The sequence below is a fragment of the Malus sylvestris genome, chromosome 1 (genome assembly GCF_916048215.2).
Source record: "Malus sylvestris chromosome 1, drMalSylv7.2, whole genome shotgun sequence".
Taxonomy (NCBI): domain Eukaryota; kingdom Viridiplantae; phylum Streptophyta; class Magnoliopsida; order Rosales; family Rosaceae; genus Malus; species Malus sylvestris.
Window position 1 is genome coordinate 20,869,031 of NC_062260.1, and position 114,801 is coordinate 20,983,831.

Below are 114,801 nucleotides of genomic sequence, written 5' to 3' on the forward strand. Positions count from 1 at the left end.
AGCTTTTTTTCATGGGTGCTTTTTTTTTAAGCACCTCACTCCCAAACCACCCCTTAAGCTAAGGACTGTTGGCTTGAACTTCTAGTCCATCGTTTGTCTCTTTTCTTAAGCTTTGCTCTTACGTATTATTTGAATTAAGTGACTATATGGTCGGTGCAATTTGAGATAAATAAATAAAAATACAATCAACCTACACAATATCTTAGGCGTTAAAAATAAAAGTTTCAGATTTGTGAAAGGCATCCTATAAAGCAAGATTCTAGCTCCGCCATTGATGTTGGTAACTTTTTATGTCAATTTTGTCAACATTAAGGAAAGGAGATTTAATTAGACCCCCCGTATTTGCATATTCTTTTTATGTTAACTTTTGTAGACATTAAGAATTTAAGCAAAGGAGATTGAATTTGACGTCTTTCATGATGCATTTGTTGCACCAGATTATTTCAGATTGGACTAGTTTTAGGGATTAAGTTGAAGTCGCGCCCGAACCCTTTGTCGTTGAAAATTGAGATCGATGAGCCCAAGGTGGCAAAGCAGATGAAGGCGAGAGAGAATGCAGGCGAGAGAGGACGAAGCAAAGGTCTTACTCAGTCCCATATAAATTTTGGGGGGTCTCGCTAAGACCGTCTAGCGAGGCCTTTGTTGATGTGAGTCACACCTAATAACATTAAAGCTAGTTCCGCATGATAACAAACATGAGACTATAGTAATACTTAGTCCAGTCCAATGAAAACTAACGAGGAAAAAAAATGCCCCCTCATACCCTCAGAGCTGGCCTGATAATTAACAGGATATGCTGAAACTATACACATGCTAAATTGCTGATAGTTCAGTACATGTGACATGTATTTTGCCTTGGATTGACATTCAACAAATTACACTTGGAAACTTTTTGCATAAATAATTGAAAAACCGGTAGAAGAGGTTGATCTGAATGAAAGATTATTATACTTCTCGCGATTATAGTATATGCGCTATATTGCAACGGTGTACATTTTGCATGCAACACCAACAAAATCAACCTGGCCAACGTAATTCAAATTTCCGAAATAATATTGGAAACCCTAAATAAAAAAAAGGTAAAAAACAATTAAAATTTGACACAGGAATTTCACAGTTTCACTCAGACCAATCAACCTCGCTCCCGCCAAATAACCAGTCGGAGCTTATTTTTGCCGAGAGCATTTTTGCTCATCACCATTTAGTGTGGTGTATGTTCATCATCATATTTATTTCCGTTAAATGAGTTTAAATTTCGAGATTCGTGTTGTGGATAAACACAAATCTTAAAATTCAAAAACTCATATAACGGTGATAAATATGATGATTAGTATACCCCACACTAAATACTGGTGAGCAAAAATGCACTCATTTTTTTCCGCTTTTTTTTACCGCCTCTTGTTCTTGCTGCCAAGCAACAAGGCAAAGTAAAACAGAATCCTAAACAGAAACCCCCAAGCCACCGTGATCCAGAGGCAGTTCCACTTGCTCAAATCCGTCACCCCCTGCTGCTCCAAAATATCCGCCCCCGTCGTCAGACACGTGGAAGTCGTGATCCGCACCCCCAGCGTCTTGCTCATGCTCTCCAGCAGCTTCAGCTTCATCGCCCCCGGCACCGTCCCCAGCGGGGTGTTGTCGAAGATTTGGACCCCGCGAACGAAACACTTTGTGGGGTCCTGGAACTCGTTCTGCAACACCCCCTCGTAGGGATACTTCACTAAAGACAAGTAGTGGAACCAAATCCAGTAGGCCGGGATTCTATCGCGAGTGATGAAGAAGCCGCTGAAGAGGAGGAAGTAGGCCAGTATTGCGACTACGATCGTGTACCCGAGCATCACGTGTGGGACCACCCCCGACAGAAACGTGACGAAGGAACTCCCCGCCCAGAACGACGCGAATATTATCAGAAAGTAGAATAAGAAGCCGGACAGTCCGCCGTCGAGCCCCACCGCCCAAAACGTCGTCGTTGAGAACGCCGCCGAGAGAATAACCAGCGACGGAAGCGCCACTAGAGAATGCGACAGGACGTAGGAGGATCGGCGGTAGGCGTTATAGGCCGTTTCGCGCATGAATATGTAGCGTTCCTGGAGGAAGACGGGGAGAGCGTCGGCGCAGGTGTAGAAGGTGGTGGACATGGCAAATGCGATGAATCCGAGGCGCTCCTGGACGCCTTTGGGGGTGTTATCGAGGTTCCAGAACATGGTGGCGAGGATGAATCCGGTGACCATGACGGCGCCGAGGCGGATGCCGAAGAGCTCCGGCAATCTTCTTGCGTTTTTCATCGAACGGTTGGCGAGCACCGCCATCTCTACCCAGATTGGGTTCGCGAATGTGGGGACCATCGAGTTGGGGCTCGGGTTGTTGTTGGTGGCTCCGGATACCAATTTCCCGCGAGAAATGCTCGCGCTTATCGCCTCCCGGAGGGGAACGACGTGTCGTGCGTCGGATGCTCCTCTGTACGACGCGTCGTTGGGGTTCGAGTGTTTCTTGTTAAGCCAGGTTCTGTTGAACTCCACCAAGCTTTTGGTCCCGCCGGGCGAGCCTTCGAGTTCTCGGATTATGTCGAGCGCAAACTCGGTCCGGTTCTCGGACTCGGGTATGGGGTGCCCGAACTCAGCGAAGTAGGAAGGTAAGTTGGCGGGGGACCCGCTGTAAACGGTTTGGCCCCGGGTCAGGAAGAGCAACCGGTCCAGTAGGCCGAGGATCCGATAACTAGGCTGGTGCACTGACATCACCACAATGCTCCCGCTCTGAGCGATTCGCTGGAGGACTTTCACCACCATGAATGCGCTCGTGGAGTCGAGGCCGGAGGTCGGCTCATCGAGGAAGAGGATGATCGGGTCGTGGATGATGTCGATTCCGATCGAGACGCGGCGGCGCTCTCCGCCGGAGACTCCGCGGTGGCCTTCGTCTCCAATGATCGTCTTCGCCGCGTTGCGGAGGCCGAGCTGGTCGATCAACGCCTGGACGCGGGACTTCTTCTTGGATTTCGAGAGCGCGCGCGGGAGGCGGAACTCGGCGGCGAACATGAGCGTCTCTTCGACTGTGAGCATCGGGAAGAGGAGGTCGTCCTGCATGACGTAAGCGGATATCACCTTCAGGAGCCGCGATTCAAGAACCTCGCCGTTTAAGCTGACGGTGCCTTTCAAGCTTCCTTTCGCGATCCGATTCGCTAAGGCGTCGATCAAAGTGGATTTACCGGACCCGCTCGCGCCAAGAACCGCGAGAATCTCTCCCTCGCGCGCTTCTCCCGTGATGTCGTTGAGCAGCGTCTTCGTCCTCGTGAAAAGATTATCTCCACCGCATACGGGATCGGAAGCCGTGGCGGGGCCGAGGAGGTTATTGGAGCCGGATAACATCCCCGACAAGCTGAACTTGCGGCGGATCTTGACACTGTAAGTGAGGTTGTTGAATGAGAGAACGAACGGCAAGGAGCGAGGCTCAAGGCTGGCGTCGGAGATGTCGAGTGCATGGTGCGCCGGAGTCTCGCCGCCGTCACCTGTGACGTCCTTGCGTACATCACCAACATGCTTCAGTAGCTGGCCGAGCGAGGGCGACGCGCCGTTGGCGGGGCGTGGGAAGTCGTTCAGCTCCATGGAAGTGAAAAACGGCGATATCTGATTGTCCGCCACGCGAGCCGACATTCGTATTGGTTCCTTACTCTCCAAGTCTCCTGATATTTATAGTCGCGGAGAATGTGACATGCAAGTGAGGAGAGAGCGGTTAACGGCGTTTTGGAATGGGATTAATTCCTCAGAAAAATATCAGAGCAGTGTTGTTTTGCTTCTTCAACTCAACAGTAGTTTCTGTTTCTCTCCCTAAAACTCCATTTCTCACTGTTCTTTTCTCTCTCTAGAAGTGAGATTTAAGCTTCTGCTTTATGGAGTTATGGAGAAGTGCTTTTCTATATATAGAAAGACAACAAACGTAAAAATGGGCGAGGTCTTTGATGGTGTGGGTGTAGGGTTTACTTACTTTTCTCTGTTATTTTATTTATTTATGTTTAATTTTCTAATTTAATTTTAATTTAATTTAATTTTCTACTGATTTGAAGGAGGAGGTGAGAGAGAGGTGACCTACAACGCCTAATCTCATCTCCATACGTCTTCCCTTTCTCCCTAAATTCTGCTTCTTGAGCAAGAGATGGGAGGACACGTGGGTGATATGGGCTGGTGACACGTGGAATTATGGCAGGGTTAACAAGTTTCGGGGGTCCAGAAGAAATTAGGTTGGGTGTTGATCAAATTATGCGTAAGCAGTAATGTAATTGTATGCATTTAGTCCATCATCTATAATTCGTGGATGGCTCAAGGGTCACTGTGATTTAGTTGCCCACTTTATGGTTTACCAGGTTAAGCCATCGAGTCATACAAATTTGACAAGTTTGTCTACGTATACAGTACACGATGACATGATTGATACGGTTTATTTTTCTGATTTCTTAACAAGGAAAGAAACGTATTTGTCCAAAAAAAAACAAAGAAAGAAACGTAATGTTATAATTTGATGAAGATAATAATACAGCATAGTAATATTCTGGATACACCGAAATATTGGTCGCAAACTTGGTCATTAAGCGATGGGGTTCCAATTTATGAGGTGTGCATGGTTGGCAGGAAGCGGAAGGTTACTGTTTACAGGCAGCTTTCTTGTTCAATATTACAATTCAATTTCCAGTTTTCACGTCTTCCTTGTTGTTTAGTCGTTTTACACTTTCTGGTACGAGTTTAATGATTTGGGTCATTGATTTGGATGCGGGTTATAAAGTTATAACTTCCAAGTTTAGATTTCTTTTCCACATGGAGCATCTGCTTTGGGACTCACATGTCTTTTGTTTTGGTGTGAAAACCTTTATAGGGAGTTTCTTAAGTCCGAAGAGATTCACAATTTGGAAGGGCAATTTACGATGAGACGTAAACACACCCGATTCATAAAGTGTGTTTTTTTATTGGGCGTGTTTTTTATGAGTTGTTTTGACTTTCTTAGTAAATTGTGATTGTAGTAGCACAAAATTGCTGTCTTTTGAGTCCTACAAAACAAATAAAACATCTTTGATTAAGGCCAAGAACCACGCGCCCTAAGGTGGAGGTTGATTGATTAATGAACTTTCGATGCCTAAGTCAGTTTTTTTTTTTTCCTGAAAAAAAGAGTGAGATTCAGGGTTGAGTTATGCAGAGTAACTTCAACTTGAACATTGTGTAGCATGAGGTATTTATAGCATGGCCGCCCAGATGTGTAGGGTTTTTCATGTCATGTGTCTACCTCTAGTTGGTCAGGTTGTGTCATCCGATGGATGGAGTTGTATTTGTAACATGATAGTACTGAGGATAATCCTTATAGATATTATTAAATTAACTAATAATATACTAAGGATTTTCTTTGAGAATCCTTGATTAGAGGTAGGAATTAGTAATTGATTTTGCTTTTAATTCCCTTGCCTTACATCTTGGCATGAGTAGATGAGCTTTGAGAAGTCATAATCAGGAGCTCAAGTCTTATTCGTGGTTGAACTGCACATGGAATGGATGTGGCCTCGCCAATTTAATGAGAACATTCTTGTCTCTTGCCAGTGAAATTCCAAATATCAGCTCCACAAATTTCTAAATTATTTTTAGCTCTACAGTAATTTGTACAAAAAGAGCACCTAAGTGTCTCCTCTTATTATTCATTAATATTAGTAGGTAATCCTCAATTCTGTCATTTATTATTTCGATTTATCCCCTATGTTCAAGGGTTTCACATTTGCAATTTGAAACCCACATAATATATATGATTGGAGTTGCTTGCCTCCTACTCCTAGGGCTCCACTATGCCCATTCATGGTGCTCCTGCGAGGTCGAGTCATCAAAGAGAAATGCTAAGGAGACTCTATTAAAAGTGAGACTCTTTATGAATTCTCTGTCATCTCATGTTTTTAGCATAATATTCTATAATGCTAGCAAGAGAATTAACGTTAAACTTTGAGGTGTTAGAAATTCCTCCCTAGCTAAGCACTAAGCAAAACAAGTTACCTTATTAGTACTAATTTTCTTTTTCATCAATCGGAAATGGAGATAAACTAGGCACTACGATGGGACGTGAAAACACTGGATTCTATTTTGACCTTAATATGTGGAATCGTCTTGTTGGAGAGACATGATCCAAACCCAGTATGACATAAGAATAGGAAAATAGGTCTTTGATATATATATATTTTAATTTCAGTAGCAAATGCAAAACTTATAATAATTCAGGTGATACTTGTACAACACCCTAATTTATATTATGGTTATACAGTGACAACTGCATGATACACAAAAGTCCAAAACAATATCTAAGTCCAATTAATTTTGCAATAGTATACAACACACTTCAGCAGATTTTCTCACGTACCTCACCTGTTAAATTGGGAACAAACAATAGTGAAATAAACCATTCAAAGCAATTTTGTCACACATCATCGTTTCTAGAATAAAAAAAAGAAAAATCAAATTTGGTAGCTAAATGACGAGAAATTTCTCAAGAGTGTCGGGAACACAGTTAGGTACATCAAGTGCCATAATATAATTGGTTGGAAATTTCTTTTTCAAGTTTCCAACGAATTGTATTATAACACTTGGTGTCACGAAACATATTCCTGGCACGTTGAAAATTTTCTCCTAAATGACAAGGAGAATGACTCTTACAACGAGAGTACATCGTTATCATTACATCTGTATTAGTATTACAACGAAGTGTGCAAATGTTTCTTTACATGACATTGTATCATTGATATGGAACACTACAGTAGCAATGTACCCGTGCTAAGTTGTCATTTTGAGAAAAAAGGAAAGTAAGAAAACAAGGGAAAGGTTAAAAGGTAGAGAGGTTGGTAGTTAAATATAGATAGGCTACCCCATCCTTCACCGGATCATAAGCTAACTCAAACCAATAAGGAGATAGGGAGGGATGGAGGGGCTTTGCTAGATATTTTATGTGAGAAAAGCCAAAGTCCCCTCAAAAGTCAAAACAAAAAAATTTAACCGGATGTGTCTGCATGCGCATACAGTGCGCATATGAATATACCTATATAGATCAACCGTTTCGGTCAAGTTTCATTTTCTATCAGATATTCCTCCAAAAGCTTTTGGCCTTTATTTTTTTGGTGTCCTTGTCTTGCATTTCTTCTACTTCTTCACTCCACTTTACACTCATGTTTTGACACTTTTCGCGGGGGGATAGGAGTACTGTTTGGGAAAATATCTTAGGTTCTGATGACCAAACCACGTGGCCGTCCAGTTGAACACACGTTGGGCGGGCTAATCGCAGATGAGCGGGGTTAGTTTTTATTTTTTATTTTTTTCCTTTTCTTTTTTTGCGTCTATGACTGGAGGGCTACGTGGTCGGTCATCCGGACCTGGATAAGAGTCGGGATAAGAGTCTCACCCATGTTTAGCAAACCTAGATGCATTTCGGACCGAAACACGGACTTTGCATCAAATTTCCAGCGCTCAAAGCCTGCTCCGCCCCAGAGAGCCATGTCCAAAACTAGCGTAATCCGATGATTTCTAAGCCGGCCTACTCCGCCCCCGGGAGCCAGGTCCAATACTCAGCGTAATCGGATGATGTCTAAGCCGACGCATCAAACGACGAGTGCTATGTATGAACGTCAATCTAAATTCCGCAGGAAATATGACATTTTAGAGAACCCTAGTAATACAAGACATGCTGGTCCAGAACCCCACATTTGAACGAGCACAAAATAATGAAACAAAAGTTGGCCCGACATATAGACATATGTAAAGCGAGGACTCCAAATTCTATTCGGTTTTGGTAGTCGAGCATTCATGCTTTGCTTTGCTTTAATGAAATGGGTCCAAGCATCATGTTTTCGCCTCCGAAAAACATCTACAGATAACCAACTCCCTGGAAATACTATACATTAGTACAAGAAGAAGTGCGGTATTAACTTGGCACAATGTTTGATGGCCATCTACTTAGTTTCTCCGGAACCTGCTCTTATCCGCCGAGTACCTGTACTAGTTCATTTTACCCGTGTACCGATCATCGTTAGTAGTAAGAGGTGTAAAAGAAAATGTTTGCAGCAAAAGTCGGCACAACAAAAGAGATGTCATGAAAAGCACAAGTCAATACGAATTATTTCTCATTGAAGCAATTCAATTTGTGCCACCCATTGGATAGAATGGTTCACTTCATATAGGCACATACAACATCAACGGTGCGTATTAAGAAATCGCATAAGGTAAATTTTTAGAACTACTACTCAGTTATCAAAATGTTGGAGAGAAGTGGCCACGTTGAGAAAAATATAAGCCAAGGAACAAGGAATACTTCATCGAAGCAACATCTCCAATTACCTTACTAATTATCATCTTGGAAGTTGACCGCAAGATCCCAGTAATGAGCAACGCCAGCATCAGCAAAAATCTTCCGGGCAGCAGCTTCGGTCATGCATTCATGAACATAAAATCTATTGAAGCTCGGTCTGGCAACACTTCCTTGCCATACTAACACGCACTTGTTAGGAGGCTTGTCATCTTCAACATCATCATCTTCTTCCTCTTCTTTTACTGCTTCAGCCCAGTTTATGCGCCTAAGCATAACCTTAGCATACCTCTTAATAGACTTGCTTCCACCTTCAACAACCGCAACATTAATACCATCTGATATCACACAAGATCCAGTCAGCCGGTTCTCTCGCGCATTAACATCTATCTTGAAGCGGGCCTTTGGATGCGACAGCTCATTGATCCTGTAAACTGAGACTATGGTCTCCACGTTATTTGGGTCATCAAAAAGCTTCCTTTCTTTCTTCTCGCGTCGTTCGGCAGGAGTGAGCTTGCGTGCTATATTCCTGTCTGCATGAGCTTGTTCACGTTCAGCAGCTGCACTCCGGATCTCCTTTTCAAGCCTGGTTGGATCTTGGGTTGCTTCAGAGCCAAGAACTTTCATCAAATTACTCATTTTAACTTTTGGCTTTGGAGGCTCAAGTAGGCCTTGTCTAATCATCTCCTGCCTATCTTTCTCTCTGGCCAGACGTTTCTGTGTACGTAGTTTTTTCTGTTCCTTCTTGGTCAACTTCAGAGGTTGAGGCGGTGGAGGAGCTGGCTCAGTAGGGGGCTCAATAGGTTGAGGATGCTCAATATAGATTGTGATTTTTTCCATCTTTAATTTTTCTTCAGCTACTGTACCATCGATGACTTCATTATAAGTACCAGAGTGCAAGAGGGGCACATCCCTGACATAATTAGCAAGTATATTCAGAAGACATCTTTAGCATAATGTGTAGTTTAAATATGATTTTAATCAGACGACAAGTTCTAAGAGGACTAAACAAAATGCAAATCCAATCTGCAATTTAAAATTGGCAAATAAAACAATGACAACCTTCTTCAAACATCTTAGCTGAAAGACATAAGTAAAAAAAATGGATATTAGGATATTGGGTTCACCCCTTTTCTTTCATCTACCGTCACAGATCATGGCTTATTTTCAACATCAGGAACAGTGGGGAAGCATAGAGGAGAAAAGATAATCAGCAACCATATTGAATAAAGTTTCTAGGTCATTTCATTACTTGCAGTCACAAAAAATGATGTTATGTCTCCCCCAACCCAAAAAAAATTAAAAAATTAAAACAATCATTCAGCAAACTGCAGCAACGCAAAAGGCAATCAACTTACCACCACTCGATTTCAGGAATTGGATCCTTTGGCTTTTCTTTGGTGATAACTCTCTCTCCTACCTCTATCAAATTTGGATTAATATCTGGCGCTGCCCTTGCCTTTGCAAACTGTTGCTGCTTTGCTCTTTGCTCTTTGGCTTGTGCTTCTCCAAATTTACTCTGTACAGATGTAGGAAAATTTTAGTCAGAGTCTCAAAGACAGGTACATAACTCAAAATATGATCAAAGGGGTTAAAGGGACATCAATAAATACCTTTAATTTTATAAGCTCAGCATCTTTTGTCCATTTTCCTTCCTCTACAAATGCAAAACCCATCCTCTTTGGCCTCAAAAATTTTTTACTGATGCCCACATCCGGATCAAAATGAGGATTCTTTTCAGGATCCACATCCAATTCAGGTTTTAGAATCTGGAATGCTTCTTTCTTCTGTTTGTTAATGTTGACCTGAAAAAAAGAGAAGAAACAACATATTAAATTTCAAATAAAAAAAGTCCATATAACAAGAGGCGGCTGATTGACGGGTAATAGCTACTAAACCTTAAGAGTGCTGAGGTTGTTTGGTTTGGTCACATTCACTAAATTTCCGTGCTCATCTATTTCCCTTCCAAGGGCATCAAGACGAAGAACAGGGGCCTTAGTAGGCTTCTGAGGGGCAGCAACATCAGTTGCCACTTGTCCGGGAAACACGTTTATAAGAGGAGAAAACTCGGGGTCATGACGGAACCCCATCTGAGCAGCAAGCTCTTGTGCACGTTTTACAGCTTCAAAATTGGGAATGGCTGCTGCAGAAATGGGTAGTGCAGATGAATCAAATGTTGCCACAGAAGCAGCTGTACCACCAGCTGTTGATGGAGCCGGTGCATGTAGTATCCCACCAGTGGTAGATGGTGGTTTCAGTGCCTCCTTCGTTTCCAAGTTATGGCTAGCATCTTTGCTTGCATTGCCGCCCTTCTTCAACTGCATGATAAGAATAGTGATAGTAAGTTTATCCAAAGGTACAAATGTAAAAAAAAAATTGTATAGTGCATGAAAGTTTGTTGCACACAAGTGTCAGACACATTAAAAATTTATGTGGATATGTTACCTGGTTAAGCTTCTTCAGCTTCTCAGTCAATTCCTTCTGCTTTTGTAAAGTTCTCTTAATTTTTTCTACATCACCAAGAGACAGATTCGCACTTTTCCCAGCAGTTGAAGATGTTCCATCTGTACTAGAGTTTCCATGAACCTCATGAGATCTGGTAATACTAACTCCCTTATTTTCATTTGTTGTAGGAATTGAAGATACCTTGGTAGGAAGGGGATGATTGGGAGCAAAAGAGGTCTCAGGCATAGTCCTTGATGTCATAGCAGGTTCCAGAGCAGCACCCTGTAAGTGGAGAAAATTAACAACGTCACTTACTGCGCATGCCAAAAGATCTTGATCATGGTGGAGACAAAAAACACAAACATGAAGAATCAAAACAAAATGAAGGGAATACATTTCACACAGATGGCCTCGGTCCTCAGCTAATAGAGAGACGACCTACAACGGATATAAAGCATATAGCAAACAGAGCTATTTTCTAACAAAGAAAATAAGACACCTTACATTATTAAGGAAGAAAATACCTCACCTAAAAATCTGTAGCTTCCAGGTAAATCAATCATCAGTATACAACACTACAAATTTCAAGAGTAATAGCAAGGTAGTTCAACCAACATTTTCTGTTTCTCTTATTCGAGAAATTTAGTTTACTTCAACCTAAGTTGTTATTGGAGAGCCTTATGGCTTCTAGTACTATTAACATACAATCACATATAGCAACGCTATAGAAGGCAGAACCCTTCTGCTACATTAGTAATCCATACCTCAAACTACGATATCAACGCGGGGTTAGAAATTTCAGTTTCAAAAGATTGAATCTTCAGATTGTTCATTGCAGTTTTACGAGTGATTAAGAGGCTAACCTACGGTATAACCTAAATGTGGAATACTTTTGCTCAGGTTTGCGCAATTTCAGCATCAAAATAACGCAATTATCAAATTCAACTAAAAAGCAAACAAATAGAAAGCTAACATAAAGCTTAAAACTTACATTACCCACCCAACCACTCCCATTTGGGGGGGCGGCGACGCTCTGGAAATTGCCAATCTGATCCTCCCCAACTTCTACTTTCTTAACATTAACCTCACTCGCATTCACATTCAATTCAGTTCTCCGTCCAACAGCTCCACCATTCTCTCCATCCTCTTCCTTGACTCGGGGGTCATCAAACCTCCTACTCTTTCTCTGATCTCCATTCACTTCCTGACCATCTTCCTCGAATCGCTTCCTCTCTCTCCTCTCCCCCTCCGAAACCCTGGACCTCTTCTTATCTTCTAAACCATCACGATCGCCATCTCTACCCTCACTCCTCTCCCTCTCTTTCCTCTTACGCTTCGATTCCTCTCGCTCCTCCGACCTCTCGCGTTTCGCTTCCCGATGCCTGGACCTCTCTCTGCTCCCTTCCCTCTCGGCCCTGGGCTCGTAGGACCGCTCGCGGTGGTCCCGCGAGACATCCCTGCCGTCTTCACTGGGCTCGCGTGACCGTTCCCGACGAGATTTGTGGTCGCGGGGCTCGCGCTTGGAATCGCGGTCCGATCGATGGTGGTGGCGGTGGTAATCGGTGTCCTTTGACGATCGCTTTTCATCGGCGTCACGGCTGCGATGCTTATCGTAGTCTCTGTCTCGATCCCTGCGGTCGCGTTTGCTCGATTTGCCTTTCTCCATAGCTAGGGTTTCCAAATTTCTCACTCCTCTCTCTCTCCCTCCAAATGGGGTTCAGGAGGATAAATTGGGCAGAATGCAACGGATACGATTTTATATGGGTTTTTTCGCAAAAACAAAAAAGGAAAACCGACGGAAAAGTTTCATAATACTCTAATTTTAATGAAAAATGATAAATAAAGATGTAGTGAATACTATCAGCGAAAAAATGTAAAAATATAATATTTCGTTAAAAGTGAACAATATCATGAATGTTACGTTAAAATTCCTTAAAAAATGAATTTGATTTATTTTTTTAATTTTTATTGCAAACCATTCCATATTATTACTTTATTGACACAGCGAGATACATAACGGAAAATCGAGCGATATCCCAATACTAAAATTCATTTCGAAGGAACTAGGAGGAAACTCACGTTTTATTGATAATAGTCGAAATATAAGAAAACATATCCTAAACTTTAAACGCTGTTTTAGGATAATAAACAAAGAAAGTTGGCCAAATTTTTCTCTGTTACAAGATTGTTCTGATACCAATGCCTAGACCTGCATTTCGCTAGCCTTGTTGCCAGTTTTTCTCTGTTACAAGATTGTTCTGATACCAAGATTGGTTGGAAGCTTCAAGTGGGTAGAGACTTTGCTGCAGTTGTGGTAAGAGATTCGATACCATAAATGGATTCCGAATTTAATCTATTCAATGAGATAATGAAACAAAGATTGTACTAAACTTTTTCGTGCATTCATTGTTAAAAAGAAATTCGCAAAGAAGAGAGATATTTTTACTTATTTTTTTAGTGGAATTTGTAGAAGTAGAATACGATTGAAGTGAATCGAAAATGTTTTACTGTTTGAAGAAAGGAAATTAAGGCTGCAAATGTCTGTGTAGCGGAGGCTCTAAAGATATTGGAAGGGTGCCTTCTTGCCCAAGAGAAATCACTACGAGCTTAAAACAAGGAGTTGACAAAGGCAGCTTGGAGACATTCCCAATTCTTACTCGTATTTTCGAGCTGCGGGAGTCCTTTCAAGCGTTGCAGCTAGTCCTAAGTTCGTCGGCCAGATAATGAAGCAGCGGATTTTATTGCATCACAACAAGGAGCGGAGATGAGCGATTTTTTTTTGTGTCGTTAGACCCCCATCTTCATTCGTCAAGATCTTGAACAAGTAGGGCTTGTCATATCCACTAGTTGATGCGAGTGAGTGAGAAGTGTGAGGGGATGACGTCTGGCCTATGTGTAGAGCGTCTTTCTTATTTCCCTTTCCTTCTTTCTATCATGTTTGTTTTTTTGTCAGCCTTCAATTTGGTTTTCTGTTTTTCTGTCGTTTTTGCCCTGTAAATGAATTCCAGCTTTACAAAGAAAAAAAAAAGGGAACTTTAATGAAAAACTCCCGGTACTGTTCACTTTAACGAAAAACCACATTTTTACACTAAAAAGTCAATCATGGTACTATTTATTTTACCTTTTATTTTGTCCTTATAATTAAAACTCAAAGTTTTCAAGCCATTTTCATTAGTTTTCTAAAAAAAAAAAACACTCAGGAGCAAGTTACTACTAGGCTAATAAACTGACGGCATTTTGTGGGTGTGCAACTTTGGGGCAAAAGATTCGTGTGCTTTTATATTTGTTTCAGACAATTTTTCTTGCTTCCCAGGATTGTGTGTATTATTGTTTTAGGGTATAGGAATTAGGGTTTAAGTTTACTAAATACTCAGGGTACGTATGCTTCTGATTTTTCTTGTTTTTTTTTATTTTTTATTTTTTAGGGAAGGGATTGTTAGACTAAGCAAGTTTATATTATATAGAGGTTAAAATCAGAGTACACCTATTATTTGATATATTTTTTTGTATTTGAACAATGGATGTTATCATCTGCACCTTGATATTATGATATGATGTTATTACGTTTTTGTTTATTGATATTTCACATTAATGGTACTATAAACATTCAGGAAAACAGGAAGACAAAAACAAGTCTATTTTAAATCCGATCTTTACCCGGAATATAGCCAACAATTTATCAAAACCACTTAAATACTATCTCCGTAGCCTTCGAAAAATCATGAAACTCGCCAAAATTGAACTTAACACCTCTCACTCATAAGTAGAGAGGAATGTCAATTAACGATCCTTAAGTTTTTTAGATGGAAAAATTAGGTTTTCATCCCTCATTTTGCTACTCCATTGATTAAAATCCTATTCATTTTCAATTTTTGATCAAGGTCCTTGGGTATTAATAGCATCATTAATTATTTCAATAATAAAATATTTTTTTATTTCTAAATATATTCATTTAATGTTAAAAATGTTACAATTAGTATATTTATATTTATGATTAAAATTTTTATCATATATTTTTAGTTTTAGTTTGTACCCATTTTTAATTTGTAATTCTTTTTTAACTTGTACCAATTTTCTTTTCAGTTTTAATTTATACACATATATTAACTTCTTTTTGTGCCCATATTTTTTAAAGTTTATTTGTATTTGTACCCATATTTTTTTTTTGTACTTTTTATTTTGCTAAATGTACCCATGTTAATTATATGTACCCATTCATGTAAAACTTTTTGTTCTTAGTGCGTTTGGTACGTGGGACGGGACGGGACGGAATGGGACGAGGCGTTCCGTCCCGCGTTTGGTGCGCCAAAAATGGGTGGAACGGGCTGTTCCACGGGACAGATTTTGAGTGTTTTTGCGTTCCACCTCCCCCCCTGGAACGGGTTTGTTCCACGTTTATGGAACGCAATGTTTTACCATTTTAAGACAAATATACCCCATGTCTTTTTCAAAAATTACACCTTCGTTCCGTCCCGTCCCGTCCCGTTCTGTCCCGTCCCGTTCCGTTCCGTTCCGTCTGCGTACCAAACGCACCCAAAATGTACTCATTCTTAAATATACCAATTTGTTATATGTAAAATGTACCCTTTTTTTCCATAAAATCTATTCAATTTTTTTCTAATCCATTTTTAAACATATATGGGTACATTCTTTTTTCTTTGATTTTAAAACGTATCCATGTCAAGTTTAATCGAAGAAATTTACTAATGTTATTAAGCCTAATATCTTTTTTTTTTTTGTTGATTTTTGAAGAATGTACCCATATATACACACACACACACACACAATAGTATATTTATATTTTTAATCCCACAAATTATGTTTTTTGTTCAAATTTAAAATCTCATTTATATAAACAACTAAAATTTCTAATTTATAATTTTAAAAATATAGTAATGTACAAAGAAATAAATTATCACATTAATTTCAGGGACCTCGATCAAAAATTAAAAACCAACAAGGTTTCAATCAAAGAATATTCATAAATAAGGACCGCATTCAAAGTCTCCCTTTTTAGATTATCTAAGTAAATTCTTTTTGGAAAAATTAGTATCCGGTCCCTAGTTCTTACTGTTCATTAACTAAGACCTTATTAGTTCTCAAATTTTGATTCAAGTCCCTATCATTAATGTGATAATGAATTTACATGTTTATTATATAATTTTTAATATAAAAATTAGTAATTAATTTAGGGTTTAATACTCACACCTCTATTAAACTTCTAATTAATTTTCAATTCAAACATTTCTAAAATAATAAAAAATTAAATTAAATTAAGTTTGTACCTATTAGTTTTTTCTATATATATAAAAAGATTCTCAATTTTTTAATCTTAAATGTACCCATTCATATAATTTTTCAATTTTTTAAATCTTAAATGTACCCATTCTCAAATATATCAATTTGTTATATGTAAAATGTACCTTTTTTTTAATATAAAATCCATTTCAAATTTTTTAATCCATGTTTAAACTTATATGGGTACATTCTTTTTCGTTGATTTGAGAATGTATCCATGTTTTGGTACAATACTTTTTTTTGTTAATTTTGGTTAATGTACCCATACATATATGTATACACACAAACACACACAATATAATAGAGAGTATAATTTATATTTTATTATTTTTAATCCCATAAATTATGGGTTTTATTTAAAATCTCATTAATATAAACAATTACAAATTTCAATTTTTAATTTTTAATTTAAAAATATAGTAACTTACATTATTATATTAATGTCAGGGACCTCAATAAAAAACTAAAAACTAACAAGGTTTCAATCAAAGAATATTGATAGTTAGGGACCGCATCCAAAGTGTCCCATTCTTTTTTTATTAATGAATAATGGCGTAAGGATTTATCTTTAAGTCAATGAGCATTACCCTGTTTTCTCTTTCTTTGTTTTTTGGCAGAACGGTTCTCTCTTTGCTGGATTGTGTTTGGTGAAGGACTCTTTGTTTCATACAGATTGCAGAGAGATTAAGAGCAGGCTAATACAGATTAATCATCATTAATCATCAGCCACTGCAGGAAATCAATGGCAGGTTTGTTTGACAAGCAAGCAGATTTGTACTTGGATTCAAGGCCAGCTTATCCCAAAGAATGGTACTCTAAATTGGCAGATCTCACTCCTCACCACTCTCTCGCTTGGGATGTCGGAACCGGCAACGGCCAAGCCGCTATCGGTGTTAGTATCACGATACTACCCTCTTTCCCTTCTCAATTTGCTGCATTTCTTTAAATTCAGTTGAAATTATTTACTTTACAATACAAGTTACAATACACAACATAGCAAGTTAGTTTCTTTTTTCTCTTAAACTAAGACTTTCACATAGACGTGAGTCAGGAAAGTTGATCACGTTAGTATGATGGTGCCTTTGCACGGAAGTTCGAATAGCATATTAGAATAATTTTGAATATCGTTTTGTCAGGTCCATAATTTCATAATATACATATTGGTTGCATCCCTGCTTTTCTATGCTGCATAGACTACTTGTATGCAGCGATTGAGACCGAAAATATATAGATGACTATTGCACCCAAATCTTTTATTTTCAAATGATCAATATGCATACATAGAATCAAAACAAATGATTACTGAGATTCGCCAGGAGGATAGATCTTAAATCGCAAAAGGAGGGTTCGAACTCACTGAAGTTTTAGTCTAGATTATAGTCTAACCACATTTCACACGAGTATTGAACATGTTGACTGTTGCAAAATGTTACCGCAACGATTGTGCACATTAAGTTTGACAAGAGAACATTCATCGCTCTAACATGTATAATGTATGTTTTAATAAAAAGGTTGCTGAGCACTATAAACAAGTGATTGGAACCGATGTGAGTGAATCCCAGCTGCAGCGTGCAATGCCACATCCACTTGTTCGATATGCCCACACGCCGTTAACCATGACAGACGACGAATTAATAGCCTTGATCGGGGGAGAAAGTTCAGTTGACTTGGTGACTGTGGCTCAAGCTGTGCACTGGTTCGACCTACCAAAATTCTACAGTCTTGTTTCGCGGCTTCTGAAGCCAGGAGGCGTGTTGGCGGTTTGGTGCTACAATCACATCGAAGTTTGTCCCGAATTTGATCCTATTGTGAAGCGACTTGAGGATACAAGCCTTCCCTATTATCATCGTAACATCCAGTACGTGTTTGATGGTTACAAGACGCTTCCTTTTCCTTTTCAGAGCGCTGGTTTCGGATGCGAGGGGAGTCCATTGGCTCTGGACATTCCAAAGAAGTTATCTTTCGAAGGGTTTTTGAAGATGGTACGGTCATGGTCTGCAGTTAATACAGCCAAAGAACAAGGGGTGGATTTGTTGCCCGAAAAGTTGGTTAAAGAGTTTGAGGTTGCTTGGGGCGGCACCAAATTAGTCAGGTCTGTCAGCTACAAGGCTTTTATGCTCGCCGGAAAAGTTAAGGTGTGATCTTGTTGGGAGGGTGTGCGGATCATTTCCTCATTTCCTCCTACAAACAAATATTACTTTGACGTTTTTATTGAAATTTCTTCTTGTGTTTCTTATGAGTCAATATATGTATCAGCTTGTGATTTGCATACTATAGTGTATATTTATAGACTTGTGAGAACTGACTCGAATCTCACTTCAGAAAATAAACACAAGAAATTATTTAGCTTTCGCACTCTACCTCTTTCCTCTTTCACCTATTTAATGTATGAAATTCGTCTCAACCATTGATGAGTTCAACTCTTTAAGTACATGCGACATATATCAACAGTTAATCATCATTTACGTGTGCAATTTTTCTTACCATAACATTTTGTTTTATAGTCTCTCTGACGTAGCATGAAGCTAAGGATTACAAGTGTAATCCCTGTAGAACCAAAATTTTCTGGAATCCACCAATTTGGAGAGAAATCCCAAAGGATGATTTGATTAATTGATGATTGATGATTACATTGAAGCATCCATTGACTTAAATAAATGGACTACAACTCCCTGAGAAAACTTAAATGGCTTAGGTAATTTAAACGAAAGCAAACGACATTAACCAGACATAAATCGAGGTTCGGTTTTTATTACATAATTTCAAATGCTGTTTTGGAAGCCTAAACGGTCTCGGATGGCTAAAACTCACCATGTTTCATTGCAAAGCTGTGAGTTGGAACCATGGCGTTGTTCCCTTCTCAAAAAGGTATCATGGCTCAATTCGGAGCTTGGACACCAAATCTGCAAATTTATGCTGCATCCCTTTGTCTTTAGTTAGTCTATTTCCTCTTCTATTTCCTCTTCAATTCACTCGATCATTTGTTCTATGTCACTCTCTCTTTGTTCTTAAAGAATTGGCAAAAACTTCAATGAATCATGCCTCTGCAACCCCAAAGGACAAAGCATCAAATTCTATTTACCCAGTGAGGGCTGCTTCCCTCTCCGATCTAGGTCAACAAAATCATAACTTTATCACCTAACGGTGGACCAAGTTTTGGAAAAGGTTGTATCAAGTTTTGTGATTTATACTTTTGACTAATAAATAATTTACATAGTAAACAATGGCATGCATTTGTTTAAGAGTTTCGCTTTCGTTAAGTCTTTGTCACATTTAATTGATGGACATTCTAATATATAAAGTTTGGGAAAAGACATGTTGCCTCTTATTATAATACTCGATGTAGATGTGGAAAATAAATATTTTGTTCTTCATGCAGGCTTACGTTTGGCCAAACATCTTGGGGTTAAACGAATTGATATCTTCAGTGACTTTCAATTGGTGGTTAACCAGGTCACCAACAACTTTGACGCTAAGGATAGCTCCATGACAACATATCTGGCACAAACACAATTGTTGTTCAAGCACTTCCACTACCAGATCACCCAAATTCCTCGAGCGGCAAACAGTCATGCAGATGCTTTGGCTTGCCTCGCCTCAGCGGTGGAAGACAAGATTGGGAGAAAAATTCAGGTCGAATTATTGGCAGCACCAAGCACCATGGCTACGGAAGTGTGCAACTTACAACAGGGGGATAGTTGGATTACCCTGATTTATAGATTCCTTGCTTATGGCACCCTTCCAAATGACAAAGTCCAAGCTAAGCAAATTTGATACAAGGCTACCCGTTACTTGATCATTAATGACCAACTTTACAAGCGGGGTTTTAACTTACCATACCTAAGATGCCTTATGCCCGCAGAGGCGGAAACTGTCATTCAGGAAATACATGAAGGAGTTTGCGGAGATCATGCTGGATCTCGATCCCTAGCACACAAGGTTTTTCACCAAGGATATAACTGGCCAACATTCCACCAAGATGCCATCAGAATATCCCGCTCATGTGATAAGTGTCAACGCTACGCAACTATTCCTCACTCCCCTCCCGAGCCGCTCACTCCTATGATTAGTCCTTGACCCTTGGCCCAATGGGGACTTGATTTGATTGGCCCAATGCCTGTAGGGAAGGGCAAAGTTCGTTATGCAATCGTTGCAGTTGACTCATGTGATAAGTGTCAACGCTACGCAACTATTCCTCACTCCCCTCCCGAGCCGCTCACTCCTATGATTAGCCCTTGACCCTTGGCCCAATGGGGACTTGATTTGATCGGCCCAATGCCTGTAGGGAAGGGCAAAGTTCGTTATGCAATCGTTGCAGTTGACTACTTCACAAAGTGGGCCGAAGTAGAACCCTTGGCAACCATTACTGAGGCAAAAATAGAAGACTTCGTATGGAAGAACATCCTTTGCAGATTCGGCATTCCCAATGCGATAGTCACTGACAACGAGCGACAGTTCGACAACAATAAGTTCATGATGTTCTGCTCTAAGTTTAACATCAACTTATGTTTTGCCTCCCCATCTCATCCCCAGTCTAATGGACAAGTTGAAGCTATTAACAAAATAATCAAGCGAACTTTGAAAACCAGCTTGGACAAGGTTAAAGGTTGTTGGCCAGAATTTGTACCCTAAGTTCTTTGGTTATACCGCACTTCGTATCGGACATCAACAGGAGAAACCCCATTTTCACTTGCCTTTGGTACAGAGGCAGTTATCCCAGTTGAGCTTGAGCAAGCAACGTTCCGAGTCCAGAACTATGTGTAAAGCGAAAATGACAAACAATTTACTCTCAACTTAGATCTAGTCGAGGAACAAAGAAACCAGGCTCACTTGAGGAATGTCGCCTACAAGCAGTGCATCTCCAATTACTATGACTCAAGGGTCAAACCTTGTTCTTTCAAAGTGGGGGACTGGGTATTGAACAAAAAATTACTCTGCGACAGAGTCCCGAGTGAAGGAACACTTAGTCCAAACTGGGATGAACCGTTTGAAGTTGTTGGCATCAGTTGCCCTGGCTCCTACAAGCTTAGAAGCTCCGATGGCAAGACCCTTGGCCATCCATGGAACACTGATCACTTGAAGTACTATTACAAGTAAACTCACATTGTACAAGTGTTAAGCTTCAGCCGTTCGGCATCCTATGTAACGAAGACTATTTGGCTTGAATTCAATAAAGAGGTGATTTAGACAAGTCGGACCTAATCCTCTTACATTCCTGGCAATGAAACACTTGGGTTCAAAGCTTTAACATAATGCTTCCAACATGAAACAAAGTCTAAGTATATGTTAACAAGACTATACAAATAAAGGAACAGCATCACAGTATATTCGTTCAATCATACATTCCAACACATTCATACATAAGCCAACTGTGCTTTGAAAGGGTTCAACATACTTTGTGTCATTCGACACTTGCTACAATGTGCCTAGACACCTTGCCCTTATTCTCACCAACCAGGTGATGAAATGTACAACCCGTACTCTCATTCATGCCATCAACCAGGTGATGAAATGTACAACCCGTACTCTCCTTCATGCCACCAACCAGGTGATGAAATGTGATGAAGGAACTCACATTCGTACCACCAACCAAGTGATGAAAGCAACTCACCATTCATTCCACCTACCAGAAGACGAGTGGTACAACTTGTACATGTGAACTCCTAGTATTCACAAATAATCAAAAACCCTCAAGCTTGACAACTCAACTAGGGGAGCACTTATGCCCAACAAGAGTTATAGTAACCAACAAAATCTTATTGCAAGCCAATAACAACTTCAGTGCATGGCATACGAAGATCAAGCTATTCAGCCCTCTTGCATCTGCTTCAGACATTTCTCATCTCTAACAATGCAAACACTACAACTTGTAGAAAGCTTCACACACTCTTGATCAAAACAGTGTGAAGCAAAGCCAATTTATGGTGCCAACAAGAGCTTCATCAAAGGAGTTCAACCACAATTCTTAAAAGTTTCATACACTCTTGATCAAGACAGTGTGAAGCAAAACCAATTTATGGTGCCAACAAGAGCTTCATCAATGGAGGGCAACCACAATTCTCAAAAGCTTCACACACTCTTGATCAAGACAGTTTGAAACAAAACCAATTTATGGTGCCAACAAGAGCTTCATCAAAGGAGTTCAACCACAATTCTCAAAAGCTTCACACACTCTTGATCAAGACAGTGTGAAGCAAAACCAATTTATGGTGCCAACAAGAGCTTCATCAATGGAGGGCAACCACAATTCTCAAAAACTTCACACATTCTTGATCAAGACAGTGTGAAGCAAAACCAATTTATGGTGCCAACAAAAGCTTCATCAAAGGAGTTCAACCACAATTCTCAAAAGATTCACACACTCTTGACCAAGATTGTGTGAAGCAAAACCAATTTATGGTGCCAACAAGAGCTTCATCAATGGAGGGCAACCACAAGTCTCAAAAGCTTCACACACTCTTAATCAAGACAATGTGAAGCAAAACCAATTTATGGTGCCAACAAAAGCTTCATCAATGGAGGGCAACTACAATTCTCAAACCTTTGAAGCAAATTCAAGACTGTTCGAAGCAAATTCAATTTATATGGTTCATCCAAACCTTCAACTACTACAAGGTGTGACTTGCATCACAATCTTTTGCTCAATAGTGTGGAAGCAAAATTTATATATGTTGTCTCTCCCACATTTTCAAATTTCTAGTTTCCCAAAAAAAAAAAAAAAATGGGAAATTTAACAAAGCTTCATCAATGGAGGACAACTACAAATTCTCAAAAGCTTCACACTATCTTGATCAAGATAGTGTGAAGCAAAATCAATTTGTGGTACACAACAAAGCTTCACCAACAAAAACTTCATCAATTGAGGACAACTACAAATTCTCAAAAACTTCACACTATCTTGATCAAGATAGTTTGAAGCAAAATCAATTCATGGTACCCAACAAAAGCTTCAACTCCAAAACTTCACCTACAAAGCTTCAACTCCAAAGTTTCACCTACAAAAGCTTCACCCACAATAGCTTCACCTACAAAAACTTAACCCATAAAAGTTTGACCAACAAAAGCTTCACCCATAAAAGCTTCACCAACAAAAGCTTCACCCACCACAAAAGCTTCACCTACCACAAACGCTTCACCAACAAAAGCTTCACCCACAAAAGCTTTCCCCACCACAAAAGCTTCCCCCACAAAAGTTTCCCCCAACACAAAAGCTTCCGCCACCACAAAAGCTTCACCCATAAAAGCTTCACCAATAAAAGTTTCACCTACCACAAAAGCTTCACCCACAAAAGATTCACCCACAAAAGATTCAACACAAAAGCTTCACCTACAAAAGTTTCACACTATCTTGATCAAGATAGTGTGAAGCAAAATCAATTCATGGTACCCAACAAAGCTTCAATCTCAAAGCTTCACCTATAAAGCTTAATATATATATTTTCGGAAATTCAAAAATAGAAAAATTCGAAAATTCAAAAATTCAAAAATTCAAAAAAAAAAAAAAAAAAAAAGCCTAGGCCTCATATTCTTTGGGCCTAACAACTTTCATAACAAATATATATGAATGAGGAGTTTTGGGCTACCACTTAGAAAGGAAAATGGTGAAGTTTTGTTACTTTGGAAACTTGGCTACTAGCAAGACACCTCATTCGTCAACTCCCTCGACTGGAGACTTGGGCGACTCCTACCATATGCTACTGCACCTTGATACTCGGAAGTCTCACGACTACTTAATGACTTGGATTTTTTCAAGTCTCCAAACGAGAAGTTTTCCTCACTCGGGAAATTAAGGGAGCACTACCTCAACCTACATGCTTCACTCACAAAGCTTCAACATACAAGCTTCAACAAAAGAAAAAATTCAAAGAACTTAGTGAAGAAGACCTTGGTGTATTTAACATAATATGTTGAAATGAAGCAAAGCTTGTTTATTGATATCTCCGATAAGTTACAAATATGTACATATACATGAATCAAAATAAACAAACAAGATAGAGCTTTCACAAAGGTTGCTTAGGAGAAGTCTCAGTAGTCAGCAGAGCCCCAGAAAGAGGAAGCACCAGATGGTGATTATTCGGAGCCTCAGTACTAGGCAAAACCCCAGAAGGAGGAGGCACCGAAAATTGATCATTTGAAGCTTCATTACGCGATACAGCCCTAGAAGACGAAGGCAACAAATGCCTTTAGAACAAACCCACAAACCTCTGATGATCAAGTAAAATCTGACCATCAGATTCTTGCAGATGGTCAAGCTTCCTCTTCATGTTTGTAGCATAGTCATGTGTGAGCCTGTGAAACTATTTATTCTCATGCTTGAGCCCTCTAATCTCATGTTTGAGACTTATCACTTCAGCCACCAATGATTCAACTTGGCGGGTTCAAGCAAATAGGCGTTGGGCGATATTAGACACAGAACTTGCACACTGAACACTGAGAGCCAGATAATCCTTAACTGTCAACTCATCAGACTGTTTGGAAAGTAGTCTGTTATCTTTGGGAGTGAGAAGGTTCCTGGCCACCACCGCAACGGTCATATCATTCTTCATCACAGAGTCCTTAATGGTAAGAGGACCAATAGAGAATAAGAAGGATGGGCGCCATATGTTGTCTTGAGAAGGCATGGCTGCCTCTTCACCAAAGTTCAAGTCAAAACGACGGTCAGATGGGCCAGACATTCTCAAAAATGATGAAGGAGAAATGAGGTGCAATAAATCTCTGAAGTAAGGGGAAAATTCCTACATGCAATAACTCTCTGAATGTATTTCTTGCACACAATTGGTGCCCTTATAAAAGAGAGGGCAACATGGTCGTTGGTTCAAAAATCGAAGAAGCACCACTCTCCGGATTTCGAAGAGGCACCACTTTCCACTCGCAACATCAGCTCCTTGGGTACCACAGATAACTTTGCAAAAGATCTCTGACAAAGTTTAGACACATAAATTTTGAAGGTCTAGCTACCTTACTATTACCCACAAGGGTAAAAGAACAGCACCACAGCTTGATAACTGGAAAGTCCCTATGTGTGTCAACCTTTGTGCTCCATGGCAAGGTAGACTGGCAAAAATGCACAACCTTTACTCACATTCAAGAAAACACTCCCAACAAGATTGCTTGCTCAAAAATCAAAGAGGCACCGCTATCTGAATCTCGAGAGTCAGACTCCCAACAAGATTACTTGCTCAAAAATCGAAGAGGCACCGCCCTCCGAATCTCGAGAGCCAGACTCTCAACAAGATTACTTTCTCAAAAATCGAAGAGGCACCGTTCTCGGAATCTCGATAGCCAGATCCCCGACAGGATTGCTTGTTCGAAAACCGAAGAGGCACCGCTCTCTGAACTTCGAGAGCCAGATTTCCTTGGATAAAGCTTGTCTGCAATCTTCACACGCAATATCAGTTTTCCAGGTACCACATACCACTTTTTCAAAGTGATCTGACAAAGTTAAAACACGTGAAACTTACAGCTCCTACTACATTGCTATGACAAAAAAGGGTAAAAGAATATCATTCCTACTTGTTGTTAGGGAGACTCCTGATGTGAAAAATAAGTTAACACACAAATTAAACCCTCTTGTTGACAATTGTAGTATATGTATAAGTAGGGATCGTTCTGGACCGGGGATTAGGAGGGCTTGCTAATAACCTCTCAGTTGACTCAAAAATATAAGAAGAAACTTAAAAACACAAAAGTAGGCTTTAAAACACTAAACTAGACTCAAAGAGTTCAAAACAAACTTAAGCACACTTTGATACAAGAAAATAAATGGGGGGTATTGGTTTTGGTTGTGATTGAGATAAAAAGTAAAACTAAATATATGGTTGATGGATTAGCTAGAGATCCATTCTTCACACATGACACACTTGTACATGAATTGATTTCCAATTGTTTTTCAATAGATTATGAAACTCAACACCCCAGATTAACCGTGATGCACTAATTAATCCTCAGATTTTCCTTGATTTATTGAATTGGATGAATGCATACGACAATCCAAATTATTCTCCAAAAGTCCTCTACATGAATGCATAATAGAGATACAATCAAAGATCATTACGTTCTATGAAAATCATAAGTGTTAACGAGGCATTCGTAACTATGAATGCATGATACGTTTGCCAAGAATTCAATTAACGCGATTGTGACTAGCAACCTTCACTACCAATGAATATAAACTTGTAACGATTAGGTGAAACTCATTTATATCCTAGCATCAAATTCATGCATGAAAACTAAATATGCATCCTTAATCAACATACAATAATTAGTTTTGAAGAAAGTAGTTAATTGAATTGCATTCACAACTTATTAAATCACAATTGGAAGAAATCAATTCATATCTCAAGCATGTTCATGGCTTCGAACTTCCCCCTAGCTAAGTAAGGTTTTAGTTCCTCATACTTGCAATTAAACAAAAACAATTGATATTAAACATAGAAAAACAAAGTAGAATACACCTAGAATGCTCCAACAACTCCAATGGAATGGCTAGCACAACTCCAAGCACTCCTCCTTCTTTGCAAGCAGCGGCACTAGAGGTTTTGAACGGTTTTGGGTGGTTTTTATGGTGTAGAATGGATGGGGAATGGTATGGAAATGTTTAGGGTTGATGGGTGGTGTGGCTAGGGGTGATTTTTTGGCTGAATTTGGAGAGAATGGTGGTGGAGAGGTGTGGCTAAGGCAAGGATAAAATCTGTTCTCCATTGATGAATATGGAAGGTGGTATTTATAGGCTTGAGAGAGGACCACTCCATATCCTTTGCATGTGCAGCTTGTGTGGGTGTGTGTTGGCATGTTTCCTCTTTACATTTACACACACATGCTTCATCATTTCAACCACAACACACACACATTTTCTGCCCTATTTTCCTTTACATTTACACACACATGCTTCATCATTTCAAGCACTAAACACCCACATTTTCAGCCCATGTTTCTCCTTTCCTTTGCATGTGTTGTGCCTTCTCTTCTAGCTGTGCATTTCCACTTGCTCTAAAGACAAATGAGTGTAATCATAACCCCATTTGCTGCTGAGTGTTGATGACAAAGCAAAACACAAAACAAGTGCCTTTTATTAGCCAAATCTGCTTAGCCCGTTTCTAAACCTTTCAGTGTTAAAATGCCCATAACTTCTTCTAGAAAAATGATATTAACAATCTGTAAATTGCTCCAGAAAATAGACATCCGTAGCTTTCCAAGCATATAAGGCTCATTCTCTCATTCATTCGGAGCTGTTCGTAACATGCTTCCAAAGTCAGCTAATCTGCACAGGCAGTTTTGACGAATTTGTTGGTTGTCCATGTTTCTCTTTTGCACATGCCTTTCTTGCTGTTTTCTTCTTTGCATGTGTGTGTTGTCATCTTTGTTTCTCCTTTGCATATGACATGTGCTGTCCATGTTTAGATCCCCTTTGCATTTACACACACATGTTTCATCATTTCAATCACAAAACACACACAATTCCTTCACCTTTGCCATGAGTTTTGTCTTCACTTTGCATGTGTTTTCTCCCTCTCTTGCCTTGAGTTTGCATGTGGGCTTCTTTGCATGTGTTTATCCTTGCAATTACACACACACACTTGCACACACAAAAGCCCAAAACGTCCATCCTCATGTCTCCATGTTTGCACCATCCAATCTTAGCCCAAAAATGCTCCAAAATGCTCCAAAATGCATCTTCTTGCATCCTTGGCCCATAGAACCTACAAACACACAAAAATGGCTTAAACTACTAACATAACTAAGAACTAAGAACATAAATGCACGAAAACAAACATACTAAGTCGCATAAATATGCTCCTATCAACTCCTATATATGTCGACCTTCATTCTCAACGGACAGGCAGACCTGCAAAAATGCTTAACCTTTCCTCATATCTGAGAGGGCACTCCCAACGAAGCCTCTCGAAATACTCAGCTTTCTTTCCCCCCGATAATACCTCTACAAACAAGCTACACCAGAGCAAGAATATCTCATATCATCAGTGTTAAAAGCAAGAGTATCCCATATCATGCTTTTTCCCTGTCTTTTCCTTTGGCCTTGTTCTTACCTGCAAGACAAGGAGAAAGAGAGCAATCAGTTAGCACTTGGAATCAAGCTTCTAGTCAGGAATTGACTGCTTAGAACCCCTTGCCTGATTACTTACCTGGCATTGCTCTCGAGTACTCATCTTCAACATTTTATGCTTCCAGAGAAGATACCACATCTGCTTGAGGAACAGATAGGGCAAGTGAGAAGGATACAAGGAAGCATGTGGAGACAAGCGTAACAAAACACGTGCCGATACATCCACTACTTTGTCAACAGCAAAAGTATCCCATATCATCAGGGTCGAACGTACTCTAGATTTGATGGACTTGTTTTGACCCTCAAATTCTTGAGTCGGCCTTATACTCTGGAGGAAACCAGAAAACCCTCCAGCCCAGTTCAAGAATAAGACTGTGGAAAGTTACTTCTTCAAAAGCAAAAGTATTTCATATCATATCTTCTCCATTTGCTTCTCCTTATCCTTGTTGCTGTTTATGACACAAGGCGAAGGAGAATAATCAACCGGAAGCCGAAGTTGAACCTCCGATCCAGGTTGCTTGCTTGGAAGTCTGATTGCTTACCTTGTCTGTTACCTCATTCGACAAATCTTCTAGCTCGGCAACTTGGGGGACTCCTACTATAGGGTTTGTATCACACTTGACTAAGCCCGAAACTACAAGTAAGCTTCAAGTGAAATTGATACATTACCTTGTGCATCTTTATCGGTTAAAGATACCACCCATGGATGGAGGAAAAGTACTTCCAGAGAAGATGCCACACCTACATATGAGACATATAAGGCAAGTGAAAGTGATACCACACTTCGGTACTTAGAAGTTTCGTGATTACTCAATGGCTTGGATCTTACAAGTCCCCAACTGAGGAGCTTCCCTCACTCGGGAACTTAGGGGAGCACTGTTTGTACCATACTTGAACAATCCCAAAACTACTGAGCACCGGTCAACGTTATACCGTCAAGGACCCAGAAGAGTTTTCCTCCAACCAGGAGGCCAATCACAGCGCGACACGTGTCGACATCAGAAGCCAATCATAGGGCGACACGTGTCAACATCAGAAGCTAATCACAACATGACACGTACAATGTCAGAATGAAACTAGAAACTCTCTTCTATAAATAGAGATCATTCTCTCACAATATTTCCTAATGTCATTTGTACTAAATCATTCACTTGTACTCACTAAAGGAGAGTTTGAACCTATGTACTTGTGTAAACTCTTCACAATTAATGAGAACTCTTCTACTCCGTGGACGTAGCCAATCTGGGTGAACCACGTACATCTTGTGTTTGCTTCCCTATCTCTAGCCATTTACATACTTATCCATACTAGTGATCGGAGCAATCTAGCGAAGGTCACAAACTTAACACTTTCTGTTGTACCAAAGTCCTTACTGATTTTGTGCATCAACAAATATTATATCATTATTTTTTACTATTAAATCCCATGTGCCGTATAAATTTGTAGTTCTAAGTCGTTAATTTATGTGGCCTTCATTATAAAAAATTCATATGAACTACATTTGACAGTTATTTATATAGACATGAACTATTGCCACTAGCGTTTAACTTTCATTAAGTGAAAAGATATGTTGCCCTATTATTATGACAATTGACGATAAATGTGAAAAGAAAATTACAAATAAAATCCTTTACGCGGACATTAATCCAACGTATATGGTTAGGCTATGCATATAAGAAACAAACAAATACAAGAAATTGAATTAATGTATGCATAAAAGCTTCCTTGTGTGCCACTGCCATGTGTGGGAGTGGAAGAGGGAGGAGAAGAACTCTTCGAATCGGGCTCTACTCTTGTGAACACTTCCATGGCACTCACTATTGGAGGTAGGGTGGACCCACTGGCCGACGCCATTGTCACATTAATTGTGGGACCCACAACGGTCACAGGATACAAGGTGATTACTTTGTATTCTACGAATTTAAGTGTTGCTGTAGACTTTATTTGACCGTTGATGTAGATGTCAATGATCCTGATGTCGTTTGGTTTGGGCAGGGTTGTCGTTTCGACGAAGTAGAGCACTATGTAAGCCAATTGTGGGGTCGAGTGGGGGAGATCAACGGTCAGGATGATTGGATCAGAAGGGTTCAGTGACTGAATGGAGTCGAGAAGCACCGGAATAGGAGGGTCGTTTTCTATTAAAAGGAGGGCAGTGGCAACGGTAGGGACTTGGAAGCAGTTTGGTGGGGTTGTTCCACGTGTCCATACTCGGTTGTGCCTTTCCTCACTCAATGGTCCTGCGTACCTGCATTGATTTAGCATTTTGTGTCCATTGTCAATCAAAATCCAACTCATTTCTCTAATAATCTAGGAGAGACTTTGGGTACGGAACCCCGTACAGTCGAATGTTAGAATTTATTGTTGATATATTATGAATCTCACATGAATTAACAATACACATACAAGATTTTGTATCTAATTTTTCATGTCGAAATTTAATGAGTATACAATTAGGTTAAGGGCATAAACAACTATATATAATTTAGGAAACCTTTAAATGAAGAAATTCCTATTTTTTTTTATAAAAATGGAAATTAGTTGTGGGATCGACACAACATCAAATTTTAACGATCTGAACCATTTATTTTTTAAGTTGTACGTCATAGATCATCATTCCAAAATATTAGCCAAATCGGAAATACTTAAGACATCTAATTGGGCTTAAAAAATAAACGAATACTTTGTTATATAAGAAACAATGAAATTTGATCTTAATATATATATATATATATTACCTACCTCTCAATGTTTATGTGAGACTCACTTTTACATGGTTAAGCTCTTATGCAACTTTTGAGAACTCATATGAATTTAAATTTTTTCGAGTAGTGTGAGATTCTAATAGCACTTTGTGTTACATATAATTCGCCCTATTTCTCATGTCAATGTTCATTCCGACACAATGCAACATACGAAATTCAGTAGTCACATATGTTGTGTGATAAAGATGCAGAGAATAAAAATGGTAAATTGACACCAAAGAATTTGAGAGGGGAATACCTTACTTCATTGCCACCAAGATTAACCCGAGATATTAGATCATAAGCGTAACTGGTCTCCATCTTAGGGTACAATGGACCTGTAAGAACATATATTGGAACAGCTTCTATTGAAGATACAAAGGGAACCATTCCCTTCTCAACCTGCACAACACACACATTGAGAGATCCTGACCCTTGATTCACATACATCGCTTCATGGTACAATGGCCCTTCCGCCGTTGATGCTTTGACCGTTGACCACTTTTGGCCGTTGATACGAAGATCAAACGGCGGAGGGCGGGAGAGACCATCAGAGTCTCCGTAGTAGAAGCTCGCCCTGATCAAGTACCGCTGAGTAGGTGCATTGTAAGGCAAAACATAACAATTTTGCTGGTTTTGGTTAGGGAATGATCGGAGGGTGTTCATTTCTTCAAGTGGTTGCTTTTGTGGAACTTGCTTGTTGATGCCTGCCTTGGTGTAGTCATTGTCTGTGACCCATTGGAGTAAGTTTTTATCCCAGCTTGTAGCATTGCTACCGCAGTCAATGTTCAGCCATCCGATTGTAACTGCGATTTTAAAAATAATAATCAAGAGCAAGTTTGATGTACGCAGTCATTCGCAATCTAAACTATCGATCAGGTGAATTTGTACTCAAATGAATATATATGAACAAGAATTGAGAGTTTAGTAACATAATGAGATGACGAAAGAAATAAAAATTATGTGGTGCAAGTTATACGTACTCTGAGACGAAGTGCGGAATAAATGGAAGGCTAGAAGAAGCGCCGGTACCCATAAATTTGTATTCATAGAGAGTGGCTTGAGTTTTAGAATTGAGAATGAATTTCAGTGAGGGATGTTTGGTTTGTGAGGTTAGATTTGATTTGGTTATGTGACTTATGTCAATGAAAATACCCTCCCCTGAATATACACACACACACTGCTGTGACAAATATATACATACATGTAGCAGTGGCACTATTTCTTGAATTTATCTCTGTTTCGTTAAGAAATATCGAAACCAACATTGTAAACTTCAAACTTTTGATCTAAATACAAATATTTTATAATTACCAATGGGTTTCTATAGAAATTTAGTAAAAGAAGGACTAGCTGGTAGCCTAACCACATCAGTTTCATTCTTCTAGGGGTCGGGAAGACTCACAAGGGCATTTTAGACTCTCGTGGCAATCATCGTGTGATCGAACCCAAAACATATCATATATAAAATGGGCCGATAATTCGTTAAACCTACCCAAAAAAAGTCAAAGACGTCTGACATGTATTTTTACCACCTGCAAAAGTAGGGATAAGAACACTTTAAATATTTGCAAGAATACAAGGTAATTGTAGTATAGTCGACTCTAGCAAGATCGTTTTCCTCAGGGATTAAATGAATAATTTGTATCAAATCAAATCTTAATTAATTACTTAAAACAAGGGTTTGGAATAAAGGTGATTTGTGATTTCAAATAATGAAAAGGTAATTAAATTGTAAAAACCTAGGGTTCCGCCGTCATCTTAACAATCTTGAGTTCTTCCAATTACTTATGAATTACACATGCATATTTTGAAGGTTAGGTCTTCCTAATATATGCCTACTTGGACCCCCAACATAGAGCGTATATCAAACATGCAACCCGTCTGTGATATTCAGATCAAATCTAAACATGCATGACTCATTAAGCTTTGTGAAACCTTTTGAAAAACCATACAACCCTTAAAACGTGGTATTTATCCTAAGTGAACTTGCACATATTAATCAAAAGAAGCCTTCGTCAATTTCAATGACCGACCTCCAATCAAAATTGCATCACATTACTTTTCTAAAGATCATAATGGTAGCTAAGCATTAAGACAAATAGATTGTTTAAACTGGTGTTTAATAATTCAAACCTGCATGCATAATATCATAAGCAAATTAAAAAGAAACTACATATTCTTGCTAAGGCTCGTGGCCTCACCATAGCAAATGGAATTTAGTTACCAGCAATCATACAACGAAATATTATTAAAAACAAGGATAGAAAACACCTTGAAAATAAACTTGAATCCAAAAGCTCTCTAAAGTGTACGTTTTTTTCCTCTCCCCTATCTTCTCTAAAAAAATCCTAATGGTTAAAAAGCCTTATTTATACTACTAGAAAATAAAACCCTACCTAGAAAAGGTCTTAGAATAAAACTAGAAAACCAAATAAATTAAAATAAATTAGGAAACATAATCTTAAATTGACTAGTAAAATTCGCCCAAACTCTACATAGTATCAAAACAGCCACGTTTTTGGAACTTCAGGGCTCCAAAACAGGCCCAAAACAGCTAGAATTAGAGCTTGAGATGTCCGAACATAATTGTATAAGGCCTCGAACCCAAAAGACACCATATTGGATGCCAAAAAGCCCAAAGATGCCCAAAACGTCACTTTGACAACACTGCACGTTGCTCATTTATTTCATCACCATAAATAAACCGCTTGGTATAAAATTATGAAACTTTGATATGATCAATTCAACAGACTCACGAACATCCTCCAATTGGAATCACTCTAAAATTCATCTGTTTGATCACTTTTTGCTCCAGAGGAAGTCGAATGTTCTGCATTAAGAATATAAATCAAAGTATCAATATTCTACTAAGAATATTGGACCAAAATAACCAATAAATTAATACTAAGAATATGGTAAAATATATAGTATAATATAGAAGTAAAAATATGGGTTAGGGGCCTTAGGCATTTAACTAGAGCAATGTGTCAGCCCCTTAGCATTCAAGTTTGAAACTCTTTCTTTTTAAATTTGAGTAGTTTATACTTTCTGTTTGACAAGACGAAATATATTATGAAGTACTCGATTTTATGGGAAGAGGGAATCGAACTTGGGTGCAAATGGTTAGACCCTCCCAACTGGTTGACACAAAGCCAGAGATTTGGTCCAAAATTTGGGGTTTGGTTGGGTTCAAAAGCAATGTTACAGGCATATCAGATTAGACATATTTACCAATCGACATCTATATTTGTTGATTTGAATTAAACATATAACAAAACAACACTAATATTTCTCATAAAACATGATCATTTTTCTTTAAATTAAATAAGACATAGCACTTTCCTATAGCTTCATAGATTGTATGTAAATAATTCACTAAACATAGAACAGGAATCCCTCTCAAGTTTTATTTCTCCTCTCTCAGTTTTCATGCCTCCGCCCTTTCATTTCCGGCTTCAACACCATTAGATTCCTTGCACCCATTCAACAATTCGGATAACCTCGTGGCCAAACTTTGCTTTGCTGCAGGAGAAACACCGTGCTTTCCAACGATCGACTCTAGAACTGCCTCGGAAAGTAGTTTGTTTTCTATCACCACGTTTGCAGCTTCAGGTACGGATGCATCTCTAGAGAAGCTAATCTGTGGCGAAAGCGAGAGAGAATGATGTCAAAAATCCGATGTAAACTACAGAACTAACCATCCAAAAGTAGGATTACTAACCGTTAGTGATCCTTTGGGAGATTGTGTGAAAAGAATGGAGGCGCCGGGTGGGAAATTTTGATCTTTGAAAACCTCAAGGAACATTTCAATGGCTTTGCCTTCCGCATCCGTGTAAATTCCGACTAACTTCCAAAAGGCAGTGCAATTCTCCGAAACTTTCTCAGAGTATTGCTGGCCTGTCAGTGGCAGTATCGTTGTCACTTGAATGAATTTCTCAAATGGACCTACAAAAGGATAGCAAAGATCATAATCCGCGCTACAAAACCTCAGTCATATCTTTAGTAACTGTTTCTTATGCCTCAAGTAATCATCATAACCAGAACATAGCACTACATCTTGAGAGAATCATTCATTCTAATTGGCTAGTCAGGACTAAATTACCACCATAAGCACACATAAATTTACAAATTAGAATACAACTTGAAAAATTTACAACATTCATCGACCGCGACAGATGTATATCGGCCCCTGAGAGAACGGCGGGCTGTAGGATTGCCTCAATTTGGCATGACTAACGATCATTCTAAAACGGCTCCACCTTAAGATGCAAGGCATGAGTAACATCTACACTTTCAACAGCATCAACGAGATCACAAATCAATTTACCAAAAGATACAGAAGGCATCCATTTGAAGATTAATATGATTATATTTTGAATCTGACCGTTCAACCGGACTATGATAAATAGAAGGGAAGATACATATGAAACCAACTTATCTTTAACAAGTCATCCACTTGTATGAACCTTTTTTAATGTGAAAATGTACTTATGAAAAGGTACGGATAAAGGGTCGAACATATATAAGTTAGATAAAATTGTTAAATAAAGAGTCGAACGTATGTATTCATAGGGTCGAACATCAATGAATTTTACTCCAAAAGAAGTCAGAGAAAAAAAAAGTGAAGAGTAAAAAGTTAATTTAAACTCTAAATTTGACTTGTTTCATCTCTAATACACTGAAAAAAATTAGTTACGTATATGAATAATTTTTCCTTCTATCTGGTAAGTTTAGCTAAAATTGGGTTCACCATAGCATGCAATTTTATTTCTTTGCTAATTATAACACGACAAGGGAACAAATTTGCATTGGTAACTGGAATTTACTGTCAAAATTCAAACAGTTGTTAAAACAGCAAAGAAATCCGTGGTACCTGTAACGATGTCCCTGAAGAACTCAACGGACTCCGTCAACTCCTTGGCTGTCTTACCCTTCCACTTAACGGCGAGCTGAGGCACTGCGTTATCCTCCAAGTACACTCCGATTGCCGTGAACTTCACGAAGTTCCCCTGAATCTCCAGCCCCCTCACCCCTGCGCATGTTAGGAAGCAAAGTACCGTCAATCAAAACTAAAAGCAACAAACAATCATAATTACGGATATAAGAGCCGGACGTGCGAAGTTTACAAACCTGCGCCGCCGAGGAACAGAGTGTTGGGGGAGCCCGGAGGTTTGACGGACGGTGGAAACGCAGTCGTTTCGACCTGAAGTCCGGCGAGCGACGGTGGTGGAGCTATTTGACAATCTTTCTCATTTCCAGCTTTGGCATCATTAGATTCATTACACCCGTTCAACAATTCGGATAACCTTCCGGCCAAACTTTGCTTTGCTGCAGGGGAAACACCGTGCTTTCCAACGATCGACTCTAGAACTGCATCGGAAAGTAGTTTGTTTTCTATCACCGTGTTTGCAGCTTCAGGTACGGATGCATCTCTAGAGAAGCTAATCTGTGGCGAAAGCGAGTGGGAAAGATGTAAAAAATCTGATGTAAACTACAGAACTAACCATCCAAAAGTAGGATTACTAACCATTAGTGATCCTTTGGGAGATTGCGTGAAAAGAATGGAGGCGCCGGGTGGGAAGTTTTGATCTTTGAAGACCTCAAGGAACTTTTCAATGGCTTTGCCTTCTGCATCAGTGTAAATTCCGATTGATTTCCAAAAGGCAACGCAATTCTCCGAAACTTTGTGAGAGTATTGCTGGCCTGTCAGTGGCAGTATCGTTGTCACTTGAATGAATTTCTCAAACGGACCTACAAAAGGATAGCGAGGATCATAAACTGCACTACAAAACCTCAGTCATATCTTTAGTAACTGATTCTTATGCCTCAAGTAATCACCATAACCAGAAGATAGCACTACATTTTGAGAGATTCATTCATTCATTCTAATTACCACCATAACCATAAGCATACAAAAATTTAAAAATGAGAGTATAACTCAAGAAATCTACGACATTTGTTGAACGTTACAGATCTATATCGGCGACTGAGAGAACGGCTGGCTATAGGATTGCCTAGGTTTGGTATGACTACCGATCATTCTAAAAGGGCTCCGCCCGAAGATGCAGGGCATGAATAATATGTACACTTTCAACAGCATCAACAGGAGCTCAAATCAATTTACCAAAAATTACAGAAGGCATCCATTTGAAGGTTGATATGATTATGTTTTGAAACCTGACCGTACAACCGGATTACGACAAATAGAACACGACAATGTAACAAAATTCAACCCGTCGTTAAAACAGCGAAGAAATCCGTGTTACCTGTAACGATGTCCCTGAAGAACTCAACGGACTCCGTCAACTCCTCGGCCGTCTTACCCTTCCACTTAACGGCGAGCTGAGGCACGACGTTATCCTCCAAGTACACTCCGATCGCCGTGAACTTCACGAAGTTCCCCTGAATCTCCAGCCCCCTCACCCCTGCGCACGTTAGCAACCAAAATACCGTCAAGCGGAAGCAAAAGCAAGCAACAAACATTCAAACAATCAGAATCGCGGATGTAAGCGCCGGAGATGCGAAGTTTACAAACCTGCGCCGCCGAGGAACAGAGTGTTGGAGGAGCCCGGAGGTTTGACGGACGGTGGAAACGCAGTCGTCTCGACCTGGAGTCCGGCGACCGATGGCGTTGGAGCCATCTGACAATTTTGTTGTTATTGTGTAGAGAGAGAGATGGGGTCTGCTTTAGGAAACGGTGGGTTTAAATAGAGATGGAAAGTGGACGGGAGAGGGTTTGATGAGTAAGAAGAGGCAGTTGGGTGGGAGCCTTAAAAAGGTGCCGGCGGCTCAAGGGAAGTCCGGGTTTGATGAGTAAGAAGAGGCAGTTGGATGAGTAAAAGATTCAATTTTAAGTAAGCAACGAACTTTTCTAAGTTAGCTGGTGATGGGTCCATCTTGGGTGATGTGAAAGGGTACGGTGGCAGCTACTACTTTAAGGGTCATCAAATAGTTTTAATTATGAAAACAACGATTTAATTTTGGGGGATGTGAAAGAGGTTAGGTGGACAGCGGACCTTTACATATATGTATTTACTGTTTAGCTTTTTGTTTTTAATTAGTGTGCTTAAAAAATAAAATTAACAACTAAAATTAAAAATCTTAACAAATTCATAATAAATATGTATGAACTAATACTAAACTAGAAAACTTACAGAAATTCTGAAATTGCTGTTGATGGCCTTCGCTGGCTTGGGTGGCATGATAAAGTTGAATTTGATTGAATTTGATTGAAAGTAGACTAATGAAAAGCAATTAGGTATATTATATTTAGGAGTAGGATTATCTTCCCTCTTTTTTTTCCTCTCCTTTCCTCCTCTCATATTTGAATAGTCACGATTAAACCATGTCAACATCTTATATTAATTTTTTATAGTAAAAGAAAGACAAAATAAGAGAATGAAAGAGAAGGGGATTGAAAGGGATGGAAAGAGGAGGTGAGAGAATCATATTCCTTTGAAAGTAGACTAATGAAAAGCCATGGGCTTTTATTAAATTTCAAATTGTTTGACTTTTTAATAAAAGATGGTGAGTGCTATCACATGAAGGCTCTCATGTGGGTTTTTAATTTTTTTTTTTAATGACTTGGATCACAATGACGTAGTTTTGGTCAAGTCGTTTAAAATAAAAAAACCTTTCTTCTTCCTCCTTCAGTTTTGCACAGCGCAGCAGCAACCACTGCTCAGACTTGGGTGGTCCTAAGAGGTCTTCGCAGCCATTTATCCAAGCTTCTGGGTGGTCACGAGGCCACCCTGGTCCCGAGACCATCCTGGTCCCTTAGTAAATCTGCCTCTGCACATGATATAGTAAATTTAATTAATTCATATAATATATAAGAAGCCAATTTGTAGCAAAAGTGAGCAGGAAAGATGTCAAAATCCGATGCAAACTCCAAAACTAACCATTTAAAATTAGGATTACTAACCGTCAGTGATCCCTTGGGGGATTGCGTGAAAAGAATGGAGGCACCGGGCAGGAAATTTTGATCGTTGAAGACCTCAAGGAACTTTTCAATGGCCTTTTCTTTTGCATCAGTGTAAATTCCGACTAATTTTGATTGTTGTCACTTGAATGAATTTCTCAAACGAACCTACAAAAGGATAGCGAAGATCATAAACCGTGCTACAAAACTTTAGTCATATCTTTAGTAACTGTTTATTATGCCTCAAGTAATCACCACAACTAGAAGATAGCACTACATTTTGAGAGATTCATTCATTCTAATTGGCTGGTCAGGACTAAATTACCACCATAACCATAAGCATACATAAAATTAAAAATGAGAGTATAACTCAAGAAATCTACGACATTTGTTGAATGTTAGAGCAAGTCCACTGGAGGACTTTTTGCCCAGCATCCAGCCGAAAAAATAGGCCAGAACCCAGTGAATTTGCTCCAGCCGACCCAATTGACTGGCACCCAGCCCATGCCAGTCTCTAGCCCAGCCCATTTTTGACTGACCAAGGGACTGGCCTGTTTGTTTTTTTGCACTGGCGCGTGGCCTTCACGCTCGCGTGGGCGCAAGTAGGAGACAACCGGGGCTCGGCGACGTGGCCCACTTGCAGTCGTTGGATTTCCAACAGCTAGTTATTCTAGACCGTTGGATTTTCAACGGTAAAAAAAAAATGAATTTCACTTTTAAACTGGACCGTCCGATCACAGATCAACGGCCCACATTTTCCCCCCAATGAATTAAGAATTCACTTTTAAAAAATACATAAACTTTTTAATAAATTTTAGATATTATTATTATTATTATTATTTTATTTTTTATAAATTCAGAAATTAAAAATAAAATTATTATTTTATAATTAAAAAAAATAATATTTTAATAAAATGGACTAGGCTATTTTTTGTTAGGGGTGGAGATGTTTTGGCCTATTACTGTTCAATGGAGTCTATTATTGTTCACTTGAGTGGATAAATGCGCTAGGTGCTGGCACAAAGTCCTTAGGGGTGAATTTGCTCTTACAGATCTATATTGGCAACTGAGAAAAGGGCGGGCTATAGGATTGCCTAGGTTTGGCATGACTACCGATCATTCTAAAACGAGGAGCTCAAATCAATTTACCAAAAATTACGGAAGGCATACGTGTTACCTGTAACAATGTCCCTGAAGAACTCAACGGACTCCGTCAACTCCTCTGCCGTCTTACCCTTCCACTTAACGGCGAGCAGAGGTACGACGTTATCCTCCAAGTATAGTCCAATCGCCGTGAACTTCACGAAGTTCCCCTGAATCTCCAACCCTCTCACCCCTGTGCACTTTAGCAACCAAAATACAGTCAAGCGGAAGCAAAAGCAAGCAACAAGCATTCAAACAATCAGAATCGCAAAAAATATGTATGAACTAACACTGTAACACAATCTTCGACAAAAAAGAAAAATACAATGTAATAGAATTCAAGTAATATCAGAAAATCCTAGCGAATGAACAATAAATATGTATGAACTAAGACTAAAATAGATATGAAAAAATCCTAAGAAATTAACAATGGATAAGGCTGAACTTTGTTTAAAACCCGTTAGTGTGTGATTGTTTGGCTTTTTATAAAAAACCCTTACCAAAAACCATTATCAAAGACCCTTACATATATGTATTCACTGTTCAACCTTTTGTTTTTAATTAGTGTTCTTAAAAAATAAAATAAAAAACTAAAACTAAAAATCCTAACAGATTAACAATAAATATGTATGAACTAACACTAAGAATAAGTATGAACTAACATTAAACTAGAAAACTTACAGAAATTCTGAAATTGTTGTTGATGGCCTTCGCTGGCTTGGGTGGCGTGAGGAATAGGCAATTAGGTATATTATATTTGATAAAGTTGAATTTGATTGAAAGCAGACTAATGAAAAGCCATGGGCTTTTATTAAATTTCAAATTGTTTGACTTTTTAATAAAAGATGGTGAGTGCTATCAAGTGGGTTTTAAATTTTTTTAATAACTTGGCTCAAAACAACGTCGTTTTGGTCAAGTCATTAAAAAAAAAAAACCTTTCTTCTTCCTCCTTCAGTTTTGCACAGCGCAGCAACCATGGCTGCTGCTCTTCTCTACCTTTGCCCAGACTTGGGTGGTCCTAGGAGGTTCTCACAGCCATTTATCTTAGCTTCTCTTTGGTCCCGAGACCACTTTGGTCCCTTAGTAAATCCGCATCTGCACCTTATATAGTAAATTTAATTAATTCATATAATAGATAAGAAATTTACCTAAATCCGTCTAGGCGGCCTAGGTGCACCCGCCTAGATCCCGCCTAGCCGACTAGGCGCCAGCCCATCGCCCAACCAGCGCCTAGCGTTTTTTAGAACCTTGGTTTACATGTCAATAATGTTATAATCCAACGTGTCAATAATGTTACAATCCAACGTGTTATATTTCATCTAATTTTATATTTCATGTAATTTGGTTTGATGCTGCTAATCTTTCTGTTGTTGAAGGATTTAGATTGTGTAACAATTGATTAGTTTGCAGGAGAATCAAGGGGAATTTATCAAATATAGCCAAAATTTAGCCTTTAATTTCAAATATGTCAATTTTTATAAATATTTTCAAATATATCTAAAATCTCACTTAAATAGACACAAATACTCTCAAATTTAAAAACCAAATAAACAAAAGAACCAAAACCCTATTAGGTGAAAAATTAGAGAATTTGACGGCAAAACCCTAGGCGTAAGAAATGGTGGAGACATGTGCATAAGAGAGTGAAGGCATCGGTTAGTAGGAAATGGTGGAGACTTGTGTAGCTGTAAACAACGGTGAGTGTAGATGGTTAATTTTCTTGCATATTTTCTTGTCTATGTTTTTTCTTTGCTTTTGTTGTTCTTCCTTTGATTAAATATTTATTGAAGAATGAATTGTCAATCCTTGTTTACGTTTTCTCTTTGCCAGATGTTGTACCACAACACTTGCAGGTAAATTTTTGGATTTTGCACTTGTTTGTGTTTGCTTTAGATTTGCGGTGGACCTCATGGAGTAAATCATAGCTCTTCTTGTGTATTACGGTGTTTATGAATTTTGTTAGTGCAAGTTGAGCAAGATCAACCAGTTTTTCATGCCGTATTTACAAACAAAATCAATCACCTTCATAGTCCTCAATTCATGAGTCAGCAACACTTTGATTGTAGCACTAGAAGTCTTTTAGTCAATAACTAATTATTCAAAGAAATTGAGGGTATTTGTGTCTATTTAAGTGGAATTCTGGATATATTTGAAAGTTTTTATAAAAACTGTCATTTATGAAATTGAGGGTCAATTTTCGGCTATATTCGATAAATTCTCATAATCAAGTGACACAAAGAAGGATCGAAACAAGCGGGGTGGTGGAGAAAAAGGATTGTTCACTCTTGATGCTTGGTTCTAAGGTCATCTCCAACCGAAGGGTCCAGAGGGCCAGACGCCCGAAAATTGTCTCCAACCGAGGGCTAGGCCAGAGAGGTCGTGGAATTTGAAAGGGATCCACGGAATCTGAAAGGGTTGGAGGGCTGGCTACGGCTGGCCAGAAAATTGATTAATCTTGTCGATTATAACCGACAGTAATACATTTATATTAAATACAATAAATGTATTCTTGTCAGTTATAACCGACAGGAATTCTTAAAAAGAATTTTGAATCCAACGGCTAGCTAGCGCTAGTTACCAATGGATTTAAGTTTTTTTTTATTTTTTTTGGTTTTTTGGGTCTTTTGGTGAAACACCCCAACCCCATTTTATTTAAAAATTGTTTTAAAGCCTTAATTGGTGAGCCCGTGGGGCCCACCTTGTTTTATTTTTTTTGTGTTTCCCGGTCTCTCTCTCTCCTATCCCAGTTCTCTTTCTTCCTCTTCTTCTTCCTTTTCCCGTATACCCCTCTTAACTCTCTCTCTCCCTCTCTATCACCGTGAACACCCACCACCAGAATCACCTGCAGCTACTCTACTCGAGAACATCATCATCATCAAGCACTGCTCTAGTCTCTCTTCCATCGCAGCGAGATTGGTGAAAGCAGAGAAAAGGAACCTCCGGCGAGCACCGCCCCTTTCGAGGCCATTTCCGGCCAAACCACGGCGAGTTGGCCGGCGTGTAAGGTATCAATCTCTTCGTCTCGTCGAGAACTACAACGTTCCTTTTTGTTTCACTCGATTTAGTTGAGTATTGAAGAAGTTATACTCATTTGAATCTTACCCAGTTTCCGGCGACCTCAGTGGCTTTCGAGGCATTTTACGGCCAAACCATGGCGAGTTGGACGTCGTGTGAGGTATCATTCTCTTCGTCTCTTCAAGGGATACAACTTTCGTTTTTGTCTCGCTTGATTTCGTTGAGTAGTGACCAAGTTATAGCCGTTTAAATTTGGGTGGGTTTCCGGCCGAATCTCCGGCCTTCTTCTTCGGCAAACCAGGCCTCTCAGGCCCTTTAGAAAACCCCACGGGCCTTAAGCCCGTTATATCTTAGCCCAAAACCCCAGCCCGCATCCTTTTTGTTTTTGTTTATTTGTTTTTAAAAACCCAAAGGCCTTGGGCCGGTTTTTGGTTAAGGGGCTCTAAGCCCAGCCCTTTAATAAGGCCTTAGGGCTGGCCTCTATGTGTGTGTGTGTTGTGTGGGCTGTGCACTGCATGTGCAGCCCGTGTGTGTGTGTGTGTGTGTTTGGGGTTTAAGCCCAAACCACATTTCTTCACCCTAAACCCTTTTAACCCAAAAACCTTAGAAAACCCAAAACCCAATATATCATAATCCTATTTAACCTAAACCCTAATCCGGATTTCAAGCCTAAACCCCGATAGACCTAATTTGACCATTGACCCTCGGTCAACGTTGACTTTAGGGTTGACTTTTCGGGTTTTCGTCCGGGACCCTTCTTAGGGTAATTCGACGTTCTGAATCCGTTTCCAATGTCTGTTTTCCCAAATTCAATTGCTATTATATAGTTTTTTTTATTGGAATCTTTATGTGTTTAGGGGCAATTATTATGACGTTTCCGTCTTCGTTAGTGGCGCAACTTTTGGCAACTAAGTACTGTGAGTGGACCCCTTCTAAAATTACATGATTTTATAGTAAATGCATAAATAACTAGCATGCCTACAAATTTATGAATTGATTTATGTTAAACCTGTTTATGAAATTTATTGATTTCGTCTCGTGTTTTGGTGAGGAAATAAATTGTTAGCCTAGTTTGTGCTATATTTTAATATATCGTATTTTCTATAAAAACCATGAACTGGTAGACTATCCGATGGATGACGATAGGATGCTAGAACATGTTTTAGAAACCCCTCTTTATAGTATAGACGATAGATGACTTTATACTATGAAGTGGTTATTTATGAGAGGTGTAAATATTTGTGCGTACCTAGTAGACACTATGCCGCCTGGGGCGAGGATCTGATGTTGGCATGTAGGCTGGGAGAAATAATCCCTAGCGAAAGGCTGAGGGACACGGAGACAGGCATTGGGCTGGGAGGGAGTTATCTCTGGCTACGGGCACAGAGACTGAGGTGCAGGCATTGGGCCGGGAGTTATATTTATTCGGTGATCTTTCTAGCAGCACACCGCGTTTACGAGACGATTTATGATACGTTTATTGTTTTGATTTCCGCGATGCGTTTCCGCGATATGACTTTTGAGATATTTGGCATGCTAGGATTTTTATTAAATCCATCACTTACTATGCTAGTAGTTTTCACTATTTAAACTTTGGGGGTTAGTATGTTGATAACTGTTTTATTATTATTGTATATATAAACTTGGTCCACTCACCTTTGTTTTGCGCCCTCATTCAGGTCATAGAAACGAGGACTACAACTTGACGTACGAGGCATTCCCCTACCAATAGCACTCTATCACCCACTTGTGTGATATCTTGTAATGCTCTTTCTTTTTTTGTAAATCTTGGTTTAGTTTGTGTCTGGTTCATTCTAGACACTTCCTTGAACTCTGTTAATTACTCTTAAATTCTGATGTTATTCATGAATATTTTCTTCTAATCATTACTCGTATAATCAATTAATGGCTTTCGTCACCTTCAGGTGTCAGCCAACACGTGCCTATCCTGATATTCGAGGAATATTAGGGTCGGGGCGTGTCATTTGGCCCTCGGTTGGAGACGGAGGCAAATATGGATATTAAATTTAAGTTGTTGATTATGGATGGTGGATGATGAAGATGATGTTGATTATGGATATTAAATTTAAGTTGTTGTAGTTTTTAAATTTAAGTTAATGTTATTTTCAAATTTAATTTGTAGTTTTTAAATTTAATTTGTCGTTTTTAAATTTTAGTTTTAGTTTTTAACTATAAGTTGTAGTTTTTAAATTTAAGTTGTTTTTAAATTTAAGTTGTTGTAGTTTTTAAATTTAAATAATAAATTATGTTTGGCCCTATGGCCTTCAGTTGGAGACGGTTTTTTGTGACAGGGCTAAAATGAGCCCTATGGCAATTTGGCCCTCGATTGGAGACGGAAACAAATATGACATTGTACTGTTCATTAAAATATTAATATCTTGGAGGGCCAGATGGCTAAAATGAGCCATCTGGCCAGCCCTTGGTTAGAGATGGCCTTACCATCTCCAATTGAGGGCCAAAGGGCCATAGAGCTTGTTTTAGCACTGTCACAAAAAACTGTCTCCAACTAAAAGCCACAAGGCTATAGTATGGAATGTGAAGAATTGAGATAAAATGAGGTAAGATAGTATAAAATAGTGAAAAATATGTGAGAAATTGTGTAGGAAAAAAATTAGAAAAAAAAAAGGGGGTTGTTGGGCATAAAAACAAAAAGTGGGCTGGGACTGGGACCATAAAAAAAAAAACTAAGCCCTAAACCCTTAAGTGGGCTGGGCAATGGAAAAGAACAAAATAAAATGAAATTTGAAATTGGGCTAACCAGCGGGCTGGCTGGCTAAAAGTGGCCAGTTGGTTGGCCCTTTCAGATTCCGTGGGGCCCACGAGCCCTTTAGCCTAACCTTCGGTTGGAGACGATTTTCGGGCATTTTTTGACCTTCTAGCCCTTTGGACCCTTCGATTGGAGATGACCTAAGGTTGCTTAGTGAGCACTCGGGGAGTAAGTGTTGAGAATAAGTCTCACATCGATGGGATGAGGGACTTTACATGAGCTTATAACAGGTTGGGCTACTTTTCATATTGCCAATTGGTTTTATGATGAACCCCAACTTTCTTCATGGTATCAGAGTAGGTTGTCTCACTTATGAAGTCAAACGGCCACATGTGTGTCACGTTACCATGTTGTGTTGTCCACGTGTGTTGAGAATGAGTCACACATTGATGGAAGGAGGGACCTTCCAATCTCTAAACATTGAAGATAAGATTTGATACCATAAATGGATTTCGGATTTAATCTATTTAATGAGATAATGAGACAAAGACACAATAATCAGATCGTACTAAACTTTTTCGTGGTTTCATTGGTTTATTGTTAAAAAATCCAATTCGCAAAGAAGAGATATTTTTACCTATTTCTTTTGGTATAATTTGTAGAAGTAGAATATGATTGAAGTGAATCGTAAATGTTTTACCGTTTGAAGAAAGGAAATTAAGGCTGCAAATGTCTGTGTAGCGGAGGATCTAAAGATATTGGAAGGGTGCCTTCTTGCCCAAGATAAAATCACTACGAGCTTAAAACGAGGAGTTGACAAAGGCAACTTGGAGGCATTCCCAATTCTAACTTGTATTTTCGAGCTGCGGGAGTCCGTTCAAGCCTTGCAGCTAGTCCTAAGTTCGTCGGGTAGATAATGAAGTGGCAGATGTTGTTGCATCACAACAAGGAGCGGAGATGAGTGATTTTTTTTTCTGTCGTTAGACCCCCATCTTCGTTTGTCAGGATCTTGAACAAGAAGGGCTTGTCATATCCACTAGTTGAAGTGAGTGAGAAGTGTGAGGGGATGATGTTTGGCCTATCTGTAGAGCGTCTTTCTTATTTCCATATCCTTCTTTCTATCATGTTTATTTATTTGTCAGCCTTCAATTTGATTTTCTGTATTTCAGTTGTTTTTCCTCTGTAAATGAATTCCAGTTTTACCAAAGACAAAAAAGCACTCAGGAGCAAGTTACTACTAGGCTGATAAACTGACGGCATTTTGTGGGGGTGCAACTTTGGGGCAAAAGATTCGCGTGCTTTTATATTTGCTTCAGACTATTTTTCTTGCTTCCCAGGATTTTGTGTGTGTATTTGTGTTTTAGGGTATAGGAATTAGGGTTTTCTTTTTTTTTTTAGGTTAATTGAATGTGAAGTGACAATTGAAATGCAAACCCCATATTCGTGGAGATCAGATGCGACACCCAATAAAAAGTTTTTTTTTCTTTTTTGAACAAACGATTATATTTTAAGTTTACTAAGGGTATGTATGCTTCTGATTTTCCTTCTATTTTTTATTTATTTATTTATTATTTTATTTTATTTTGGGGAAGAGATTGTTAGACTAAGCAAGTTTATATTAAAATCAGAGTACACCTATTTTTTGATATATTTTTATGTATTTGAACAATGGATGCTATCGTCTGCACCTTGATATTATGATATGATGTTATTCCGTTTTTGTTTATTGATATTTCACATTAATGGTACTATAAACATACAGATAAACGAAAAAACAAAAACAAGTCTATTTTAAATCCGATCTTTATCCGAAATATAGCCAACAATTTATCAAAACCACTTAAATACTATCTCCGTAGCCTCCGAATAGTCATGAAACTCACCAGAATTGAATTTAACACTACACTTATAAGTGGAGAAGAATGTTAGTTAACGATCTTTAAGTTTTTTAGATTATCTAAGTAAATGTTTTTTTTATTAATGAATAATGGCGTAAGCATTTAGCTTTAAGTCAACGACCATTACCCTATTTTCTCCTTTGTTTTTTGGCAAAACGGTTCTCTCTTCGCTTGATTGTGTTTGGTGAAGGAATCTCTTTGTTTCATACAGATTACAGAGAGATTAAGAGCAGGTTAATACAGATTAACCATCATTAATCATCATCCACAGCAGGAAATCAATAGCTGGTTTGTTTGACAAGCAAGCTGATTTGTACTTGGATTCAAGGCCAACTTATCCCAAAGAATGGTATTCCAAATTGGCAGATCTCACTCCTCACCTCTCTCTCGCTTGGGATGTCGGAACCGGCAACGGCCAAGCCGCTATCGGTGTTAGTATCACGATACTACCCTTCTTTCCCTTCTCAATTTGCTGCATTTCTTTGAATTCAGTTGAAATTATTTACTTTAGGGAACTTTAACGAAAAGCACCCGGTATAGTTCACTTTAACGAAAAACCACATTTTTACACTAAAAAGTCAATCCTGGTACTATTCACTTTACCCTTTATTTTGTCTTTATCATTAAAACTCAAAGTTTTCAAGCCCTTTTCATTAGTTTTCCTTTTACTTTACAATACAAATTACAATACACAACCTAGCAAGTTAGTTTCTTTTTTCTCTTAAACTAAGACTTTCACATAGAAGTGAGTCAGGAAAGTTGATCACGTTAGTATGATGGTGCCTTTGCACGGAAGTTCGAATAGCATATTAGAATAATTTTGAATATCGTTTTGTCAGCCCCATAGTTTCATAATATACATATTGGTTGCATCCCTGCTTTTCTATGCTGCATAGACTACTTGTATGCAGCGATTGAGACCGAAAATATATTGATAATTGACTATTGCACCCAAATCTTTGATTTTCAAAGGATTAATATACATATATAGAATCAAAACAAATGATACTGAGATTCGCCAGGAGGATGCATCTCAAATCGCAAAAGGACGTTTTGAAACAAGTTTTAGGTGGTGTATTCAATTGGGATTTTGAGGGAATTTAATTCTTTAAATGAATCTAGGGGTATTCAATTTGGATTTTAAGTGATTCTCTGAAATTCAATATGTATTCAATCATTCAATCTGGATTTTAAGATAGTTTATTAAAATCCTTAGAAATCCAGGTGTATTCAATTAGAATTTGAAAGAAGTTCATAACATTTTAGGGGTATTCAATTAGAATTTAAAGAATTTGGAAAAGTTGAGGAATTAGAGGGAATTGGAGAGATTTTGTTGTGTATTTTAAGCATCCACAAATTTCACATCTCCCCATGAGATTTCGAGGGAATTAAATCAAAATTTTATATGGAATCTCTACAAATCAGTTAAACTCCATAAAAATCCATGAATTTATAAATTCATTAAAATCTCTCAAATTCCCAATTGAATACACCCTCCTAGATTATAGTCTAATGCATTTCACACGAGTATAGATCATGTTGACTGTTGCTAAATGTTACCACAACGATTGTGCACGTTAAGTTTGACAAGAGAACAGTCATCGCTCTAATATGTATACTGTATGTTTTAATAAAAAGGTTCAGAGCACTATAAACAAGTGATTGGAACCGATGTGACTGAATCCCAGCTGCAGCGTGCAATGCCACATCCTCTTGTTCGCTATGCCCACACGCCGTTAACCATGACAGAAGACGAATTAATAGCCTTGATCGGGGGAGAAAGTTCAGTGGACTTGGTGACTGTGGCTCAAGCTATGCACTGGTTCGACCTACCAAAGTTTTAGTCTTGTTTCCCGGCTTCTGAAACCAGGAGGCGTGTTGGCGGTTTGGTGCTACAATCACATCGAGTTTTTTCCCGAATTTGAACCTATTGTGAAGCGACTTGAAGATACAACCCTTCCCTATCATCATCGTAACATCCAGTACGTGTTTGATGGTTACAAGACGCTTCCTTTTCCTTTTCAGAGCGCTGGTTTAGGATGCGAGGGGAGTCCATTGGCGCTGGACATTCCAAAGAAGTTGTCTTTCGAAGGGTTTTTGAAGATTGTACGGTCATGGTCTGCAGTTAATACAGCCAAAGAACAAGGCGTGGATTTGTTGCCCGAAAAGTTGGTTAAAGAGTTTGAGGTTGCTTGGGGCGGCACCAAATTAGTCAGGTCTGTCAGCTACAAGGCTTTTATGCTCGCCGGAAAAGTTAAGGTGTGATCTTGTTGGGAGGGTGTGCGGATCATTTCCTCCTACAAACAAATATTACTTTGACGTTTTTATTGAAACTTCTTCTTGTGTTTCTTATGAGTCAATATATGTATCAGCTTGTGATTTGCATACTATAGTGTATATTTATATAGACTTGTGAGAACTGACTCGAATCTCACTTCAGAAAATAAACACAAGAAATTTTTTAGCTTTCGCACTCTACCTCTTTCCTCTTTCACCTATTTAATGTGTGAAATTCGTCTCAACAATTGATGAGTTCAACTCTTTAAATACATGTGACATATATCAACAGTTAATCATCATTTACGTGTGCAATTTTTCTTACCATAATATTTTGTTTTTTAGTCTCTCTGACATAGCATGAAGCTAAGCCCCAGTTTGGGGTTGAGGTGATTTTAAAAAAAGCTCCTATGAAAAAAAGCTGGGAGTGTTTTTGGTGTTTGGTAAACTAAAAAAAAATGGCTTATTTTGGAAGCTGCTGTGAGAATAAGCTGAAATCAAAGGAAAAAGCTGAAGCTGCCATTTGTAGCTTTGGAAAACTGGTTTTTTTTCAAAGCACACAGAACTACAGTGCTCCTTTAATGAAAAGACCCACTATCAGACTGCTTTTTTTTTCCAAAAGCACTTTTACAAAAAAGTTTACCAAACACTCTGCTGATTTATTTCACAGCCGCTTATTCTCACAGCATAGCCGCTTATTCTCACAGCAGCTTTTTTTCAAAGCACAGCAATACCAAACCAGCCTAAGGATTACAAGTGTAATCCCTGTAGAACCAAAAATTTCTGGAATCCACCAGTTTGGAGAGAAATCCCAAAGGATGATTTGATTAATTGATGATTGATGATTACATTGAAGCATCCATGGACTTAAATAAAAGGACTACAACTCCCTGAGAAAACTTAAATGGCTTAGGTAATTTAAACGAAAGCAAACGACATTAACCAGACATAAATCGAGGTTCGGTTTTTATTACATAATCTCAAATGCTGTTTTCGAAGCCTAAACGGTCTCGCATGGCTAAAATTCACCATGTTTTACTGCAAAGCTGTGAGTTGGAACCACGGCGTTGTTCCCTTCTTAAGAAGGTATCATGGCTCAATTCAGAGCTTGGATGCCAAATCTGCAAATTTATGCTTCATCCCTTTGTCTTTGGTTAGTCAATTTCCTCTTCAATTCACTCGATCATTTGTTCTACATCACTCTCTCTTTGTTCTTAAAGAATTGGCAAAAACTTCAATAATGAATCATGCCTCTACAACCCCAAAGGACAAAGCATCAAATTCTATTTACCCAGTGAGGGCTCCTTCCCTCTCCGATCTAGGTCAACAAAATCATAACTTTATCACCTAACGGTGGACCAAGTTTTGTGATTTATACTTTGATTAATAAATAATTTACGTAGTAAACAATGGCATGCATTTGTTTAAGAGTTTCGCATTCGTTAAGTCTTTGTCACATTTAATTGACGGACATTCTAATATATGAAGTTTGGGAAAAGACATGTTGCCTCTTGTTATAATCCTCGATGTAGATGTGGAAAATAAATATTTTGTTCTTCATGAACATTATATCATTATTTTTTACTATTAAATCCCATGTGCCGTATCAATTTGTAGTTCTAAGTCGTTAATTTATGTGACCTTCATTATAAAAAATTCATATGAACTACATTTGACAGTTATTTATACAGACATGAACGATTGCCATTAGCGTTTAACTTTCATTAAGTGAAAAGATATGTTGCCCTATTATTACGATAATTGATGATAAATGCAAAAAGAAAATTACAAATAAAATCCTTTACACGGACATTAATCCAACGTATATGGTTAGGCTATGCATAGAAGAAACAAACAAATACAAGAAATTGAATTAATGTATGCATAAAAGAAGCTTCCTTGTGTGCCACTGCCATGTGCGGGAGTGGAAGAGGGAGAAGAACTCTTCGAATCGGCCTCTACTCTTGTGAACACTTCCATGGCACTCACTATCAGAGGTAGGGTGGACCCACTGGCCAACGCCATTGTCACGTTAATTATGGGACCCACAACGGTCACAGTATACAAAATGATTACTTTGCATTCTTCGAATTTAAGTGTTGCTGTAGACTTTTTCTAACCGTTGATGTAGATGTTGATGATCCATGGTATCGTTTGGTTTGGGCAAGGTTGCCGTTTCGGCGAAGTAGAGCACTATGTAAGCCGATTGTGGGGTCGAGTGGGGGAGATGATTGGATCAGAAGGTTTCAGTGATTGGATGGAGTCGAGAAGCACCGGAATAGGAGGGTCGTTTTTTATTAAAAGGAGGGGAGTGGCTACGGTAGGGACTTGGACGCAGTTTGGTGCGGTTGTACCTTTCCTCACTCAATGGTCCTGCGTACCTGCATTGATTTAGCATTTTGTGTCCATTGTCAATCAAAATCCAACTCATTTCTACAATAATCGAGGAGAGACTTTGGGTACGGAAGCCCGTACAACGTCATTTGTTCGTGAAAGACACGGTCGAATGTTAGAATTTATTGTTGATATTATGAATCTCACATGAATTAACAATACACATACAAGATTTTGTATCTAATTTTTCATGTCCAAATTTAATGAGCATATGATTAGGGTAAGGGCATAAACAACTATATATAATATAGGAAGCCTTTAAGGGAAGTGTTTGGACCCGATTTTACAATATCTTCCCGAGCAATCGAGGCCGTTGAGTGAGCATGTTTCTAGACCATCGGATAAGAAAGTTAAGATAATTTTGTTGTTGTTAAGAGATAATATTATGGTTTTAATCATAATAATTATCTTTTAATAAATTATCTTGATTTTCTCGTACAAGATAAATGGAATACAAAACAAGTCTACGAGAGATTCACGTTTGTTGATGCACAAAACCGGATGGTCTTGAAACAACGTAAATCCGACCGTGGATCTGCAAGAAATGTAAATGACATAAGATGTATCGTGGTTCACCCTAAGGTTTGGGCTATGTCCACACTGATTGTATTTATTTGAGGGAGAGAGAGAGAGCTCTGAGAGTGAGAGCATTGAGAGGGGGTGAGAAGAGCCTTAGGAATTGGCCTCCCCCAATTGTGAGGGTGAGGGGTCCTTTTATAGAATAAGGACTCCTCACTTATTACATATTTTCCCCTTCCTTTATTACATAATCACATTTAAGTCCCTCGAGTATTTATATGAGGTCTAAATACGAGACCCTAAATATGGTATAAACAGTAGTCTCCAAAGTCTTCAGTCAATTGAGTCTTTTGGCTGGAGACTTGAAATTCAGTCCATGTGTGGGTCGAAGTAACTAGATGTTGTCTTGAACTGATGCTCGATATGAGGCAGTGCTCAATCTGAAATGACGCTCAACTAGAAGTAGCATACGCTGCAAGGCTGCTCGGCTCGTGGCTTATGTTGCCTTGGTTGGCTCGGCTAAGGTGAGGGAGTCCATTTTATAGAATAAGGGCTCGCTCCTCAATACATGAATGATGGGCTAGAGTTGATGCTCTCTAATGGTGGTGAGGGAGTCCCTTTTATAGAATAAGGGCTCGTTCCTCAATACATAAGTGATGGGTTAGGAGTGATGCTCGCGGCGAGGCGGTTGCTCAGCTGGCGGAGTTGCTCTCTAATGATGGTGGGGGAGTCCTTTTTATAAAATAAGGGATCGCTCCTCAGTACATGAATAATGGGTGCTCTCTAATGAAAGTGAGGGAGTCCATTTTATAGAATAAGGGCTTGCTCCTCAATACATAAGTAATGGGCTAAGTCCCCCAAGTATTTTTCATGAGGCCCAGTTGAGGCCCAATATATGGTACATAATGTAGTCCACCAAGTCTTCGGTCAATAGAGTCTGTTGCTGGAGACTTCAAATTGAATCCGTGTATGGGCCGAAGTGGTGGTTGTTCGGATGTGGTATTTGTATACCCTGCACTGAAGCTTTGTAGGTGAAGCTTTGCAAGTGAAGCTTTGAAGCTAGAGCTCTGTAAATGAAGCTTTTCGAAGCTAGAGCTTTTGTAAATGAAGCTTTTAAAGCTGTAGCTTTGTAAATGAAGCTTTTGAAGCTGAAGCTTTTGTAAATGAAGCTTTTGAAGCTAGAGCTTTTGTAAATGAAGCTTTTGAAGCTAGAGCTCTATAAAGAAGCTTTTGAAACTGTTTGACATGAGTGATGCTCATGAATGTTTATGACATGAGTGATACTTATGGATGTTGTCATGAGTGATGCTCATGAATGTTAACATTAGTGATGCTCATGAATGTTGACATGAATGATGGTCATGAATGTTTATGTATGATTGTCATGAGTGATGCTCATGAATGCTTATGTATAAATGACATGAGTAATGCTCATGTATAATTTGGAGTACTGGGCGTACTTTTGATCACCTGGTTGGTGGCATGAAGGAGAGTACGGGTTGTACATTTCATCACCTGGTTGGTGGTAATAGCGGCAGGTTACCGAATAATTGTGGAGTACTGTGCATACTTTTGGTCACCGAGTTGGTGATAATAAAAGGTTTGACTCTTTTGAGCATATGGGCCTTCGCCCTCCACATGACATTGCAGCCCATTATTTTGGGCTTGCAGTCCATTATTTTGGGCTTTTTTTTTTATTTACCTTCTGATGGGGTTTATACATATTACCTTATGATGGGATTTATACAGATGTTTCCGAAAGATAAAATAAATTACATCATTCTGGTTGGGTGTTTATTCTTTGTTTTTGCAGTGTCCTCATGTGCCTCTCTTCTTCTTTTCTCTTTTGCAGATGGCAGACAAGGAATGATAAGTACATTAATCTTATCTCCGCTTTTGCACGATTCCTCATGATCACAGCCTCCACCACCTCTCCATACTTCCTGAAATATTCCTTGAGCCGTTTCTCATCTGTGTCCCAGGGAATCCTTTTTTTTTCTTTTTCTTTTCCTTTACCCTGATCTCTCCGCCTCCAGACACACTCACTTGCTTTTGCTTTTACTTTCCCACTGCACCTCTATTGTAGGCCCATGCTCTTCCCCCAAATCCTAATTTTACTGTTGCTCTTTTACCTAGTAAACCTTCCTGAATACTTGTTCGTTAGACATGAGCCAACTGCCTCCATCACTGCTTGATTAGTAAAATTTTCTGAGGTAATAAGCTCAAGATTCTTGAACTATCGGTGCTTGGGTTCTAACGGGTCGAGGTAGGAGAGGATGCGGTAGTCGCCGATGAGCTCCAAGGAGGGCATGTAAATACCGGTGAAGATGTATTTCTTCTTGACTTTCAAGACATCGAAGGGCAACGAGAAGCTCTTGCCGTCGAGGAGAGCGACGACCTGGGACTTGTAGGTGACGGTGGGGCCTGGCAGCATGTTGATTGGAAAAAACCTGAAAGGGTAGGTTACCTGACATGAAGCTCTTCCCACTGGCCGTGCTGTTGGATGATTGAAAATTTTGAAGGGGTAGGTTATAGACCCATCGAAGGTGGTGGGCGTCGGTCACAGCTCTCTCGTCGGGGACAACACCTTTCTTGGTAGCAGCTGGAGTAAATGGGACTGTCATTGCACCGTGTTCCATTCTGACAAGGCAAACTTTAACGCCGGGACGGGTGGCACTAAGTGTTGTTGACATGGTTGTGTTAAAAACCGACATAATCGAAGCTCACATCCACGTTGGATTTCATGGCTGTCTTGATCTGGGCAATTTCATCATCCAAATCCTCTATTTTTGTCGAAAGCTTTGACAGTGTCATTAGCACCGAGACGACCTTGAAGGGCTTTTTTAGCAGGACCGTCGATGACCTTGAAGGGTTTTCTGAGCATGGAAGGGAGATGAAGTGCATCGATACAACCGGCCTGGACCTCGTTGTAGACGGAGGCGAATCGACCGGTGACAGGTGCCGGAACTGACTCAACATCGGCAGCATCGCCGTTAGCAATTAGTGATGATGGATGAATGAGTGGTTGATTTCGCTAATGTATAAGCGACTGTCTGGAAGCTGACTGGAGCTTTTGCAGAGAGATAATGGTGAAGCAACGTCATGGAAGCTGTCTGAAGCTTTTGCTTCTGGACCGCGTACCATGACTGGTGCAGGGGAGAAGTCATCAGCAAATTTGCTAGTTCAAGCCCCGTACTGCTAATTTGGTTGTTCATCTTCAGTAGTTTCTGTAGAAATATGCTTCGCAGAGAGAGAATGGTGAAGCAACGTGAGAGCTGGACGACGTCGTTTGAGCTGGTAGGGGAACTAGGAGAGATGGAACGAGATCTTATGAATCAGAAAGGAAGGTTTGGACTCATGGGTTCCCATCCAAAATTCAGCATATGATTTTTCTTGAGTTTTAGAGTTTTCCTTTCTGCATTTTTGAGATATGGGTTTTGCAGTGACTTTGGTTTCTGGGTTTGTGTGATTTTGCAGATTCACGGCGAATGTGAAAAAATGAAAGAGAACCGACATAACTTTTTGTGTCGATTCCCACAGACGGCGCCAAATGTTGATACACAAAACCGGATGGTCTTGGAACAACATAAATCTGATCGTGAATCTACAAGAAATGTAAATGACACAAGATGTATCGTGGTTCATCCCAAGGTTTGGGCTACGTCCACACTGATTGTATTTATTTGAGGGAGAGAGAGAGAGCTCTGAGAGTGAGAGCGTTGAGATAGGGTGAGAGGAGCCCTAGGAATTGGCCTCCCCCAATTGTGAAGGTAAAAGGTCCTTTTATAAAATAAGGACTCCTCACTTATTACATATTTGCCCCTTCCTTTATTACATAATTACATTTAAGTCCCCCGAGTATTTATACGAGGTCTAAATACGAGGCCCTAAATATGGTATAAACAGCGTTCATGTGTGATAAGGATGTGGATATTTTGAATTAAACATGGTTTTATTTGGCTGGATAATTGCATGATAACCTCATGCAATTATATTGGTTTTGATCCTGTCAAACATGGATGATTTTTCGTGGACATTTTAAATAGGTACTCATCCAATTTAAGATGAGGGCTGATGGAAGATTAATCTGCGCATGCAAACCACATCAAAGATCAAATATAATCCTTTGAAGATCAAGCCACGTCAAACACATGGGAGATTGAAATTGGACTCTACTCAAGGATCAAGCCACGTCAAGCATGCATGTCTCTATAAATAGGAGTGGTTGTGCAACAACAAAAGGACCTCTAACTCAACACACAAACTGCCCTGCTCAAATCCTCGCTTTACGCGAAACCTCTCAAACATCTTGAGATTTTTTATTTTATTTTTCGCCAACACATCTTCAGTTTGGATAAATAGCACTGTGAAGGCAACCGGCGAACATCTTCAGTTTAGATAAACAGCACTGTTGCCGTAGAATCAGCCGACCGTGAAGCACCTTCAGTTTGGATAAACAGCACTGAGACGGGGCCGACTGGTTATCTATCCAAGTCTTGGTCGAGAATGATTTTCAAATCCTTATTGGCAGAGGTCATCTCGTTAGCCTTCTCGGCAAAGAGATGTGTTACAAGTTACTACATTCGGCACATTAAAAGCCGAATTTGATATTGAACTTCGCAGAACTAGCAGCCTTGTATTCAGGCTCTAGAACCCGAAGGTCGAGACGTGTTCCTTCCTCGGTTGCAGTCGCACGATCGAGAAGTCAGCCGCGCATCCAACGCAACATCAACAAATTTAACTCCTCAACCGAGCTCGGCCAACGAGTTGGCACGCCTCGCATACAACCGAATGACATAGTTAGCTTACTAATTACTCGGCCTGCGCGCCACGTAGGCTTGGTAGTTTTTAGGGTCAACAGGAAGATATTCCTTTTTTTTTTTTAATTTTTTTTTATAAAAATGAGAATTAGTTGTGGGGTTCACACAACATTGAATTTTAACGATCCGAACCGTTTATTTTTCAAGTTGTACCTCATAGACCATCATTCAAAAATATTAGCCAAATCGGTAATATTTAAGACATCTAATTGGGCTTAAAAAAATAAACGAATACTTTGTTATATAAGAAACAATGAAATTTGATCTTGATAATTAAATAGGCAAATGGTTTCGAATTGAATTGAATTTTTCCGAGGATGATCTATGAATTGAGACTAACAAAATAGACGGTTCAGATCGTTAAAATTCAATGTGGAGTGGGCCCCATAACTAATCCCCATTTAAAAAAATAAATAAATCTTTTTGCATAAAGGGCCTGATATATATAACTATTTTACCTACCTCTCAATGTTTATGTGACACTCGCTTTTACATGGTTAAGCTCATATGGAATTTTTGAGAACTCATATGAATTTAAATTTTTTCGAGTTGTGTGAGATTCTAATAGCACTTTGTGTTACATATAATTCGCCCTATTTCTCATGTCAATGTTCATTCCGACACAATGCAACATACGAAATTCAGTAGTCACTTATGTTGTGTGATAAAGATGCAGAGAATAAAAATGGTAAATTGACACTAATGATTTTGAGAAAGGTATACCTTACTTCATTGCCACCAAGATTAACCGGAGATATTAGATCATAAGCGTAACTGGTCTTCATCTTAGGGTACAATGGACCAGTTAGAACATATATTGGAACAGCTTCTATTGAAGATACAAAGGGAACCATTCCCTTCTCAAACTGCACAACACACACATTTAGTGATCCTGACCCTTGATTCACATACATGGCTTCATGGTACAATGGCCCTTCCGCCATTGATGCTTTGACCGTTGACCACTTTCGGCCGTTGATACAAAGATCAAACGGCGGAGGGTGGGAGAGACCATCATAGTCTCCGTAGTAGAAGCCCGCCCTGATCAAGTACCGCTGAGTAGGTGCATTGTAAGGCAAAACATAACAATTTTGCTGGTTTTGGTTAGGGAATGATCGGAGGGTGTTCATTGCTTCAAGTGGTTGCTTTTGTGGAACTTGCTTGTTGATGCCTGCCTTGGTGTAGTCATTGTCTGTGACCCATTGGAGTAAGTTTTATCCCAACGTGTAGCATTGCTACCGCAGTCAATGTTCAGATATCTGATTGTAACTGCGATTTAAAAAGCAATAATCAAGAGCAAGTTTGATGTACGCGGTCAATCACAATCTAAACTATCGATCAGGTGACTTTGTACTCGAATGAATATATATGAACAAGAATTGAGAGTTTAGTAACATAACGACATGACGGAGGAAATAAAAATTATGCGTTGCAAGTTATACGTACTATGAGACGAAGCGCGGAATAAATGGAAGGCTAGAAGGAGCGCCGGTACCCATAAATTTGTATTCATAGAGAGTGGCTTGAGTTTTAGAATTGAGAATGAATTTCAGTGAGGGATGTTTGGTTTATGAGGTTAGATTTGATTTAGTTATGTGACTTATGTAAATGAAAATACCCTCCCCTGGATATCTCCACCGCAGAGACGGATATTATAACATATATATACACACACACACTGCTGTGACAAATATATACATACATGTCGCAGTGGCACTATTTCTTGAATTTATCTCTGTTTCGTTAAGAAATATCGAAACCAACATTGTAAACTTCAAACTTTTGATCTAAATATAATTATTTTATAATTACCAATGGGTTTCTATAGAAATTTAGTAAAAAAAAGACTAGCTAGTGGCTTAACCACAACAATTCCATTCTTCTGGGGGTCGGAAAGACTCATGAGGACATTTTAGACTCTCTTGGCAACCATCTTGTGATCGAACCTAGAATGTATCGTATATAAAATGGGCCGATAATTCGTTAAACCTACAACAAAAAAAAGTCAAAGACGTGTGATATATATTTTTACCACCTACAAAAGTAAGGATAAAAACACTTTAAATACTTGCAAGAGTACAAGGTAATTGTAGTATAATCGGCTCTAGCAAGGTCGTTCTCTTCGGGGATTGAATGAATAATTTGTATCAAATCAAATCTTAATTAATTACTTAAAACAAAGTTTTGGAAAAAGGTGATTTTGTGATTTCAAATAATAAAAACAAATTTAATAGAAATAAAGTGACAAAATAAAATAAACTAAAAGAAAACAAGTTTTGAAAATTAAATTGTAAAAACCTAGGGTTCCGCCGTCACCTTAACAATCTTATGTAATTCTTTCAATTACTTATGAATTACAAATGCATATTTTGAAGCCTAGGTTTTCCTAATATATGCCTACTTGGACCCCCAACATAGAGCGTATATCAAACATGCAACCCGTCTGTGTTATTCAAATCAAATCTAAACATGCATGACTTATTAAGCTTTGTGAAACCTTTTAAAAAACCATACAACCCTTAAGACATGGTATTCATCCTAAGTGAACTTGCACATATTAATCACAAGAAGCATTCGTCAATTTCAGGGACTGACCTTTGACCAAAATTGCATCAAATTATTTTTCTAAAGATCCTAATGGTAGCTAAGCATTAAGACAAATAGATAGTTTAAACCGGTGATTAATAATTCAAACATGCATGCATAATATCATAACCAAATTGAAAAGAAACTACATATTCTTGCTAAGGTTCGTAGCATCACCCTAGCAAATGGAATTTAGTTACAAGCAATCATACAACGAAATATTATTAAATATAAGGATAGAAAACACCTTGAAAATAAACTTGAATCCAAAAGCTTTCTAAAGTGTGCATGCATTTTTTTCCTATCCCCCTATCTTCTCTTAAAAAACCATAATGGCTAAAAAGCCTTATTTATACTACTAGAAAATAAAACCCTACCTAGAAAATGTATTAGAATAAAACTAGGAAACCAAATAAATTAGGAAACAAAATCCGACTAATAAAATTCACCCAAAATCTGCATAGTCTCAAAATAGCCACGTTTCTGGATCTTCAGGGCTTCAAAACAGGCCCAAAACGGCTAGAATTAAAGCTTGAGATGTCCCGAGCATAATTGTACAAGGCCTCGAACCCGAAAGACACCATATTGGACACCAAAAAACCCCAAGAAGCCCAAAACGTCACTTTAACAGCACTGTGCGCTGCTCGTTTATTTGATCACCATAGATAAAGAGCTCGGTATAAAATTATGAAACTTTGATACAATCAATTCAACAGACTCACGAACATCCTCCAATTGGAATCACTCCAAAATTCATCTGTTTGATCACTTTTGGCTCCGGAGGAAGTCGAATATCCTACAAAAAAAATATAAATCAAAGTATCAAAATTCTACCAAAATAACCAATAAATTAATACTAAGAATAAGGTAAAATATATAGTATAATATAGACTCATCAACGTGTTAAAGTAAAAATATGGGTTAGGGGTCTTAGGCAGTTAACTAGAGCAGTGTGTCAACCCCTTAGCATTCAAGTTTGAAACTCTTTTTTTTTTTTTTAATTTGAATAGTTTATATTCTTTGTTTGACAAGACAAAATATATTTTAAAGTACTCAATTTTATGGGAAGAGGTAATCGAACTTGGGTGCAAATGGTTAGACCCTCCCAACTGATGATACAAAGCCAGAGATTTGGTCCAAAATTTGGGGTTTGGTTGGGTTCAAAAGCAATGGTACATGCGTATCAGATTAGGCATATTTACCAATCGACATCCATATTTGTTGATTTGAATTAAACATAACAAAACAACACTAATATTCCTCATAAAACATGATCATTTTTCTTTAAATTAAATAAGACATAGCACTTTCCTATAGCTTCATAGATTGTATGTAAATAATTCACTAAGCACAGAACAGGAATCCCTCTCAAGTTTTATTTCTCCTCTCAGTTTTCATGCCTCCACTTTTTCATTTCCGGCTTCAGCACGATAAGATTCCTTGCACCCATTCAACAATTCAGATAACCTCGCGGCCAAACTTTGCTTTGCTGCAGGAGAAACACCGTGCTTTCCAACGATCGACTCTAGAACTGCCTCGGAAAGTAGTTTGTTTTCTATCACCGTGTTTGCAGCTTCAGGTACAGATGCATCTCTAGAGAAGCTAATCTGTGGCGAAAGCAAGGGGGAAAGATGTCAAAATCCGATGTAAACTACAGAAGTAACCATCCAAAAGTAGGATTACTAACCGTTAGTGATCCTTTGGGAGATTGCGTGAAAAGAATGGAGGCGCCGGGTGGGAAGTTTTGATCTTTGAAGACCTCAAGGAACTTTTCAATGGCTTTGCCTTCTGCATCAGTGTAAATTCCGATTGACTTCCAAAAGGCAACGCAATTCTCCGAAACTTTGTCAGAGTATTGCTGGCCTGTGAGTGGCAGTATCGTTGTCACTTGAATGAATTTCTCAAACGGACCTACAAAAGGATAGCGAAGATCATAAACCGCGCTACAAAACTATAGTCATATCTTTAGTAACTGTTTCCTATGCCTCAAGTAATCACCATAACCAGAAGATAGCACTACATTTTGAGAGATTCATTCATTCTAATTGGCTGGTCAGGACTAAATTACCACCATAACCATGAGCATACATAAGTTTAAAAATGAGAGTATAACTCAAGAAATCTACGACATTTGTTGAATGTACAGATCTATATCGGCAACTGAGAGAAGGGCGGGCCACAGGGGATGAATAATGTAACAATATTCAACCAGTCGTTAAAACAGCGAAGAAATCCGTGTTACCTGTAACGATGTCCCTGAAGAACTCAACGGACTCCGTCAACTCCTCGGCCGTCTTACCCTTCCACTTAACGGCGAGCAGAGGCACGGCGTTTTCCTCCAAGTACACTCCGATCGCCGTGAACTTCACGAAGTTCCCCTGAATCTCCAGCCCCCTCACCCCTGCGCACGTTAGCAACCAAAATACCGTCAATCGGAACCAAAAGCAAGCAAAAAACATTCAAACAATCAGAATCGCAGATATAAGCGGCGGAGATGCAAAGTTTACAGACCTGCGCCTCCGAGGAACAGAGTGTTGGAGGAGCCCGGAGGTTTGACGGACGGTGGAAACGCAGTCGTCTCGACCTGGAGTCCGGCGAGCGATGGCGTTGGAGCCATTTGACAATTTTGTTGTTATTGTGTAGAGAGAGAGATGGGGTTTGCTTTCGGAAACGGTGGATTTAAATAGAGATGGAAAGTGGACGGGAGAGACCCGCTTCTCTGGGAATAGAGATGGAAAGTGGACGGGAGAGACCCGCTTCTCTGCCCTCCCACTTTTCATACACACTCATCGTTTCTGTTTTATGATCACGGTTAAGCTATATTAAAATTTTATATTAATTTTTTTATAAAAATAATAATAATATAAAAATTTAACCCAACTTAATACCTTAATTGTAATCGTATAAATAAAAAAAAGATAAGAATGTATAAAAAATAAAAGGACAGAGAGAGTCCAGGTCCGGACGGTAGAGGGTTTGATGAGTAAGAAGAGGCGGTTGCGTGGGAGCCTTAAAGACGTGCGGGCGGCTGGAGGTAAGTCTGGGAGGTGTCCACAAACTGATAGTCTGGTACCCAGAAATAGAGAGAGAGAGAGAGAGAGAGTAAAAGATTGTAAAGAACTTTTCTAAGGTAAAAAGATAGTGATTGGTCCATCTTGGGTGATGTGATCAATTAGTTTTAATTAATAGCTAAAATATCGATAATATTGAAAATATCAGTAATCTAAAAATACGGAAATTTTAATGGAAATATCGAAATATTATCGATATCGATAAAAATTGAATAAAAATCATGAAAATTGTAAGAAAACATTGTAAGTGTAGAAAATATGTAGTAATTAATTAAAGAAGTTTAAACATATCATAATCATTTATATATTGTATAACACATAAACCTTAGGTGAATTTAGAGTAAATAAATTTTTTATTTGTTGAAATTCCTTGATATTTTTTGCTAAATTTTAGAAACTGTGTGTTTACAAATATATTGAAGCAACTTTTTTTATTTAACAATTATTATTTATGAAATTTGAACTTATATATCTTCTTTTTTTCAAATAAAGTGAAATTTAAGTATAATTAGACCAAAATATTAAAACTTATTTAATTTTTGTTAAAATAAATAATAAATAATAAAGCAAATAAATATTAAAAACAAAAAACATTTAAGACAATAGTTGCCAGGAGATACCGGCAATCCTTTATTACGCGCGTTCCACTTCAGTACATACATCGCCACACACAGAGGAATTAGATCCGCTTCGGACCTTAGTGTGTTGAGCTTAAGGATCAAATTATCTAGACCGTTGATTAGTGTGTAAAAGAAATCGGAACTGTTGATTTTGTATGATATCAGGAAAATGAGTTAATAAGGATCTTGAGATTGAATTTATATGGTCCAGATGAATTGATATCTAGGCTCCGAACACTAAGATCCGAATCGGATCCAATTCCACATAGAAGCACACGCGTTTTGTCTCCTTTCCTAAATCAGCCCTAATTCCAATCTAATCCAATCCGCACACGAACCTCAAACCTTAATTCCCAAAATTTGTCCTCTAATTCTTGCCAAAGCCCTCAATTTCTCCCTTTTCCAATCCCACCATCTCCTCGTCCCAAACCCCAACCCTAATCCAGAAGCAGAATGCTTCTTACTCCGGGTCATTATCCTCGCCACCTCTCATCCCCTTCGCCCTCTGCAAATTCCGATGCTTCCATCCAAAACCCTACGAATTCCACCCAAATCACGCCCAAGAACCCTAAAAGCCATCCACAGGTCCTCGACAAGGACACCTATGTTGCGCCGATCGAGAAGATCATCGAAATTGACTTCTTTCACGATATTTCCAAGCTTCGAGACCGCCTCGACTAGCTCGAAGCGATTAACACCCACGACTCAGTTCAGATCCGAGATGCCCAGTTGAAGATCATCGAGCGCCGCGGAAAGAATGTAACTCATAATCCTGACCCTAATGGTAGAATCCCTGTGTTTCCCCCTTCCCCACTCATTCGAACTTTCTCCCTCATTCATCTTCTTGTTTCTTCTCCCTCTATCTCTGTAACTCTCCTTCCCGGAGCACAAGCACAACACACCCACACCCCACCGTGACCTCCACCACAGTGGCACACACTCCGGTGAACACCATTACCACCTATGGACCATTCCTCCTCCCTTTCTCAACTCCCAGCGAGCACCATTAGGCAAGAGGAGGCCTTGTTTGTTTTGGGATCCGGAGAAAAGGGATTGCTCATTTTGATGGGTTTGAGCGTGGATTGCAGAGAGAGGCACTGATCTTGGCAACTACGACGATGGAGCCTCAACTGCAATTTTGCGACGACGGAGCCTCGGCGATATTATCGATAATATCGCGATATATTGATGATAATTAAGTGGATAAGTGTGAAAATATCGCCCTTTCAAAAAAACGATATTATTGGCGATATTTCGCCGATAATATCGATATTTTAGACCTTGGTTTTAATTATGAAAACAATGATTTAATTTTGCGGTCCTCAAAGGGCAAAGAAGAAGAAACCAACTTTTCTAGGATCAAAGGGTAGACAGCTACTTCTTAAAGGGTCATCAAATGGTTTTAATTATGAAAACCACCCACTTGCATGGGGCTTTTTATATTTTTAAAGTTTGGGATGTATAGTATATGCATATAATTTTTTTTTTTGATAGAAAAAGAAAATATTATAGCGAAAAATCTCTTACACAGCTAGTACTAATACAGTCAAATTGAAAAGTTAGGTGAGCATCCACAGGGTGACAAGCATCCTAAATACAAAGATTCGAACAATTAAGACCAATAGACGCCAAAGCATCCCAAATACATAAAAAATTCACATATGTATGTTCTTCTATAAGAAATAACATATTATTCAATAATTATTTACACATGATCAATGGTGGATCCAGGATTTTAACATAGGGTGGTCCTAATATACAAGTTCTAGAAGAAAAAAAATCCGACTAATAAAATTTGCTCAAAATCTGCATAGGCTCAAAACAGCCACGTTTCCGGATCTTCAGTGCTCCAAAACAGGCCCAAAATGGCTAGAATTAAAGCTTGAGATGTCCCGAAGATAATTGTATAGGGCCTCGAACCCAAAAGACACCATATTGGCTACCAAAAAACCCAAAACGTCACTTTGACAACACTGCACGTTGCCCATTTATTTGATCACCATAAATAAACCGCTTAATATAAAATTATGAAACTTTGATACGATCAATTCAACAGACTCACAAACATCCTCCAATTGGAATCACTCCAAAATTCATTTGTTTGATCACTTTTTGCCTCAGAGGAAGTCGAATGTCCTACATTAAGATCAAATTATCAAAATTCTACCAAAATAACCAATAAATTAATACTAAGAATAGGGTAAAATATATAGTATATTATAGACTCATCAACGTGTTAGAGTAAAAATATGGGTTAGGGGCCTTAGGCAGTTAACTAGAGCAGTGTGTCAGCCCCTTAGCATTCAAGTTTGAAACTCTTTCTTCTTAAATTTGAGTAGTTTATATTTTTTTGTTTGACAAGAAGAAATATATTCTAAAGTACTCGATTTTATGGGAAAAGGGAATCGAACTTGGATGCAAATAGTTAGACCCTCCCAACTGGTTGACACAAAGACAGATTTGGTCCCAAATTTGGGGTTTGGCTGGGTTCGAAAGCAATGTTACAGGCATATCAGATTAGGTATATTTACCAATCGACATCTATATTTGTTGATTTGAATTAAACATATAACAATACAACACTAATATTTCTCATAAAACATGATCATTTTTCTTTAAATTAAATACGACATAGCACTTTCCTATAGCTTCATAGATTGTATGTAAATAATTCACTAAACACAGAATAGGAATCCCTCTCAAGTTTTATTTCTCCTCTCTCAGTTTTCATGCCTCCACTTTTTCATTTCCGGCTTCAGCACCATTAGATTCCTTGCACCCATTCAACAATTCGGATAACCTCGCGGCCAAACTTTGCTTTGCTGCAGGAGAAACACCGTGCTTTCCAACGATCGACTCTAGAACTGCCTCGGAAAGTAGTTTGTTTTCTATCACCGCATTTGCAGCTTCAGCTACGGATGCATTTCTAGAGAAGCTAATCTGTGGCGAAAGCGAGAGAGAAAGTTGTCAAAAATCCGATGTAAACTACAGAAGTAACCATCCAAAAGTAGGATTACTAAAGTAGGATTACTAACCGTTAGTGATCCTTTGGGAGATTGTGTGAAAAGAATGGAAGCACCGGGTGGGAAATTTTGATCTTTGAAGACCTCAAGGAACTTTTCAATGGCTTTGCCTTCTGCATCAGTGTAAATTCCGACTGACTTCCAAAAGACAACGCAATTCTCCGAAACTTTGTCAGAGTATTGCTGGCCTGTCAGTGGCAATATCGTTGTCACTTGAATGAATTTCTCAAACGGACCTACAAAAGGATAGCGAATATCATAAATCACGCTACAAAACCCAAGTCATATCTTTAGTAACTGTTTCTTATGCCTCAAGTAATCATCATAACCAGAACATAGCACTATATCTTGAGAGATTCATTCATTCTAATTGGCTAGTCAGGACTAAATTACCACCATAAGCACACATAAATGTACAAACTTAGAATACAACTTGAAAAATTTACAACATTCATCGACCACGACAGATCTATATCGGCCTCTGAGAGAACGGTGGGCAGTAGGATTGCCTCAGTTTGCCATGACTACCAATCATTCTAAAACGGCTCCACCTTAAGATGCAGGGCATGAGCAATATCTACACTTTCAACAGCATCAACAAGAGCTCAAATCAATTTACCAAAAGATACAGAAGGCATCCATTTGAAGATTAATATGATTATAGTTTGAATCTGACCGTGCAACCGGACTATGATAAATAGAAGGGAAGATATATATGAAACCAACTTATCTTTAACAAGTCATCCACTTGTGTGAACCTTTTTTAATGTGAAAATGTACTTATGAAAAGGTACGGATAAAGGGTCAAACATATATAAGTTAAATAAAATTGTTAAATAAAGAGTCGAAAATATGTATTCATAGGTCGAACATCAATGAATTTTGCTCCAAAAGAAGTCAAAAGTTAACTTAAACTCTAAATTTGACTTATTTCATCTCTAATACACTGAAAAAAATTAGTTATATATATGAATAATTTTTCGTTCTATCTGGTAAATTTAGCTAAAATTGGTTTCACCATAGCATGCAATTTTATTCCTTTGCTAATTATAACACGACAAAGTAACAAATTTGCATTGGTAACTGGAATTTACTGTCAAAATTCAAACGGTTGTTAAAACAGCAAAGAAATCCCCGGTACCTGTAACGATGTCCCTGAAGAACTCAACGGACTCCATCAACTCCTCGGCTGTCTTACCCTTCCACTTAACGGCGAGCTGAGGCACGGCGTTATCCTCCAAGTACACTCCGATTGCCGTGAACTTCACGAAGTTCCCCTGAATCTCCAGCCCCCTCACCCCTGCGCATGTTAGGAAGCAAAGTACCGTCAATCAAAACCAAAAGCAACAAACAATCATAATTACGGATATAAGCGCCGGACATGCAAAGTTTACAAACCTGCGCCGCCGAGGAACAGAGTGTTGGAGGAGCCCGGAGGTTTGACGGACGGTGGAAACGCAGTCGTTTCGACCTGAAGTCCGGCGAGCGACGGTGGTGGAGCTATTTGACAATCTTTCTCATTTCCGGCTTTGGCATCTTTAGATTCATTACACCCGTTCAACAATTTGGATAACCTTTCGGCCAAACTTTGCTTTGCTGCAGGGGAAACACCGTGCTTTCCAACGATCGACTCTAGAACTGCCTCGGAAAGTAGTTTGTTTTCTATCACCGTGTTTGCAGCTTCAGGTACGGATGCATCTCTAGAGAAGCTAATCTGTGGCGAAAGCAAGGGGGAAAGATGTCAAAATCCGATGTAAACTACAGACGTAACCATCCAAAAGTAGGATTACTAACCGTTAGTGATCCTTTGGGAGATTGCGTGAAAAGAATGGAGGCGCCGGGTGGGAAGTTTTGATCTTTGAAGACCTCAAGGAACTTTTCAATGGCTTTGCCTTCTGCATCAGTGTAAATTCCGATTGACTTCCAAAAGGCAACGCAATTCTCCGAAACTTTGTCAGAGTATTGCTGGCCTGTCAGTGGCAGTATTGTTGTCACTTGAATGAATTTCTCAAACGGACCTACAAAAGGATAGCGAAGATCATAAACCGCGCTACAAAACTATAGTCATATCTTTAGTAACTGTTTCCTATGCCTCAAGTAATCACCATAACCAGAAGATAGCACTACATTTTGAGAGATTCATTCATTCTAATTGGCTGGTCAGGACTAAATTACCACCATAACCATGAGCATACATAAATTTAAAAATGAGAGTATAACTCAAGAAATCTACGACATTTGTTGAATGTACAGATCTATATCGGCAACTGAGAGAAGGGCGGGCTATAGGATTGCCTAGGTTTGGCATGACTACCGAGCAATCTAAAACGGCTCCGCCCTAAGATGCAGGGCATGAATAAAGGTCGTACCCAGTGCACAAGGCTCCCGCTTTGCGCAGGGTCTGGAAGAGGTGAATGTCGGCTAGTCTTACCCCCATTTATGGAGAGGCTGCTCCCAAATCTCGAACCCGAGACCTACCGCTCATGGGCATCGCACAAGTGCGACCTCTATGCAGGGCATGAATAATGTAACAAAATTCAACCAGTCGTTAAAACAGCGAAGAAATCCGTGTTACCTGTAACAATGTCCCTGAAGAACTCAACGGACTCCGTCAACTCCTCGGCCGTCTTACCCTTCCACTTAACGGCGAGCAGAGGCACGGCGTTTTCCTCCAAGTACACTCCGATCGCCGTGAACTTCACGAAGTTCCCCTGAATCTCCAGCCCCCTGACCCCTGCGCACGTTAGCAACCAAAATACCGTCAAGCGGAAGCAAAAGCAAGCAACAAACATTCAAACAATCAGAATCGCGGATATAAGCGCCGGAGATGCGAAGTTACAAACCTGCGCCGCCGAGGAACAGAGTGTTGGGGGAGCCCGGAGGTTTGACGGACGGTGGAAACGCAGTCGTCTCGACCTGGAGTCCGGCGAGCGATGGCGTTGGAGCCATTTGACAATTTTGTTGTTATTGTGTAGAGAGAGAGATGGGGTTTGCTTTCGGAAACGGTGGGTTTAAGTAGAGATGGAAAGTGGTGGGTCCATTGAGTGACGGGAGAGGGTTTGATGAGTAAGATGCGGCGGTTGCGTGGGAGCCTTAAAGACGTGCGGGCGGCTTGGGGGAAGCGTCAACAAACTCATATTCTGGAACTTACTACCCCAGAGAGAGAGAGAGAGAGAGAGAGAGAGAGAGAGAATTTAAGGTTAAAGGGCAAAGAAGAAGAGACCCACTTCTCTTATGTCAAAAGCTGGTAATGGGTACATCTCGGGGACGTGAAAGAGGTAACGTGGACAGCTACTACTTAAAGGGTCATCAAATGTTTTTAATTGTGAAAACAATGATTTAATTTTGTGGTTAATGAAAGGGCAAAAAAGAAGAAACGAACTTTTCTAGGATAAAAAGGTGATTATGGGTCCATCTTGGGGGACGTGAAAGACGTAAAGGTAGACAGCCACTTCTTGAAGGGTCATCAAATGATTTTAATTATGAAAACAACATACTTATATGAATTTTTTATATTTTTAAAAGTTTGGGATGTATATTATATGTATGTAAAGGTTATATAAATTATAAATTATTTAGATAATATTTGTTTTTTTATCCTAAGCAAGCATATTTTATATATATATATATATATTTTTTGATAGAAAATGAAAATATTATAGCGAAAAACTTCTTGCACAACTAGTACTAATACAGTCAAATTGAAAAGTCAGGTGAGCATCCACATGGAGTCAAGCATCCCAAATACAAACATTCGAACTATTAAGATCAATAGACGCCAAAGCATCCCAAGTACATAAAACATTCACATATGTATGTTCTTCTATAAGAAATAACATATTATTCAATAATTATTTACACATGATCAGTGGCAGATCCAGGATTTTAATATAGGGTGATCCTAATATACAAGTTCCAGAAAAAAAAAAAAACAAAAAAAACATTGAAAAATAAATGGCAAACTACAACTTTGACAAAAAATATGTATGAACTAACATTGTAACACAATCTTCAACAACAAAAAAAAGCATTGTAACACAATTCAAGTAATATCAGACAATCGTAACGAATGAACAATAAATATGTATGAACTAACACTAAAATAGATATGAAAAAATTCCTAAGAAATTAACAATGAATAGGCTGAACTTAGTTTAAAACCCATTAGTGTGTGATTGTTTGGCTTGTTATCAAAAACCCTTGCCAAAAACCATTATCAAAGACCTTTACATATATGTATTCACTGTTCAGCCTAAAAAACTAAAACTAAAAATCCTAATAAATTAACAATAAATATTTATGAACTAACACTAAAAATAAGTATGAACTAACACTTAACTAGAAAACTTACAAATATTCTGAAAGTGCTGTTAATGGCCTTCGCTGGCTTGGGTGTCATGAGAAATAATAGGCAATGAAGTATATTATATTTGATAAAATTGAATTTGATTGAAAGTAGACTAATGAAAAGTCATGGGCTTTTATTAAATTTCTAATTGTTTGCCTTTTTAATAAAGATGGTGAGTGCTATCACGTGAAGGCTCTCATGTGGGTTTTAAATGTTTTTTTAATGACTTGGAGAATTTTTTCAAGCAACGGGAACACTCACCTCATCATTAGTTCCCGACAAATAAAAAACAGTCATGTGTTTCTCTATTTTTTTAACTAAAGTTTTTCAGCTGTCAGCTCTTGGCTTTTTATTTATGATTAAAACAATAAGTCAACAACTTTAGCTCTGTCTGGCATTAAACTTTCATTTTTCATATCTGTAAATTTGTAAATCTGCCCAGAATTATTTTCTACTAAAATTCAGTTATGCTAGTATTCATTACAAGAAACAAATTTGATCTTCGGTTCTTTGATTGAACAAATTAATTCCTAAATCTAATCCGCCGACGACACCCATCATTCTCAACCTGAACGATTCTTTCGAAGTTCGTGCAAAGGGATTTTCCCTTTTTCAAACGAAAAAGAAGAAGACGAATCGAAAACTTACAACGGGAATGAATTTCAATCTTCATCCTTCTCTTGATCTTTCGACGAGAAAAAGGAAAAGAGGAATTCAGAAATAAAACAAATATGAACATTTTATTTTTATTTTTGTTTTTATTTTTGAGTCGATGTAGGGAGGAGGGGCCAGTGCAGTACAGCGCCATAAGTATTTTCGATGTGAATGTTGAATTGTACGATCACCACGGAAAGGGCATATAGGTTTAGTTCTTCTAGTTACAAGCGTACGGTATATCTTTGTCTGCATGCTGAATTCTTTGTGTAGCCATGGATTTCAAACCAAACTCAAAGTTATTGTACTTCTAAAACAGGATTCCTTGGGTATGTTTCTTGCATATATGTACCTGCAAACTCAAAAACATGAAATCAACTCTTAAAACTAAAGCATTGTTCCAATCAACTTTAGAGAAATATTTTAGTTTGTTTCAAACTTTTATGATATTGCATAGTTTTGTACTCATTGACAATTATTACTATGTAGATACGTGTTTTGCTAAAGAGCAACTTCATCCCAATTTTTTAGGCTGGCCTAAAGTCCAAAAAAGAGGGCGGCCCAAAACGTGTTATGTGACGTCACATAGGCCTCCTGATTTTTTTTGCGTTAGGCGCGTGGGATACACACGCGAGTGAGTGCGCATTGACAATAGGAAAAGCACGACGAGGCCCGCCGTATCAACGCACTAACTTGTATCGGGGAGAAGCCACATGGCTCGTTTTGGGCTGTTGGATTTCTAAAGGCTAGTTTTTTGGACAGTTGAATTTCGAACGGTCAAAAAATTTTCAAATTCAAACCCAACGGCTAGTGATGTGGCACGTTATGGGCCGTCCGATCCCAAGATCAACGGTCCACGATCTTCGTCCAAAAAACAAAAAAAAAATACAAAATGGTTAGAATTATGACCATTGGCCACGTGTCCACATCTGGGTTATTGGATTTGAATCTTTTTCAAATCCAACGGTTCAGATTAATTAACTTAATAAAAATTATTAAAAAATTATTAAAAATTGTTTAAAATTACAGAAAAAATTAAAAAAAAAGTTTATTAATTCTTTCTATAAATACCTAACCATCATCTTCCACCTTACACCACATTTCAATATTTTCAACACTTTCAACCAAAACTTTCATGTACTTTTTTTTGTGAAAAAATGGCCCCGTGGAAGCTCATTGAAGATGTTACGTTGTGTCAATGTTGGGTTCAAATTACTCATGACCCGTTTACGGGTAATGAGTTGCAGTTACGAGAACTGTGGAGCAGAATTACGGAAGCGTTTTGAGATAGGCTTGGAGATCGCACAAGAAGTAGTCAAGGTCTTCAAGGTCGTTGGAAAAAACTCAACATATCCTTTACTTGTTGGAAAAACGCTATTTCTCATGCTTCCACTAATCTGAGTAGTCGAAGAAGTTTAGCGGATCATGTGACAATATTTTTATTTATTTATATATATTCCACCCGCATTTGGGAGCAGCCTCTCCATAAATGGGGGTAAGGCTAGCCGACATTCACCTCTCCCAGACCATGCGTAAAGCAGGAGCCTTGTGCGCTGGGTACGACCTTTTATATATATTCCACCCGCATCAATATTTTAATTTATTTATTTGTATTACACCCGCATTGCGGCACATTTGAAGAGCGGGAAGGGACATCTAAAGAAGTGCCGAAGACCCATCCGACTCGTCGGTCCCTAAGACCTCAAGGTAAAAAGGCGGAAATAAAAAAGGGAGTTCTTCCAAAAATGACTACACAAAATATATGGACGAACTTGCTCGCCAAGGTGAACTGAATATGGCACGGGAAACGGCTAGAGATGAGGCAAAAACTGCGACTATGGAAGCAATCTTAGCAGCTACTGAGAAACGTGATGCGGCTAATGAGAGACAAAGAGAAGTACTTAATCGAGAAGGCCAGATGCTAAGAGAAGAAAGGATGACTTAAGCAGATCGTGACACTATAAACAAGCCTCTAGTAGGAATGTCTCTGAATTCTAAATATTTTTGGACATCGGAAAAAAGAGACATGGTGCGAAGGAGGCGTACAAGAGACGAGGAAACAAGTCGAGGAGGTTCTAGCTACACAGTCGAGGGGGTTCTAGCTAAAAATAAGTATGAACTAACACTTAACTAGAAAACTTACAAAAAAATTCTGAAATTGCTGTTAATGACCTTCGCTGGCTTGGGTGGCATGAGAAACAATAGGCAATGAAGTATATTATATTTGATAAAGTTGAATTTGATTGAAAGTAGACTAATGAAAAGTCATGGGCTTTTATTAAATTTCTAATTGTTTGCCTTTTTAATAAAGATGGTGAGTGCTATCACGTGAAGGCTCTCATGTGGGTTTTAAATGTTTTTTTAATGACTTGGAGAATTTTTTCAAGCAACGGGAACACTCACCTCATCATTAGTTCCCGACAAATAAAAAACAGTCATGTGTTTCTCTATTTTTTTAACTAAAATTTTTTCAGCTGTCAGCTCTTGGCTTTTTATTGATGATTAAAATAAGGAGTAATTAGGTTTTCATCCTTATTTTTACTACTTTATTGATTAAAACCTTATTACTTTTCAATTTTTGATCAAGGTCCTTTGTATTAATAATATCATTAATTATTTCAATAATAAAATATTTTTTATTTCTAAATATATTCATTTAATATTAAAAATGTTACAATTAGTATATTTATATTTATGGCTAAATTTTTTATCATATATTTTTATTTTTAGTTTGTACCCATTTTTAATTTGCAACCCTTTTTTAATTTGTACCAATTTTCCTTTCAATTTTAATTTGTACCCATATATTAATTTCTTTTTGTGCCCATATTTTTTACAGTTTTATTTGTATTGTACCCATATTTTATTTATTTATTTGTACCCATTTTTATTTTTGCTAAATGTACCCATTTTGAAGAATGTACCCATGTTTTGATACAATCATTTTTTGGTTATTTTTTATGAACGTACCCATGTTTACACACACACAATAGTATATTTATATTTTAATATTTTTAATCCCACAAATTATGTTTTTTATTTAAAATCTCATTACTATAAACAACTATAAATTTTAATTTTTAATTTAAAAAATATAGTAACGTACATAGAAATAAATTATCAATTAATTTTAGGGACTTGGATCAAAAATTGAAAACCAACAAAGTTTCAGTCAAAGATTGTTCATAACTAGGGACCGCATCCAAAGTCTCCCTTAAAATAATAAGTCAACAACTTTAGCTCTGTCTGGCATTAAACTTTCATTTTTCATATCTGTAAATTTGTAAATCTGCCCAGACTTATTTTATACTAAAATTCAGTTCTGCTAGAATTCATTACAAGAAACAAATTTGATCTTCGGTTCTTTGATTGAACAAATTAATTCCTAAATCTAATCCGCCGACGACACCCATCATTCTCAACCTGAACGATTCTTTCGAAGTTCGTGCAAAGGGATTTTCCCTTTTTCAAACGAAAAAGAAGAAGACGAATCGAAAACTTACAACGGGAATGAATTTCAATCTTCATCCTTCTCTTGATCTTTCGACGAGAAAAAGGAAAAGAGGAATTCAGAAATAAAACAAATATGACCAAGAGGAAAAGAAATTCAGAAAGGCAGCAGACCAGAAAAGGTTTATTGGATTTTGTGTTGACAGCTGAAAAAATTTTAATTAAAAAAATAGAGAAACACGTGGCTGATTTTTATTTGTCGGGAACACCACTGATGAGGTGTGTGTTTCCGTCACCTAGAAAAATTTCTAATTGACTTGGCTCAAAACGATGTTGTTTTGGTAAAGTCATTTAAAAAAAAACCTTTCTTCTTCCTCCTTTAGTTTTGCACAATGCAGTAGCCATGGCTGCTGCTCTTCTCTACCACTGCCCAGACTTGGGTGGTCCTAGGAGCAGGGCCGATCCAGAGATTTTTAAGGCCTGGGGCGATGTCAAAAAATGTGCCCTCATTTCATATAAAAAAAAATATTTGTTTTCACACGTAAGACATCAATAAAATTATATTTAAAAAAACATTTCATATTCAATAATTTAGAAACACTTAATAATTAATTTATTTTGTATCAAGAGAATGAAACTAAAAAACTTTGGGCTTACAAGTAGATAGATTATGAGTTTTGTTTTCCATCTGAACTTTTAAAGTGTTTTTGTATAAATCGTGAGTTATTTTTTCTTATTTACTAACCTCGTCAATATAAGAATAAAAAAATATTAATGTATTTGAGTCTTTAAGGATATGTATAAGTAATGAATTAACATTAAATTAAACATTTTGATGACACGTAATATTATTTGCAAATTTGGTCTAAAAATTTAGTCTGGGCATTACTCTTTGTTGAAGATTAGACTTGAATTGGAATGGATATTTAAAAATAGCAACCCACATAGCTACTAGCTAGTAAATAAATTAACAACCAAACAAAAATTTGTAAAAATTGAAAAAAAAATAAACATGCACATAGCATTTCGAACTTATGACCTCTCATTAATTTTAAACAACAAAAATCATTGCTTCTAATTAAACTTCTTGATCATTTAGCCAAATTTTATAAATTTATACTGTTATGAAAAGAAATTTTTAAAAATTGGAATGTAAATAAGCACACATGGTGTTTTGAACCTAAGACCTCCTCATTCATTTTAAACAACAAAACCACCAATTCTAGTTAAATTTCTTTGTCACTAATCCAAATTTTATAAATTTACACTCTTATAAAAACATATATAAATATACCACCCTAATAATTTTGGTGCCCCAAATTTTTTTGGGCCCCGGACGGTCGCCCTGCCCGCACTGGGCCCAGGCCGGGCCTGCCTAGGAGGTTATCACAACCATTTATTCGAGCTTCTGGGTGGTCCCGAGACCACCGGGACCCTTAGTAAATCTGCCTTTGCACCTGATATAGTAAATTTAATTAATTCATATAATATATAAAAAATTTACTTAAATTCGTCTAGGCCGCCTAAGCGCCCGCCTAGATCTCGCCTAGCCGCCTAGGCGCTAGGCGCCAGCTCACCGCCTAGGCACTAGGCACTAGCTCACCGCCCATCTAGCGCCTAGCGTAATTTAGAACCATGGTTTACATGTCAATAATGTTATAATCCAATGTGTCAATAATGTTACAATCCAAAGTGTTATATTTCATCTAATTTTATATTTCATGTAATATGGTTTGATGTTGCTAATATTTTTGTTGTTGAAGGATTTAGATTGTGTAACAATTGATCAGTTTGTAGGAGAATCAAGGGGTATTTATCAAATATAGCCAAAATTTAGCCTTTAATTTCAAATATGTCAATTTTTATAAATATTTTCAAATATATCTAAAATCTCACTCAAATAGACACAAATACTCTCAAATTTAAAAACCAAATAAACAAAAGAACCAAAACCCTATTAGGTGAAGAATTAGAGAATCTAACGGCAAAACCCTAGGCGTAAGAAATGGTGGAGACATGTGCATAAGAGAGTGAAGGCGTCGGTTAGTAGGAAACGGTGGAGACTTGTGTAGCTGTAAACGATGGTGAGTGTAGATGGTTAATTTTCTTGCATATTTTCTTGTCTACATTTTCTCTTTGCTTTTGTAGTTCTTCCTTCGGTTAAATATTTATTGAAGAATGAACTGTCAATCCTTATTTACATTTTCTCTCTACCGGACGTTGTACCACAACACTTGCAAGTAAATTTTTGGACTTTGCACTTGTTTGTGTTTGCTTTAGATTTGCGGTGGACCTCATGGAGTAAATCATAGCTCTTCCTATGCATTACGGCGTTTATGAATTTTGTTAGCGCAAGTTGAGCAAGATCAGCCAGTTTTTCATGCCGTATTTGCCAACAGAATCAATCACCTCCATAGTCCTCAATTCATGGGTCAGCAACACTTTGATTGTAGCACTAGAAGTCTTCTAGTCAATAACTAACTATTCAAATAAATTGAGGGTATTTGTGTCTATTTAAGTGGAATTTTGGATATATTTGAAAGTTTTTATAAAAACTTTCATTTATGAAAGTGAGGGTCAATTTTCAGCTATATTCGATAAATTCTCAGAATCAAGTGATACAAACAAGGATCGAAACAAGCGGAGTGGAGGAGAAAAGGGCCTGCGGAAATCATGTCTAGTTGGGTTCATATTGTACAATCTTTTGATTGGAATTCAGACTATAAACTAAGACTTGTATTTGTAAATGAGTGTTGTTGTAAACTTGTGTGTATTGGAAAATATTATGATAATTAACGATATTTAAGCTCAAAACCTCTTGAACCGAAGGAATCATGATCGTAGGTAGTATCCCTGTTGAAATATTACTTGCACTATAATTCATAGCTTGCAGTCGAAGCAATCTAACTCGAATGTCTTAATCCTAACGCGCGTACCTCTATCTCTACTCGGGTTTTCACATTGTTGAGCATTGATGAATTGGAACAGAACCGTAACACTGCCATAAGCTTTGACACAAGAAGAACTATGTTCAAGCTTTTCATGCATTGTTTTTTCTACATAAAGTTGGTCCATAGAGGCAGCTAATGAACATTTTATTTTTATTTTTGTTTTTATTTTTGAGTCGATGTAGGGAGGAGGGGCCAGTGCAGTACAGCGCCATAAGTATTTTCGATGTGAATGTTGAATTGTACGATCACCACGGAAAGGGCATATAGGTTTAGTTCTTCTAGTTACAAGCGTACGGTATATCTTTGTCTGCATGCTGAATTCTTTGTGTAGCCATGGATTTCAAACCAAACTCAAAGTTATTGTACTTCTAAAACAGGATTCCTTGGGTATGTTTCTTGCATATATGTACCTGCAAACTCAAAAACATGAAATCAACTCTTAAAACTAAAGCATTGTTCCAATCAACTTTAGAGAAATATTTTAGTTTGTTTCAAACTTTTATGATATTGCATAGTTTTGTACTCATTGACAATTATTACTATGTAGATACGTGTTTTGCTAAAGAGCAACTTCATCCCAATTTTTTAGGCTGGCCTAAAGTCCAAAAAAGAGGGCGGCCCAAAACGTGTTATGTGACGTCACATAGGCCTACTGATTTTTTTTGCGTTAGGCGCGTGGGATACACACGCGAGTGAGTGCGCATTGACAATAGGAAAAGCACGACGAGGCCCGCCGTATCAACGCACTAACTTGTATCGGGGAGAAGCCACATGGCTCGTTTTGGGCTGTTGGATTTCTAAAGGCTAGTTTTTTGGACAGTTGAATTTCGAACGGTCAAAAAATTTTCAAATTCAAACCCAACGGCTAGTGATGTGGCACGTTATGGGCCGTCCGATCCCAAGATCAACGGTCCACGATCTTCGTCCAAAAAACAAAAAAAAAATACAAAATGGTTAGAATTATGACCATTGGCCACGTGTCCACATCTGGGTTATTGGATTTGAATCTTTTTCAAATCCAACGGTTCAGATTAATTAACTTAATAAAAATTATTAAAAAATTATTAAAAATTGTTTAAAATTACAGAAAAAATTAAAAAAAAAGTTTATTAATTCTTTCTATAAATACCTAACCATCATCTTCCACCTTACACCACATTTCAATATTTTCAACACTTTCAACCAAAACTTTCATGTACTTTTTTTTGTGAAAAAATGGCCCCGTGGAAGCTCATTGAAGATGTTACGTTGTGTCAATGTTGGGTTCAAATTACTCATGACCCGTTTACGGGTAATGAGATGCAGTTACGAGAAATGTGGAGCAGAATTACGGAAGCGTTTTGAGATAGGCTTGGAGATCGCACAAGAAGTAGTCAAGGTCTTCAAGGTCGTTGGAAAAAACTCAACATATCATTTACTTGTTGGAAAAACGCTATTTCTCATGCTTCCACTAATCTGAGTAGTCGAAGAAGTTTAGCGGATCAGGTAACAATATTTTTATTTATTTATATATATTCCACCCGCATCAATATTTTAATTTATTTATTTGTGTTACACCCGCATTGCGCCACATTTGAAGAGTGGGAAGGGACGTCTAAAGAAGTGTCGAAGACCCAGCCGACTCATCGGTCCCTAAGACCTCAAGGTAAAAAGGCGGAAATAAAAAAAGGGAGTTCTTCAAAAAATGACTACACAAAATATATGGACGAACTTGCTCGCCAAGGTGAACTGAACATGGCACGGGAAACGGCTAGAGATGAGGTAAAAGCTGCGACTATGGAAGCAATCTTAGCAGCTATTGAGAAACGTGATGCGGCTAATGAGAGACAAAGAGAAGTACATAATCGAGAAGGCCAGATGCTTAGAGAAGAAAGGATGACTTAAGTAGATCGTGACACTATAAACAAGCTTCTAGTAGGAATGTCTCTGAATTCTAAATATTTTTGGACATCGGAAAAAAGAGACATGGTGCAAAGGAGGCATGCAAGAGACGAGGAAACAAGTCGAGGGGGTTTTAACTACACAGATCTTACCAACAAAGATCCAAGCACCACATATCCTAGCTCCTTTTCCAATACAAAATTTTGACTCTGTTTCCCCTAAATCAATAAACATTTGTTAATATATCACCAAATTGTTTAATTTATGTGAATTGGAGACACCTTACATGCCTACATTTCCCCCCAAAATTTGATTTTTGACCCCCAATTTGATAAATTAAATACCTTTGCTTATTCATATTCTCAAAATATTATCAGAGAAACTAAAGAGCTCAAGCAAGTAAGCCATTGTTAACAGTTGCACATCCTATTAAACTAAGAAATATAAGGGGAACATCTACCAAAGGCATCCTACACGACAATTCTAAATATAAGAAAACATGCAACCAGCATGTATCCAAGAGGATCATGGCTCTCTGTGGTCATGATGGAGAAATGCTTAAGCTTAGACAGCACATGCATTATAAATTTATAAACTAAGCTAAACAACCATTTAGAAGTCCATGAATAATGTACTTGGACGCCCCATCACTATCTATTGCATCTGTTAATAATTTATTACCTAAAAGGAAAGACACTTTCATCTCCTATTGAAACAGCCTGTATAATCTATTAATAATTTATTACCCCACAATAGTTTCCCAACCAATTTATATCTTAGGCCATCTTCAACCGATGGCTGGTCAGATGGCTCGTTTTAGCCTTCTGGCCCTCAAAGATTCTCCAAGATATTAATATTTTAATAAACAGTACAAGGTAATATTTGCCTCCGTCTCCAACCGAGGGCCAGAGGGCCATAGGGCTCGTTTTAGCCATTTCACAAAAAACCATTTCCAACCGAAGGCCAAAGGGCCATAGGGCCAAACATAGTTTATTATTTAAAAACAAATTTTGTGAAATAGAAGTTATAGGAAAAAAAAATGGAATTTAAAAAAAATATATGAAACAAATTTTGTGAAATAGAAGTTATAGGAAAAAAATGGAATTTAAAAAAAATATGAAATAAATTTTGTGAAATAGAAGTTATAGGAAAAAATAGAAGTTATATGAAAAATTTTGTAAATAAAAAATAATAATAAAACTGTAAAAAAAAAATAATGCAACGGCTACTAGCCGTTGCATTTGAATTTTTTCTTAAGAAATCGTGTCGGTTATAATCGACAGAAATAACAAAACACTAAAAAAAAATAGCCAGCCCTCCAGCCCTCTCCGATTTCGTGGGGCCCTCTCAGATTCCAGAGTCCTCTGGCCTAGCCCTCGGTTGGAGACAGTTTTCGGGCTATTTTCGGCCTTCTGGTCCTCTGGACCTTTCGGTTGGAGATGGCCTTACGGTGAAGCCTAGGCAAACACAACAGAATCAAGAGGTACAAATAAAGGCCAAACAACCTGTATAAATTTTTTAGAACCATCCATGGTGATAAAACCCCAACTAACCAAAATTTTACTCCAGCGTTTCAACCCTAGTACCCAATTCCTAACTCCCAGATCTTAACCCATGCTTGCTACCCCAAAAGGACAAAATTTCAATGTCGATTAACTTTCATTACCAAACAACAGAACCCAGAATCCAAAAAGTATGACCTTTAACAATGACAACATTGAACCAGCATTATAGTTGAGATTAAATAAACAATCCCTAATCTTTACTCAGATCCAAAATTCATAATCTTGTAGATTGTAAGATGAGTGAAATGAAAGATGGAACCTTTTTTAGCAAAGATCAATTACCAGCACAAATTCAAGCTCCCAATTTGCTAAAAATATGGAAAAAAAAAAATTATTCACAACACATACTCAACCGGTCCTCTCATTCCTTCCCAAAAATCATAAACAAATTTTAACCAACACTAAATTTTCCCAAATTCGAACCACTTTTCTAATCTATCTTGAAAAACTATAAACGCATTTTAATTCAACATTCATGAATGGGTGCTCAAATCGGGAAAAAAACCAAAGGAGAAAAAACATACCAAAAAAAATAACAGTTGAGTGCATAAAGTTATACTTTTATGCCCTCTTTTACTTAGGTTTTTTACTTAAAATCTCTATGCATCACAAGGTATGTTGTTGTTTATATTGTATTTCAGGATGAAAGTAAGGGCTTGAAGAAATCATCTTATTTTGAATATTTTAAGAACCTAGAATGGATAGTTTGAAGCCCAACTCGCCCAAGCCCAGACCGTAGCCCACAAGTGACCCAAGATCATCTAGAAAAGGCCCTTGCAAAACAGCCAACTTGCGAGCTTTGCCCTGAAGTGCTCATAACGAATTAGATAATGGGCCATATGTGGTTAGAAAGCCCTGGAAGTCTTCTTTCTGATGGTCTTTACAGCTTGTGATTTGAAGGTTTCGACAATAAATTATGACAGAATAAAGAGGAGCTGTTCAATTACAAATTTTGATAACAACTAGTTTTCAATTACTCCTATACTAAAAGCTAATTGTAATGAGCTATAAATGAGAGTCAATTCAAGGATGTAAATGTGTCAGATGTTAGAAAACTCCTAAGCTTTTTAATAGGAGACAAATACACAACATGAGGCGAGAAGAGGAGAAAAAAAACATAAAAACATAGAATCTAGAGAGAGTAGGTGTAATACCCTGAAAAACTTAAAATATATGATTATGTGGAATTTTTTTATCGGAAAGTGAAATAACTAAAATGCCCTAGGTGGCTAAATGTAATGTTACGAGGACGTATTTTATCCTCATATATTTTGTCATGTTTATTGACATATTTGGACAGAGCTTGATCTAACAAACGAGTAGGCGCAAACTATTCATGAAACGGAGTTATAACGAAGTAATTAGAGATGTTTTCATTATTGGAAAAAAAATAGGGTTGGACGCTACCAAGTGGCAGCAAGAGAGAGAGGAAATGTGGGATGTGGGAAAGAAAAGGAGGAGGGGAAGGACAAATCAGAGGATAGAGCTAGGAGGAAGGGAGGGAAGGAAGAAGGAGGAAACTGGCCAACCCCGTTTCTCCACCCAACCTGGTTCCTTGACCCGGTCCTAACTTCTCCATCCGACCTCCGTTTGAGGTGATTCCAGTGTTTATAAAAAGCTCTCATCGAGCCCAACATCCCTGTGTTGTTAGATTTCTAGGTTTCTAACCCAAATTCATAAATCGAAGCCACAAGACCCACGGGTGTTCCAGCGGCTTTATGCTTTTTCTGGTGAATCCGTCAACGAATATTGTCAATCTCCACCACCAAAAGACTTCCCTCAACCCCAGGAGCAAGGCCAAAGCCTTGGATGAGGCGTCGGAGTTCATTTTGGTGGCGAATTGACAACTACCCAAATTCTAAGGTTCTGGGGGGTTTATGGCGATTTGACGCTTTTTTCGGCCAAATTAGACTTGGCCATAGGTATAAAGTTTGTTCCCCTTGACTTGTTCTACAATTATGTGAAATTTGGAAATTTTTTGAAATAGTTGAAATTTTCTAGCGAGTCGGGGCAGTCGACCGCCACCCACGGCGACGCTGGCCAGAGGGCTGTCGATACTATTTTTAGGCTAAATTAGATGCCTTAATTTCAGTTTTGATATTCGTATGACGTAGGTTGATCGTTTAAACCTAAATTCACTGCGATACCTTACTTGATCAATTCCCGAATTAGATTTGCAAGTATGTAAAATAAAACGTTGACTGCCACTTGATTTCGTGATTGGCGGAGATCCGACCGTTGGATCAGAATGAAATTTTAGTATGTTGTTCTAGAAGCGTAAGGTAAACTACGAATGGCTTGATCCTTTCTTTTAGGGTATGTAAGCAGTCTAACCAGGATGTTAGATGCAGCCATAAACTCAACAATTTTTTTTTTTTTTTTTGTGGTTAGTTAGAATTATAATAAAAACAAATTTAATAGAAATAAAGTGACAAAATAAAATAAACTAAAAGAAAACAATTTTTGAAAATTAAATTGTAAAAACCTAGGGTTCCACCATCACCTTAACAATCTTATGCACTTCTTCCAATTACTTATGAATTACATATGCATATTTTGAAGCCTAGGTTTTCCTAATATATGCCTACCTGGACCCCCAACATAGAGCATATATACAAAATGCAACTCGTCTGTGTTATTCAAATCAAATCTAAACATGCATGACTTATTAAGCTTTGTGAAACCTTTTAAAAAACCATACAACCCTTAAGACGTGGTATTCATCCTAAGTGAACCTGCACATATTAATCACAAGAAGCCTTTGTCAATTTCAAGGACTGGCCTCCGACCAAAATTGCATCAAATGATTTTTCTAAAGATCCTAATGGGAGCTTAGCATTAAGACAAATAGATAGTTTAAACCGGTGATTAATAATTCAAACTTGCATGCATAATATCATAACCAAATTGAAAAGAAACTACATATTCTTGCTAAGGCTCGTGGCATCACCCTAGCAAACGGAATTTAGTTACAAGCAATCATACAACGAAATATTATTAAAAATAAGGATAGAAATCACCTTGAAAATAAACTTGAATCCAAAGGTTCTCTAAAGTGTGCATGCGTTTTTTTCCTATCCCCCTATCTTCTCTAAAAAAACCCTAATGGCTAAAAAGCCTTATTTATACTACTATAAAATAAAACCCTACCTAGAAAAGGTCTTGGAATAAAACTAGGAAACCAAATAAATTAGAAAACAAAATCCGACTAATAAAATTCTCCCAAAATCTGCAGAGTCTCAAAACAGCCACGTTTCTAGATCTTCAGGGCTCCAAAACAGGCCCAAAACGGCTAGAATTAAAGCTTGAGATGTTCCAAGCATAATTGTATAAGGCCTCAAACCTGAAAGACACCACATTGGATGCCAAAAAACCCAAAGAAGCCCAAAACGTTTCATTGACAGCACTGCGCACTGCTCATTTATTTGATCGCCATAGATAAAGCGCTCAGTATTGAATTATGAAACTTTGATACAATCAATTCAACAGACTCACGAACATCCTCCAATTGGAATCACTCCAAAATTCATCTGTTTGATCACTTTTGGCTCCAGAGGAAGTCGAATGTCCTATATTAAGAATATAAATCAAAGTATCAAAATTCTACCAAAATAACCAATAAATTAAAATTAAGAATAAGGTAAAATATATAGTATAATATAGACTCATCAACGTGTTAAAGTAAAAATATGGGTTAGGGGCCTTAGGCAGTTAACTAGAGCAGGGTGTCAACCCCTTAGCATTCAAGTTTGAAACTCTTTTTTTTTTTTTTTTTTTTTTTTTTTTTTTTTAATTTGAATAGTTTATATTCTTTGTTTGACAAGACAAAATATATTTTAAAGTACTCGTTTTATGTGAAAAGGGAATCGAACTTGGGTGCAAATGGTTAGACCCTCCCAACTGGTCGACACAAAGCCAGAGATTTAGTCCAAAATTTGGGGTTTGGTTGGGTTCAAAAGCAATGATACATGCATATCAGATTAGGCATATTTACCAATCGACATCCATATTTGTTGATTTGAATTAAACATAACAAAACAACACTAATATTCCTCATAAAACATGATCATTTTTCTTTAAATTAAATAAGACATGGCACTTTCCTATAACTTCATAGATTGTATGTAAATAATTCACTAAGCACAGAACAGGAATCCCTCTCAAGTTTTATTTCTCCTCTCTTAGTTTTCATGCCTCCACTTTTTCATTTCGAGCTTCAGCACCATAAGATTCCTTGCACCCATTCAACAATTTAGATAACCTTGTGGCCAAACTTTGCTTTGCTGCAGGAGAAACACCGTGCTTTCCAACGATCGATTCTAGAACTGCCTTGGAAAGTAGTTTGTTTTCTATCACCGTGTTTGCAGCTTTAGGTACGGATGCATCTCTAGAGAAGCTGATCTGTGGCGAAAGGGAGGGGGAAAGATGTCAAAATCCGATGTAAACTACAGAAGTAACCATCCAAAAGTAGGATTACTAACCGTTAGTGATCCTTTGGGAGATTGCGTGAAAAGAATGGAGGCGCCGGGTGGGAAGTTTTGATCTTTGAAGACTTCAAGGAACTTTTCAATGGCTTTGCCTTCTGCATCAGTGTAAATTCCGATTGACTTCCAAAAGGCAACGCAATTCTCCGAAACTTTGTCAGAGTATTGCTGGCCTGTCAGTGGCAGTATCGTTGTCACTTGAATGAATTTCTCAAACGGACCTACAAAAGGATAGCGAAGATCATAAACCGTGCTACAAAACTTTAGTCATATCTTTAGTAACTGTTTCCTATGCCTCAAGTAATCACCATAACCAGAAGATAGCACTACATTTTGAGAGATTCATTCATTCTAATTGGCTGGTCAGGACTAAATTACCACCATAACCATGAGCATACATAAATTTAAAAATGAGAGTATAACTCAAGAAATCTACGACATTTGTTGAACGTACAGATCTATATCGGCAACTGAGGAAGGGCGGGCTATAGGATTGCCTAGGTTTGGCATGACTACCGATCATTCTAAAACTGCTCAGCCCGAAGATGCAGGGCATGAATGATGTAACAAAATTCAACCAGTCGTTAAAAACAGCGAAGAAATCCGTGTTACCTGTAACGATGTCCCTGAAGAACTCAACGGACCCCGTCAACTCCTCGGCCGTCTTACCCTTCCACTTAACGGCGAGCAGAGGCACGGCGTTTTCCTCCAAGTACACTCCGATCGCCGTGAACTTCACGAAGTTCCCCTGAATCTCCAGCCCCCTCACCCCTGTGCACGTTAGCAACCAAAATACCGTCAAGCGGAAGCAACAGCAAGCAACAAACATTCAAACAATCAGAATCGCAGATAAAAGCGCCGGAGATGCGAAGTTTACAAACCTGCGCCGCCGAGGAACAGAGTGTTAGAGGAGCCCGGAGGTTTGGCGGACGGTGGAAACGCAGTCGTCTCGACCTGGAGTCCGGCGAGCGATGGCGTTGGGGCCATTTGACAATTTTGTTGTTATTGTGTAGAGAGAAAGATGGGGTTTGGTTTCGGAAACGGTGGGTTTAAATAGAGATGGAAAGTGGTGGGTCCATTGTGTGACGGGAGAGGGTTTGATGAGTAAGAAGAGGCGGTTGCGTGAGAGCCTTAAAGACATGCGGGCGGCGCGGGGGAAGTGTCCACAAACTGATATTCTGGAACTACCTACCCCAGAAAGAGACAGAGAGAGAGTAAAAGATGTTGGAGCAATATTAGAAAATATGAAAAATAGCAATATAATTTCAATGATAATAATCATAAAGAAATTCACAACATCAATTATATATGAGATTAATATAAACTACTAGAGTGAAAGTTAGAATAACTGACAAACTTGGAGATTGAGGCTTGCATAAATGCAATGTCCTAAAGATAGAATTTCGTCCCTACTCTTGTGCTTGTAGTTCAATAGGCGTCCATCTCCCAGGATTCAACAATCTATAATCCGAAGTCAAAGCACTTCAATCTTCGAACTCTGGCGAACTTTATATATTCCGTACTCTCAAGACACGACTCGGAATTTGACACACGAATCATTTGAGAAACAAAGTTGGGGAAACCCTATTTCTCAAGAGAGTAACAATTAACTCTATTTTTCTATATTTAATGATAATGGTTTCATGAGTTTATATAGATATATAGAACCCAAGTACTTTTTGTTAAGGAGATATAACTTTTCATCTATAAGTATACAGCACTTATCAAGAGAATACACATAAACAACATAACCTTTCTAAGAAATTGGTTAACACTATTTTACATTCAATTATTAAAATTATATATTACAATATTTCATATTATAATATATAATTTCCAACAATCCCCCACATGAATGAAAAATCAGGAAGAATTTGAGAGTACAGGCGGACAAGAGATGCATCGGGAGAGGTGTCTTTTGGACTTGAACCTACCCTAGTGAATACTTATCGGGTTTACTTGGTGACGCAGTGGATGTAGAAGATCTTGAACTGTTCACCGCAGCAGTAAACCGAGACAATAAGCAACACACATCACTAATCCTAATATATTCTGGTTCATACGGTTGTGTTCATTTTGGTCCTGAACAAATCTCGGATTCATGAGAGCTTTAGAGAATTTAGCCATCTCATACTCATAGAAGCGATCCACTTCTACTCTCACATAGGTGACCACTAATTAAGAATAGTCTGCTCTATTCCTCTTATTTATAAGATATCACTGTCATTAAGTATAAATATACAACCTAAAACTTCAGCAGACAACACACTTCTTCTATCATAGGAATGAGGTATGTAGTGTGTTAACTTCTTTGAATCATGCCCAACTAGTTTGCCTATGGAACTTAGACCATGGGATCTCCAATCAACTAAGTTAGGTTTCCGCCCGGCTGATTCATTAGTTATGTTGGCTTTAGCCTCATTCCCCTCGATGATCAACTTACTATCTAGTGTAACCTTTAATAATGGGATCCACTACTAGGTTGACTATCTTTAATAGTGTGCACAATCCATCTTATGAAATTGTATTTCATATGAGAGTAGTTGTTTGACATTGTTTGAAATGTCAAGTCCTCAAAATTATATTAGGACTTAATTACTATGTAATTTGCTAGGAAATAGACTTCCCCCACATTTAAGGTATTTGAAAGAATGTCTCTAACCTCTTCACACCTTAAAACTCATTCATAATAAGAGAATATTATCTCTCTTACATGCAAATTACTCCTAATTTGTTCTTTGCCTTATTCGCAAACCATCATAATACATGCATAAGATTATCTCATACAACATTTTGAAGCCAATATGCTTCCTATCCGGATTGTAATGTACTTTCATTTGAGGATTTCTTTATTTAAAGTTGGAAATTATATATTATAATATGAAATATTGTAATATATAATTTTAATAATTGAATGAAAAATAGTGTTAACCAATTTCTTAGAAAGGTTATGTTGTTTAGGTGATACTTAATAAGTGATGTATACTTATAGATGAAAAGTTACATCTCTTTAATAAGTAGAAGCTGGATTCTATATAAACCCATGAAATATTGGTATTAAATATAGAAAATTAGAGTTAATTTTTACTCTTGAGAAATAGGGTTTCCCCACTTTGTTTCTCAAATGATTTGTGTGTCAAATTCTGAGTCGTGTCTTGAGAGTACAAAATATATAAAGTTCGTCAGAGTCCGAAGATTGAAGTGCTTTGACTTCGGATTATAGATTGTTGAATCCTGGGAGATGGACGCCTATTGAACTACAAGCACAAGAGTAGGGGCGAAATTCTATCTTTAGAACATTGCATTTATGCAAGCCTCAATCTTCACGTTTGTCAGTTTTTCTAACTTTCACTCTAGTAGTTTATATTAATCTCATATATAATTGATGTTGTGAATTTCTTTATGATTATTATTATTGAAATTATTTTGTATTTCTCATATTTTCTAATATTGCTCCAACAATCTAAAGATAGAACTTTTTTTATCTCTATGGAACAATTGGAAATATGAATGTTGGCGATTCTCATATTGACAGTTTAAAGTTGTGGCTTTAAAAGTGTTGGACAACATATGGTGTCGTATTTGATGTGAAGCCAAGAATTGAATGTTTCTTGGCATTATACTGTGAGTTTACTCTCGTTCGTTTCTGATTTAGATATGTCTCAGAAAATGCATACAATCGTAAGTCGAATAGATGAACTTCCTGGACGAAAATTTGTATGGGCATTGCCACATTGCAATAGAAAGTCATGTTGGTTGACTGGAAGGGTCAGATGGTTTGTGATTAGGTTAGTGGATATTTGGGCATCCCCAATGACTTTTCTCAACAGATGCCTTGCTTGATCAATTTGTTTGACGGTTGCCGAGCAAAATGTCTGCATCATAAACTTTCAATTCATTCCCACAGGGACTAGATATGCATGATACAAATGATTGAAGATTTTGATTTTCGCATGGGTTTCATTATTGTCAGATTTGAAGATAATTTTATGAAACCAAAATTTTCCTTCAAGACTGATCAAAAGGATTTGGAATGTTTCGAATGCATATATACATGGCTATTAGAAGATATGTATATAATGAATGATATGATGCCAATCTAATTCTGGGTTGGAACTTGTGCATGATGGGAATATTTAGAAGATTATACTTCTAAAATCTTTTCAGAGGGAAAAATTATGACGGATCTTGGGTGAGTGACCAAACTGCCAATTTCAGATAGGTGCATACCAAATGTTTATCGGTTAATAAAGAAATGCATTAGTAATATGCATAAAATTATCAGATTTATGTGTGTATTCATAAAATCCATGTCTGCAATACAAGGTATATAGAAATGCATTTATTATCGTTTGTCATATTATAATTGCAATTTTGTATTTCTCCAGTGTATATCAAGTGTTGTACTATGGAGAATTATGTGTACTTCCTGAAAGAGGAGTAACGTGTAAAGGCAACTACAAAAAAATGAGTTTTGCTCATAAGCCATGGTAGTCATGGATAAAACCAAAGCCAATTCCTTTGCAAAGAATTATACACTGAAAGTGTGGGGGTCTTGGTAAAAGGAATGATGAGGCACTGAAATTGATGCTTATTGAGTAAGCATACATAATTGAATTAGAGAAGATGATGCTTATTAAGTAAGCATATAAATCGAATGTACATAGCCATGGGGTTGTGTTATTCATAGTTAAGAGCATCCATATGTACTAGATGAATTCAATAATACTAACTAATTGGATCTTTGACAATGTGAAGGCAAAGTACATAGGTGGAAATACATGCATTTAAATAAAGAAATCCTCAAATGAAAGTACATTACAATCCGGATAGGAAGCATATTGGCTTCAAAATGTTGTAGGGGATAATCTTATGCATGTATTATGATGGTTTGCGAATAAGGCAAAGAACAAAATAGAAGGAGTAATTTGCATGTAAGAGAGATAATATTCTCTTATTATGAATGAGTTTTAAGGTGTGAAGAGATTAGAGACCTTCTTTCAAATACCTTAAATGTGGGGGAGTTTACCCAAGTACTTAGTGTTAGCAAATTACTTAGTAATTAAGTCCTAATATAATTTTGAGGACTTGACATTTCAAACAATGTCAAACAACTACTCTCGTATGAAATAAAATTTCATAAGATGGATTGTGCACACCATTAAAAATAGTCAACCTAGTAGTGGATCCAATTATTAAAGGTTAGACTAGAGAGCAAGTTGATCATCGAGGGGAATGAGGCTAAAGCCAACATAATTAATGAATCAGCCGGGCGGAAACCTAACTTAGTTGATTGGAGATCCCATGGTCTAAGTTCAATAGGCAAACTGGTTGGGTATGATTCAAAGAAGTTAACACACTATATACCTCATTCCTATGATGGAAGAAGTGTGTTGTCTGCAGATGTTTTAGGTTGTATATTTATACTTAATGACAGTGATATCTTATAAATAAGAGGAATAGAGCAGACTATTCTTAATCAGTGGTCACCTATATGAGAGTAGAAGTGGGTCGCTTCTATGAGTATGAGATGGCTAAATTCTCTAAAGCTCTCATGAATCCGGGATTTGTTCAGGACCAAAATGAACACAACCGTATGAACCGGAATATATTAGGATTAGTGATGTGTGTTGCTTATTGTCTCGGTTTACTACTGCGGTGAACAGTTCAAGATTTTATATTCACTGCGTCACCAAGTAAATCCGATAAGTATTCACTAGGGTAGGTTCAAGTCCAAAAGACACCTCTCCCGATGCATCTCTTGTCCGCCTGTACTCTCAAAGTCTTCTTGATTTTTCATTCATGTGGGGGATTGTTGGAAATTATATATTATAATATGAAATATTGTAATATATAATTTTAATAATTGAATGAAAAATAGTGTTAACCAATTTCTTAGAAAGGTTATGTTGTTTAGGTGATACTTAATAAGTGATGTATACTTATAGATGAAAAGTTACATCTCTTTAATAAGTAGAAGTTGGATTCTATATAAACCCATGAAATATTGGTATTAAATATAGAAAATTAGAGTTAATTTTTACTCTTGAGAAATAGGGTTTCCCCACTTTGTTTCTCAAATGATTTGTGTGTCAAATTCTGAGTCGTGTCTTGAGAGTACAAAATATATAAAGTTCGCCAGAGTCCGAAGATTGAAGTGCTTTAACTTCGGATTATAGATTGTTGAATCCTGGGAGATGGACGCCTATTGAACTACAAGCACAAGAGTAGGGGCGAAATTCTATCTTTAGAACATTGCATTTATGCAAGCCCAATCTTCACGTTTGTCAGTTTTTCTAACTTTCACTCTAATAGTTTATATTAATCTCATATATAATTGATGTTGTGAATTTCTTTATGATTATTATTATTGAAATTATTTTGTATTTCTCATATTTTCTAATATTGCTCCAACAATTTAAATGCATGTATTTTCACATATGTACTTTGCCTTCACATTGTCAAAGATTCAATTAGTTAGTATTATTGAATTCATCTAGTACATATGGATGCTCTTAACTATGAATAACACAACCCAATGGCTATGTACATTCGATTTATATGCTTACTTAATAAGCATCATCTTGTCTAATTCAATTATGTATGCTTACTCAATAAGCATCAATTTCAGTGCCTCATCATTCCTTTTACCAAGACCCCCACACTTTCAGTGTATAATTCTTTGCAAAGGAATTAGCTTTGGTTTTATCCATGACTACCATGGCTTATGAGTAAAACTCATTTTTTGTAGTTGCCTTTACACGTTACTCCTCTTTCAGGAAGTACTCATCATTCTATAGATGTTAACTCAATTAAATGAGTTTGCAGAGCATACAACCTTAACGTCGTATCAGACTTCCAAGTTCTTATGTTTGTAGATGCCAAGCCACAACATTAAAGATTGCATCATGATCGGGTAATTAATAGAGAAACAAAACTAACCGTTTAAGTTTCTCTGTCATTGCCTTCGATCCTTCTTACATCCACAAGTTCTTTTGGCATTATATACTGACATAAGGAATTTATTTTCTTTCCCGAAGAAAGAACTTCGCATAGGGATTATATAGATGTAATTCTTTTCTGCAAAAGAAATTTTCCAGAAACTGCTACGATCTTTGGCAAAACCAAATCTAGCATCGTTTTAGCATTGCAGATAAAGCAATTTTTTTTTTTTTTATATCCCTTGCCTTTGCCTTAACCGACACCTCTTTTTGAAAGAAAGAGTCAACACCTAACACGGTTTTGAATGGATATCTCACAAATTGTTATTGATTCTGCCCAAATAGTAAACTCATTCTTACGTACACGACCATAAGGGTTGCAATCCTTATAAATACTCAAGAAGAATACTTTAATCACATAAATATATGCCCAGTTATTGAGATGCATCATGGTCGTATGAATAAATCAATCCACATATATAACTCACATTTGGTCGAATGGGAATGAACGCCCAGGCATGTAGAAAATTAATATTAATCTTTGAAATTAAGAAATTTATCCATAAGACATATCACACAAGTCATGCAATTCATGCTTTTAAGATAACTTGCAAACACATATAGACGTAAGCATGCATATACATACCAGTGATCTAAATCACCCAAACAAACTGCTCATGTCTTTTCATCAAGTGATGCATTGCCCAGAAAGTTATAATTTTAAATTTCATCTTTTCAAAAAGAAACAAGCGGTTTATTGACACCGCTCCACATGGATAATACCACAACATCATCCAACCCAATCATCAAGACTAAATCAGAGATTGAAGTCTTAATTGCATCAATTCTAGGCTTCACATCAAATATAACACCACATGTTGTCCAAGACTTTTAAAGTCACAGATTGAATCAACAAGCAAACATTGTTCATGTGCATATATAGATGAATATTTGAATTGTATCATGCATTTAACAATACAATTTGAACGCCAACATCAAAGATTATGTTATATATCAAGAAGCAAATAAAAATCAGTCCCTCCAAGACATGCCTTTTTTCCATATAAAACTGTAGTGTCTTTGACTTAGGGTTTAGGGTTATTACTTTCAATGTTCTTAACATCTTCTTCACATTCATATTTACTAATCATTGCATAAGTAAATTTCTATCTTTAGAATGTTGGAGCAATATTAGAAAATATGAAAAATAGCAATATAATTCCAATGATAATAATCATAAAGAAATTCACAACATCAATTATATATGAGATTAATATAAACTACTAGAGTGAAAGTTAGAATAACTGACAAACTTGGAGATTGAGGCTTGCATAAATGCAATGTCCTAAAGATAGAATTTCGTCCCTACTCTTGTGCTTGTAGTTCAATAGGCGTCCATCTCCCAGGATTCAACAATCTATAATCCGAAGTCAAAGCACTTCAATCTTCGAACTCTGGCGAACTTTATATATTCCGTACTCTCAAGACACGACTCGGAATTTGACACACGAATCATTTGAGAAACAAAGTTGGGGAAACCCTATTTTTCAAGAGAGTAACAATTAACTCTATTTTTCTATATTTAATGATAATGGTTTCATGAGTTTATATAGATATATAGAACCCAAGTACTTTTTGTTAAGGAGATATAACTTTTCATCTATAAGTATACAACACTTATCAAGAGAATACACATAAACAACATAACCTTTCTAAGAAATTGGTTAACACTATTTTACATTCAATTATTAAAATTATATATTACAATATTTCATATTATAATATATAATTTCCAGCAAAAATTCATTTTAAGGTTAAAGGGCAAAGAGGTAACGTGGACAGCTACTACTTACACGGTCATCAATCACGCGGGCGGTGCGGGGGAAGTGTCCACAAACTGATATTCTGGAACTACCTACCACAGAAAGAGAGAGAGAGAGAGAGAGAGAGAGAGAGTAAAATATTCATTTTAAGGTTAAAGGGCAAAGATGTAATTTGGACAGCTACTACTTAAACGGTCATCAAATGATTTTAATTGTGAAAACAATGATTTAATTTTGCGGTTCTGAAAGAGCAAACAAGAAGGGATTATGATTGTCTGTCCTCTCATTTTCAATGTCTTTTTTATATCTTTCTGTTTTGTGTAATCACGGTTAAGGTATGTTAATATTTTTTATTATTTTTTAATAGAGATAAAAAAACATAAATGAATTGTAATATAAAAGGTTGACGTGGTTGAACCGTGATCACGTAAACATCGAATGTGAAAGGGCAAAAATCCTTGTCCAAAAAGAAGAAACGAACTTTTCTAAGATCAAAAGGTGGTGACGGGTCCATCTTGGGGGATGTGAAAGACGTAAAGGTAGTGACGGGTTCATCTCTGTAAATTTGTAAATCTGCCCAGAATTATTTTCTTCTAAAATTCAGTTATGCTAGTATTCATTACAAGAAACAAATTTGATCTTCGGTTCTTTGATTGAACAAATTAATTCCTAAATCCAATCCGCCGATGAGACCCATCATCCTCAAGAGATTGAAACTTATCTGAAACTGAAACACCACTAAAGTACAAGCCAAGAAAAAGAAACCCAGAATCCAGTTCACGTGGGAGGAGGAGGCCATTGCCCTTCTCAAGCAACCTGAACGATTCCTTCGAAGTTCGAGCAAAGGGATTTTTCCCTTTTCAAACGAAAAAGAAGAAGACGAATCGAAAACTTACAAAGGGAACAATCTTCATCCTTCTCTTGATCTTTCGATGAAAAAGGAAAAGAGGAATTCAGAAATAAAACAAATATGACCAAGTGGAAAAGAAATTCAGAAAGGCAGCAGAACATAAAAGGTTTATTGGATTTTGTGTTGACAGTTGAAAATTTTTTAATTAAAAAAATAGAGAAACATGTGGCTGATTTTTATTTGTCGGGAACACCACCTCTAATGGTGAGGTGTGTGTTCCCGTCACCTAGAAAAATTTCTCAATAACTTGGTTCAAAACAATATTGTTTTGATCAAGTCATTTAAAAAAAAAAAAAACCTTTCTTCTTCCTCCTTTAGTTTTGCACAGCGCAGCAGCCATGGCTACTGCTCTTCTCTACCATTGCCCAGACTTGGGTGGTCCTAGGAGGTTCTCACAGCCATTTATCCAAGCTTCTGGGTGGTCATGAGACCACCGAGACCCTTAGTAAATCCGCCTCTACACCTGATATAGTAAATTTAATTAATTCATATAATAAATAAGAAATTTACTTAAATCCGTCTAAATCGTCTAGGCACCCGCCTAGGCGCTAGACGCCAGCCCATCGCCCGTCTAGCGCCTAGCGTTTTTTAGAACCTTGGTTTACACAGTACAAGAAAACATGGATTAAGTGACCGAATTTTTGTGGCGCGTGAAAATTCATCACATATGGGTAAAACAAGTGACGCTTTTTTTTAAAATCGTCACTTTAAGATTTTTGTAGGACACCAAAATATTTTGCGTTACTTATACTTTTGGATTCGCCACAAAAAAGTGGGCAGGAAAGTTTACCGCCAAACGAAACTTTAATAAGTGACTCAATATTAAATTCATCACATAAGAAGAGGGAAGGCCACCTGGCCATTCCTCACATATAATATTGAATTAAAAATAAAAAATATAGATGTAATTATCAAAACCCCCAAATAACAAAACCTATCCATTTATTTTCATTTCTTCATAGTCTTCAGCACCCTTTCGTCTACTCCTTCACCCTAACTTTGACGACTGGTTACTTGGTGGTTGCCAGCGACGGCGACTACCACCTCTCTTTCGTCTCCCTCCCTCAGCCATTCTCCCACCCTTTGATTCTCGTTCACTAACTCTCTTATCTCTTTGACATAACAAGATCAAATTGGGGAAAGAGAAGTTCTATTTTTTCTCAAGTTCTTTCAGTTAACAACAAGGTACTTTGTTTCTCTATATTTCTTTAATTGTTTTTGTATTTTTTTTTCTTTAATTGTTCCCCAGATTCTGATTTTCTTTCACTAAAGATCCTATTGCTGGTAAATTGTTCTCTACTTCAGGGAGAGTTATACTAGTAGTGAGTTTTCTGTTCCAGTCTTGATTCTTCTTTACTCTTTGGAGTCAAAATTTTGGTCTTGGTGGTTAATATATGTTTTTATATTTTTTTTCTTAGTCCCCTGACTAAGTGTTATCTTTTTGTTTTTTGTTTTTGTTCAAATGTTGAAACCATTAAGTTGTCTTTCTTGAGAGAGGTGTTGTCAAGAGTCAAGACTAGGTTCGCCTTGAAAATTTTTGGGTAGGGCCTACAATGATCTTAATGCCGTTTCTTACTACTACTTGTGCTGGGAATTCTTTAGATGTGTACTTTCTTGTGTTTTGGCTGGCTGAAAAGGGGTGATGGTAAGAGATCTGGTAGCACATAAATATAAGAAATGATTAAAACTACTTACATCTCTCCAGTAGAGCTTTGCAAATCACTCGTAGAGTTCTCTGGAAATTTTAAGTTTGTTTGAATGTATTTTTCATAGATTGATTAAATGTACAAGAGGGGATATATAATGAGGTAGAAGGTTACAAGTAACCCTACCTTGGCAAATCCTACTAACCCGGTAAACCCTAAAGTTGTCACTCCTTAAATTAAGGGAGTGTAGCAACTAGATAGCATACAAATATCAACAAGTCATCTAGATGTCAATCTTCCTCAAATTAAGGGATTAGACTTAATAGAGAAACTCATGGAAAAATGAAACATAAAATCTGGCAGCATCAGTCACCCCATATCGTCTAATATTCATATGCAGCATCAGTCATCACTACTACAAAATGGCACATCAGTGGCGGTGAAAAACCGACAAGAAACACCCATTAAAGTCGGATTTTTGGTAAAAATCCGACATTAAATCGTGCAATGTCGCATAGAAAAACCGACACCAATGCTACCGTCACAAAAAGGTAATGGCGTTGCTTAACCCTCTTAATCCGCCACCAAGAAGCAAAGTAATATAAAATATAAATGAACAACAGCGTCGCTTAAAAGCGACATTGGCTCTTACGTCGCTTATAAGCGACATGAAGACCAACATTACATAAGAAATAAACAATAAAAATATCACACTTTCTGTCGCTTAAAACCGACATTACGTAAGAAATAAACAATAAAATATCACACCTTCTGTCGGTCCAAACCGACATCAAGTAAGTAAAATAAATAAAATACTCAAGATACTGTCGGTCTTAACCGACATTAACTAATGTCTTCAATATTAAATAATTACACTACTGTCGTCCATAAGCGACACCAGATATATTTAAAATAATAAATTTTAATAAAACTTCCTCAGTTTTTAGTTAATAATATTTACAAAAAATTATATAAAATAATTTCAACAATATTTTTATAGTTGTGTGGTTTTGCACTAGTTGTGTGGAATTTTTCTTTTGCACCATCATGTTGAGTTCCAAAACTGCAACACAGACCATGGAAAATATGGAGATGAAGAGGCCAATGCCCATCCTTTGGAGTGTAGTTAGGCCATTCTTGTGACCGGTGTATTTTCTAGTTGCTGGCACAATGATTCGATCGTATATTAGGACCCAAAAAATGACACTTAGGGTGTCAAAGATTTAAAGAGATGCTGCCGGGATTTCAAAGATAGAGCGGCCAACATGAATATCCATGAGGGTGCCTTGCAACACAAAGAAGTTGCTCCTCTGACTGTAGACTGCGGCAAAGATGGTACCAGTGGCCCATATGGGAAGTAGCCTTATGATTGATTTTAGCTCCTCTACTTGGGTAACTGTACTAAGTCTCCATGGGCTTTTCGAGTTCTTTATTTGGTCACCTTGTACCTCCACCGCCGCTTTGTCAAAGAACCTGAGCAGTAAAATTTCAGGTCAACAGAACATCAACAACAGCGAAAATAAAATTACAAAACCACTATTCGTTTGCTCTAATGCTAGAGAAAAAAGAACTCTCAATCTTATAGTTTGATTACTCAACTAATAACCATAATAAATTAAAAATCGACCACCTTCGACTTCTTCCTCTTCGAATTGGATTTCGTCAGCATGCTCATCTTCTCATGATCCATAGCAAAACAATCTGCAAGAAGAAGAACAAAAACTAAAAAGTGAAAGGGAGATGAAATGGAAGTACGGACGAAATTGGGAAGGAGAATGAGAGACTGAAATTAGGGAAAAAAATGAAAGCTCAGATGAAATGGGGGGAAAAGGGGTTTAAATAGGGATGTTGAGTTAGCGTCGGTTTAAACCAACATTAAGTTCCTAACAGCGTATTAAAATACACTAGCGTCGCAATAAGTGAGGCTTAGTGTCGGTTAAAACCGCCATCCACTTCTGACATGCATTACGTCCAATTAAATCCACCCACTTTATGACAACATTTATTGGACCAAACGTAGCATCGGTTTCGTTAAAGTTGGTGTCGGTTTAAACCGACACCACCACTGACACACTTTATTGATACATTAAATCAAACAACCACTTTCTGACATAGTTTTTTTTTAATTCAAATGGCATCAGTTTAGTTAACCCTTGTGTCAATTCAAACGAACACCATATCAGAACAAGCGGGAAAGTTCTCGCGTATCGTATTTCAAATTAGCTGATAGAAAAATAGTTTTGTAAAAAAAAAAAATGTCACCATACAAAAAAAATAACGAGTTTTTTTTTTTTTGGGTTACCTCATATAACATTTTAAGATTTTATTAAATAAAATTGAACATAAATAAAATGTGTAATAAAAAAAACAAAAATATAATCTAATTAATACTTAAACACATAAAACTAGTTTCAACGATCCAACCGTCAAACATGTTTGTATATATTTCGAGATCGTATATGCCATAAATTGTAAAAAAACAAACATTCAGAGATCAAGTAACAGGACAAAACTTTCCGACGGTTATAAAATGAAAAATCACGATTTAACGGTTATTTTAACTCCGATTTTGATTATGTTTTACAGCTACACTCCTTGACCCTATATGAATACAATGAATGAATTCAATCTTCAATTTAAAATATTTACACTAGTGGATACCACAAAATCTTTGTTATACTTAATGAAAGTATAAACAAACTCTAAGTGTTAGTGAATCTATCGTTTATCCACTAGTGTAAATATTTTAAATTGAAGATCGAATTCATTCATTGTATTCATATAGGGTCAAGGAGTAAAGCTGTAAAAAATCATCAAAATCAGAGTTAAAATAACCGTTAAATCGTGATTTTTCATTGATAACCGTCGAAATTGTTTATCCCGTTACTTGATCTCTGAATGTTTGTTTTTTATAATTTTTGGTGTATGTGATCTCGAAGTAAATACAAACATGTTTGACGGTTGGATCGTTGAAACTAGTTTCATAGAATGTGTATCCCATCAAAACAATAAATTCACTAACACTTAAGAATTTATTCATACTTTCATTAAGTATAACATAAGATTTATTGGTATCCACTTGTGTAAATATTTTAAATTGAAGATCAAATTCATTCATTGTATTGATATAGGGTCAAGGAGTGTAGCTGTAGAAAATCATCAAAATCGGAGTTAAAATAACCGTTAAATCGTGATTTTTCGTTGATAACCGTCGAAAAGTTTAATCCCATTACTTGATCTCAGAATGTTTGTTTTTTGTAATTTTTGGCGTATGCGATCTCGAAGTTTATACAAACATGTTTGACGGTTGGATCGTTGAAACTAGTTTCGTGGAATGCGTATCCCATCAAAACAATAGATTCACTAACACTAAAGAGTTTATTCATACTTTTATTAAGTATAACATAATTTATTGGTATCCACTAGTGTAAATATTTGAAATTGAAGATCGAGTTAATTCATTGTATTCATATATGGTCAAGGAGTGTAGCTGTAAAAAATCATCAAAATCGGAGTTAAAATAACCGTTAAATCATGATTTTTCATTGATAATCGTCGAAATGTTTTATCCCGTTACTTGATCTCTGAATGTTTGTTTTTTGTAATTTTTTGTGTATGCGATATTGAAGTATATACAAATATGTTTGACGGTTGGATCGTTGAAACTAGTTTCTTAGAATGCGTATCCCATCAAAACAATAGATTCACTAACACTTAAGAGTTTATTCATACTTCTATTAAGTATAACATAAGATTTATTGGTATCCACTAGTGTAAATATTTGAAATTGAAGATCGAGTTAATTCATTGTATTCATATATGGTCAATGAGTGTAGCTGTAAAAAATCATCAAAATCGAAGTTAAAATAACCGTTAAATCATGATTTTTTGTTGATAATCGTCGAAAAGTTTTATCCCGTTACTTGATCTCAGAATGTTTGTTTTTTGTAATTTTTTGCGTATGCGATCTTGAAGTATATACAAATATGTTTGATGGTTGGATCGTTGAAATTAGTTTCGTAGAATGTGTATCCCATCAAAACAATAGATTCACTAACACTTAAGAGTTTATTCATACTTTTATTAAGTATAACATAAGATTTATTGGTATCCACTGGTGTAAATATTTGAAATTGAAGATCGAGTTAATTCATTACATTCATATAGGGTCAAGGAGTGTAGCTGTAAAAAATCAATAAAATTGAAGTTAAAATAGCCATTAAATCGTGATTTTTCGTTGATAACCGTCAAAAAGTTTTGTCCTGTTACTTAATCTCTGAATGTTTTTTTTTTTTTTTCTGATTTTTTGCTGATGCGATCTCGAAGCATATACAAACAAGTTTGATAGTTTGATCGTTGAAATTAGTTTCGTAGAATTCGTATCCCATCAAGTTGAATGATATGTATATTTAAGTTGATCCAATAGTCACTAATTTTTAGTATTTAATTTAATATATATATATATATATATAATTATTATAATTTTCAGGGGTATAAAATTGTTAAATTAATATATATAATTATTATAGTATTTTTTTAGGGTTATAAAATTATTAAATTAATTAGTGTCGCCTAGAAGCGACACCAATATTTTATGTCGCTTAAAAGCGACACTGTTTTGTTTAAAGCGACGCCAATATTTAAAATCATTAAATTATATGTCGGTTATAAGCGACATTAAATTTTATGACGCTTATAAGCGATACTAAATCCGACGTCATGTTCAATTAGTGTCGCAACTCTCTTATGCGCCACTACATTATATTAAACCGACACCACCCACTGACACTATAAGTCCATTTTGTAGTAGTGATGCAACATCAGTCACCCCATATGTATGCAACATCAGTCATATGCAACATCAGTTATGCAGCATCAGTCACACCATATGTATGCAGCATCAATCACACCATATGTATGCAGCGTAAGTCACCCCATATGTATGCAACATCAGTTTTTCATTGTGATTCGAGAAAACAAGAGTGTTTATATGACATGAAGAGGAAATGTGGGAAAAGGTGAATATGATAGTTTGAGATGATGGATTAAGAGTCGCAGAGTGGACTCCATATAGCACCTTACGATTGCACTCTCATTTAACTATACTCTAATGCACATTTATCTTTGTACATATATGAAATTTTTATACTTTCATGATTTTCAGGATTGAAGGTGCTCAAGGTCAAGATTACTTAAGTACAAGACCAAAGCTCCAAGTTGTTATGTTGTCTTTATTGCTTGCAATTTACAATGACATATTATTAATGCTACCGCTAGCCAAATAATCATTACATTTGAATAGTAATGATGAATACGAAGTATTGTGCATGTATATGCTGAAAGCATGGTGGTTTTTCTGTTAGATTATTGCAAATTTAGTATCTAGCATGGTGATTTTTGTATGATTTCTCTATTTTCTAGTACGTTTGTTTTAGCATCTAGTTGTTGTTGAGTTGGGATATGTGAATTTTTTAATTGAGCTTCTTGACGTTTTTGGTTGTTATATTATACGTTTATCTTAACAATTTTACATATATATTCATATATATATTTTCTATTATGGCAACCTATTGAAATATGTCAGAGTATGCAGCTCAATACTAGGATTGAAGTGATCTGATTTCATGGATCGATAATGGATTCGTAGTTGGGATCGCCTTAGTTCCGAATATAGAAAAGGGATCAAGTCATTTATTGACATTGCTTATCATCATGTGAATGAGGATAATCAAATACCATGTCCTTGTAGAGTTTTCCATAACACATTTTTTCACTTAGTTGAAGATGTTCATCTCCATTTGTTGAATTCCGGTATGGATATGAATTATGATAGATGAATATATCATGGGGAGCATATCCAACAAGTGCAAGGAGAATCTTTGGTATCTACGAACAATGATCCAACTAGTAACTCTAATGTCAACATGTTTAATATGATTGAGGATGTCTTTGAAGGAATAGATGATGGATGATGATGATGATGATGATGATACAATGGGGAACCAAGATACCATGTGGGGTGGTGATATGACCTATGCGTAGACAGATGTTGATACTTATGAGATGTTGCTTGGTGAAGCTCAAAAGGAACTATACCTTGGATGTAAGCAATATAAAGTTTTGACATACGTCGTGGAGTTGATTCACACCAAAGTTGACAACCACATGACAAACAAGGCAATTGATAAGATGTTAGCAATGATGAAGAAGATGTGTCCCCAGCCTAACAATGTTCTTAACTCATTTCGTGAGTGTAAGAAGATATTGAAAAGTCTTGGATTGGGGTGTGAAAGTATACATGCTTGCTACTATGATTGTGCACTATTTTATAAAGAACACGAAAAGAAAGATAAATGTCAAGTCTGTAATGAGCCAAGGTATAAGGATAGTCATTATGAGCAGAGGAAGAAAGTTCCAAGAAAAGTGTTGCGATACTTTCCACTTAAGCTAAGGCTACAGAGGTTGTTCATATCGAGACATACGAGCGAAGACATGAGGTGGCACAAGGAGAAAAGAATCAATGATGGGAACACAATGAGGCATCCAACAGACTCGAGTGCTTGGAAAGAATTTGACCAAATGTACCCTAATTTTGCTCGAGACCCACAAAATGTCCGATTGGGCCTTGCGAGTGATGGGTTTACTCCTTATTCAGATATAAGTAAGCAGTATAGTATGTGACCAGTTGTTGTATTTCCATATAATTTGCCCCTATGGAAATACATGAAAAAACCTTTTTCTTTTCTGACCTTATTAATTCTTGGACCAAAAGCACCTGGAAATGAGATTGATGTTTATTTGCGTCCATTGGTTGATGAGTTTAAGGAACTGTGGGAAAATGGTGTTCCAACTCATGATAAGATGATTGGGAGTACATTTAATTTATGTGCAGCTGTTATGTGGACCATTAACGACTTCCTGGCTTATGGAAATTTATCAGGTTGGAGCACTCATGGCAAGTTGGCATGTCCAGTGTGCAATGAGGATGGATCTTATACTAAGTTGAGAGACAAGTGTTGTCATATTGGGCACTGTCGTTACTTACCTATGAATCACTCATGGCGCAAAAATTCTCAACTTTTTAATGGTCGCCGAGAGATGAGACATCGTCCTAGAGAATTCTCAAGTGATGACATACTTGATCAACTTGATTCCCTTTTACCTCATACATTTGGCAAGCATCATACTAATAAAGATAAGAAGAGGAAGCAGAATGCTAAAGAATTAAATTGGACAAGGAAGAGTATTTTTTTCGAGTTGGAATACTGGTCCAAATTGAAGATTCGGCATAATCTTGATGTTATGCATATTGAGAAGAATATATTTGATTGTTTGATTGGGACATTATTGAATACGGGGAAGTCGAAAGATACCTTTAAGGCACGAATGGATTTACAAGACATGAATATTAGAGAGTTTGCATTTGAAACTAAATGCACGTAACACATTGGATAAGCCTTTGGCTCATTATGTATTTAAGCCATATGAGTGTAAAGATTTCTTGCATTGGTTGAAATCAATTAAATTTTTAAATGGTTATGCAGCAAATATATTACATAAAGTGAATGTGGATGAAATGAGTATATTTGGTTTAAAGAGCAATGATTGTCATGTGTTGATGCAACGTGTGCTTCCTGTGGGAGTTCGAAAATATTTTAAAAAGCATATCTATGGTCCAGTTGTTGAGTTTTCTAGTTTTTTTTTCAACAAATATGTGCAAAGACTCTGACTGTTACTGATCTTGAAAAGTTGAAAGAAGACATTGTCCTCATATTGTGCAAACTAGAAAAAAAAAATTTCCCGTCTGCATTCTTCATTCCCATGGTTTACTTAGCAGTGCACTTACCACGCGAAGCAAAATTGGCAGGACCAATCAGATATCGATGGATGTATCCTGTAGAAAGGTAAATAGCCATGATGTTTTTGTTAGTTGCTTAATTTTTTTATTTCTATGTACTAACAATTGTTCATTTATCTAGATTGTTGAGTTCGTTCAAGAAATCTGTTCATAACAAAGCTCGTCCTGAAGGCTCTATTGTGGAAGCACACTTGGCATACAAGTCTTCAACTTTTTGCTCAATGTATTTATGTGAAGTTAAGACTGAATTCTCCCGACCAGAAAGAAATGACGATGGTAGTAACCTCAATGCGCTCATTTCAATGTTCGCTCAAAAAGCATGTCCATTTGGTACTCATGTAATGGTTCAACTTTCAAGGGAAGATATAGAAGTGGTTTATTGGTATATCTTACATAATTGCGACGAAATAGAAGACTTCAGAAAGTATGTGATAGTAATAGTTGAACATTTATTTAAATCATTATAATTCCACAACTTTCACTTACATTTTATTTATTTATGCAATGAGCATATTGAGATTTTGGAAAGAGATAGTCATGCTAATGTACAACAAAGGCATAGACAATTATTTTCGGAATGGTTTAGGCAGCGAGTCATGTCATTGTATTATCAAGAGCTTAGATTGGTTAGTGAAGAGATTTTTTCATTAGCCCAAGGTCCAGATCAACGTATTGTCCAATACACAGGTTGTATTGTGAACGGCATTCGATATTTGGTCAGACAAGTTGATCAAAACCATACAACACAGAACAGTGGGGTTATGACACCGGGGTCGCATAATGGTGAAACATGTTACTTTTATGGCATCTTAGTTAATGTCATTAAAGTAAAATTTACTAGAGGTTTTAAGGTGATTCTTTTCAAATGTCATTGATACAATACAGATATAAGAGGTAAAAAAGTTATACGGGATTATCATCTTACATCATTGAATGTAAATAATCGTTGGTACGATGGTGATCCGTATGTGTTAGCTAAACAAGCACATCAAGTATTTTATATTGATGACTTAAAATTAGGTCATCCATGGAAAGTTGTGCAAAAGATACAACATAGACACATTTAGGATGTTCATGAGAAAGATGATGATGAGGAGGATGAGGACAATGCCACTGACGAAGACGATGATAAGTCTGTAGATGAAACTGAAAATTCTACAAGGCGGGTCCATAATGACGATGAAGTTGATATATCATTATGTATAGCTGATATTGATCCTGAATCTTTTGATATTAACAACGAGGAGGTTCGAAAAATGCTAGGGCTACAGAGGGACGAGGATGAGGAGGAAGAAAATAACGAGGAAGAGGAGGAGGAAGAAGATGATGAGGAGGAGAATCTTGGAACCAATGATACTAATGATGATTACAATTGATGACTATGGTGAGATCTATGCATTATAAATTAATGTTTATTATCCTACAATAGTAAATATATTTGCCTGTCATTTTACAAATAGTCACTATGATTATAATGGTTTGTGTTTGTATATATTAATATTTTGGTTATGTTATTTACTTTTATGTTTCATATTTAGATGGCAACTTCTACACAACGAGGAAAGAGGGTGAAGCGGGTGAGGGATCCCTGACCTCCTCATCCAAATGATGCATTTGCACCACCACCACCACCACCTCATCCTCCACCACCACCTGCACCTCTACGAGGAAAAAGGGTAAAGAAGGTGAAGGATCCCTTACCTCCTCCTCAAAATGATGCACTTGCACCTCATCCACCACCTCCTCCACCAACACCTTTTCCATCACCATCTGCACCTTCGCCAACAAACACTAACCCAGGTAAGAAAGGTAGTTACAATTATTTACTTTTTCCTTATTAATGTAGTTTTAAACAACACATTACATTGATTAGAGATAGATATATTTTTCTAGAGACAGATTTTGATTTTTTTGCAAAAAAAGATTACTCATGGAAGTCATGTGGGAGAGTCCATGATATTTCAGAGGCCAATAATGGGCTGAAGATGCCAATCATCTTTGATTTTAAACATCATGTTCCAAGTGATCTAGTTATGTCAGGTTTTTTCATGTCCGAGATAGGGAATATTGTTTGGACTTATTCACCGGTTTGCTATGAGAGATGGTTTAAGGTTCCAGCTTCAGAAAAGAAGAAACTGCAAGAGAAGTTGCTTGTGAGTTTTGAATTTAATTCAATTTATTCATTGTAATTTCAAGCACTTAATTGCATATATTTATGTTTAACAATAGGTATTATTTGTTGTGGACTCATCCTATCCGAAGATGATTGAATATGTTGACAAGAAGATGGCAAAGTTGTACTCTCAGTTTCGGCACCGGTTGCATCTACACTACTTGTCATGTGGAACACCTGTGAGAGGACGAGCTAAGCTTCCAAATGATATGATATGGAATGAGAGACCAAAGAGTCATTGGGATTGGTTATGTGATACTGTTTACAATACTACACTCTTTTTGGTATGTATTCTATGCAATATTTTCTAGTATAAATCCAAGTTAGAAACCAATTCTTTCAACATTAAGACTTCTTGTCGTGTTCTACAAATTCAATTTTTATAGTCAGAACCTCTAACCTTTTATGCTTCATTTTCATTTTGGTTGTCGTCTGCTTAATTTTCCAATGTGAAATTGTGACTTGTCGTGTTCTTCGAACACAGTGTTTCTAGTTATAACTCTTGCATTCTAGCTCTTACCTTATATGCTTCTTCATCAGTCACCCCATATCATCTAATAATCAGTCAGTATGTAGCATCAGTCATATGCAGCATTAGTCACCCCATATGTATGCAGCATCAGTTATGCACTAACTTGGACCGGGGAGAAGCCACATGGCTCGTTTTGGGCTGTTGGATTTCTAACGGCTAGTTTTTAGGACAGTTGAATTTCGAACGATCAAAAATTTTTCAAATTCAAACCCAATGGCTAGTGACGTGGCGTGTTCTGGGCCGTCCAATCCCAAGATCAACGATCCACGATTTTTGCCCAAAAAAACGAAAAAAAAAAATACAAAATGGTTAGAATTATGACCGTGGGCCACGTGTCCACATCTGGGTTATTGGATTTGAATCTTTTTCAAATCCAACGGTCCAAATTAATTAACTTAATAAAAATTATTAAAAAATGTTTAAAAATACAGAAAAAATTAAAAAAAAAAGTATATTATTATTTTTTATAAATACCTAACCATCATCTTCCACCTTACACCACATTTCAATATTTTCAGCACTTTCAACCACAAAGCTTTCATATACTTTTTTTGTGAAAAAAAAGGCTCCGTGGAAGCTCATCGAAGATGTTATGTTGTCTCAATGTTGGGTTCAAATTACTCATGACCCGTTTACAGGTAATAAGATGCAATTGCAAGAACTGTATAGCAGAATTACGAAAGCGTTTTGAGATAGGCTTGGAGATCGCACAAGAAGTAGTCAAGGTCTTCAAGGTCGTTGGAAAAAACTCAACATATCATTTACTTGTTGGAAAAACGCTATTTCTCATGCTTCCACTAATCTGAGTAGTGGAAGAAGTTTAGTGGGTCAGGTGTCAATATTTTTATTTATTTATATGTATTCCACCCGCATCAATATTTTAATTTATTTATTTGTGTTACACCCGCATTGCGGCACATTTGAAGAGCGGGAAGGGACACCTAAAGAAGTACTGAAGACCCAACCGTAAGACCTCAAGGTAAAAAGGCGAAAAGAAAAAAGGGAGTTCTTCAAAAAATGACTACAAATATATGGACGAACTTGCTTGCCAAGGTGAATTGAACATGGGACAGGAAAAGGCTAGAGATGAGGCAAAAGCTGCAACTATGGAAGCAATCTTAGCAGCTACTGAGAGACGTGATGCGGCTAATGAGAGACAAAGAGAAATACTTAATCGAGAAGGCCATATGCTTAAAGAAGAAAAGATGACTCAAGCAGATCGTGACGCTATGAACAAGCCTCTAGTAGGAATGTCTCCGAATTCTAAATATTTTTGGACGTCAGAAAAAAGAGACGTGGTGCGAAGGAGGCATGCAAGAGACGAGGAAACAAGTCGAGAGGGTTCTAGCTACACAGATCCTAGCAACGAAGATCTTAACACTACATATCCTAGCTCCTTAGACTTTGTATAATTTCTTATTTATTTCTTGTACTTTATTTAATTTCATCTCTATTTTTATTACTTTATGTAATTTCTTATTTATTTTTAGTACTTTATATAATTCCTTATTTATTTTTAGTACTTGACTAGCAATGGTACCCGCGCAATGCTGTGGGTTTAGAACCATACATACCTTGTAATTTATTCAAGCTGGACAGTTGGAATACCAGAAGTGATATTGTTTTTTCATAAGACATGGTAAAAATCATGTTAGAACCTGTAATGAAGCAATTTTTGAGTCGGATCGTATGAAGGGACGGAGTATAGAAATCATAAAGCTTTTCATGTTCGATAATGGCATTCATACATGTTGCAATGACGTTACATCACTTAGAAGATCACAAAGATTCAATTTTCAAACTATAGTAAACATAATTATGAGAATATTAACTAAGAAATTCTTACAAAGAATACTAAAAACAAAGAAAAACAAAATTATTTACGTTGAGTACAAAGGGCTTCAAAGCTATTTACAAAAGCCTCAAAAAATGAAGAACAAATTATACTGAAACAAAGTGCACATCCAAATCATATAACCAAACAACATATCTAAGGATATAAGATCACAAAGATTCAATTTTCGTACCATAAAAAAATAAATACATTCGAACTTTGATTGACATGTAGAAGCAATTTAGCAGATATAGACAACCAAATATTGCAAAACACTATACAAACAAGGCATTACGCAAGAAGTACCAAGAATTTTCCAAAACAAAAGTTTGACTCTGTTTCCCCTAAATCAATAAACATTTGTTAATATATCACCAAATTGTTTAATTTATGTGAATTGGAGACACCTTACATGCCTACATTTCCCCCCAAAATTTGATTTTTGACCCCCAATTTGATAAATTAAATACCTTTGCTTATTCATATTCTCAAAATATTATGAGAGAAACTAAAGAGCTCAAGCAAGTAAGCCATTGTTAACAGTTGCACATCCTACTAAACTAAGAAATATAAGGGGAACATCTACCAAAGGCATCCTACACGACAATTCTAAATATAAGAAAACATGCAACCAGCATGTATCCAAGAGGATCATGGCTCTCTGTGGTCATGATGGAGAAATGCTTAAGCTTAGACAGCACATGCATTATAAATTTATAAACTAAGCTAAACAACCATTTAGAAGTCCATGAATAATGTACTTGGACGCCCCATCACTATCTATTGCATCTGTTAATAATTTATTACCTAAAAGGAAAGACACTTTCATCTCCTATTGAAACAGCCTGTATAATCTATTAATAATTTATTACCCCGCAATACTTTCCCAACCAATTTATATCTTATGCTGAAGCCTAGGCAAACACAACAGAATCAAGAGGTACAAATAATGGCCAAACAACCAGTACAAAATTTTTAGAACCATCCATGGTGATAAAACCCCAACTAACCAAAATTTTACTCCAGCGTTTCAACCCTAGGCCAAAAATTTCAATGTCAATTAACTTTCATTACCAAACAACAGAACCCAGAATCCAAAAAGTTTGACCTTTAACAATGACAACATTGAACCAGCATTATAGTTGAGATTAAATAAAAAATCCCTAATCTTTACTCAGATCCAAAATTCATAATCTTGTAGATTGTAAGATGAGTGAAATGAAAGATGGAACCTTTTTTAGCAAAGATCAATTACCAGCACAAATTCAAGCTCCCAATTTGCTAAAAATATGGAAAAAAAAAAATTATTCACAACACATACTCAACCGGTCTCTCATTCCTTCCCAAAAATCATAAACAAATTTTAACCAACACTAAATTTTCCCAAATTCGAACCACTTTTCTAATCTATCTCGAAAAACTATAAACGCATTTTAATTCAACATTCATGAATGGGTGCTCAAACCGGAAAAAAAACCAAAGGAGAAAAAACATACCAAAAAAATAACATGACTGTTGAGTGCATAAAGTTATACTTTTATGCCCTCTTTTACTTAGGTTTTTGACTTAAAATCTCTATGCATCACAAAGTATTTTGTTGTTTATATTATATTTCAGGATGAAAGTAAGGGCTTGAAGAAATCATAAGGGCTTGAAGAAATCATCTTATTTTGAATATTTTAAGAACCTAGAATGGATAGTTTAAAGCCCAACTCGCCCAAAACCAGACCGTAGCCCACAAATGACCCAAGATCTGCCAGAAAAGGCCCTTGCAAAACAGCCAACTTGCGAGTTTTTCCCTTAAGTGCTCAGAACGAATTAGATAATGGGCCATATGTGGTTGGAAAGCCCTGGAAGTCTTCTGTCTGATGGTTTTTACATCTTGTGATTTGGAGGTTTCGACAAGAAATTATGACATAATAAAGAGGAGCTGTTCAGTTACAAATTTTGATAACAACTAGTTTTCAGTTACTCCTATACTAAAAGCTTATTGTAATGAGCTATAAATGAGAGTCAATTCAAGGATGTAAATGTGTCAAATGTTAGAAAACTCCTAAACCTTTTAATAGGAGACAAATACACAACATGAGGGGAGAAGAGGAGAACAAAACAGAAAAACATAGAATCTGGAGAGAGCAGGTGTAATGCCCTGAAAATTTTAAAATATATGATTATGTGGAATTTTTTTTCTCAGAAAATGAAATGACTAAAATGCCCTGGGTGGCTAAATGTAATGTTAGGAGGATGTATTTTATCCTCATATATTTTGTCATGTTTCTTGAGATATTTGGATAGAGCTCGATCTCACGAACGCGTAGGCACAAACCGTTCATGAAACGGAGTTATAAGAAAAAAATTAGAGATGTTTTTTGTTGTTGGAAAAAAAAAATGAGGTTACACGCTGCCAGGTGGCAGCAAGAGAGAGAGGAAATGTGGGATGTGGGAGAGAAAAGGAGGAGGGGAAGGACAAATTAGAGGAGAGAGCAAGGAGGAAAAGAAGGGAAGGGAGAAGGAGGAAACCTGCCAACCCGGTTTATCCACTTGACCCGATTCCTTGACCTGGTCCTAACTTCTTTGTCCGACCTCTATTTGAGGTGATTCCAGTGTCTATGGAAAGATCTCGTCGAGCCCAACATCCTTGTGGTGTTAGATTTCTAAGCTTCTAACCCAAATTCACAAATCGAAGCCACAACACTCGCGGGTGTTCCGACGGCTTTATGCTTTTTTCGGTGAATCCGTCAACAAATACCATCAATCACCACCACCAAAAGACTTCCCTCAACCCCAGGAGCAAGGTCCAAGCCTTGGATGAGGCATCATAGTTCATTTTGGTGGTGAATCGACAACTACCCAAATTCTAGGGTTTCAGCGGGTTTATGGCGATTTAAGGATTTTCCCCACCAAATTAGACTGGCCACATGTATAAAGTTTGTGTCCCTTGATTTGTTCTACATTTCTGTGAAATTTGGAAATTTTTTGAAATAGTTGAAATTTTCCGGCGAGTCGGGGCCGCCGACCGCCACCCACGGCGGCGCTGCCCAGAGGGTTGTCGATGCTATTTTTAGGCTAAATTAGATGCCTTGATTTCAGTTTTGATATTCGTATGACGTAGGTTGATCGTTTGAACCTAAATTTACTATGATACCTTACTTGATCAATTTGTGAATCGATGATCCGACCGTTGGATCGTCACCAAACTTTGAGACCTTATCGTACGTAATATTTGAGGACTTTAGGAACTTACGGATCAGAAATCCGATGTACGGATCGTCCTAAATTGGATTTGCAAGTTTGTAAAATAAAACGTTGGCCGCCACTTGATTTCATGATTGGCGAAGATCCGACCGTTGGATCGAAATGAAATTTTAGTATGTTGTTCTAGAAGCATAAGGTGAACTACGAATGACTTGATCCCTTCTTTTAGGGTATGTAGGCAATCTAACCAGGATGTTAGATGCAGCCATAAACTCAACATTTTTTTTTTTGTGTGGTTAGTTAGAATTATAATTAACCATTATTTTATTGAGGCCTACCTATGTGTTTAGCTTCTGAATTAGAAATTTTGGGTCATTACGGCAGGAGTCTTCAGCCTTGAGCAATTTCTAGGTTCTGGCTTTCCTAACTTTTTTTGTATTTTGTTCTTATGTATTTTGTTATGTTTTTAATTTAGTTTATGGATACTTAGGGCTGCTTTGAAGCCCTAGACATGATTGAATTATTGTTATGATGCAATTTTAGTTTATCAATTTCATTTGCAAGCTAGAATCAATTTTTTGTCTTAATTATTTCAAGCACATATTTTCAAGCTTAGCTACGTTGTTTATGTTTGCTTTCTATTGAGAATGATAAGGATGATTGCCATATCTTCTTTCATTCATTAGCAACATGTGGTTAGGTTCAGAACTAATCATGTAAATTGCTTCCATGAAGTTCTAGGATAAATGTCATGTTCTAGGGTTCATGTGATGTTCATAATCCTCTTCGTTCTTAATGAGTTTCTAGGTGCTAAATCTAAGTATATGTCATGCTAGGTTACACCTACAAATATAAGTTTTATGTATATGTCATGCATCTAACATGCAAAGTAAGAGAGGATTCATACAATATAGTTATATGCAATGCTAGATACGTGAACATCTTAGTTGTGCATTTGAAATGGATAAGTTAAAAGATCATATCACTGATTCATGAATGTTTAGCGGAAGACCTTTATTTATTTGAAGTCAGATTTATGTCCTAAAAACGTTTCTTACCTAATCCTTGTCTTAGGTTTATTTTTTAGATAGTTCTGATTTTTCCCTTTTCTTTCTGTCTTTATTTCTTTTCCAAAATTACTCAAACCCCCCATTTTAAGTCATATGAGTCTTTAACTAATGCTCATTTGTAAGAGTCAAAGGTTTTACTAAGTTGTTTATCAGCCCCTGTAGTTCGACACCCTTACTTATGTCGTTATATTATCCTTATATTTGCACTCGAAATGAACTTCAACAAGGACCACCAGAGCTGTTCTCACCGAGCAACGAAAATGCAAAACACCCCCTCAACCAGGAAAATCCTAACAAAAGACCATAACTAATCGAAAACAAAATTATTAGAGCTTCATCCAAATCAACAAAAATACAGAACAAAAACTGAAAGCCATCAATTATAAAACATACCTCGGTTGTATTAAATTTATTTCCCAACGTTCGAAGGATATCAGGCGTTGAACCACCGAAAGGCAACGACCGCTCAAACAGAGAAGAAAACAGGAAACAGATTCGACCAAAATTCGTCAATACCAAATAGAAACAAACGCAAGAATCCCAAAATGGTCGACCATGGATCGCAAGTCTATAAATCTCGAAAACCAATTTTATGGGATCGAAGAAAATACTTAGA

General features: G+C 37.4%; 4 protein-coding genes and 2 long non-coding RNA genes across 36 annotated transcripts; 3 read left to right on the forward strand and 3 right to left on the reverse strand.

Moving 5' to 3' along the window:
- Window positions 1–931: 931 nt before the first annotated feature.
- On the reverse strand, window positions 932–3,893 carry LOC126597668 (ABC transporter G family member 6-like). The gene has a single exon (XM_050264510.1). The coding sequence runs from the start codon at window positions 3,642–3,644 to the stop codon at window positions 1,389–1,391; it is 2,256 nt and encodes a 751-aa protein (XP_050120467.1). The 5' UTR covers window positions 3,645–3,893; the 3' UTR covers window positions 932–1,388.
- Window positions 3,894–8,105: 4,212 nt separating this feature from the next.
- LOC126597581 (protein RDM16-like) lies at window positions 8,106–12,494 on the reverse strand. Its single transcript, XM_050264411.1, has 6 exons — window positions 11,741–12,494; window positions 10,750–11,031; window positions 10,203–10,622; window positions 9,918–10,109; window positions 9,663–9,823; window positions 8,106–9,217 (listed from the first exon to the last, which is right to left on the reverse strand). The coding sequence occupies exons 1-6, from the start codon at window positions 12,413–12,415 to the stop codon at window positions 8,341–8,343; spliced, it is 2,607 nt and encodes an 868-aa protein (XP_050120368.1). The 5' UTR covers window positions 12,416–12,494; the 3' UTR covers window positions 8,106–8,340.
- Window positions 12,495–16,643: 4,149 nt separating this feature from the next.
- LOC126600601 (uncharacterized) lies at window positions 16,644–50,107 on the forward strand. Of its 2 annotated transcripts, XM_050267293.1 has the most exons (3): window positions 16,644–16,939; window positions 17,559–17,831; window positions 49,469–50,107. In XM_050267293.1, exons 1-3 carry the CDS (start codon window positions 16,790–16,792, stop codon window positions 49,823–49,825), a joined length of 780 nt encoding a protein of 259 aa, XP_050123250.1. In that variant the 5' UTR covers window positions 16,644–16,789; the 3' UTR covers window positions 49,826–50,107. The 2 variants fall into 2 exon arrangements, with proteins under 2 accessions (XP_050123250.1, XP_050123178.1); XM_050267221.1 differs by lacking the exon at window positions 49,469–50,107 and having other exon boundaries at window positions 17,559–18,398.
- LOC126597754 (chalcone--flavanone isomerase) lies at window positions 34,082–87,267 on the reverse strand. Of its 30 annotated transcripts, none has more exons than XM_050264700.1 (10): window positions 87,085–87,263; window positions 86,816–86,974; window positions 68,665–68,888; window positions 68,269–68,584; window positions 68,012–68,170; window positions 66,883–67,106; window positions 35,986–36,301; window positions 35,729–35,887; window positions 34,577–34,800; window positions 34,082–34,495 (listed from the first exon to the last, which is right to left on the reverse strand). In XM_050264700.1, the coding sequence occupies exons 1-10, from the start codon at window positions 87,188–87,190 to the stop codon at window positions 34,283–34,285; spliced, it is 2,100 nt and encodes a 699-aa protein (XP_050120657.1). In that variant the 5' UTR covers window positions 87,191–87,263; the 3' UTR covers window positions 34,082–34,282. The 30 variants fall into 30 exon arrangements, with proteins under 30 accessions (XP_050120657.1, XP_050120625.1, XP_050120726.1 ...); XM_050264668.1 differs by lacking the exons at window positions 66,883–67,106; window positions 68,012–68,170; window positions 68,665–68,888 and adding exons at window positions 36,383–36,606; window positions 37,122–37,280; window positions 86,201–86,424 and having other exon boundaries at window positions 87,085–87,261; XM_050264769.1 differs by lacking the exons at window positions 66,883–67,106; window positions 68,665–68,888 and adding exons at window positions 36,383–36,606; window positions 86,201–86,424 and having other exon boundaries at window positions 87,085–87,261.
- On the forward strand, window positions 68,260–87,345 carry LOC126600905 (uncharacterized). Its single transcript, XR_007615622.1, has 3 exons — window positions 68,260–68,307; window positions 69,753–69,898; window positions 87,296–87,345. It is a non-coding gene; the product is annotated as an uncharacterized LOC126600905 (long non-coding RNA).
- A 1,725-nt stretch (window positions 87,346–89,070) lies between these two features.
- LOC126631124 (uncharacterized) lies at window positions 89,071–92,257 on the forward strand. The gene is made up of 2 exons (XR_007626244.1): window positions 89,071–89,202; window positions 92,160–92,257. It is a non-coding gene; the product is annotated as an uncharacterized LOC126631124 (long non-coding RNA).
- Window positions 92,258–114,801: the final 22,544 nt, after the last annotated feature.

Excerpts from the sequence above, each read along its gene's own strand:
- LOC126600601 (XM_050267293.1), top strand. The coding sequence starts at position 16,790 with ATGGCAGGTTTGTTTGACAAGCAAGCAGATTTGTACTTGGATTCAAGG. Across the intron at positions 16,940-17,558 it reads ACGGCCAAGCCGCTATCGGT|GTTGCTGAGCACTATAAACA; the intron begins GTTAGTATCACG and ends TTTAATAAAAAG. Across the intron at positions 17,832-49,468 it reads GGTGCTACAATCACATCGAA|TTTTTTCCCGAATTTGAACC; the intron begins GTTTGTCCCGAA and ends AATCACATCGAG.
- LOC126597754 (XM_050264700.1), bottom strand. The coding sequence starts at position 87,190 with ATGGCCCCAACGCCATCGCTCGCCGGACTCCAGGTCGAGACGACTGCG. Across the intron at positions 67,107-68,011 it reads CTTCAGGGACATCGTTACAG|GTCCGTTTGAGAAATTCATT; the intron begins GTACCGGGGATT and ends ATCCTTTTGTAG. Across the intron at positions 36,302-66,882 it reads CTCCCAAAGGATCACTAACG|ATTAGCTTCTCTAGAGATGC; the intron begins GTTAGTAATCCT and ends CTTTCGCCACAG.
- LOC126597581 (XM_050264411.1), bottom strand. The coding sequence starts at position 12,415 with ATGGAGAAAGGCAAATCGAGCAAACGCGACCGCAGGGATCGAGACAGA. Across the intron at positions 11,032-11,740 it reads GGAGTGGTTGGGTGGGTAAT|GGTGCTGCTCTGGAACCTGC; the intron begins GTAAGTTTTAAG and ends CTCCACTTACAG. Across the intron at positions 10,623-10,749 it reads AGCTGAAGAAGCTTAACCAG|TTGAAGAAGGGCGGCAATGC; the intron begins GTAACATATCCA and ends CTTATCATGCAG.
- LOC126597668 (XM_050264510.1), bottom strand. The coding sequence starts at position 3,644 with ATGTCGGCTCGCGTGGCGGACAATCAGATATCGCCGTTTTTCACTTCC.